Source organism: Rhamphochromis longiceps, linkage group LG23, assembly GCF_057381845.1.
Source record: "Rhamphochromis longiceps isolate RC_006_pf linkage group LG23, R_longiceps_female_GT1.1, whole genome shotgun sequence".
Classification (NCBI taxonomy): domain Eukaryota; kingdom Metazoa; phylum Chordata; class Actinopteri; order Cichliformes; family Cichlidae; genus Rhamphochromis; species Rhamphochromis longiceps.
In genome coordinates, this window is record NC_140578.1 from 20856833 (window position 1) to 20998657 (window position 141825).

Here is a 141825-nt window from a genome sequence, read left to right on the forward strand (position 1 = left end):
ATCTTGGGGCTTTCTCACTGACTAAACATGTATAAGAGTATGGACATTGATGTCATGTGTTGCAGTGTCGATGAGCCTCTTTCATCCCTGCACTTCTCATATCACATGACACAAAGCCCAGTCTGAGCCGGCGCAGCGATAAGGTCAAACGGCAGCGTATCACTGCTCTGAAAAAACGCCCCCTTGACCTTTATACCCTGCGCTCTGAGCCTCCAATCAGACCTTGCTTCTCCCTCCATAAACGAGGCGGCGGTGCAGGCTGAGGCCCAGACATCGATGACATGTCAAAGCGGTGTGTCGCAGACGCACTCGAGCGCCGCCTGTCATCAGATGCATCTATCTGAGAGAGGGGATGCGAGGGCCGGCCGCCCAGCACTGAACTTCAAAGTGACCTCCCGTGTGATACATCAACGGCGTGGTGTGGGAAGAGAAAGATGAGGGTGGAGGGAAAACAAAGGCAACCTGCTGACCTTTTCCTCGACACACCTACACCTTCGACAGAAAACCATTCATAAATATCAGGACGACCATCAGCGATGGAGACATTCAGAACACTAAAAACGCAGGAACAGAACAAAGAACCTGTTGCTTCTTAGACATCAGCTCAGTCCACTTTGTCTGGAGGTCATTTAATGTCTGATATTTTACGTTCTTCATGTATTATACACATTTTAGCCTTTTATTATTATACACATTTTAAACTTAAAAAAGAAGTCCTTACTGACCCCTCTTTTCCATCTATCAGGATGTGGACTGGTTTCTAGAAGAAAGACTGAACCCCTGTTCTCTGCTTTCAGGATCAAGAGCATGCAGCTACAGCTAACATTTGCTTAGAAATGGAGTCCACCAATCACTAACATCTCCAGTAGATCAGCTCCAACACAAATGTGTCATGAGGACCAAAAGCTAACACTGATGTGACTCCACATTAAATGTTGCTCATCCCTTCAATCTCATTGCTATTTCCAATAACACTGAGTTCAACCCTGCTACTTGCTGTACTTTTAGTAATATTTCAATAATAACAGGAAATTTGAGTTTTAAGTTCACACACAATTTACAGGACAGTCAAAAAATATTAACGTCTTATCAAATCCTAACTTAACTGTATTTGTTTTGTTAAAAAATATGAAGATCGAGGTTAGATATAATTCTCATGACCTGCTTTGGGAGTGAAATGCCGAGTGTTTCTTGCTAAGTGCTGTTCAACCTCACTGTCATCATTGAGTTTTTACAAGAATGCATTTTTGTTGCGATCACATTGGGTTCAAATTGTCTGTAACAGGGACGACCACAAAATGGTTTTTAATGAGAAATAAATGTCTAATAAAAACTATGATTTCATGTAAAATCATATTTTCTAAAATATTTAAGGAATCCATTATCAGATTAATATAATTAAGTATATACAATTGGAGTACTGTTACTATTATTGGTCATGTTTTCAGAAAAAGTATGATCCAAAGGACTCAGGTCTAAAAGAATCACCCAGGTAATATTAGTGAGTAAACTAAGATTAGCCAGCTAGCTCCTAAAACAGGTATCAAGCAACTTGCTAGATTAATGCTAGCTAGGGTTAGCTAATGTTAGTCAAACAGCTAATTTTAACTAATATTACAAGGTAAGATAACATTACCTCATGACATGTTAGCATCTTAGCTAATGTTAGCTACTAAGCTAACACTAGCTAATATTAGCTAGGGTTAATATTTTAGCTAATGAAACAATTCGATAGCAGTTTTTTGGGTGTGAGGGTTAAACCCAACCAGCTTGAACTAAAATCAGGCTAATTTTAGCTAAAATTAGACTTATTATAGCTTTCAATTAATAGTAACATTGACTTTTATTTAGATTTACAGATTTTTCTTTAAGTTAAATTGAACTTTTTAGTTTCCACAATGGATTTGAATATGATCAAATTGACAAAAACAATCTCAAGGGTCTCCTGAAAACCTCTTTTAGTAGTTTTAACTCTGTAAATAACCTTTTAAAAGCTGTGTTTGTGTCACTGCTCTTCAGCTTTATCAGATACATTATCAGTAATATCTCATTATTTTAGTATTGTAACTTTAAACTCGTAATGTTTCTGAGGCAGCACATTTGGAAATTTTCACCTCCTGCTGGTGTTTGGTTCGGGAGGCAGCAGCCTGCACCCCGGGCCACTGTCCCATGTCAGGGCGGCATATCATGTAGCTGCCCGCCTCATCCATCACTGAGCAGGACGGATGTGTGTAGTTTCTCATACGCATCGCTCTCATTAAATATTTAGGACGTATTCTGTCAAAACTGGCGCCAAAACAAGTCAAACTGATCCTTTAATTTCACGCTGTCACCTCCTGCAGCAGAAAAATACACTCCCGCTCCTGAACGGCAGCTACAAGCAACTAATAGCGGAGAGGTCAGAGGTTAGGAGATGTAATGAAATATCCCTGTGAGCTTGTGGTGGGCTCATATTATGCACAAATGTGAGGAAAGCGGAGAAGAAGAAGTGGGTGGAGGTGGAGAGGTTTGTTAGAGTAAAAGGGTGATGGGTGGGAGGAATTATTCTCACCGTCCTGTTCAGTTTTCATTTTTAATGAGATCAAAATTTGGAGAATTTTAAATATTAATGCTACATATCTCTAACAGGCCCAGAGAAAAGCAGGAGGAGTTTTCTGCCATGCTATTTTTCGTATGGGGATGATTTAGATGAACACAGCTCCACCTTTGTCCATGAGATGCTACTGTGAAGTCAAAGAGCATGACCTTTGTTAAGGGTTAGTATTATTATTGTTATTGTTATTTCTGACTTTTAGGTGTTTAGCTTAGTTAGCAATGCATTACAACAGAACTGTACCATAAAATAAAGTCAATATATTTTATATAAAATACAATGACTTATTCTTATGCTTCATGGCATAGAGGAAAAATTCCTCAGAGATGTCGGTTGGCATGGTTTTGGTTCTCATGATAGTGTCACACAGAGTTGCTGCTGACGTGTCGGTTGTACATCCATGATGTGAATCTCCCGCTCCACCACATCCCGAAGGTGCTCAATTAAATTGAGATGAGGTGACTGTCTTAGCACATTTGAGCTTTGTGACATTGTGTATTATCCTGCTGGAGCCATCACTGCAGTCATAAAGGGATGGACATGGTCAGCAACAATATTCAGGTAGGCTGTGGCGTTTAACTGATGCTCAGTTGGTACTAAGCCAGAAGTATACTAAGAAAATATACCATACCATTACACTACCAGCAGCAGCAGCACCTTTGATACAGGGCTGGATAGATCACTACTTCCATGTTGTTTACACCAAATTCTGACCCTACCATCTCAATGTGGCAGCACAAACTGAGACTCACCAGGCAACGTTCTGTTGTCTAGTTTTGGTGGTCCAATGCAAATTGTAGCTTCCGTTAGTGCAGTGTACTCTTCTGCTGCTTTATCACTTGTACTTCTAGGTTTGAGTTGTTATCCCATTAAAGCCATTTGCCAATCTCTTCAGAACTCTGACATCAATAATGGATTTTCACCCAGAAAACTGCAGCTCAGTGGATGTTTTCTCTTTTTCAGACCATTTTCTGTAAACTCTAGAGACGGTTGATGGACAAGATCCCGGGAGAACAGCAGTTTCTGATCTGCCGGGACCAACAACATTGCCAGAGTCAGGCCATGTCTACATGCCTAAATGCACTGAGTTGTTACCATGTGATTTGATGATTAGATATTTGCATTAACTAGCAGTTCTATCTAACAAAGTGAATGTAAATATTTAGTATTTAGATACTGGTCCTCAAAAAGACCTCAAAATGTGATTGCAAATCGTGATAATGTCTCTTGTCATGCTGACTTTCGGTCATCCAGCAAATAATACTCTCGAGCAGCATTTTAGGAACTGATGCTAAATATATGACACAATGACAACTTTAAGATGTAAGAAGTTCATAACTCATGTTAAAATCATCCGATTATCAGATATGATGAGATTTAACTTCAAAGTTCATTAAAAATATTTTTGCTGTAGTTGCTGCAGCAGACGTTTGCAACTAATGCTGTTATTTCAGGAGAACTGGTCTTAAATATATGAGTAATTTGCAGCAAAGTCATTAAGGTCAAAGGTCACGGCTCTCTGACAGCTGATAACATACGACCGTTAATCCGTCATCAGGAAACGGAGAGAAGTGATGAATGTGGAGCTGATTTCTTTCAGCATAGAGAGAGAGGAGAACATTAATATGGAAATAATTAGGTGTGAACCTCGTGGTCACTGCAAAGGATAGCACAACGAATAAAGTTTAGATCAAAAAGGAGCCCACAGATGCTGTTCCTTATCTTTCGAGTGGTTCCAATAAAGGAGCTGAAGTATGTTCTCGTCTCTAAATAAAGACACTTTATGTACACACAGCTCTCAGCCATGTCTCATGTTTTATCCGAGACTCTTGACCCCGCAGCTGGCCCGTTATAGCAGCTCGCCACTCTCCTCGCTCTGGAGGAAGCATGCGATCGACTTCCTGTGCATTCCTCTCCATCTGAAGAATGCTGTCCAATAAAGTGGAGCGCACATGTTTGTGTAAGAGGAGAGGAGCCGGCGTCGCCGTCATCTGTCCACCTGGACGTCTGCAGAAGTTGGCCGCCTGCAGTCTCAGGCGTCTGTTTCGGGCTCCAGATGACCGCGGCCCATAATGCAGCCCAGGCCTCCAGGATCAAGGCGCTTCCTCTTAACCCCCCCTCTGACAGCGATCCCAGCTTTCGTTAAACTCCGATGTAGCCAAAAAGGTCGGGTGGCTTGTCTCCACGAAGCATCTGTTGGAATTCCTCGCCATCTGGGATCAAGGATACGAGGCAGTGGGACCCAGAGAAAAGATGCACATTCCTTAGTTAAGAGCAGCCATACTGCATGGCCAGAAGATGATGGAAGATAGTTTAAATGTAGACGGACAAAAAAGTGAAAGATGAGTCACATCTCAGCTTTAATGTGGAGATTTATGTCGCACAGAATCTTTGAAAACTGCCGTCTGGAGAAAAGTACAACAGTTTTCCCACATTTATCAGCCTGTTATGTACGATGTCAAATATGTAAAAAACAAAAAACATAGAAAGAAAGAAAGCAATCACTAAAATGGGCTCACAGCGAGCTGAAACCTCTGGGGCTGAAATATAAAGTGCCAAAAACTGCAGTAACTCAAATGTCCACTAGAGGCTGGCTCCAAAAGTGAGTCAATCCCCATAGATTCCCATATTAAAATGCCAACTTTGATCAAATTGTCAGTCAACAGTTGTTGGCCAATGAGCAAACCCAGAACAACACTTCTTTCTAAAACAGAATAAAGTCAACAGCAAAGTATGGAAGCTTGTTTCCAAAAACGCCAGAAGTAAGTCGAAATTTTGACTTATCAAAATTTCATGTTACATATCTCAAAGTAAGTCAAAATTCTGAGTAGGTCAAAGTCATGACTTATGAATTGCATTTTTCCCCAGAATTTTGACAATTAAATTTTAAGAATGCAAATCCGGAAGCTAGGTTCATCTTTTATACAGTCTGAAATGATGCTAACCAGTGCTCCCTCACCGCCAAGCATTTTTTCGTCCACTTTTACAATCAACCCAAAAACACTGTGTGGGATCATACATGTGAATAAGATCACCATAATTAAAAATGCAGCGTGTACAAGAGATTTCCTCTCCGTTAATTAAGGCAGTACTTGTTTCTTGGCGGTTCCTTAAGTTAGTGCTCAATATGCACAAAAGGATTTAACCTATCATTCAAACATATAGGAAAAAGAAGGTATTTTGGGAATATCTGGGATTGATTTCTGGAGAAAAACTGAAAATCTGCTTTTCTTGGCATTAAAAACTAACTTTAGAGCCTCTAGCTGTTTAAAGGAAGTTCACAGACAGCACAGAGACAAGCTTTTGTAAACTGTCTCCTCAGGTCTGTGGTGGAGGCAGACACCTCTCTGCACTGGCCTTCATGTAAAGCTCCATCATTTATGCTGGACGTGCTTTAAAACTATGAGCCACTCAGACCTCTCTGCATTCTTCTTCTTCGCTTGTTTATAAACGTCAATAACGTTTTCCACACACAAATATGTATTTATTTACAGAAGCAACAGTCCAGGAAGACGAGGGCGTCACGTCTTATTTGGTAACTTTATTTTTTTCAAACATTTTAAAGAAAAACAGTCCAGGGTGGGGGAATGTTTTTAAAGATATATTTTGCCAAAAAGTTATTATTCCTACATAGTACCCAGGACTTCATGCTAAAAAATAACAAAATGTGGAAAATGTGATGACAAGGAAACAAGAAACATGAGGAGAGGAAGTATGACAAGAGAGAAGATGAAGACAAGAAGGAGTAAATTAGTAGAAGAAAATGACAAAAGGGGAAAAGAAATATAAGGTATTCAAGAAGAAGAAAATGAGAGAAAAGGGAGGAGTAAAAAGATGAAGGAGTAGGAGTTAAAGAAGAAAATGAAGAAGCAGAAGTAATAGAAGATGAAGAACAAGAAAGAGAAGTATAAGGAGAAGGAGGAAAAAAGATTTTAAAAAAGAGCTGAGAAAAGGAGGAAGATGAAGAAGAAGTAAGAAAAAGGAGAAGGCATAAAAGAAGGTAGACAAAGAATGTAGGAAGAGGAGGTGGAGGAGACAGGAAGAGGATGAGATAAATACAGGATAAAAAGGAGCAGAGGCATAGAAGAAGAATGAGAGACAGGGAGAAGAAATGAAGTAGAGGAGGGAGGAGGAGGATTAAGGTAAAGAAGACTGTCACCTATGTGGAGGTTGGAGAGGAGAGGGAGGAGCAGGGTCAAAGGTCAGAGACAAGCTACATGTTAGTGAACACCACAAAGAAACTCTCAGCGTGTGTGTGTGTGTGTGTGTGAGAGAGAGAGAGATCTCTGTGTGCTAAGTCAAAACACAATATGTCTTTAACCATGTGTCGATTACATTAATATTTACATGTCTTTAATTTGTACTTTTACTCGTTATTGTTTCTCTTTATTCAGAGGAGGTTCAGGACATGCTCTCGGGGAATAAGGCTACAGAAATGCCTTTAGAATAAACAAATAAAAATCTATAATTCATGTTAGGTGCTGTAGAGCTACCTTTACATACAACGCAGACTTTATACAGTAAATGGCCTTACAATTATTTTTGTAAACATAAACGCATTAACTGAGGTTTCCAGATATCAACATATATATCTGCTGTATGCATGGATTTCATTGAACGAGGAGTTTACGTGGATTTTCCAGGACGCACTTGGATCAACCCCCTCAGGTTTACAGTCCTCTCTGTGAAACTGAGCTGAATGAAGTTCAGGCTATCACAGCTGCTTACTGCCCTCTAGTGGACGCAGAGACCTTACTTCGTCTCTCAGATGTGATCTGTTTTCCTTTAGCTCACAGTGTTTTAATTCAGGTCAGGACATCTGAAACTCCCAATCGACCTGAAGAAGATCACTAAGTTGTGATTTCAATCTGTTTGAGAGCACTTAAACCCTTTAAAAATAACACAACTCTTCCAGTTGGGGTCAAACTCATAAAGGAAATAAAAATGATTGTATGACCCTAACTATTTGAGGAATGCGACAAGCAAGAATCTAATATATATAGATCACCAATTAGTATCTTTTTGACGCCGAAGTGTGTGTATTTAGATGAGAGGGTAGAGCTAGTAACATTAAACCTAGTATTTGTTCTTACATATGGAAATATTTTCAATATGATGTGTTTGGAACCATCAGCCAGTGCCCAGTCATCAGCCTATATGGCTAAAAAAGGAGGAAGTGCCAAAGACTGTGTTTCCTTTAGTGACCACTAGAGGCTATCTCCAAAAGTTAGCCAGTCCCATATACTTCCATGTTAAAATGTCCAACTTTACATATGAAATAAACATGTTCACAGCATGTACTGTTTCTAACCATTGCACACAGGCTGACTTTTTGCTAACTCAGGTCTAAATTTGTTAAGCCTTAAAGTTTACATTAATACATGTGTGGCCTCTTTGATTGACAGGTGGATGGAGACACAGGCGGCCGGTGGCTGTAGCTTATAGCTGTCTGTTAGGCTTTGCTTCAGCTAATTGGAACCACTGATTAGAGTGTTTTGTTTTGTATGATTATTGTAATAAAAAGAATCACATCATCAGCATATGGAGACTGTTCTCAGTTTGTCCTTTTTGGAGCATTTTTATGCAATAATCTGACAAATAATGTGGATTATTCCCAGAAGTCTTTACTCCAGTTTAGCTAAAAAGGCTAACTCATTGTTAAGTGATAAATTAGTACTCCACCTTCTTGTACAAACACAGTCATTTCTGGCTCTAAAAAACAAAAGAAATCACAGTAGTGGTTATTCAAACTCGGACTGAGGTTTTCAAAATATTACGTGTGGTTTAACTTTGATTAAGAGAAACACTGTTTTTCTAGCACTTCATAGACAAAATAAATAAATAAATAACTAAAAAAAGCACCAAGCAGTAGATGTTTCCAGTAAGAAAACTGTCCAGGACTCTAGAAAATTAACACATTCATGTATCACCATCTTTCTAAAGTTACTATAAGCTACTGCTGATGAGCCTTATAACTAATACTGCAGCTCCAGTCTAGATCAAGTCTCATCAGTAAGAAAATAGACCTGTCTCGTGGCAGTGAAATGAGAAAGGGGGGTCTTGCAGATTATGGTTTAGCTGTGTGGGCCCCAACCCTCCTTCTCACAAACCCCCACCACCACGTCACAATGGCTGAGCGGAAGCTGCCCTGCTGCTGTACCAACTGATTCCCAATGCCACAGCACAATAGGCCCAAACCTGCCTCCATCCCTGGGCTCTAATCTCCTCTGCCTCCTCCCTATGCCCCTCATTCAGCCCACCATGCGGTGCGTGGGCACAATGGTGCTAATAACACTGCAGAGTGTCCCCACTTCTCCTGTCAAACAAACGAGGTTTATGTCCCAACAAAATGGCCGCAGAATGAAGGGTTTGAGAGGAACGAGGTGTCTGAGCACAGATCTAATTAAAACACAAAGAAGCAATTACTGCAGTTCTCGGTGTGACACATGAACAGCATCACGCCCAGCATGGACACATGGAGACAATACATGAATACACACATATGTACTGCTTCAGTTCTCAGTGCACAGATTGACAGAATTCATCCCTTTTCAAGGGAAACTGTGTGTCCATAGAGCAAAACGGAACATCAAAAAAGTAGATATTAGCACTTATTGCACTGTTAATATGTAAAAATAAGAAGATATGAGCTAAGAATGCAAATTTAGTTAAATGTACCCTAAAGGTTCACTGTTAGATGAGCTCAAAAAGAGACTGTTTCGTTAAAACATGTGACCAAAACACCAAATGCTGTCAAACCTGGTAGCTTTTGACAAAGGATACCCAGAAAATGTATGTATTCTTTAATTTTATAATCATGATGTGTGATTGCTACAATATAGCATAAGCTGAATGTTTTTGTAGCGTAACCTACAACCAAGAAGTTAGCCCATGTATCTTGTTAGTCTCCTGCTAGGTTTAATTTCTTTTCTTTTTCATAAATGAAAAGGGTATATGAAAGATGGATGTAGCTTCCAGTGGTTTTGGGGACTCCTTTTCACCCATTAATAACAGTATAGTTTAGTCATTGCATCTAACTTAGCAGTTTTGTCCATGAATTGCTAAAGATAGTTAGCAAACTTATTTTTGTCTTTTATCTTTTTATCGAATACCTGTTTCCCACGGAAGACAAGTATTCAGTTTATTTCCATCTACATTGTCTTCTACGCAGGAGGGGGAAATTGTTACTGTGTGCTAGAAATTCTCACTGTGACATGTCTAAAAACATTATTCACTCATCTAAACTGAAATCAGTGATTTTAATGCATTGTTTTGCATATGAAAGGATTTAAAAACCATTTCAGAATCAAAGATTCTGCCCCAAACAGCAGAGGAAGCATATCTGACCAAACCCTATCAGGTACCACTCTCATAAAGGCCTCGTTGGCTCCCAAACAGTCCCCTCAGTGTGACAGAGAGCAGGCCGATGGGACCGGTCAGATGTGACGGGACCTCCACGAGGGGATCCCACTCTGCACTTGACATTCATCTCCTCTCAGATCACTTGAGTGTGACTTTCCCTCGCCTTCGCCCAGCGTGGAGCCCGTGAGTCCTTCTCGGCGGCGCTGACATGCATTGTTGACGTGTCACTGGTTTTTGGAGAGGGCCACGTGCGTCCAGTCGCCTGAGACAAGTGCCTCCATACATGATGCGAGGCCTGAGAACGGACGAAGCAAAACGCGCTCCCAGCTGCAGGCATTGACGGTTACAAAGAGACTTATCTGAGAATCAGGGACCGTTAGAGGCTTTGTGAACAGGATGACGTCTTCGTGTTCAGCAGGAATTTACATTTTTACTGTTCTGCGTGGCTTATGCTGTCATACAGAACCGTTTGTGCAGGGTGAGTGCTTGAGGGACTTGCTCAAGGGCACTTGAGCAAGAAAAATACTCAAGGCATCTGTGGGCTTTTGAATGGAGGATAATCTCTAATCTAAACCAGCAGGCCGTGGAGGCTGTGGATTACGAGGGAAATCAATTAGGAGTAAACACACAAACACTGTTTAGCCGCTTCAGAAAAGTCACAGTGCCTCGTTTTGTCCTCTGCTGGTTTATTTTTCTGACAGCCTCAGTTTATCCTGACAGCAGAAACCAGACATTAACCCACCGCCTTCTCACCACCTTAAAACAAATAAACTGTCTGCGCTGAAGCTGGAGGAGTAAACAGTAAGTGGGCTGGACAGAGAAGACAATGAAAAATGGACAAAACATGTTTATCTGAAACAAACCAGGTCAAAATAAAAGTTATGATGACACCACAAAGCTCACAGTCATGCACTCTGTATGCACCACTCGTGGCTAAAACAGTACCGTTTGACGTTACAGATCACGTTACCTGGGGTTATAATTTAATGAGTATGGCCACTTGTAGTTTGTACAAACATTTATCTCTTAATTATTAATCCTTACACACACACACACACACACACACACACACACACACACACACACACACACACACACACACACACACACACACACACACACACACACACACACACAACTCTACTTAGTATTAGTATTTACTATATTGTATTTATTTAGAAATAAATAAATAAATAAGGCCCCAGCCACACAGGCATAGAGACCCATTACGGACCAATCACCAGTTGCTAGGGAAAATGTATATTGTGCAAGTGTATACGGTGTTGCACTAAAAGCATTCTTGCAATTGCTTTAGTTGCTAGCAGATATCTACAGTTTCTCATGGAAGACAACTGACCTGCAAGAACTCAAAATGACCAAAGGTTATACAAAATCCAACATGCAATAAACCCATTTGGGAACCAACTGGCTACTCTGTTGCTATAGTACCTGCGCTCTTATTTTATTTTATTTTATTTTTGTATAGCTTCTGGATAGAACATTTGTGGAATATATGTAATTATGTGTAATTGTGAAACAGTTTTAGAAGGCGAATAAAATGCTAAACAGACACAGGTTTTGAAGTTCTGTTACTGTGAATGCAGTCCTTTTCACCAGATGGTTTTCCAGAAACTGCTATGGACAGAAACCAGTTTCCAAAAAACAGAAACAAATAAAAAGCACCCCCAAAACCCACCACCAAAGAACCACCATCCATATGGTCTGGGTTTTGTTTTAGCCACATGCTAAACAGACATTTTTAACCTCTTGGACCTGGTGTCCACAGATGTGGATGTCACATTTTGGGTTGTCTAGACCAAAATAGTAAGTTTTGCTCTACAAGCACCTGATATCCACTTACGAGGACATTATGCTGCCTCTGTTCTATCGAAATTTAAAACAAATATCCTCATATGTGGATCTCATTTTTTCAGAAACAAAAATCAGGTAAAAAAAAAATATCTGGCAATTCTTTGTTTTTACATGCATCAGGTCCCAATATGTCCAAATATCAAAGAGAAATTAAAAATGCATGCCATGGAAGAGTTTGGGTCTTAGGAGGTTAAAGACACTAGATGTCTGAGTGAAGACGGGTGGTTGGGTTGTCTTGATGCATGCTCAATCATCCAGGTAAGTAAATCCCATCCAGGTAAGTGGTTGGGTTTTTAGTTACCTGGTGGAAAGGATGAAGTTATGGTTGAGGTTATGGTTGTTAAGATTGAGGAATATAAAGTTTGCATTTACTCTATATGCAGAAAAATTGAAAAAAACATCCGACCAAGATTGTAAGTGACTTAACCTTAAGTTAGTAACTGCTTAATGTGCCTCCATTGCTCCATAAACCACTAACCAAACATTTCAAAGCTGCTGCTATCGACAGTTCAGATGGAAGTAAAGTAAATGAGCAGAGAGTGACAAATGGCCTCAGACCTGCTGGGTGTGAATGAATCGGTGTCATCAGTTAGTCAGACAGCGAGACAGGCGAGACGGCAGGGCCGTCTGTATCGACCTTATTGTCCCACCGGACAGAGGCTGATGGGTCTCTGAAAGACTGACAGATTTCACTTGGCCATAAGCCAGCACACACACACATTTACATACGAGCGGCACCCTACACAGCATGGGAACTTTTGGGGCTGCTGGTTTCGATGAATGGATTACGGAGGCGGAGGGCAGATTGTCAAACTATTAGTGTCAAACACGGGATTCAAAATCCCATCTCCCGCCAGTTAATGGAGAAACAAACACTGCGATCATTTATTTTTAATTGAAAACAAGTGAAGTGCTCTCTGCTGAGCTCTCGCTGATGCTTTGAAGTGCTTGTAAATGGAGAACAACGCCCTCTTTACCCTCGCACCATGAAAAATGACACAAAGACAGTGACCAACCAGCACAGGACACAATATGAACACAAATAAATATAACTAATTCCACTTCTAACAGTGACTAATGATGGCTGTGAGAGCTTGTTTTGTCTCGGTTTATGGACCGAGACATAAAAGACAAACAGGGGAGAACGTGAAGGTCAAAGTCAAGCTGCTCCTCACAGAGACCAAAACTAATGGTGTGTTCTGGCGCTCTTTGTCCACTTCAGTGTGCAGTTTAACCAAGTTTAAACAGTAATGCACTGTTATATCAGCACAGATAAAATGCAAATATGATGAGGTTCTGTAGTGTCCAAAAGCTGACTAAGCCAAAGTAGATTATGGGAAGAAATACAGGTAAACACTAGATGGTTGGTACTGGGATTTTTAATAACTGTTTAAAAAAAAATCCATGCAGAGATGCTCCAGGGTTCCCACCTGGTAGGCCATGCTCCAAAGTCTTCAACTGGCTCCTCTCCATGTAGATTCACTCCTTCAAACACCTTACCCTTTCACACCAAACATAAGCTGTGCTTGCATAATAATACTTGCATGAACACAGGGTGAAAAAAACTACAAATAATCACCCAACAGCCAATAGGATGAGGAGAATGCAACTGATAGCTAGAATTAAGCTAAAAGTTCACATATTTTCAAGTCCCCTTTTTCCTGGTTCTAAATACAAGTAACAAATAAGCTGAATGACGATGTGAGAAGAATCCAAAATCTATGGAAGAATCCCAGAAGATGAGGTTTTGCAATGCAGCATGAAGCAAAACTGCAAAATTGCAACATACTGCATAAACTTTTCATGCAATTTGGTTGCATGGATACAAATGAAGGAATGATAAAGACAGAATAGTAAAGCATGCTGAGCTCTCTTCACTGTAGCTGATAGTAGATAGGCCAGACAGTAGGTAGGACAGGTAGACATCAATCCATCTGTCAGTAAGACCATAAACCCTGAGATACCTAAACTCTTCCACATGAGGCAGGACCTCATTCCCATCCTGCCCTTTTAGACCAGACAGCTATGAACTAGGAACTGCTAATTTTCATACCAGACACTTTGTACTGGCAGGAAGACCAGGACACCTGGAGTCTTTCACTGTGACGCTATATTGTTGAGTTATTTTCATGGAAATATTTAGCATTGTCTTGCTGAAATAAGTAAAACCTTTGCTGAAAAAGACTGCAACTGGATGGCACCTGGAGGCTGCACTCAACAGGAATCAAAACCATCAAACAGACTCTGGATCACCACGCGGGGACAATGCATGGTGTCCATGCAGTGTCCCTGTTTTCTAAACACGATGTCAGGACAGTTGTCTTCAGTCTCAGATCATCTTAATTCAGAAAAGGGAAATAGTGGCATTTCTAGATGTTGTTTCTATTTTTCTTTCTGTGGTAGAGTTTGAACTTGCTTTGTGGATGCAGCAACCCACATAGCAAGCTGCTCTGGCCCGGATCTGGTATCAAGCTGGCACTGCTGGCTGACTTCTGGCATGATAAGATGTATGTCATCCAGATATGGGCCAGACATGGCATAGATGGCACTGTCTATGTGATGTCATGCCACATTTGGCTCGATTGTGGTTTGGTTTATGTGGCCCAGTGAAAAATATTACATAAGAATCAGTCCATTCACTGTCTGAACAGAGTTTCGTCATGATACTTTTGCATTATTATTCACATGTTGTTATTACATGGCTTAATTAAGGTACACATTAGGCTGACATCTGGGGCCAGAGCTGAAACTGTTCTGGCCCAGCACAGGACCACCAGTGTGTCTGCAACTGGCCTTGTGCTGGCCCATGTGTGGGCCACCTCTGGCAAACCAGATCTGGGTCCCCAAAGGGCCGTCATTATTCAGTATTGTTTGCAACATTGAAAGCAGGACTCTCTTAGCATATCCAGTTATAAGCGAGTTCTTGAGAATGGCTCGTTATATTCCAGCAAGAAGTATTTGAAATTTGAGGCCTAAACTGCAACTTAAAGAAACACTGATGTTCTAAACTCTTAGGTAAAGTTAAAGTATTTGGTTAAGTTTCAGAAAACTATCCAAATGTATTGATTCATATCAAAAGAAAGCAACAATATTAGATTTTAACTAACAAGACTTAATGTTGTTGTTATCCTCAAACCAAAGTACAGTACTTTAGGTATTCTGGTACAAAGTGAGCCTCAGCTGTAGTTTGTGTTCAGTGCTAATCAGAGATGGGCAGTAACGCGTTACTTGTAACGCGTTACTGTAATCTGATTACTTTTTTCAAGTAACGAGTAAAGTAAGGGATTACTATTGCAAAATCGGTAATTAGATTACCGTTACTTTCCCGTAGGAACGCTGCGTTACTGCGTTACTAAACCGTGATTTTTTTTGCGAGAATGTCTCATGACAGTGACGTAAGCAAGTGCGACGTTGGTGACAGCAGCTGTGTGCAGATCAACAATGGATAATATATCGATTGTGGGAGAGAGTATGAGCGTGCAGCGTTTAAAGCGTGGAAGTACTGACCTTACTTTGAGTTTGATTCCATAAAAAGTGACAAAAACATTAGCGTCCATCGTGCGTGGGAAGAAAACTTCTTTTTACAGCGAAAAAAACCCCTAAACTTCCGAGCAAGCACCGAGTAGCTACGACGTGATGGGAAACTCACAGAGACACTCGCGCGGATTCTTCAACTGACCGCAGCACACCTACACCAGGGTAACCCTCCGCCTACCCTGCTCCTGCTTTACAGGTGAAAATAGAGCAAAAGGACCGCTGAGTCTTTGACTTTATTTATTTTCTGCTGTGTTTTACTTGCATCTGTTTGAAAGAGTGAGTGAAAACACAAAAAATATTTTATTTTATGTGCTGGAATGTGTAGAAAATAGGTTTAAATGTTAAACTAATTTATTCAAGTCAGAGAATGTTGCATATAATTAAATGTTTTGCTTGATGCATAAAGTTAAAAGATTAAAACTGATAAAACAAGTTAAAAAAAAGAGACTTTTCCATTTGATTACATTTTGTATGATGGATTATGTAGAAAAAGTAGAATTGGGCTGAAAGATCTATCACTTTATCACCTCTTCAGGTTGTAAATCGTGTTTTTAAAAAGTAACTAAGTAACTAAGTAACTAAGTAATTAATTACTTTTGAAAATAAGTAATCAGTAAAGTAACGGGATTACTTTTTGGGGGGAGTAATCAGTAATTAATTACTGATTACTTTTTTCAAGTAACTTGACCAACACTGGTGCTAATACAAATATGCTGCTATGCTAGCCTGCCGAATAAAAATGGCGTTGGGGTAAACAGTCTCTGCTAACTATCAGGATGTTAAGGGGGTTACCGTGAAGACCTTGTTATCTGACAGAGCGATTTCTCAATCATTCACCCTCTTTCTCACGTGGGCCCTTCCTGTTTTCTTGACACTGATGTCGTCACCCCACCCATGTGAAACAACACTGAAGAAACGAGGCTGAACTGGGGGCTGCATATTAATCTGCTCGCCCCCCGTATTAAGGTCAATGGAGTTGCCTGGTCAGTCATAGCAAACACAGCAGAGACTGGGGTCTAAATCAATTTACTTAGGAAAACCTGAGGTCACCCGGGGTTAAGTATGAGGAGGCAGGGGGGCAGTGGTGCTCCTCCAGTCAACACAACATATCTGATTTAATACGCATCAGAGCAGGCGAGTGCAGGGAGGAGGGGCGAACTAGCAAATAAACTTGGCGGATATTAAAGGTCAAAGGGCTACCTAACATGTGTTTCTCTGGGACAGACTTACTGAAGGCTGAAGCAGACGAGTCTCAGCTAAAATCAGAGAGGTGTACACTGAAAATAAGACCTGACTTCCTTGAACTGTTTAGTCACAAACAGGTATGACAGTGCTTAGATTCGGATGAGATGATGAGTAAATACGTCAAGGTAACTCAAGAGATTTTTACTGTTATAAATACAACCCTGTTTACCAAACTGAGGAAATTTTTTAGTTTGGAAGTCAAATGTTTAACAGTTCAGGACCTTTGTGGTTGCATTTTGATTTGTTTGAGCACAGTCGAAGAAATCCAGATGACAACACAATCCATCAATCCATATTGTTCCTACACCTGCAAATATCCTTTGGCATCAGTGCTGCTTTCACGGATGTACCAGGAGACTGTGGGATGCATACAGTGTGCGTGCCTACCACTAGCGAGAAACATTGGCTGTGAACTGCATGTCTTCTATGCCACGAAGACCCATGTGGCCCAGATATGGGATTCTCCATTCGGTGGTAGATGCTAAACTGGGTACCACAAACCACAAGATATCAGAGGAGAATAAGACCTGTGATGCATGGTATGTCAAGCCCATCTGTGATTGGACATGCCCTGATGCCAACAGAAAAAGTCTGCAGCTATGAGTACATAGCTTTACTGCCTTGTAAATGACTTGGAAAAACTAACGGCTATGGGAGAAAACCCAGATGGAAAATCTGCATTGGACAATTGGAAGGACGATCCAGAGAGAAATCCCAGTCCATTAGAGTAAAGGTTTAGTATTGGTTAACTAGCCTGAAAAAAATAATAAATAAACAGTTATAGAAACTACATTATGTAATTTGAGACCAGGGTTTAATCCTGGGAAAATCCAATTTAATGATGAAAAACAGGAAACAAATTAACTTGGGTGCAATACATTAAAAAAATGTAATTACAAAAAATGAGAAGTGTGACTCTCAGAGTGAGAACATCAAAATATATTTCATGGCTGGTTGTGAATGTATCTTAAATTCATACTAATGATAATGACACTGCGTTTGTTAAACTAAGAATATGGATGAATGTATGCATACTTTTTCTTCGCATGTTGTATTTAGTGCTGATTTAAATGCCTGGGATTCCCAGAAAAAGTGGCTTCAGATGCCTGTATTTAAAATGTCCAAGTTTTGGGAAAAATATTAAACCCTATTTGAGACTTAACTCTATCTACGATCTACTGGGTGACTTGGTCAGGAATAAGCTCCAGTTCAGTTTTCCAGTAGTGAACTCCTCTAAACCCAACCGGTCGTAGCAGATGGCCGCCCCTCCCTGAGCCTGGTTCTGCCGGAGGTTTCTTCCTGTTAAAAGGGAGTTTTTCCTTCCCACTGTCGCCAAAGTGCTTGCTCATAGTGGGTCATAAGATTGATGGGTTTTTCTCTGTATGTATTATTGTAGGGTCTACCTTAAATATAAAGTGCATTGAGGCGACTGTTGTTGTGATTTGGTGCTACATGAATAAAATTGAATAAAATTGAATGAAATTAGGCCAGAAAGTAAAGTTAATATCGAGGCTTGAAGGAGACATCAGACTGAACATGAGAGTAAGGAAAAGCAACAGTAGAACAGAGTGAGTGTCAGTAGGAAGGATATGGAAAACTAAGCACTGACCACACAACACTATCCTCATGAAATAAGGATAACAATGTTAACAGTGTCACTATGATCGTGAACAATGAAAAAGCAGGTACATTGTTACACAGGGAGTTAGCCCTGCTGTGTGCATTAATACTCTTTGTGAGTAAAACGAACAGTACAGTAAAGTAGTTGGCTGAGTTTAAGATAACAGTGTGAAAAGTTATTTAGTGTTTAAGGCGTTGAACATACAGTGAAGCTTTCTAAGTATTTCTGAACATGAGCTGTAACCAGCAAATTGTTTCTGGGACACTGACATCTTCTCAGACTGTACTCTGTACCTGACAGACACCTCGCTACAAATGTAACCGCACATGAGGTCACTCTTGCCTGCAGTGTCTGTGATTGGCCTGTTCCGTATGATTGTTTCCTGACACACATTTCTGTTTTCTTCTACTGCCATTTTTCAAATGACCAGAAGACGCTGAATCAACTTGAACAGAGGAACACCAGCTCCAACTAGTGTCTTGATGGTGAAATGACAAATGTGAGCCAATTGTAAGTTTAAATCATAAATCATAACAGATAAAAATCTCATAATTATGCAAGGTCTGATGTAGGGCCCTCGGGGAAATAAACATTCTGGGTTTATCATGTTTACTTGTTATACGTTTTTACACATTAACACTTTTTAGTCAAAAAGCAATCTTTTTTTTTACCATTTACCCCAAAATGTCTTTAAATCTTACTGTTAAGTCTCTTCAGTTAAGTATGTTTCCAGTGTTTTTGATGTGAATGATTCTTGTACATTTTAACAAAAAGCAAATTAAAAAGAAAATGTGCTCATGATATATTTGGCATTGTTTTGTAAACTGTATTTGATGAAGAAGTTTTAATAACCAACCAAACATTTTGAAAGTTTTTCATCTCATTTAGTTTTTTTAATGTTTCCTATCGCCAAATGTTGTATGTTCATACATCTGAACACTTTGGGAGAGCCCCTTCAGTATAAATGTCCAAACCTGTCTAGACCTGTTTTTACACTTACAGCCAGTAAAGAGCAGAGATGATCGACACATCTCCAGTGAACAGTTACATGTTCAGAGGCTGATGGACTAAAGCTGTGAACTTTGCCTCCTCCATCCACTATGACGCACTTCACTTTAAACCCCGAAAAGTCAGATTTCTTCCTGCTCTGGGGACGAGCACAGGAACGTCTGTGGAAGTCATCAGGATCAGGTGTGGAGATGGGAGGCAGATTTCTCACGCTCTACTTTAAACAAGAAAAGATATTCAATATTATTTTTGCTGTGAGGCAGGATTATCTCCATATGGAAGTGATACGAGTGATACATCACCTTTTTTTTTAACCGTCACGAACTGAGCTGCTTTATTTTCATTTAATTTGGCCGCACAGATGCAGTCGAGGATCAGACTGCAGATGGTCCAATTTTCTGCCAGGAGGTGACACCACATGTTTAACCCATCATAATTTATTATTTACAGTAATATGTATTATTATTAATATTATTATTATTAAAGCTAGCAGTAGTAAACAAGTAACTGGAGAACCGTGTGGTTCTTATAAAACTAAAGTTCTCAACACTCACCAGCAGGTGGAGATAATTTGATGAAATACAAAAACATCTCTGCTTTCTCTGCTTTTTGTCAGGTCCTCACACCTGGCTGCAGAGTAATCCGAGTACAACAGCTGATGGATGTTTCATTTCCCAGGAAGCATCTGGAGGACTGCGGAGGCTCATCAGTGGAGCTGTAATCAGTTAAGCTCAGGAGATTCCTCAGTGGAAGAGTTTTTATCTTCCATATATACATACAGAAGACATAAACTGCCATAAATAAAAAATAAATGCATTTAAAAGAAAAAAACATGAAATTCAACATAAATAATATTTTTAAATGGATGAAATTATAATGTATTATAAATGTATATTTTTATTTGATACAATTGTATTTTCTACTCTTTTAATTTCTCTATTAATGCACTTACTGTTTACCTACTAAAATACGGATTTATCTACACGAAACATAAATAGGTAGACGTAGATAGATTCAGACATTTTAATTTATTATCAATTATAACTGATAAAATTTTCAGTCACTTTTATTTCTTCAATTTTTTCATTCACTAAATAACTGAAATGTATTTAAAATGATTAGAAACATGACTTTATTTACAATATGTAAAAATATATTTCTGATTTGATCTGATTTCAGGCAGCAGATTTAGATTCATTTTTATTTAACATATTTAGTACTTAGTGTTGTAAGATGTACAAATATTTATTCTGTTTTTACTTTAGTTCGGTGATAAGCTGCAATAACGAGAGCTAAAGAATTGTGAGTAGTTCATATCATGTCAATGGCTGAATGACAATAATGTTGAGTCTGAGTCTGATCAAATGTCTGTATGTGGACAAGAGTCGCCCAAAGTCATGCATAATCACATTTACCACATTTGGTGTAGGGAATTACTCGCTTTAGCCTTTATCATCAATGAACAATAAGCTGAAGGACAGAAACACCATATATTCACCTTGTGTTTGTTGTAGTCACACAGTTTATCCACTGGGGGGCGCTGTCACAACACAAGTGTTGGTCACAGCATTTTGTAAAGATAAAATGAGTGTCCGTGAAGAACAGTCATGTTGAAGGACACGTGGGGTTCATACTTGTCTGTTTAAGGTCAGATACCTCAGCGCCTCTGCTTTACTTCCTGTTTGCTGTGTGTCAGTCATTTATAAAATTAATTAATACACTTTAATTTTTTTCTGTCTTTGCAGAAATCTCCATGTAATCCAAAACTGTCTGCATTCCTCCTAACTTTATATTTTTTTTCTATTAAAATGGTGTAAAACATGTAAGAATTATTGAATGTGTACTCTAATAATACTCAATACTATTAAAATCTTAAAAGAAAATACAAATTTGCGTTATGATTGCATTATAAACTAAAATACTATTATTGTTGCTGTTATTCATATACAAAATACAGAATAGCAATAATGTTTAACAAATCAAACTGTGTGATTATAAAACACAGTACATCTTTAAAAATAGTAATAATTATTATTAAACAAAATAAAAAGTGTACACATAAAACAATTAGAGCCTCTGCTGGATAACAATACTACTACTACTACTATTAAGAGTAGCAATAAAATTAAATGTATAATAAAAAATAGTACATAATAATTATAATAGTCATTATCAATAAAGTACTAAATGCAAAAATAAAAATATGAATTCACTGTTAAGATGATTACACAATAATAAACCACTGTTGTCATCATTATTAATATATGTACAACATAGATTTGTTGTTACTGTTATGCCCAAGATTAAAGTCACAGTGATTTAACTTTAACTATATGATAATACAATAGTTTTATTTAATATTTCGGTGTCTTTTAATCAGAAAGTCATTTAAATTGATTAATTAAATAGTTAATTAATTATTAATCAATACATTCATTCATAATTATTTAATATCTGTGTGTCTTTGATATGAGAAGGTTATTTTATTTCATCTATGTTTAATTTTTTTTCTACTCCTTTACATTTGGCACGGAGCACATATACATTGACAATAAAGGGAAATTCTATTCTATTCTATTCTTCTATAATTATGTGTCTAACAAAGAGAAAGTCATTTCATTTATTTTGTTTATTTATTCACTACATTTTACTGTCTTCATGTTCATGCGTCTGTTATGAGCGACACTCGTCGTGCAGTGGAAGGCAGCCACCGCCAGGTGTCAGTATCACTCTGAAATGCACCTGTGCGTGTTCTCCTTCCGCTTACTGCGCTTTCAGGAAAACTAAGTTTAAGTAAAACTCTCAGTCAGGAGCCTGAGTCCAGCTTTGAAGACAGAACACACACACACAGTTAAATTAAGACAGGCAGTTTTTTTAATCCTTCTTTTTCACAGAAACACTCGGAGTGTGTTTGAAATATTCACCTTTAAAAACTGAGATCGTGTTCGCAAACCTCAATTATGCGGAGACGCGCTGAGTGGCTTTAAATAGGACACACACACACACACACACACACACACACACACACACACACACACACACACACACACACACACACACACACACACAGTTTTGCACTAATATTAAACATCAAACTGATGAACTGACGGGGTAAAGTGAGCCGGTAATGCCTCTGAGGTAACCTGAATCTCTCTGTTTCAGTCTGAGTTATTGGGAAGTTCTGAGGTTTGCTGTGTGCGCGGAGTCAGAGTCACTCCTCTCCTCTGAGGTGATGAAGAGGAGGTCTGTCCGTCCCATCAGAGAGAGAGAGAGAGAGAGAGGGAGGAGAGAGAGAGGAGAGAGAGAGAGGGGAGGGCGGTGAAGCCATCCAGAGTGACGCTCCGCAGCATCCCCGGACAGGAAAAAAAGTTCCTCCTCTCTTCCAAACTTTGGCGTGGAGAGCTGATCGGAGTCTTCCTCTGCTGCTCCGAGTCCCACTCAGGCTGTGCGCTCGGACATCTTTCTGCGGATACTTTCCCACCCGAGGCGCGCACTCCTCCGCGTGTCTGCGTGCACCGCACATGGATTTCAAGCTTTGTGGGTCTTAGATGAGAGGAAAAGTTTGAGTGGAAGGACAGAAGGAGAGAGCAGAAGACTGAGGAGAAGGTCGGGTGAGTCTCCGCTGGTCGGCCATGTGCTTACGGAAACATTAGAAACTCCGAGCAGAGCGCAGTCTGCAACTTTTAAATCAGTTTAAATAATTGAGTTTAAATATCACACTTGCTTTATTTTCTATCAGTTATATTTTTTAAAATTAATTTCAGAGTATTTTTACTTAAATTTGCTTTAAAAAAATCATCTGATTTTAATACTTGATCGTTTTCTGGCACAAGAGGAGGTGAGAAACGGGAGAAGAAGACACTTTGGGAGCTTTTATTCCAGGTGATGTTTGAAGGTTTGCAAGGAAGCAGGAATTCCAGGAATGTGCAACCTGATATTTAAGATGCTCTCTGAGCTTTTCCTTTACATTACTGTCACTTTTTACAGCCTCAAAATCAGATGAATTTAAAAGCTGTTCTGATGGAGGCTTCCTGAAGGCCTCAGACAAACATGAGGCGCACTGACACCTCCTTTCCTCCCTCAGCTCCAGTCCACAGCAGATTTTTTTTTTTAATTTGAATCCTGAAAGGCCGGTTGCATTAATTTGCATCAGAAAAAAAAGTTTTAGTGCATTTCCATTGTGCAGGATGAAGAGTTCCAGCAGTCAGGGAGGAGGAGGAGGAGGAGGAGGAGGAAGGGGTGCAGAGATGGGAGAAAATAATGGAGGGCCCCCCTTTATTCAGGATGACATGGGCATGGGCGACGGCGGACGGGGACGTCCACTTTCATCCTGACTGAGGCTGGAAGAAGTGAAAGAGAAAACTGGGGGAAAACGAGGGATTCGGGAAGGAGGAGGGGGGGGGGAGAAAAAGATTGAGGCGAGCGAGAGAGGGGGGGAGAGAAACGCCCCGCTGTGAGGACTCAAAAGTCTCTTATCCCACAAAACAACAAGTCCGCAGCAATTACGCCGTGTGGCCCCGGGGCATCGCTCCTGGTGGGTTTCAGTGGGATGAAAAGCAGAGGAGGGAATTGGAGGGAGAGAAGCAGATTCACCATTTAGCACAGAAAAAAACACACTGTGGACAACCTGACCTCTGTCCTAGGAAAGAGGGAGCCCCGAGAGCTGAAAAAAACACATTTGAGTGTTTAAAAGTGAAAAATGCCTGAAAAGAGGCTTTTTTAATTGTCTGAACACCAAACTAAACACACAGATTTACAGCTCCTGCTTGTTTCAGACACAGAAAAAAAGTTCTTTCTCTTTTGAGAAAAGAAGCAAATCTTCCATCTTTGCATCCTGTATGATTTGAGCTTGAAACTTTTTGTTATTTTGAGCGAATATTTGCACCGGTTAGCAGCCGTCTTCAAAACGCTCCGATTCTCAGCTGCTGCAGATGTTTCCCACCTGAATCAAAGGTCACGCTCTAAAGTGAGAACAACATCCAGATGTGTCGCTAAAGCCGTTCACTGATGAGTCGGGAGTTGTTGTTTTGTTCCAGGATAATATTTGCTGCTTTCCTTCTTCCTAAATGAGAGCAATCTGAGCAAGACTTTTTTAGGAGTGTGTTGGAAAAATAAAATCAGTGTGATGTGAATTAACTGAGATTAAAATGTTGAAAGTGCAGAGAAATCAGCAATGCAATGATTGTTTTTTTTGTAGGATTTAACAAGGGGCTGAAGGTGAAGATAAAGCCTGCTTCTCCTCCTGCCTCTCTCTGTCTCCTTTTGGGTTTCAGTCCAATTGAAACACTTCAGGAGTTTAAGGGAAAATAAATAAAGTCGTATAAAACCTAAAAGCCGCAGAGGAACTCAAAGATTTTCCCATCTTTATTAATTAAAGCTGACGTGAAGCTCCGTCCGCTGATTTTCTTTGGTGCTTTGACTTCATGTTGAAGGACTGAAGCAGTTCGGGCTGAAAAGGAACCGCTCTGATTCTCAGCTGTTCTAAACATCTGGATCTGTCGCTGAAGCTGAAATCTGTTTATTAACTGAAAGCGGTCGGCTTCTGTTTCACATATTTTTGCTAAAAGACCTGCTCTGTCATTTCTGCTGCATGAAAGCGGCACACGTTCAGGCTTTTTTGTGTCATTTTCCCCTGAAAACAGAAATCATTAAACAGATTCCAGCAGCTTCACCGACACATCCACAACGTTCAGATACAGCATGTTTTTGCGCAGTCGGAGATTTATTTCTCTGTGCTTTAGAGAAAAACAAAAGGACTCCTGAGAGCAGATTTCAAAAGACCGAAAAAGAAACCGAGAGAAGAGAAACGTCCACGTCACAGGCCTTAGAAACTCTAATTAACCTGCACCTTCTTTCTGACCTAATAATCATTTCTACCCCTAATTTATCTGCAAATTTACTTAAAGCATTTGAACAGCCTTTCTTTGCCCCAAAGTCCCTAAAACCTTCTGAGATTGTACAGATTTTTGTGTCATTTTTCCCTGAAAATCACTACCTGACTCATCAATAAACAGCTTTACCTGCTTTTCTTGTCCCTTTAAGTTTATGGTGGCCTTTCCCCATAAATATGTCCACTTAGTTATCTTGATTCATCAGTCACATTAAACATTTAAAGCCAGAATGATGAAGAATCCGTGGACAGAGCTTCCTTTCAGTTTTTCCTTTCGGAGCTGTTTGGTGGTTTTTAGGCTGCAAGGACTTTGGAGGACGCTGATTAAACAGTCTGATGAACAATTCAAACCTTTGGTTTTTCGTTTGTTTTCGTTGCAGAGAAGAACTTGTTTTGGATGTGATCAGCTTTGCTCATGTTTTCAATAACCAGAAACGGACAATGTTTGGGTTTTAGATCGTTGTTCAGAGAAAATGAAACATCTTTTCAGTCTCTGAGAACTTGTCTCAGGCAACAGTTAACCCTCGAAAGGTAAACTGTGCTCAGGTTTTAGTTGACCCTCCTCTGCTCACTCTCTCTGCTGGTTTTAAGTGGCTGTTTGCTTTCCTTGCCGGCCCCAGCGGGTCAAACGAGGGGAGGATTATTCAGCCGCTCGTGGGGACAAGCTGCAGGAATAAAGAGTCTCTCAGTCGCTTTCAGATCTACAAACATTGACTCTGAAGCTCGCCCCGCTGCTCCTCCACGACACGAGAAAACTTCCTCCAACAGAGGAAACGCAGCCGTCACAGAACGTGTTGACAGCACGCACATGTAGAAAAACACTCGGAGGACCGGCAGAAATCAAAGGTCGCCGTGGTCCGCCGGGGGCCTGTAGTTCCTCCTCTTTGCTTTTCAGGATCAGCTTTGATGCTTCTTATAATTAACTCCTGCAGGGACAGCGAGCTGATCTGAAGGGCGGATGTGAAGGATGCTCCTCGCTGCGCGGATAGACACCCGCCATGACGCGCTGACACGTTAAGGAAACGCTGCATCCTTCCTCGCCTTAAAACGAGCTCTGAAAAGCTGCCAAACTACATCAGCTGACAGAAAAAACCACTTTCTTTTAAATACTTCTCCAACTTCTTTAACACATGGCGTCCCCGCAGGGCTTCTGGGATTCTTTAGCAATCAGTCACCCCTCAGTAGCGTTTGTACATGATTGCCGACCCCCCCGGACATGCCCAAAACTCTGAGACAGGAACCTGTGAGGGGTCGGGGATAGACTTCATCTCCCAGGAGGCTCTGCAGGTATCAGCTCTGCTCTGACCAAACGACCAAAAATCTCCTCTCAGGATGATGCCTGGTTCACATTCACTAAAGGCCCATTAGCTCTGAATAGATAAAAACTGATGAACTTTCCTATTTACTAATCATGTCTACTACGCAGCAAAAGCATCAGAAGGAGGTGTCAATTGAAACTCTTTGGGGAGAGCACTAAACATGCAGCACTTTGCACCGCTACCACATCAAACTCCAAACCGTGCAGTCGACACCATTTTAAAGGTCTTAAAGTTTGCAAATGTTGTCATTCAGCTTGTAGGATGGCAGTGATGTGCACCTTTACCGGCATATAAACTCAACAGCTCATCCTCGATCATTGGTTCAGCAGGAGCCGATTAAAGAGGCATTTACCCAACTACTTCTAGTTCTTCTTTAATACCGATACTTTGGATTCAGGTGCTTTTCAGTATATTGAGTAGAAAAGCGCTATGTGAGAACCAGTTCATTTACCATTTACCATATGATTAAGCTTTAATTCTTGCTGTGGCAAGGACACTTCTTATGTGTGTTATCACATCAGGATTGACTTAAAACAGCTTTCCTAACAAATACATAAAATAATAAGAATCTACTGAATCTGAATTTACTGTATTAGGAAACAAAAATGAATGATTCTGGGGACACAGAAGTGACAGAAACCAAAACTTATGAGGAGCAGAAGATTCATCAGTGTTGTAGCCGTTTACTGTTAGCTTGTCACTTCCACAGCTGGTCCGTCAGCTTATTGTCTCCCCAAAAACGGTTGTGTTGTGTTTTGTTAGGTTTGCTGCACTTTTCTGATGGCTGGTGTTTTCTTAAGCTGCAGTGCGTTACTTTCTCCTGTCACTGTGAGGACACCTCCTCACACACAGAGTGCAGAAGTTAGACACTAGAAAAGTCAAATAAGAATAATCAAGTTGTCAAAAACATGTTATGTTACTGTTAGTGAAAGTGAACCTGACCAACAAAAGTTAAACCAAGCGTAAGGAGAGAGAAGCTGACAGGGAAACCATCATCATCATCAGCGTCGTCGTCTGAGTTTACCTTAAGCCTGCCATGACCACTGCTAACAGGTAATCTGTGCCTTTTAAAGATGCAGCAAAAGAGAAACTTATGTACATGAATAACCTTTTCCTGCTGTGATCTTTGTGGACATAAACCTGAAAGTTCATGTGGGTCAAAAGTTGCCTTCATAACACTTAAATAATTCAACTGTGAAGACTTTTCTCCTTTTTGGGAAAAACACACTGAATTTATTTAATCTGATTGGATTTCCACTTCCACTTTTTTTTATTTAATAAAAAACATCTTTATGAAATGAGAAGCATCCACACACAAAACGAGTTCTTGTCTGAAGTTCACTGGATCCTTTTTAACATCCTGTCCTCCAGCTCTATTGCAGGTTGCTCTGGTCACACAGCAGTTTCCTCACTATCATGTCACAGTATTGAACAGTTACTACTTCTAACACTAACTCTAAGAATGAAAATGTAAGAATGCAGTTTAAAAGAGTTCAGTAACAACATCTGGAGTCAAAATAAGGGTGCTGTTTCCATCAGTAGTATTTATTTATTTGGTTGGGTTGTCAACCTCAACATGACCGTTTATGGACAAATAAATTCAAATTCAAATTCAAATTCAAATTTTATTTGTCACACACACACAACCATACACAGTATGACATGGGGGTGAAATGCTTGTAGCTGTACAATGCCCGACCATTAAATGACAGAAGAAAAGTTTTACAATATTTACAATTTACTACAAAAATTTACAAATTAACTTCGGAATTTACAGTAAAGAATGTGCAAATAGCAGAAGAGATTATAAAGATAAGGATTATAAATTATAGGAATTATAGGATTATAGGAAATGTGTGGTGGTGCGTGTGGTGACGTGTGTGAGAGTCCAGTCTTATAGTGACGTGTTTGGGAGAGTCCAGTCCTACACCTGGTTCAGGGCCCGAATAGCCTGGGGGAAGAAGCTCCTCTTCATTCTCTCTGTTTTGGCCTTAAGGGAGCGGAAGCGCTTCCCAGACCTCAACAGTGAGAAGAGTCCATTGTTGGGATGGGAGAGGTCCATCATAATCTTCCTAGCTTTGGACTTGCACCGCTTGGTGTAGATGGACAGCAGGTCAGGGAGCTCTGATTGAATGATGCGTTCTGCCGAGCGCACCACCCTTTGCAGATCTCGTCTGTCCTGCTTGGTGCTGTTCCCAAACCAGGTGCAGATGTTTGACGTCAGGACGCTCTCGATGGTGCAGGAGTAGAAGTTCTTGAGCACCTTCAGTGGCAGATGGAAGTCTCTAAGTCTTCTGAGGAAGAAGAGACGCTGACGGGCTTTCTTAACCAGGGTGTTGATGTGACAGGACCATGACAGGTCCTGAGTGATGTGGACACCCAGGTATCGGAAACTGTCCACTCTCTCCACTGGCGTGCCACTGATGATGAGGGGTTTGTAGTTCCTCGCCTGCTTTGTAGTGAAGTCCACGATCAGCTCCTTAGTCTTGCTGATGTTTAGGAGGAGGTTATTCTCCTGGCACCAGGTCTCCAGGTTCCTAATCTCCTCCAGGTAGGCCGTCTCGATGTTGTCGGAGATCAGGCCCACAACAGCAGTGTCGTCAGCAAACTTGACAATGGCGGTGGTGTCGGATGTCAGAAAGTGCATTTGAGGATGAGGTGGGGATGGGTGTGGGTTGCAAAGCAGCTTGCAGATGCACAGACACTCGCTCAGCTTATAAGATAAGATAAGCAAAAAAAGGTGAATGATGTAAAAACTACTCAAAAGAAAGGAGCTCAGTTAAATAAAACATGAAGTAAAAATCAAATAAAGGAGCTCAATGAGTAAAAATGTAATTAAAATAAATAACTGCTCATTCAAAACAGCAAAAACAGACTTATTCAGACTCTAGTCAACAAAGAAATTATGATTCATCATTCAGGCTATGAGGCCTTTAGTTTGATGTAAATCTGTACTGCTGTAATATCCATGATATATCCAACCAAATCTGTGTTTGGTGTAGATAATGTAACTGTTATATTAGTTATTTATTGAGCTGTGCAGCAATTGTGTGTCACTATGGAAAATACTAGACCTGTTCCAGAATCACCAAAGTTTAGGATTTACTGTAGATCCACCCAGGCAGCGAGGAGGAAGTCTGCGGTCCAAAGTGAGGCTGTAAAACAGCAAGAGGCCGGGCTGTAGACGGACCATTTGGCTGGGGGTCAGGGATCAAAGCGATTGGTCAGCGTGGACTCGACGCCATCGGCACGCTCAGGCGGTCCTTCAGAGTGTAACCTAATAAAAAAGAGGCAGAGAAGAAGGAGAAGGGAGACACTTTAGGTGTTTTACTCACGGTAACGGGATTAAGTGTCAGGAATCAAACCTGAAACACGTGCAGGACTCAAGTAAACTGTGACTTGATCCAGTAATTTACCAAAACATTAGGGACACAGCAGTATTATTTTAAGCTGTGAATCATGCAAAGCTATTCAGTGGATCTATTTTGCAAATGAGCAGAATAGATCCACTGTAAGGCAGAACTGATAGATAATCCCTGCTCTGGAGACAGAACTATCAAACAGGATATCTGAGCATTTGTTTTTCAACTTTGATGTTTAATGTTTTTGGTATTACAATTAAAAATTAAAATTTCAGTTAATGTCAGCTGGAAGTGTCTGACCCTTTAAAATCCAGATTAATCATTTAAACGTAGGGAAAGAAGTGAGAACATCTAAGCTCTGCTTCTTTATCGAAATGAATGCAAATACATTCAATAACAATAAAACTGAATTTCTCACATGTACAAGCTGAAAGAAATATCTACCTGATTAATCATCTAATTGATAAAGTAAATAACACATTAACCCTGTTTATGTGTTTCATTTTCACTTCTGTGTCTGAGATGACTGCGTGAGTTTTGTTATTATTGAATTATTGAGGAGATTTAGAAGACTAAAAATAAATAATAAAGAATTTCAAACAGAACAGGTAAGGAGAATACAAAACACCAGTCAGGTATCACAAAGCTCTACTGTCAAAAAGCACAGATTAAAAATAATTCATACATTTTTTTTATTAGAAATATAGTATATTAAAATACAATTTTGAGTAAGATTAAAAGAAGAATTTCAAACTTGTGTTCTATAATATTCTTGTGTTATAAGTAAAACTAAATTATGGTTTAGTTAAGATAAACTGTTAGAATTAGAAAATCAATAAATATTTAAATTTGTATCAAATTGTAATAAAATATTATGAAATGGCAGTTTGTATTTATTTATAATAAATAAGCATTTTAATAAAAATGCCACAAAAAATGAAAAAGGTAACAAAACATGGGGACATCTTGGTAAATGAGTTTAAAAATTCTGGTTAAATGTCTCTAAAGTTTTATTTTGATATTTTAATTGGTAGCTTTACTTAAAACATTTTCCCAGGTACAGGCCCTCGTAGTGATGGGTTCAAATTTGATGCTTTTTAATTACATTTCCAGCATTTTTCAACAGTAGTACAGGAAATGGAAATATTTTAAATTTAATGGTTTAATGGTTGACAAACACATTTAGGCTCTACAAAGAAACTAAAACCAAAACTTCAGAGAGAGCCTTTTTGTTAAACTTTCAGTGCTCATATCACCATGTGGCACAGGCGGCTGGTCCAAACTCCTGGTTGTAGTGTATGAAACATCTCCTTCTTGGTGTATATGTATGATTTTTTTCGTACCTATTTAAAACATTTTCTTTCAGGTAAAATGTGGGTTTTATTTCCAGCTTTGAAATAACATGAGTGCTCTGAATTCCTACGAGCCTCGCAGAAAGCTCTGGGCTGCCTCAAAAACAACATAAAAGTGAGGTCAGGGCATGCCATGGCACTCAGGTGGGAGGCATCCATTCATCCCGCCGTGCTGCTTTCTCCTCTGAACTCGGCCGCCACATCTGTTTGCTGTTGGCGAGGGCAGGAGGAGATCAGCCACAGGATATTGAACATCCTCCTCTGAGGGGAATCTCACGGAGAAACATCCAGCCTGGCTGATGGTCCGAGTCTGTTTACCATCAGCTGAGGGACAAATGGGGGCCTCGCGGGGGACGTTTCCTCGGTATAAATCCACATGTCACCGTTAGCCTCTGTTTGTGCTTTCACACAGTAAACAACCACCCCTTCTATTTATTTTATTTTAGACTTGCCACCGACCCCGGCTTCTTTTACGGGATAGCTATTATTCAAGGGAGAATAGGTGTAGGCCCCAGCCATAAATTCCAGCAAGTGGCCCTTGGAAAAGGGGGTACCGCTCCGAGGAATTGACTGCGTGCTCTGTGATTTTACTCCACTGCGCTGTGACCTTTTGAGTCGAGACAGAGTCATTTGTTTGCCTGACAAGAGCTGCTCTAATAATTCAGGCAGACGCTGGCTGATGAGCCAAACTGTACTCGAGTACACCTAGAAAGGAGAGGCATTTGTTTCCCGGACGCAGGGAATACCCTTCCACTGCAGGCCCTTTGATTTCTAGAAGTCGTGGCCCTCCACAGGAGGAAGATATATCCTGTGTGTCAGCGGCTGTTAGTTAATTTACACAGTGGCAAAGGTGTTTCTCTCAGGTGACTTGCTTTGAAATTTCAGAGCGGAGGCAAGCACAGAAAGAAAAAAAAAACACAGGTTGTGCAGACTGTGCATGATTGCACAGTTAAAAACTGTACGTTTGCGACCAGGAAAGCCATAAAAATTAAAGTCAGATGTGTTAGTTAAACAAACTGCTGTGTTTGTGATTTAGAGTGACGGGAAAAGGATGACTTGGCAGGATAAACAGCCGCTGATTTCCTCACAATGACTCTGCAGAAATCGGGGGAGGGACGCTCTGAAGCTGTTGTTCCGTTAAATAACCCCATTGCAGGGCTCTCTTTCTGAGCTTTTCCACTCAAATGAATCATTGTGAGGTTTTTGAAAAGACCGACAGACAACAGTGGGAGGCCACGCTTAATTACCTCACTGACTGAACTGTTGACTTGCTAACGTGGTTGTTAGATACTCCCACGAGTAAATTCACTGATGCTTTTGCTCACTGCCATGCTCGCCATTTAATTTTCACCATAGTTTACTTTGTAGACTTTTTGAGGAATTAAAAAAACAAACATATGTGACCTCCAGCTACACAACAGAAATCGTGCTAGATAACGTTATTAGCTAACTTTACTAGCTATAAGTTATTAGCTAGTAAAGCAAGTCAAGTTGATCGTATGTCTTTAGAGCTAAAGAGAAAAAATGGTAGGGTGCAAGCTCATCTTTTATCAAGAAAATTAGTGCTTTGGCAGTTCTTCAGCACTTCTTAGCCAATAAATAGCTGGCATCACCTGATGACTCCATCATGTCATCCAAATATGGCCACTTTTGCATTTACAGATGCTACTAAGCTAGCAAGAGATAGACCTGATATAAAAAATTAAATGGAAAAAAAGGATTTTGGTTAAAGTTTAGTGAGTGAAATTTTGGTATTTTATTAATCTGTCATTCAACACCAATTAGCTAACAAAGCTAGCAAGCATTAGCTGATAATGTCCCTTTTTTCCTAATATGGTCACTTTTGCAACTTGTGTCACTATGAAACGAACTAATTGTATCTTTGGAACTGCGCAGGGAAAAAAGTTCAGTTCAGGTTTTATTAAGTGAAATTTGAATAAGTTATTAGTCTGATGCTCACAATTAATTAGCAGGTATATTTGTTTTACCAATCAAGTTAGGTGGTGTTAGCTGGTGACTGACAGACTAATGTGTTGAATCTATACTGTACGGACATTGTTAGCCCTCCTGAAACCCTACAGTGTTACATAGATCTAGATTAACCCGACATGCACGCCCCTGAAAGTGTAACTACACCTCAGGTTGGCGCAGCCTACAACTACCATGCTGTCAGTTCCTCTTATGCATTTCTATTTCCTTTTTTTTAATGTATTGTTGAAAATTCTGAATCATGTTAGAAGTTTACATTATAAAATTAAATAACTGTCATATTTGTAAGTTTAGCAATTGGTATTTCTGCCTTTGTGTCTTTACAACAATTTCCCAAGTAATTAATCCCCTTTTTAGGCCAAGAACTGTGACTCTTAGAGACGAATGTTTTCTGAGAGGCCTACACAGCTAAATGTGTGAACAGTAAATGTTAAGCTTGACTAATAATGATTTGCGAGGACACATCAGAGGGCTGTAGGCGTGAAAGGCTGCCATTACGTGCCTCATTTATCACCTCAACTAAAAGAGGTTTGTGTGTGGTGAGGAGCTTCCCATGAGGCTCCACTGCTGTCCTCTCACACCTGTTACACTGATTCATCCTGAAGACAGCAGGCACACCTGTCAGTCAGACTACCTGCTTTTTCACTAGAGGCAGTAAATTGACTTTTGGTCACTGACAAACTCAGTGAACTGAAGGTTTATCAAAGTCTGCAACCTACAGCAGCCAGATTGTTGTTGGAGCCAAAAGGTCAGAGGTCTGTCTTCTGAAACTGCCACTAAATCATTAAAAAGATACAGAAGATATTATACATGGGGCAGGACCAAAGACTCTATTAGGGACCAAATCTGCATATGTCAGTTTATCATGTAAAAACATTAGGGTTTTCAGAAAATGTACTTTAGTGGAAATAATCAGAATCAGAATACTTTATTAATCCCTCAAGAAATTATGTGGGTTACAGTTGCTCCAAAACAGTAACAGAACTACAATGCAATACTGCAATACTGCAATGTAAAAAGCTTACAAGCAAAAGACTTAAAACAACTTACAGTATATACATTTAATGATAAAGTTAATCTTATTACCATTTTTATTTATTAACAGTGCATTTTTGCACTGAAAAAAATCAGCAATTTTAAGTTGTCAGAAAAACATTATGAACCTGAATAATTAAGCTGAGAGAATTTTTCATTGGTTTCTTTACACGACTTTCAGTCAATTCTTGATATGTAGACTCATTTAAAAAAAAAACTGAATTAATGCAAAGATTTGTTGTGGTTTTGATGCAAGCTAGTCCTGAACTAGCATTTCTACTGTGATACGGTTTTGCTAATAAAATAAGCAAATATACTAATATTAATAAGCTATACCATTTAGCCAGCTAACTGTCAGTTAGCCTCACCAGTCTAGCGACGTTTAGTGCATAACATCATCTGATAAAGTAATTTGAAAATGAAGTTATTTAACTTATATTGCTTTGTTTTATATTAAAAGACCAAAAATGTTTTTTTAGAACGATATACCAGCATAGTACTAACTGATTACCTGTTTTGGCTCTTGTTGAGTAGGTGGCATGTGGCAAACTCTTATCAGGTTTCTAAATTTATAAACAACTTAAATGATCAGATGTCTGTGTAATTAATTTACACTGACCCTCTTTCGTGTCATGTAAATCGCTTTCTATCCGTATTTTCATCTTTAAATGCATGGGATTGTTGCCAGTGGTGCCCATTGTTTGACACCAGATTTACTTCTGCTGGTTTTGGATCCAGTCCAATCTGATCTGCCAGGCTTATTAAAGAAACAGAAGGAGGAAATCAGGTTCCCAGATGTTTAGTTTTTTCCTCCTTAAAGGAAAATCCCAGTCACACTATAGAAGCTGAATTAAGAGTCCTCTTCATCTCCATCTCAACTTTGAAGATAAAGTTGTATTGTTCCAACTTTTTAAACCACGCAGCAGCTCTGAATAGCAGTGGTGGAAAGGTCAGTAGTCAAATAAACTTTGATGACATGCGAGCTAAGACCCCCACCTCCTTATCCTCTAACCCCTTTAACCCACAAACTGACCCCCATGGTGACCCCTGAGTCCCCCCTTCCTTGTGGCAGTGGAGCAGATTGAGTCGTGAATAGCGAGAGTTTGCGAAAAGACAAAAATCTCGTGAAGTGAGCTGCTGCTCATCGTAAAATCCTCTGACATGTTTGCTTGGTGCTCTGTGAGATTATCTCACCCCTTCGTGGGTGACTAACGAATGGTGCTTGGCTTTGAGCCAATCACAGCACCAAGTGGAACTAGCTGATGGTTTATGTTCAGATTTTATAGCAGCACCTTCATTCACAGATCATTCACAACTTTTTCTTCTTCAAGGAAATATTTGATGATATTTCCCCAAATTCACGAAACTATAGATGATATAGTGAGCTTTGATTTGTGTATTACGATCACTTCTTGCAGTCCAACACAGTTTAATTCCAACTACGGGTTAAGAGACTCAGTGAAGAGTCAGAAGTCAAAGAACTGTATTGTTTGACTGATGCATTTCGGCGTACAGCCCTGTCAGGGTCATCGATGGAGGTCCATAAGTTACAGTGTGTTGGCTGCACAGTGCGTTTGTGCATTTGCCCCCCTCAGAGTAATTTTTTCCATATAATTATAAATGTACTGTCCAACCAAAATGCTGGCAAAGCTTTAAGGTGCTGAAAAAACATCTTCAGAAATTAAGAGTCCAGAGTTTTTTGAATGGGTTATCTTTCAAATAATATCTTATATGTCGATTTGTGCTGATTTTAAAGTGAAATTTCTGCTTGGAGGTGGAAACTTCATAAAAAAAGAGGTTGATATTAACAGAACCATAACAGAACTTGGTTATGTTGGTCGATGTAAAGAGGTTAACTTGTTAGACATGTATTAAAACTACTTTAAAAGATTTATTTAATATAGCTGCTGTTCCATTTTGAGGTCTTGGCCTAAAAAGGCTCTCTTTGGGTATTTTTCAGGAACCTCTAAGTACTCTTAAGTGCTTCCAGAGTGTTTGTGGAGTGTCCTTTTCCTGGCCTAAATGAACACTTTCTTTCGAGTGTGCTCAACTTGGTCGGCTCTAACACCTCTTTTTGTCTCCTCTTGCTTTTGCAGCTCTCGACCATGGAGACTTCACCACAGAGAGCCACAGATAAAAAAGACAAAATGGACGGTAGCGGATTCACCGACCTCCCAAAGAAACCCTCACCCTCAGAGACCAGAGGTAAGGCACTTCTTAAAACTTTCTCCTTAAACCAGTGACTGAATTTGAGTTTGGAGCCCAGCATCAGGCCTCGCCACGCTGTGAACCGAGGTCTCCCAAGTGTTCAGCCAGGGGGCAAAGAGGGGAGCAAACCAAGTGATGAAATATACATTTCAAAGACAAGGCGCCAACTAGGGAGCTGATGCTCGTGGCTCTCCTTAGATACTAGCAGCAGTCAGAGGTGACTTACAGTAGATGTCTGATAGGAATCCTAAGTAGACAATGCTCAGATGAGCATCATTAATGGGCATCAAGGCCCAGTGTCTACAGTCAAGGAGTGTGGCACCATTTGTAAATGCTGATGAGTGGATAACAAGAGAGGTGGTGGTGGTGGGGAGGGGGTGTTGGGGCAGGTGAATGTTTGTGTTGTTGAACTAAATGAAGAGTAGCACCGATGCTGTCTCACAAGGGAGGGACAGACAGAAAGAGAGAACCCATGTTTTAAAGATGTCAGCGAACGTGTGATGAAAGCTTGGCATAATGAGGCTCAAAGACCTTGTTCTTACCTCCAGAGTATAAAGGCAAAAAAAAAAAGTGGAGCTGACGACACGGAGCTTCAGAGATCGACAAAGATGCAAGCCGATGGGCTGGCTTTGAAATGCAAATTAAACGTGTGATTTAGTGACATTTTTACTCATTCATGAAGGACTTGGTGGCCTGCCATTATAAAGAAACACTCATTAACTGGTAAAGAGGCAACAAAGCTGGCAACGCGGCCCAAAAGTCAGCACCTCGCCAAATCACAAAGGATTTTCTAGTTAGTACAACTTGTATTTTGTCAAGTTTTATTGGATATTATAACTCAGTGTGTTGTTTGAATAGAGACGTAGAGGAAATGGAGTTGGTTTCCTATCATTTTCCAACAGTTAATCTTTAATAATTCAATGAATTAAGTGTTTAACCTGCCTGTGCCTTACCTTTCACAGTGTTTTTGCAACTATATGGACTTGATAAAGCCCATTCAGAAAATGGGCTTTATTTGTACTCATGTGATTATCAGGAATAATTTGATGAAATTAATAATAATGATTAGTTAAACCAGTTTAAACCACAAATCCGAGGTCAAACTGAAAGCCTTGGTCACGCCAACCTTATTGCAGTGAATGTGGGTTAAACTACAAACTAGAACTAAGCACAAAACCTTTTGTGCAAGTTTTTTCTATCAGGAAACTCAACAGTAAGTTAATTGTTGTGTTTGTATTGTATTACTTATTTCGTACGTCTTATATTTTAACACAACACAACCTAAAACTGGATGGGGTCAAGAGGTAGAGGAGGTTGTCCGGTAATCGTATTTTGAAGGATGGTGGTTCGATCCCCAACTTCTCTGTGCGTGTTAAAGTATCTTTGGGCAAAATACTGAACCTCGAGTTGCTCCTGTCTGAGTGACTATTAGGTCCTGAGTGACATCCGGAAAATATTTACTGAGCTCATAATTAATGTGAGAAGTAGGCTCACGTTCCTATAGACGTCTAATAATGAGACTTCTGTTTGCAGTCACATCCTGTTGGATGAAAGCAGAATCACTGCACTTCACTTTTGTCTTATAATATAATGTGGATCTGCTAATAACTCATAAACCACAGTCTATGCTCAGCCTGTATTAATGTGTACAGGTCCCTGCAGGAAGACTGGATATGAGCAAAGATGAGTGAGTTAGGATGAGGTGATAGCTGGACATTTTTACTAGCCAGATTGTTTTTTTTTTAATTGTTTTTATTGGTTTTTTTTGTTTGTTTGTTTTTTTTTTTTTGGGGGGGGGGGGGGGGGGGGTCCCATTAATGCATAAAATCAATCAATATTTTCATTTTAATTATATTTATATAAAATTATTCAGCCTTGTTACAGTTCCACTTTGCTAACTTTCTTTTAGAGCTTAAAGTAACTGAGATTTGCAGAGACGTTCAATTATTACCTCAAATCTTGGTTTCACTGGCCATAGAAACGTGAGCCATTTTACCCAGACTGTATAAAACAGATTGAATGAGTTAGTATAGCTACAGGTTTAGATATGAAATTGGAAATCATCTTTTGGCTTTTCGAATTGGGGGGTCTCTACTCTCACCTCCACACTCCTGCCTTTCCTTCTCTCTCACTATCTCCTAACATGCCTCTCCCCTCTCCTCTTCCTCTGTCTTCGACCGACAGTAGTACAGTTTCCAACCTCCAACAGCAGCAGAGGCAGTTATTAACTGAATCAGCTTATACTGGCGTTCAACTTCATCTTATAAGACAAGCCATTTTATCTCATGAATCTTTAGGGTCCAACTCCCTGAAAACCTGCTTTCTTCTGACTGGCTGACTACAGAAGTAAAAATAACAATGGTTACTTTTAGATACATGTATCTGCTTTTCTGAAGCTTCAGTGATGTTTAATCCAACGTTGTATTAATGACAGAAAATAAGGAAAAGAAGAAGATGAAATTGTGTGAGTACCTTCAGCTGAGCCACATTTAAACTACATGAACCACCTGCTGAGGTATTTTCATGATGAATGTCTCGTGAAGTGACATGAGAGGCAGAAAGAGATGCATGTTTTAAAGATGTCAGTGAACGTGTGATGAAAGCTCTCGATAATGAGGTTAAAAGACCTTGTTCTTACCGCCAGTGTATAAAAGGGATGAAAAAAAAAAGGCCTGGTGGAGCAGCTCTGACGTGGATGCAGAGTGGGCCGCGTTTGAAATGTAAATACAGCCAGTGATTTGGTGACATTTCTTCTCTTTATTAATGGAGAACTTGGTGGCCTGCCACAATGATGAAGAAATACAGCTTTAATTGTTCATATGAGACTACATGTTGGGTTCAAGTGAATGGCGCTCCATTTCTGGACGTGGACTTCTTTAATATTTTAATAAAACCACACGCTTTCTTCTTATGGCCAACACTTGGACACACATTTTTACACACTGGGTATACCCTTAGCCTATTCTTTCAACATGTAGGGTAGGCATCTGGGCACTTAAGGAAACGTACTCTCGGACTTTCACCCAGGAGACTGGGGATCGTACTGCATGTCAGACCCAGAAACTGAAAGTAAAAACATGAACATAGCCACTGTGACATTAATGCTTTTTTTAAGCATATTTGATGAAAGACTGCAGTTCTCAGCGAGTTCCCAGCTAACAGTACCTAGCTTAGTTGGCAGTTCATTATCCCATAAATAAAACTACAATGATAATCTATAATTCCAATATGTCCAGATTTTAACTGTGGACTGTGAGTATAAAAACAGGACATTTCTGATACATGGCGATTCATCTAAAGTGAAAAAAACAACAACTAGGAGCTTTTACCAACCACACAAATCACCACTTCAAGCCCGACCAATTAAACAGCCATCAGTCGTAAGAGGAAAGGTGAATAGTTGCGGCACCAGAAACCTCTTTACAATTGCTAGCGCGGATGCTGTGCCAGCCTGTAGTTTGCAAACCTAACAAGTGCAACATTTTGTGTTCCACTTTTCAGTTTCATTACAACTCAGAGACCAGTTGGCAAGTGTTTCTAGACAAGTTGACATCTTCTGTGCAAACTATAGCAACCGTAGCAATCTACTACCGACAGAAGCAAATAGTGCCGCACCGTATCCCTCTTTGGAATCAATTTCAGTATGTGACTGCTAGCAACCTGTCACCAACCAATTCAGGAAAAAAACATTTTTCCCTCATGACCAGTGGTTGCCAGATAGTTGCGAATTGATCTCTAGGCCTGTGTGACTGAGGTCATTATTATTTTGTTGACATTTACAACAAAAACGACATCACATCTACTGGTACAAGCTCCAATTTGATTTTAGTCACCTCCAGCATTTTGCTGTTGCCACAAAAGCACCATAAGAATAGAATAGAATAGAATAGAATAGAATAGAATAGAATCGAGTAGACTTGCTCATTATTGTCATTGTAAATGTACAACAGAATGGTAACTGCAAGTATAAATGGATGTGGCTGTGTGATGACATCAACACTGGTGCTCAAAGCAATGGGGTCTTAAGAAAGCTGTAAAACTCAACATACTTCATTGTTAATGAGAAAAGCCAAATTTATGTCCTATTTCTTTGCATTTTTAATTTTTTAGAGCCACCCACTGGGCCAGATTGTATTTGGCCCAGTGGGTATTTGACATCCCTGCTCTAAAATGTCTTTTGATTATTATTATTTTTTGTTCAAAGATCTGTCAGATTAAAGTCTTAAATAGAGAAAATCGACTTTGAGTCTTCGAGAAAGATTACTGGTACAGCTGCAGTTTGCTGCAGAAAAATGAAAGAGAAGCTCCATTTTTCATCCAGAATAAGCCCGCTTTGCATGAACTCCTCTGACCCTCAACACAGCTTTAGCTGAACTTTAATAAGCCTGCACTATTGTATATTTATATGTAGCCATTTTTAATCTTCTTCCTACCTAAAATAAAACGTCTCTCCATAACTCTTCCTCCCTATCAGCCTCGTGTTTTAATCTTAAATAAACAAGAAGCTTCGATTCTCCAGCCCGCTGCCCGTCTCCACCAATCAGATATCCAGCCTCGGTGCTAAAAACCACAACCGTCTGCCACTGTGTCGGGACAGAGCAATTACTTATCGTGGTAATATGCATTATTATTCCTGTTGCCAGCTCCTGATAAGTCAATATGCAGCATGAGAGGGAGGCAGATGAGCCGAGGTCCTTGAACCTGAGAGCGTATTTCCAAACAAAGCTGGGAAAAGTGGAGGATATACGGCTGCTGTTCGGCATCTTTTATTGGCAGCGTATGCTTTACTGCTGTCTGCAGCATTCCTGTCACCTAAGTCATGCCCACCTCTGAGCCTCGGCTCCATAACAGCCCGCCCTGCTTTATATTCCCGTCCCGCGTTATTTATTTAGAACAATTTCCTCTCTATCAAAGGACATGGCTAATGCCGAGTTTTAATATGTTATTTACACATAAAAACAAGCTATTTACAGCCGCGTACGGGTGCAGAAGGGAGGAAAATGAATGGGCCCCCACGCTCCCTCTCCGATCTGTTATATCACAGTTTAACAATCTGGATTGCTAATAGAACCATTTATCATGGAGCGGTCATTTATTTTACGTGAGCGGCCCGGGTCCCGTTCCCAGAGGCCTATGGAAATGGGGTGCGCATATAATGAAGCTCAAGTGAGAGTCACTTTGTTTAAAAAGTGGGGACGCCACGCTCCGAGTCAATTAGGATGGACCCAGGTGCTCCAGACGCTCCTATCTGCTCTGTTTGATGATCCGCCCTACCCCCTCGCCTTCCCCTTCAGGAGATTTGTTTTTTTTAGAGTGAAACATAAAATAAAACTCTGGCATGGCGGCTTCTGGACCAAAGTTTGCTGTCATTTACCAACACTCGGCCCCAGCAGCGGGGTTTTAAATAATTTTAAAAAATCTGAACTCCCCTCTCCTCGCCTGGCCGAGCCCGAGGCTCTGCTGCCCAGTTAATAGATTCAAATGAGTGCTTGTATTTCCTTTGACAGCACGCATCTGTCTGCTCATACAGGCCGGGCCACGGCACGCAGATTTACGCCAACTCTGGGACCTCTATGATTTCAGGCCCATTCTCATAACTGGAGGTATTTAGAGGGGGAAATATTACTAAGAAATGTGCGAAAATGACAAAGAAGCCACCAAGCTTTTATTGATGTATGTGTCAGTTTGTAGACGCGGGCCTCGGAGGATTAAAGTCACCCCGGATTAGGAGTAAAATCCCCCCCGCCTGTTTATATACATATATGTTCAGAGACATTTTATGAAGGCTGAGCTGAAATGTGATTTTGTTAAATTTAGAGTTATTGCCTTTTTTCAGGTAGTCGAGGAAACACATTAAAGGCACACTTGATCCATAAAGGCTCCCATACTACCTGAAAGTCATCCAGTCTGGCCAGTTTGTGAATATAAACTGGAAAACCTCCATTAGGATCAAAGGAGCCAAGCAGTGCCTACCTTGTTAACTACATTAATAACACTCCATTTAAAATTAAAAGGAGTTTTATGCGTAATACATAACATACACTTCTGTGCATTGTTTTTAACACCTTTATGCCTTTAGGGTATTCAAAAACTGTTAGCAATACTAGCTAAAAATAGCTTAGAATGCAGACTACTAATCACTAACGCCACCAAACGACTGTCTCCAAGCATGATAAGACTCCACATAAGAGCAAAAATACTAATGCTGATGTGGCTCCATAGCAAATTTGGGTAGATTGCAGCCTAGCTAGCTGCTGCAAACGGTTCAGATTTTTAGGTAAAATTTCTAGCTAAAATTAGCTCGCTTCCTTAACGAGTCTAAACCAATTTAAATCAAACTTTGCATGAAACAGATATAAAGTTAACCAAATGCAATTCTAAAAAAATTAGTTTTTAGTTGTTTTTTACAAGACACTACTGAGTCCACAGATCTTAAGCTTAGACGCAGAGAGTTCCACAGTCTGGGGGCCACGGTGGCAAAAGCTCAGTCTCCCTTAGTTCTCAGCCTGATATGCCGTAGGCCCTGATCACATGACCTCAGCGACCTGCGAGGGACATAGGGCTGTTGAAGTTCAAAAATGTAAGCTGGTGCTTGTCCATGAAGAGCTCTAAAAGGCAAAACCAGAATCTTAAAATGGACTCTGAATTCAATGGGGAGCCAGTGCAGCCGTATTAGCAACGGTGTCACATGTCAGTACTTAGATTATTTGGTCAGAAGTCTTTCTGCCTTGCAGCCTTGCTGATGTTCCCCATTTGCATTTCTTTCTTGTGCCACAAAACGCACATGACCGCACGTAACCGCATGTAACCGCATGTAACCGTATGTAACCGTACGTCACCACGAAATACGTTATGAAGAATTTAAAAAGTAGGTACACAATGGCTTCCAAGAACATGCCCATAGGACAGGTTTTTCCTTGCAAACAAGAGTGGCCTACAGACCACTCAGTAGGGCTGTGCGATATGACCAAACTCTCATATCCCGATATAAGAATTCTATCGTCCCGATAACGATATAAATCACAAAAATGTAACATTTTCTGTAAATTATGTGAATCTCGGGCAGCTCGACTTGCGGGAAGTGTTTCCAGCTGCGCGTCATGTACCTGGAGTCGAGTGTTTTAACCGATGCATGAAACTATACATTTTTAGACATACGTTGTGACGGCCGCCGATTTCTTTGTGAGTATTTATTACACGGCGTGCTGCGGGGGAAAAGCCTGTTCTAACATTTGAGTCTAAGGTTTATTTTTTAGCACCTGGCAGCTCTTTTTTAATTCTCATCCATAAATAATCTGCTCTTCACGTGATTCTGTTTATTTTGAAAAGTCTCAACAGGATCTTGAGCTTTATTGTGAAAGGTTTATGTGGAACATAAACAAGCGGACATGCGATGGTGTTACCATCGTTGTTGCTAACCACAACGCATAAAAACAGGTGCATGTCCGTCCTTAGTGTGGTTATATAAAATATAAGAGAAAGAGAGAACTTTAAGAAATTAATATAGCCACTACAGTGACCATCCAAACGATGAAAAAATATTGGCGTAAACAGTTTATTTTGCGACACCACGAAACAAACGATAGCGTAAAATGAAACGATAGACGTTTTTATATCGTCATCCGATATATATCGTTATATCGAACAGCCCTACCAAAAAGAACCTCCTTGTGTTTGCTTTGGTCGCTAGCATACAGCTGCAACCGTTGTTTGAATGGAAGTAGCGGACAACTCTTGAGGAATGTGAGCCTGACATAATGTGAAAAACCTCGACATATGTATTTAAGTATTTAAGTATTTATTTATTTATTGTCATTGTCAAGAACAATGAAATTGCGTTTGGGGCTTCCATACAACCCAAAAAAAAGAAGAAAAAAATAATAAATACCCCTTAAAACCCAAGTGTACATATTTAACCCAGTGTGACTCCAATGCAATAAGACAATCCTTAGCAATAATGTTCGTAGAAATTCAGACAAAGACCTGAGAAACATGACAAAATACAACAATGCAACCCATTCAATATTATTGTACTGTGAGATATGATATCAGATATGATAGTTATCTATTTAAGAAAGAGGGGGGGGGGGGGCAGGAGGGGGAAGAGAATAAAGATATGATGCACCAATGCAGACCAGTTCATTGCTATTAAGAAGTTGGATATGGTTATTGTCCGTGAGAGGGGGGCAGAGAGTTCAGGAGCCTCACAGCCTGTGGATACAGGCTGTTGGCCAGTCTGGATGTTCTGGCCTGTATAGACCTGTACCTTCTCCCTGAGGGCAGCAGATGGAAAAGGTGGCGCGCAGGGTGATGTTGGTCCCGCAGGATACTGTGCACCCTCCTCAGACAGCGAGTGGGGAAGATATTACTGATCTCTGGCAGACTTGTTCCAATAATTCTGCCAGCTTCTTTCACCACCCGCTGGAGTGCTTGCTGATCGGCCTTGGTGCAGCTGGGGAACCACACTAGAAATCCATACGTCAGAACGCTGCTGATGGCACAGTTGTAGAAGTTCAACATCAGAGATCTGGGAATGTGTGCGCTCTGCAGTCTCCTCAGGTAGTAGAGGCGCTGTTGGGCCTTCCGTACAACTGAGGTGATATGGTTGCCCCAGGACAGGTCCTCGGTCACAGTTACCCCCAAGAATTTAAAACTGCTCACCCTCTCCACCGCCTCACTGCCAATGAAGAGAGGCAGATGGTTGTTATGACCCCTCTTCCGGAAATCTACAATGATCTCCTTGGTCTTTTTGGTGTTTAAGACCAAGTTATTGTCGTGGCACCATGACTCTAGTTGTTGCACCTCTGTCCTATAGTTTGTCTCATCATTGTTGGATATAAGTCCGAGCACTGTAGTGTCATCTGCAAACTTAACAATGAGATTGGACGCGCAGGAGGAAATACAGTCATGGGTGAAGAGAGTGTATAGCAGAGGGCTCAGAACACACCCCTGAGGGGCACCGGTGTTGACCACAAGGGTGGAAGAGGTGTTCTTACCCACTCTGACACTCTGTCTACGGTTATGAGCTGTCATTGTACCGATACAGACAGTATTTATGCTCCTCGCAGTACAGTATTTGTAAATCTGCAGTTCCAGTGGCTGGACGTGCCATTGAGATGAGTTTTTCTGGATGCTATGCTCACCTAATTCAATCTTACCACTATGTCCTTTTAGTGGTGCTTCTTAGGATTTCAGTGATACCACATCATCCATCACTTCAAGCCACTTTTTCCTGCTTTGACTTCAAAGTTCATTCTTGGGAAATGCCGTTTTTCCTCCTGGTGTATTTAGAGTATTCTTCCAGGGCTGTTTCGATCTAACATCAGTCTCCTCTCCTGCTGTTTCCAGGGTCGGGATTGGTCAGTGAACCTGAGCATTTTTAAAGCAAGCGTGGGTATGAAATCCTTTTACATGCTCTGAGAAAAATGGAGGCCGCATATCCCGGTGGTTGTGTACTTATTTATTAGTTTATTCTTATCTGGCCCCGGAGCTGATCTGAAACCAGAGTTATTACACGTGAAAACCATGTGACCTTTAAATCCTTCACCGGCTGCAGATTTCTCTCTGTTCTCGCAGCTTCCTCTCAGTCTGTGTCGCTAAACTAGGCCAGAGGAAGCTACTGGGTGCCGCTAATGATTTGATTAACTGGTTTCGGCGGCTCCTGACATACATCTTACAGAGAGTGAGTTTGTCATTCGGGAGGGAGATTGATGTGCCGCGGTCGGCGCCCACCGCCTCCCACCCCATCCAATCCCTCCCAGGTCTATCTGCTGAGCCCGGCTGGTCCTCCGGGAAGGAGCCTAAGTACTTAGCACCTCCTCGGCTTCCCCGGGGCAGGCTGGGTGTGTGTGTGTATGTGTGTGTGGGGGGGGGGGGGGGGGGGGATGTTGAGGGGGCAGCACACCTAAATAGGCTGTAGCATTCCTGAGCACATATATTCTGGAAGCCTGTCAGGAAAAATGATCAGTTAACCAGTTTTTAGCTAGAAATGTATTTAAATTTGCTAAAAATGATAATTGTTTATTTGTTTTACATCGATGCAGGTGGTTATTTCTGGGTTTTTAGCCAAAATAAAGAAATGTTAAGATTTAAAACACCAAAATTGCTCTTTTTTTTTAAACAATACTAATGTGGGACTAGTTGCCACTTTTTCTTTGTCCTCACTAAAGTGGTGTGTTTTTTTAGGGATTTAAACTAATCCTCTGATTGGCCGTGACAGCAACCGGCCTCCTTTGAGATGCTTAACAAATACAAACATCTGCCTCGGGTGTCACAGAGTCAAACTGGAGTTGGGCAGAAACAATGGGATCACGCCGAGCTCCCTCCGTTAGATGAATGGCGACGTGGCTGGGCTGTGTAAATAGTATTTTAAGCGAGCCGGGGTTCGTGATAAGGACAGATCTCTTTATCGGGCCGGGTGGACAGTGAGTAATTGATGGTGGCTGGATGCGCGGGGCCCCGCCGCGGGCGAGCGAGCTGCACGGGGAGCGCTCAGGGGGTCAGGCCCGCTGGCAGAGAAAAATGTGACAGGGAAAAAAACTCAGCGTCCACTTCCTACTCCAAAAGGACGGCCACTAATCTTCCTGAGAAGAAGAAGAAGAAGTAGGAGGAGAAGACGGCGAGGAGGAGGCAAAAGAAGAAGAAGAATAGGGGGCAGTTCTTTTCTCCTTCTCTGCCTCTGTCTAAATGAGGCCCAGCCCGGGGAGGCCAGAAAAAGAGCCCCCTGACATCAGATCTGGATTACTGCACAGATGAGCTGAGCTGACACTGAGCGCTCATGCTAAGCTCATTGTTAGTGTTTCATCATAAAGTGACCCTTAAAATCAAACTTATTTACAAAAACGTTCCTCTTTATCCATCCAGATCAGGGATGCCAAACATCTGGCACAGGGGCTACAACCAGCCTGCTTGAGGGCCTAGTTCAGCCCACTGGATGGATTTACAGTGTTAAAATTATAATAATAAATAATCTTCTCTGCTCTTCTTGGAATCACTGAATGTTTTCATAGAGGTTATTATGCTAAAAGTTAACTCTTTAGCCACTTGAGATCAGTTTAGATAGGAAGTAAAATGAGTTTCAGACCCCTGATCTAGACTTGTGTGTGAGCGATAGAGATGTCTGCCTTTACTTGAATATAATGGAACGAAATGGTGCTCAAGCTTCTCCAATTAGGAAAAGAATAAATATCTATATTTGATTTTTGAGTGAACTGTACACCGCTGGCACGACTGCACTGGCACTATTGTACATGCTGACATCACTATCCACTCTGGGTTGGCTGTAGCTCAGGTGGCAGAGCAGGTCAGCCACTAATCAGAAGGTCGGTGGTTCGATCCCAGGCTGCCTCCTGGCTGCATGCCAAATATCCTTGGGCAAGATACTAACCCCATGTTTGCCTACTGGTGGTGGTCAGAGGGCCCGGTGGCGCCAGTGTCCGGCAGCCTCGCCTCTGTCAGTGCGCCCCAGGGTGGCTGTGGCTACAATGTAGCTGCTATCACCAGTGTGTGAATGTGTGTGTGAATGGGTGAATGACTGAATGTAGTGTGAAGCGCTTTGGGGTCCTTAGGGACTAGAAAAGCGCTATACAAATGCAGGCCATTTACCATTACTCTCTGAAGGACCTGTGATCTAGGTTGTCGTCTAATAAGAAGAAGATGACTTGATCAAATCCCCCAGCTCCTCCTGTCCACATGTTGAAATATTCTTGGACACTATACTGAACCAGGAGTTGCCCCCGATGCATCCATCAGTGTGAATGTTAAAGGTGCTTGTGTGAATGAGGCTTGCAATAAAAAAGCAGTTTGAGTACTCAAATAGATAAAAGAAACACACACACCATATAAGTACAATTTACTTTATCCTGTCACTGTAGGCATCATTGACATCAAAATAATGACCTGACGCAGCAGCGCTGGTTTGTGGGCTTTTAAAAAGGTCAAAAACAGCAAATGTCTTGTACAGATGTGAGCCACATCTGGGCAGCAGAAAGCTGCCCAGATGTGGCTGCTACACCTAAAGTGTACTTTATACTTCCACATTGAATCTTTATGGAGAATGACCTGAAACGTAACAGAAGAACCAATGAAGAAGCTCCTTCTAGCAGGTAGATGGCCTTCTGATGTAACCCAAAGGGGAATTGTGTCTCTGACTGGAATTGAACCAGCAACCTTGCACTTGCCAAGTAAAAGTAGAAGAACCAGTAGCTGGGAATGCACATAAGGAAGTGTTGGAACTAAACAGACCAATCACAGTCATTGTGGGCAGATTACAGGTGTTTCTGGATCTTTGGGTCACAGCCGTGTCACTACACATCGTTTTCCAGAGCTTTATCTCAACTAATATGTCTATACCACAGCTTTAAAGCAACATGCTGTGACAGGGAATACAGAGAGATAAACATTAGACAAATTTTGGACAAATTTCAAGTTAAATTGAAACAAATGGAAGAGACAGTTCAATTAAAACTTGGTGTGTTACTAATAAGAATAAAAGCAACACTAGATCAAAAAGAAAATCCACAAGAAAAGATGAACAAATGACCAACACAACACCAAAGAATGTGTTTTAAGGAGCCAAGAGCCTCGAATGTACGGTTACCTGCTGGGCTGAGCTCAGATTAAGCCTGAATGTGTCTGCTCTGACACTCAGGAGTGTTTACTTATTGTGTTTACAGGAGTGTTCTGTACGGTATTTTTCACAGGATCAGCTGTGAAAAATTTCTAGAGTTTTCCCAGATTTGTGTCAAAAGACGTGCTTTTTAAGCCTCAAATCTGGCTCTGTGTCCCCTGAGCACGGCCCCTCAGTGCAGTACAGTTTCCAGTAATCACAGTGGCTCTCTGCATTTCCACATGTGAACCCGCTGCGTATACAATCATCGAGGCTAATGGGCTTCCTACACACACACACACACACACACACACATTTCTGCGGCTCTTTGTAAACATTTAGCTTGATGACTTTCCAAGATGCCCTCGTACCATTTGATCTGAAGTTTCCCTCTGGGGACCGGCTGGTCTGAGGAGCCTCGAGATTAAACGAACTGAAGTAAAAGCAGAATTTTTTTTTTTCAAATTTCATCTATTTATAGGCGGGTACAGATTGCTGGATAGAAAAAAAGAAATTCTACTTCCAGGCACTTATTTTTCCTTGTTAGTTGTTTTCAGACTTGCGAGCAGTCATTAAGGAAACTTGTAAAAACAAGGCCTAGATTCACGGGATGAACGGCACCTCACATCTGCTGGGAATCTGGCAAGTCCATACCAAACTTTGGCACTTTTAATGCCTCATACCTCCTCTTTAGGCCATTTCCTGGCACCTTAAAGATGATCAAACATCTCCTGTCTAGTTTCCTTTTAACAGAGAAAACAGTAGATAAAGAGAAACCCAGATTAACACAACCAGAGCTGAGAAAGTGGCGTTTTGGGCTTGAGGATCAAAGTAACTGAGGCTCTCTCGGCCCCGAAAAATACAACCACAGGCTTCAGGCGACGTCTGGAGACTCTGAGGTTTTCCTTGCACTGGATCCAAAAACAACAGGCTGCATTCCCATTCCTGCAGATTTACAACTGTGGGGAGTGAGCGCTTGGGAGCGATGTATGGATGTTTTAGAGGATTAAGCCAAAACTCCCCAACCACCACCACTGCCTCCTCCTCCTCTATGGTGTCCCTCCTTTCCCCATCTACTAGACTACAAATGAGCTCTCCGCCCCCTCTGAGAGGTGGCCTTAGAGGTTTGGGGGGCAGGTCCCAGGTTTGTCTGGGCTCAGCACACAGACACTTGCATGGGGACCAGCCGCTTTGTCACCATTCAGCTGAAAGAGCTATGACTAAATGTATGTGTCGCCTTCCGTGGTTGGAGTTTGGGAGGTGCAGAACTGTCAAAATTCTCACAGATAAGCCACGAAAATCAGTTTGGTTTGGACCACTGTTGTCATAAAAGATTTTTATGTATATCTGCAGTCAATATGATGCTGATTATAGCACGAAACTGCATGGAAAGAGCAGGAATGGTGGAGGAGGGTTGCAAAGTAGTCTGCACGAGCAGCAGTAGCACCTATAGGCTTACTGACTCATCATTGCCATAACTTTCAACACATGCAAAGTCTGTGCAATCAGGTGAATGCGAACAAATCTGAGTTGATTAAACTTCACAGAAACACATAAGCTGGGATCCTCCTGACATGAACACCAATATGAAACAGAGGAGGAGCGTATTGATGCACATATTGGAGAACAGTGAGATGACTTGATGGTAAATCCTGAAAATACTTGATTACAGCTATCAGCTGGACTCTTGTCATCCTGGTGGCTTCCAGTGTGACTGCATTAATACCCCATGCTAAGTATGAGAGCACCATTATTTTCTTCCTGTGCATTTATACTCTGACACAAACTGTAAATGCAGACTGCTAATCCAGCTATTAAACACAGCCTACCTCCACCATAGCTGCTCCTGTCATGTCTTTGGTGATTGATCCTGATGCTGAAAGAATTAATAAAACCTTCTTTTGATCAAAGCGGTCCTGACCAAGCTGATGTTGGTGGGTTTTAGACAAATTAGACTTTTTCCAAAAACAGAAACGCTGATTTTAATGAAAACATAAAGACACGAAATCATATATTTGTTCTCTGGTTCGCTGAATGCTACTTAAAAAAAATATTTAAATCAGCAAAAGTCTCTGCTACAGTATAGATAACCCAGTTTTTTCCCTGTGTGCCTCTAAGATTTAAGATCTTAGAGGCACACAGAAATATGTCATCATCTGAACTCTCCACTGTCTGTTTCTGAAAAATAAAAAATCAGTTCAAATGCCTCACACTTTAAGCCAGCTTCCCCCTGATTGGTTGACACTCCTAAACAGAGGAGGATGGGAGGAGCTTCTGTGTCTGAGGTGACCCTATTAGTTATTTCCCCCACTCTGTGAGATCATGCAGAGCCAAGAGTAGAAAAAAATTGTCTGAAACTGAGTGTTTACATCAGTCTCAGGTTTGAGGCTTTGATTCACAGGGATGAACCATTTTTCCACCAGTGGAACAAGTCATCTTCATCAGAACAGCATTCAGTCCAACACAAGTTGGAAGAAACTGAGCTTTCCAAAAGTAAAACTAGATGCTAATTTAATAAAAACCTTCTCAAAGGCAGCTGAGGAAGCCAGGGCTCCACAGACTAGAGAGCTGTAGCTCAGTCAGAGCTGCTCCGAAGCTCTAAAGTTGACCACAGATCCCCTCCAAACACACTGGTGGTGGTGGTGGAGGGCCATCTTACTGTGTATAAACAGGCCGTAGCGGTGGACTTGCTGATGAAGACCCAGACTTCTTTTCATTACTGCAGGCACATCTGCACAAGTCAGACAGAAAACATGTGGAAATGCTGCTTGTGTGTGTTAGTTTAACTTGTGACCCCCAGTGCAAACAGAGGGATCAGTGTAAATGTCACTGTGGAGGCCATATTTGCAAAGCACTCTTAAACCATGGATATCAGAGCGAGCTGAGTAAACCGCCAAAACAAACAAGTGGAGTGATGCTGCAGTCGGGGGAGAGCATACAGCATACAGTTATTAACAAATCCTCATTATCCAGCAGACCCCAACCCTGCACTCATGCACATGTGATTGTTGGCTTTTGAGAAATATGTCCTCGAGTCTTAGCGTTTCAAAAATGATCCAAATGACTTGAATAGTTTCCAGAAAAGCTTTTTTGGCGTTTCTCTGAAACATGAGGCAGGAGGAACATGCTTCTGCAGCTTCATCAGATCATTAAATCAAATCTTTATGTTTGAAACTGTGATTCTGACATTTTTGAGAGCACGGCAGAAACTTGTCTGTGTCCACTGCAGGAGCCTCCTTTGGGTAACAGGAGCCACTGGCATGTGTTTATATGCCACTGCTGCAGGACTTTAACTGTAGTCTTCTCTTTGCTTCATTTTGTGTTTGAGGTCTTTCAGATGGCTGAGGCTGGTGGTTGGAGGTCTCTTTCTTCACTCCTGCTCACAGCGGATCATCTGACTGTTAGAGGGTCCTCTGTAATACTGAGGACTGTTCGTGTTCCTATTTAAGTTCTTTCAGACAGCTTTGATGTGAACTGGCATATATATGAATTGAATTTTGAGGCTCTCGATTCTTCTCCCTGCATTTTAACAGGAGGAAGCTGGAGCTGTGGTCAGGTAATCTTATATTCAAGAAAATATTTACGTCCAAAGTGCTAAAAGTATTATGCATACCAATTAAATTTTATACCTTGATTGGTATGCATTCAGTGTATACCAACCAAATTGTTCATAACGATTAATTATCATAAAAAAGTAAACCTTTGATTTTTTTATATTTTAGCTGCATTTTATTCAGAATTGTTTCATGAGTATAAATCTAAAAATCACTCCTTCCTCCATACAGAACACTGTTCAGCCTCATTTCTGACACAAGTCTGAACCTACAACGTCCTGAAGGTGAAAGGCATGTGTTCTCACCATGTTGTTCATGCTTTGGTTTATTTTTACCTCCTAAAATCACTTCAGCTGTGACCAAACAAGCTGTTATACTAGTTACAATTGCTTATATTGTAATACAGTCATTAACTATAGTTGAAGGTTTCACAGCCGGATGTCGCCCCTCGTTTCTGTCGAGGCCTGAGAGGAGACGACGGGGCAACGCTCAGGGTCAGACTGCTCATGTGCTGCTGATCTGACCTATCTTTAAATCAGCCTGCTCCCACAGGTCCAATGAACTCATGTAGCAACTGTTAGCTGCTGCTGGTGCTTTAAATCTTTAGCAGAGAGTCTGATTCTAAACTAAAACCCATAAAAATTAAATGTGCTTTGGTTAGAGTGGTGTAAAGAACCATGCAAATACCGGGACAGTGACTGTAGGAAAGCAGAGGGGATTGGAGACGTTGCAGATGCAGAACATTTTCCTCCCCTTCTTCCCCTCCCTGCCAGCTGATGGAAATCCCCGGACCTCTTTCCATCCAAAACAAACACCAACCGCATAAAGTAAACCTTAAAACACCCTCCACATGTCCTCACATCAGCTCGTCTCAGGTCAGGTCTCATGGAGACAGCAGCGGCCTGAAACCTTTACCTGCCCACCAATGTGGACTGCTACCCTCGTTATCCATCAACAAAAATCAAATTATTCCACGTTATTCCAGGCTAAAGCTAAGCATGTTTTCCATGTTAGTGAAGGCCTGACACGTCAGGTTGACAGAGTGTAGTGACGGGCCTACAGCCACAACCTCTGTCCTGTGAGGCAGCCGCCGACTGAGCTCCGGCGCTCTTTACACAGTTACAGTGAAATGAGAAGAGGCACGCTAATTGCCTTGTAAGTATTGCAGAAAGCAGCTGGAGATTAGCAATAACAGCTAATTAGCAGGGCTGCACAGAAAATCAAAGCTCGCACATGAGGATAAACACACGGTCTGGTGTTTGCCCGCCGATTATAAATCTTTATGAAGCACAAGCTTGTCACGTTCATGGATTTTTAAAGCTCCGGTCTGAGAGACAGCAAGTCGGCTCGCGTTTCACAAACTTTCCCCTCTTAGCACTAGCGCTCGGCTGCAAAGGCGGCGACCCATGGCGACCGTTAAAAAACACGCCACAAATGACGCGGCTCTCCGCTCAACGCTGAGGAATATTTTCCCTCGTAAACGCACTGAAGTAAGTGGTTTACACGCTGAAAGCCCATGAAAGTGATTAGAGCCTCATTAAGAGGCCTTTTTGTTGGAGTCGGACATCAGTTCTAACACTCTGAAATGACTCTTTAAAGGATCGTGTTCAAAAAGACGTGGACTGACAGGATGGTCTCAGTGAACAGGCACAGGCTGCCAGAACATGAAGTTGTAGAAGTTGTAGGGCTGCAAAGGCCCCCGCCAACGGAAATATGTAGAGGACACTGGTGGGGGTTGTAGAGGTAGGATGTAAAAGTCTTCAAGATCTTTTCAGACCAGAGAAACTGAGAGACACATGATTCTCTTACAAGATTTCCAAACCCACAAAATCACCTGGTTTTATGATCTAAATGCAACTGGGATCATAAAATTCATCAGCAAACACTTTTCTGTGGTCATAAATTGAGTGAGAAGTTTGGATGTTTCCTGATAGACTTCTAGAGGACTCGACCCCGTCAAGCTATTAGAATCAAGGTTCAGATGCTGATTAAATATAACACTTACTAGTTTTTTGGATCCATTCTCATCCTGAAGATGCGGTTGGTTCGTCAGCCGTAGCAATATTGGCCACCGAGAGTTTTAGAGACCTAAAGGAGGGGTCACACATGATGTAACTGGCTTTCTACTCACTGGTTTGGTTTAGTTACTAAATACTGCTTTGTTACATTTAGGAAAACACTGTATTTTGTGGTAAAATGCAACCGTTAGTACTGCAGTAGCCATGTCCTGCTTTAAAGCCTTGACTTTAACCTTGTGGCCGTCAAGATATTGTTCTTAGCCTCTGTTTTTTCTGTAAATCAGATTATTTCTCAGTAATGCCCTTTTCTTTCCTTCTTTTGTGAAGCTTTAACCTACTTACTGAAGTGAAGCAGTGGAGCAGTGAAGGTGAAAGGGTTACTCGTACAGGGAGTGCAGAATTATTAGGCAAGTTGTATTTTTGAGGAATAATTTTATTATTGAACAACAACCATGTTCTCAATGAACCCAAAAAACTCATTAATATCAAAGCTGAATGTTTTTGGAAGTAGTTTTTAGTTTGTTTTTAGTTTTAGCTATTTTAGGGGGATATCTGTGTGTGCAGGTGACTAGTACTGTGCATAATTATTAGGCATATTTATTTTTACCAGTGAAACCAATATAACATCTCCACATTCACAAATATACATTTCTGACATTCAAAAACAAAACAAAAACAAATCAGCGACCAATATAGCCACCTTTCTTTGCAAGGACACTCAAAAGCCTGCCATCCATGGATTCTGTCAGTGTTTTGATCTGTTCACCATCAAGATTGCGTGCAGCAGCAACCACAGCCTCCCAGACACTGTTCAGAGAGGTGTACTGTTTTCCCTCCTTGTAAATCTCACATTTGATGATGGACCACAGGTTCTCAATGGGGTTCAGATCAGGTGAACAAGGTGGCCATGTCATTAGTTTTTCTTCTTTTATACCCTTTCTTGCCAGCCACGCTGTGGAGTACTTGGACGCGTGTGATGGAGCATTGTCCTGCATGAAAATCATGTTTTTCTTGAAGGATGCAGACTTCTTCCTGTGCCACTGCTTGAAGAAGGTGTCTTCCAGGAACTGGCAGTAGGACTGGGTGTCACGGTCTCGCTGGCAGACCGTGGGGATGTGGGGAAAGGAGGACCCAAAACGCAGACTCTGCGATGCAAACAGTGCTCTTTATTTACAGTGGAAAGCTGTAAACACAATAACTCCCCGTTGCTCCCTCGAACCCCGTGTGCGTGCTTCCCTCCGACGTCTGTGCTCGTGCTCGTGCTCCCCGCTGTTGTGTTATTGCACACCCTGTGCGTGCTGCCCTTCTGGTCCCTCGTTTCACCTGCAGGACAATACAGAAGCAGCCGTTAACACTGAACCCGCGCGCACACACACGATCAGCACTTCCTAATGCTACACACTGACTTGGAGTCTTAGCTTAATGATCCCGCGCCGGTGGGAGCTCCAACTCTCTCCTGAGTAGCTCCCCCGACGAGCCCTGATCACCAACAGGTGTGGCATGAACTTCAGGTGTGGCCAGTCCTTCCGCAGGGCCACACCCCTCAGGCCTGCAGGTGGCTGAGCTCCATCCTCCAGCCACACCCGCAGACATACACACCCATACCCTGCCTATACATATGAGTGGGACACAGACTAACACAGCACAGTGCAGAAAAACACACACATCACCAAAATAATAATAACAACAATATCAACAGTCAAAACTGCTCACGGACCCCGAGTCCTCCAGAGCTGGGTCCGTGACACTGGGAGTTGAGCTTGACTCCATCCTCAACCCGAAAAGGCCCCACAAGCTCATCTTTGATGATACCAGCCCAAACCAGTACTCCACCTCCACCTTGCTGGCGTCTGAGTCGGACTGGAGCTCTCTGCCCTTTACCAATCCAGCCACGGGCCCATCCATCTGGCCCATCAAGACTCACTCTCATTTCATCAGTCCATAAAACCTTAGAAAAACCAGTCTTGAGATGTTTCTTGGCCCAGTCTTGACGTTTCAGCTTGTGTGTCTTGTTCAGTGGTGGTCGTCTTTCAGCCTTTCTTACCTTGGCCATGTCTCTGAGTATTGCACACCTTGTGCTTTTGGGCACTCCAGTGATGTTGCAGCTCTGAAATATGGCCAAACTGGTGGCAAGTGGCATCTTGGCAGCTGCACGCTTGACTTTTCTCAGTTCATGGGCAGTTATTTTGCGCCTTGGTTTTTCCACACGCTTCTTGCGACCCTGTTGACTATTTTGAATGAAACGCTTGATTGGTCGATGATCACGCTTCAGAAGCTTTGCAATTTTGAGACTGCTGCATCCCTCTGCAAGATATCTCACTATTTTTGACTTTTCTGAGCCTGTCAAGTCCTTCTTTTGACCCAAAGGACGTTGCCTAATAATTATGCACACCTGATATAGGGTGTTGATGTCATTAGACCACACCCCTTCTCATTACAGAGATGCACATCACCTAATATGCTTAATTGGTAGTAGGCTTTCGAGCCTATACAGCTTGGAGTAAGACAACATGCATGAAGAGGATGATGTGGACAAAATACTAATTTGCCTAATAATTCTGCACTCCCTGTATATGTTAACCACCTGTGTTTAAAAAGCATTAACAGACGAAGAAAATTTACCAAAATCACGCCTGCTAAGACAACCTTTATTAGCTCTGTGAGCCCGTCATCACTCATAGATCGTCCTGATTGATCCTCCTGGCAGAGCAAAGCTCAGGGACTTACAGAGCAATCTGAGAGACGGAGGGGAAGCCCGTGATTAGGAAACGAGAGCTCGCCTGAGGGGATTGGGGAGAGTGGGGAGGCCTCTTTGTGAACGTGGGCGGGAGGCTGCATGCAGTGGTTTCGTGTCAGCCCTCGTGGTCACTTAGGCTCGTGTTTCCTCCCGAGCTGGCGGTGCTTTCAGGAGGATCCATGATCCAGTTTCCCCGTCAGTAAGAAACATGCCATTACACCCACCCTGCTGTTTCCCTGCGCTCCAGGAGCCGGAGGTGGGAGCAGATTAACTCCTGAATGACAAACTGTTTAGATTTAACTCCTCTTCTCTCCTGTAGTGATCACACAGAAATTAAATGTTAAAACTCAGCTTCACCGTTCTCCATGTCTACAGGTTCAACATCTTCACATCCGCCACATGTGATGCTAAATACTAGCACACACTTAATGACGACTAATCAAATGAATGAATTTTTGGTCTAATAATTTACTTATTTCAAAATTTGGTCATTTGGGGTTTTTTTTATTTTGTTGTTGATTTTGGATGTGTTTTTCTTGCTAGAGATGGACTGATTTATATATATATATATATAAAACAATATGGGTATTGGTTAAATATTGGCCTAGTTGACTTATATCTGTACACCCACCATCCTCCTCTTTTATTGAGAAAATTAAACAATTCAGCAGGGTGTTGTTGGGTTCTCTGTTTGTTTGGCAGGATTACTCAAAAAGTGAATCAACTTGTAAGTGATTAACATCTGGAGGATTTGTTGGAAGGACACTGTATTGATATCGGCTAAATATCGGCCCACTTTACTGATATCGGTCAAATATCAGCAGACATCATGAACAATATTCTAGCAGCTAAACTCTGATCTTTAGCATGAATTTGTTTGTCATCTACAGGCTCAGATGCTGCTCATAAACTATGGTACTCTACCTGTTAACAGGTCTTTTATTTTAGCTCCCTTTTGCTTCCCTAGACTCCCGGAGCTGGAGGTGGGAGCAGATTGACCTGCTTGACTTAACTCCTCTTCTCTCCTGTTGTGATCACACAGAAATTGAATGTTAAAGCTCAACTTCACCGCCCTCCACTTTTACAGAAAACTTAAACCTCTTCACATCCACCAAGTGTAATACTAGACCCTAGCTGACACTAATGACAGTGTTTTGAGGTTAATCTCATCAAAATTGATATAAAAGGTGAAGTTTGTAACCCTCTCCTGTATCTGTTTTTTCTGGCTCTAATTTATTCAGGAAGCTTTTTTTTGGACTAATTGTTGTCCTGATGTGCTTTGTCTTCTCACCATTGGTGGTGTTTTCTCAAGCTAATTAGCCACCAAACCAGGCCAAACTGGGCCTGAAATAAGGTCAGGAAATATGCAGATTAGAGCTCTTTCTTAATAAGTCCAAACATGAGTCATTAGTCAGGACTTTTAAGATGAATCACTGCGATGATTTAAAAAAATTTTTGTTGTCTGCATATGCTTTAAAGAGGAGCTATTTTTTTGGTCTGAAATGGTGCACTTGATCCCTCCAATTCCCGTGCTTTTGTCCCGTTACGATTCGCTGAGGCAGGTCGAGATGAGGTGCGAGTCAGCGTTTAATTGTGCTCTCATTGTGTGAGGCGGCCTCTTCTTCTTCTCCTCCTCTAAGCTAGGCACTTTATCTTTACACACTGCGCTGCTCGCTGGGCTTTGTGGAGCACGCAGCTTCCATTCAGCAGACTGAATTGTGCAGGTCAGAGGTCGCCCACTGGGGATGAGATGGAGGGGGAGAGGCCTGATGCAGATCAATACTACACTCTGCTGAGGAGCTCGGTGTATTGTTACTGCAGCTGTTTGAGTGCATCCAGTAGAGTCAGTTATTAAAGAACGGTGGGATCATTGTTCTGATAGAGGAAGGTCACAGGTTTGATTCCCATCCTAGGTACTAATCTAGCTGGGTGTTTAGTCAATAGACATGGCTGAAGGAGCATTTCCAGCTGTGGAAAGTGAAATTACTACAATTTGACAGCTTTTAAAAAATGACCAATTATGAAAGAATACAGCTGTCAAAAAGTAAAATAAAACACTTAATGAAAATAGTGTAATTTCCTTAAACACATCAAAGATATACATTAAACATCACCCATGGCATCAATTAATTCAAAATGTGACATTTGAAATGCTTTAATTTGCTTCATGACTAACTTTAAATGACATCCTCCACAGTGGCATTCTGAAGGTGTTAAACAGAAATAAAGTTTAGGAAAATGAAAACTGGGCAATAAAAACAACAACAAATAAAGCAATTAAGTAAATAAAAATAAATGAATCGTGTATCAAAAAATAATAAAGATATGTAACTAAATCTTTCTTACTCTTAAGAAATACTGAATAAATATAAGAATATATACATAAAAACTGAGGCAGAAGGGAAAGTAAATAAAAACAAGAATCATAAATTAAATAAAAAAATATACGTATTGTTCATTTAATTTTAGATTTTGATCTACTGATATAATGGCCAAGTATCGGTAATGGATAAATATTGGCTTTGTTGACTGATAGCTGTGTACCTATCATCGTCCTCTAAAATCAGTAGTGGTTTGGTTTGTTACTCCAGTTGTTTTGCCGGGTTATTCAAAAAGCGAGCCAACTTGGAACTGACCAGTTACTACAGGACTATTTGTTACTGCATCAGTATTGGCCTGGTTTACTTACATCTGTCAGCAAACATGATGAGTTTTACCAGTGATTTTATCTGCTTGTTGCACATCAACTTTAAGAGCTGAACTCTGATCTTTAGCATGAATTTGTTAGGTTTGTGCACCCACCATCCACCCCGACCTCCTCCTGCAGACTCACATGCTCATAAATTCATGTAATTTAGCCAGTAGGAAAACTAAATTACTGCACCTGCTCAGAGTTTTAGTTGCTAATGACAAGACGATAACTGTGATGAATAACCAAAAAAATAAAGAGCACAAAGATGAGATTTGGCCGTTTTTGACTATCATGAACTCTGATTTCTGACTGTGAGCTCCGCTAGGTGATGCAGAGATGCAGGGCAGGTTAGAGGAAAAGCAGTTTGGCCTTTCTCAGCTGGAGATTCGTGACTTTTATTCTTCCTAAAATCTATCCAGAACAAATGTTTAATCAACTTCTCTTCATGCCCCATAAAATCCAACCTTCCCTCTCATCCTTCTGTGATCCAGCAGCTGTCTTTACTCACGGACAAATAGCTTCATGACAGCGGGGATTTGCGCTGGCATGCAACCTAACTGCAGACACAATAAAGCTGCTTCTGGTAGCTTCTCTTCTTCTTTTTCTACTTCTTCTTCTTCTTCTTCTTCTTCTTTTTCTTCTTCATTGTGTCACGTCTGTAGGTCAAAGCATATCAGATTATCCAATCAGGTCAAAGTTCTGACTGATACACATCAAATTTCTGCAGATTTAAAAAACTGTGACCTGGGGCTTCTTCACGCAACGGTTTCTTTGAATTCCCATCGTAAAAGATCATTTTAGATCCACTATTAAGGTAAAAAGGTCAGAGGGATCCGCTCTGAAGCAGGACTTAAGTAACACTGGGATTAACCCTGAGTTATGAATGAATTTTCAGTTTAGTGGAATCACCTGCTTTGAAATTTCCTGGAAGCCGTTCTCCTCAAAAATTTCACCACAGTCTTTGAGCTGGTTTGGGTTATTGGTAGAAATCTTCAAAGCTTTAAAGGCCTGTGGGTTTTTAAGATGTATGAGATGTGGGATATGTTAAATGATGAACATTTTGGGAATGTTTTCAGCTGTAGCAACAGGCAGTTTGATTTGGGGAAGCATGCTTGAGACACTACATGTAGATGGCTGAGCTTTAGCAAGCAATATAACCTGATGAAAAATTACCCAAAATGTTAACATCAGCCCACCTCCCTTTGAGCCATAAACCCAGGCTGATTTGTGCTGTAAAGTCAGAGCGAAGAGAAGGAGACAGTGAATGCAGGCGGGTCCTCCTGCATGCTCGGGTCTCATAGGGTGTAATTTTTCCTCTGTTTAAAGCTTCATGGCAAAGTTTGTGAAACGCTTTGCTTCGTTTTGCTCGATTACAAGCCAAGCAGGCCTTCTAAACTAAACTCAAGTCAGGGAGTGGTTTATGGGGGGGGGTTCTAATGTGTCATCGAGCTGTGGACGTCTGGGTCCTGTAATTTTCTGCTCTGCATTGTAATTCCCCCTCTGTGTGTTCAAGACACTGATCAGAGGCAAAGTTGTTGGAGTTTGTGTGAATCCAAACTTCCTGACCTGCAGCGTTTGCACTGAGTGTGTGTGGCTCCTGAAGCAGTGGGAAAGTGTTAATCAGGATTAGAAAGTCAGCTCCCTGCAGCTTTGTCTCCTTTTCTTGACTCCTTTCTCCCACAAGCTTCTGTTTAACACAGAAAGGAAGGACCAAAGGAGAGTTTGAAGTGTCTAAAGAGAGTTTGTGTGAGGAGTGTCAAGAGTAAGAAAACAGAGGTCACACAATGGTGGTGAGTGGAACAATCTGACTGGGTCATTCTTTTTCTGTAGCATCAGTTTATACATAAAAGTTTACATTAGAGGTTCTCTGTTTAATACAGAGCTGAACACATATAACCACTCACGCTGGATAAAATTTGTGGTGATTAAACAAGACGGGGACCTCCAGGCTCAAAAGGAAAAAACTGTGGTTCCTCTAACCAACACTAGAGGCTCCAAAGGTGAGTCACTCCACCACAGACTTCCATGGTAAAATGTTCATAAGTAGAAATATTCAGGCTTAAAATTTGTATAATTAGAAGCTCCTACTTGCCTGCTTCACTTCCAAGTTACTAAACTGGACCCCTGGAACACAATTAGCAAGTCTAGTACTAGCTACCCAGCCCTTTTGAAGTTGGCCAATCAGAAAAATTTGACTTTTTAGTGAGCCTAAATTAAGCAACCTTACAGAGATTGGAGTTAAAATAGTTTGTTTTTTGAAAAAAGATTCATCAAAACTAAATTTTGAAAAATATCTATGCCAGGTGATGGATTTACTCTGCTAATTAAGCTAGCTAGCATTAGCTGCTAACTTAGCACTGCACCCACTTGTCCAAACATGGGCACTTCTGGCTGAACTGACCTGATATGGCAAAAATTCTAATATTATGACTCCAAAATGAGTCCAAAAACTGATGTGTGGCATCACAGTTTTTTATATACAGTCTGTGATCGTAGCAGTTGTTGCTTTGCTTCTTGCAGCTGTTTCTAGGTGACCTTCTTGTCCAAACATGGTCATTTCTGGTCCCAACAACCAACATGTTAAAGACCAGAAGTCCAGGCTTCAAAATGGATGTTTGCAAACGAATGGGTGATGTCACAGTTACTCCGTCCATCTTTCATATACAGACTACGATGTGACCATGAGCCCTGGTGTCTATGCTAAGGCATTTTCTTGTATTAGATCAGACTTCTGATTTCTTCTGATTTCCAGTTGTAGTCAGAAATGTAACCCAAATCTTCTTCTGCCCTGTCTGCGCCTGCTGGAGGGCGTTCATTGGAGACAAGCAGCTCCTGGCTCATCTTTATAGGCCTGATGAAGTCAGCCAGGGGCCTGCTCTCCATCACACGCAGCAGCACAATGTCAAACAAATAAAATCGGTTCAGAGAGTGGAGCCGGGGGAGTGGCTGGGTCAAAAAATAGAGACAACACTGCTTCAGCAGATTGTGTCAGACGTGCGGCAGAGCGTTTGTCAACACGGGAGGTGGACGGGTGCTGACACCACAGGACGGAGGCTCCATCTATTCTGGTAGATCGAGCCGGAGGTCCGGGGCCTCCTTGGAGAGCGGTGTGAAGACAGAGAAGACGTCTTCTGCTTCCACCTGCGAGACATTCATCATCACAGGCGCATCACTCAAAAGATTCCCCCGTGCTGCCTCCCTCTCATTGTTCACCAACATCTGTACCTGCAGAGGCCTCCGCCTCATTAAGACGCCAGCACAACAACCTTACAGAGCTAATGTGCGCTCAGGTGTTATTCATAGCTCAGGTTTGTTCCCCTCTCACCCTCCACACTCATTTTCGGAGAGGAACTAGGTCTTTGTTTAATTTACAGATGGCCCATTGGAGTCATTTCCCTCTCAGCTGCTCCACCAGTCCGGGGTGAGGCATAATCCCAGGCGCCCCCCTAGCGAGGGTGCCGGCGGGGTAATATGGATGTTAGCTGGGGAGCATGGTGACAGCCCCAGAAGCGACAATTTAATTCATTGTATTTTAATTATCGCTCTCATTCAGCAGCTCCGAGGCCTCTCTGTGGCTCCTCTCGACAGCAGGCCTTTATCACCAGCCCGTTGCACCACATAATAAACTTTTGCTTTCAGGTAATTACTTAATCTGGACAAACCTGTGTGTTAAGCAGTGCTATTAAGCGAGGGGGTGATAAATCAGGCGCGCAGTGGAGGTGGCTGATTACTCGACGGTGCAATCAGTCTTTGAACCCTCGCCGTCTTTTAAGTACCTAAATTACACAAACAGCATGCTAACAACGTGCTGCTTGTAGGACGGCCCCGTCAGCCCCCGCCGCCTGCTTCATTTGGTTAATGCCTGCCGCCGCGCCCTCACCTTCAGCCCGTTGATGCATGGAGGTTATTAGCACATGGCCTGAGCCCAGCTGTCCGAGGCTGATAAGTAACTCTGTCCCTCGTGGCCTCCATGCTCCACACAGTCCTGCATGGAGGGACTGGTGGTGGTCTGCCTGAGGTTGAATACACTGATACGCAGCAGGGTGACCACAGGATATGCCAAAAACTTCTTAAAACTCTATTTTTTGAGTTAAATTTAGTTATCAAAGAGAAAAAACAAATTATTTAACAGACAAAAGTATGTGGGCATCAGTGAAAATATGAGGAAACCAACCCCAAACCATCCCTCAATGTCATTATTTTACATTAATTGGCTAATCATGACTGATTTATGGTCAGAAGCAGTGAATGACCTGCGAGACCCCCATGTTGAGAGTTCTTCAGGACTGCTACAAGAAGATAATCGCTGCAAAAATCAAAACGTTTGTTTTCTGGTCCGGTTCAGTCAGAACAGCATTTTGTTTTCATGGCAGCAGCGAAAAGCTAACTTTGAGGTCAAAACCAACTCCTTCTTCTATGTGAAGTCCTTTACTAGCTCTGTGGTCGGCATGAAGCTGGACACTCTGGTGACAGTGGCAGAGAAAAGGACATTAAAGAAACTGCTGGACATTATGAACAATGCTGGGCATCCTCTGCACACGGCCATAAACAATCAGAAGAGTCTGTTCAGTGACAGGTTGCTTCTCCCCAAGACAAGAACTAACAGACTTAAAAACTCCTTTGTCCCACACGCCATCAAACTGTTTAACTCCTCTCTGGAGGGGAGAGGGAGGGGAAACAGGAGGACAAAGGAGGGGGGAACAACTAAGCTGTAGTGCCTCTTCACCTCACTGTACAATACCTTGTGCAATACTTTTTGTAAATAGTCAACAGTGCAATAGACTCAATACTTGAAATGTGCAATTCACTTGTATTTTTATTTTTTATTCCTATTTATTCTATTTATCCCCTTTGTATATTTTATTTATATTTGTCTCTGTATTTATATATGTGTGTGTGTGTGTGTATATATATATATATATATATATATATATATATATATATATATATATATATATATATATATAACAATTCTGTAACTGTAACTTCGGTCGTTGCTGTGCTTTTTTTGGAAGTCAAATTTCCCAGAGGAACCCACCCGAGGGATTAATAAAGTTCTATCTTATCTTATCTTATCTTACTGTTGTTGAAGATTCACAGATTGATTGGATCAATGCAGCATCAATTTTTTATTCCAGTTTGAGAAATTTCCCCAGTGAAACATAAAGTGAGAGGGCATCAGAGATGGTGTTGAAATACATTGGAAACAGACAGACATGTTTGAAGGCCTGACTCATTCCCTCTGTGGTAAACTGCTTGTACCTTGCAAAAATACTAATACATTTCTGCTCCTGTAGAGCAGGACTTGCTTATCGTCAAGCTTCTGTAAAGTTGCAAAGTGATGTTTACACTGAATGGCATTTTTATGGCTGCAGTTTGGGTTCATTTGTCCAGGTTTTGAGATTTTTGCCTAAGTCTGTCATGTCTATAGTCATTCCAACACAATGGAGGTGACGGTGATGGAAAGTCCCAAACCACCCCCAACTACCACAACCATCAGCTTTGTTCATGAGGACTATGTGTCTGGTAGACAGTAACTCCAGTTTCACTATTTCTCTAAACATGTGTTGTTTCCATTGAGCTGGGATGGAGGCAGAAACCTCAGAGTTGGATTTTATTTAGCATTTGAGGTAATTGTAATTTTTGTGGCGTTTCTAGTGATTTTTTGTCTCAGTGGAGCTTCAAAAAGTCACTGACTGGATTAACAGGTGTTTTGATTTCCTGTTCCCATAGACTTCCAATATTAAAATGTCCCTTTATGGCAGAAATAAGCATGCTTACAGGCTATTTTATGTCTGTAAACATTGCATTAGCATGTCTACATACAACTGTGTAGGGGGGTGAACTATTTCTAATCTTTATCTGTTTAATTGTTTTCTGACCTAAAGTTTAAAATATTAGGGCCGTGGCTTCTTTGACAGGTGAATGGCGACACAAGCAGGTACCAACTTCAGCTAAGTTAACTCACTAAACTGGATGTCTGGCCTATTTTTTAATGGTTTATAGAACTTGGTAACAAATAGAATCACATCATCAACATGTAGGGATGGTTTATGCTTAATCCAGTCTTTAATCTGGCCCTTTGGATAGACTCATGTATCTAAACTTTATTAAACCTAAATTTATGCATAAGTAAGGGCTAAGCTGACTCTCCCTTAGCTAACTGGTGTTAATGAACTGTTTGAACTGTTGCAAATGGCCTGGTAAAGTTACTGGTCCATGCTGTTGTCCAAATACAGCAACTAAGGGTTCTAAAAAAGCAAGGTGGTGATGGCCAAAAAGCAAAGTCAAGGATTTACAAAAAGCTATATCCTCCTATATAGCTATATCATATTCATCCTACATCTTTATGTAAAGCCCATTTAAAGTGGAGATGTGTTATGTGATCGTTGCCGAAATGAGTCAGTTGACGTTAATTCCCACCAATTTCAATTAGACATGCTGCCAGTCAAAGCAGTATGAATTCAATACAATTTTGACCAGCCAGAAACTCTTGTGAAGTCAGAATACTTTAGACAGAATGCTGAGTGAATCATTCCTACAGCACTGGTGATGGTCACGCACTACTTAAGGCTGCACTTAATGGACCTTTGTGTCATGACGATGAGACGTCAGACTTGGTGGACTGTTCTACAACAAAATATTTCTTCATTTAAGCAAAGGCAGGGATCACCTGGGTGGGGGATGACTCAGAGGGGTGGGGCTGTGCGATCTGCAGGGTGAGAGAGAAAGTGTAAGTGAGAGGTAGTGAATGGATCGCAAATCGGGGGGTCAGAAAGTTTGGTCTTAGCCACGGGGGTTCCAGAACTGGGAGGGACGAGTCCATACTACAGTCCAGGATACTGGGGAGTTCGGTGGAGAATGGGCAGGTGGTTACAGTTTGGGAGAAGTGTTGTTGAGTTCAGCTGGCAGGCTAGAAATGACCACTAGTAGGTGAACCTCAATACCACAGAAGAGGTTAAGATAATTTGGCGATGACCTGACACACATGCCACCCTTAAATATTCCATGTCATTACAGACATTACAGCATACCAATGTAAATATTATCTTCCATGAAGAGATGCAGTGCAGGTGTGAGGGAAAGCATCCAACTTCCAGACTCCACCCTGAGGCAGACCCTTCCTCTCCAGAGGAAGTGAGGAAAAAAAAACAGTTTCCACACAAAACAAAAAGAAACAGAAATACCCTGGTCATGACATATTTGATGACATTTCAAAACAGGCCACATGTTTTAAACTTCTACGAAATACATGTCCTGACTTTACTGTTGGCTGCAGAAAGAGCATGTTTAAGCCAAAAAAGGATCGGATTCAGAAAATTAAGACTTTGACAAAAATGCAAATATGAACATCTGCAACTGTACAACTGAGCAAACTCTCCTGCAGAGGCTCTGAAATTGCTGCTCAGAGGACCTTGAAGTAAATTGTGGTGTTAACTGAAACTGGTTATATGCACATATTCTCTCTGCACGGTCATCACCAGCCCTCCTCGCAGTTTTGCGACTAAATTTAGCTCGTGCTTCACTCTAACAGCAGAAAGCCGCGTTTCTGCTGTGTGTGTGCTGAACGGAGGCTGACTATGAAAAACTGTAGCCAGCCCTCTGCGGCGCTTCACCAGCCGCTAAAACAAATGTTACCAAGCAAAGACTAATAGATGGCTAGAGCCCGAGCGGGGGCGCGGCAGCATTGCCTTACGCTGCGTACGCCCAGGGGGGATCGGGGCCCGGTGAATCAGGTAAACGCGCCTCTTGAACTCTCACGAGCACTCGCCTTTTGTTCTTCCTGTGGCGGCAGAACAATGGGGCTGTCTCGGTGATGGAATAAGCCTGCATGGTCAATCCCCGGCCTGGACTCCCAGGCCCAGGCCCGCAGAGGAAACCTCAGTGTGGATGGCTGAAAAGCTGACAGAGCGACCGGCTGAATTACTTCCTCCAAGTCCAATGTTTCCAAGGTGGAAGAGGAGAAATCTATGCTAGAAACTCTTCTAGAAACAAGTCATTACCTCTTGATTTAAGTCAATTTAGCTTTGACTCAGCTCGGAGTGCATAAAACCTTTCAAGCACATTTATTAAATCTCAGCCAGTTTAGTTTTGCATGTCTTCAAACACTTGGCAAAGTTTTACCTGGTTCTAAGTAAAGATTAATTTTCCCTTTTTTGTGCTGCTGTAAACAAAACCTGCTGTTTTCAAAGGATATTTATGAGTGTGATGCTCAGTTTACTCTATGCAGCCAACTTTCTTACAACCATCTTTTTTCAACTTTGATCATTTTGCGTCTTTATATTTTTTTCTTATCTCCTGCACTTTCCTTCCCATTCTTCCTACTTTCTTTCATTCTTCCTCTTTTGTTTAATCTCCTCTCTCTCTTTACTTTTTCCAGTCTTAAACTGCATTGGGGCTTTTATTTGTCTTCCACGGTTGCTTACAGTGGTGTAGAATTAAAAAGACCTCGTCCCCTGACCGTGCTGTTTTGGTGACCCAGATGTAGCTGCTCTTTGTCTCACCCCCATCCTCCCCTGTCCTCCTCCTGCCCCCCCTCGCTGACCCCCTCTTACAATTCACCCTCCGACTGTTATGAATGGGGCATTAACTCGAGCTGCTCTTTCAATCAATGGGGCCCTTTAGTGCTCTCTCGCATGCACACCGAGCTGCTGTACTCGTGCAGTCAGTCAGAGGGTAATTATACCGGAGCGAGCCAAATTACAGCCAGGGATGTCTGGGACAGTCGGAGAGGGCGGTCACAGAAAGCAGGGAGACGAGGAGGGAGAGAAATAGAAAAGAAAAAGAATGAAGATGAGAAAGGCAAAGCAGAAGTCCACAGAAAAATTGGAGAAATTTCTCTCTGAATTGTGACAGAAGTACAGATAGAGACGGGGAAGGAAAGGTGTCGACACAGAGATGGCTATAGAGGTGTAGGACTTATAGAGAGAGACAGAAATAGAGAAAGAGAGCAGAGAGGAAGGGAGAGCTATAGAGGCAGATAGGAGAAATACAGAAATAGAGACATAAACAAAAATAAACAAGTTTACAGGTAACATAAAGACAAGAAAATTAAATACAGTAATGACTAAGGTGACAAGAAAAGGCAACAACGTGACAGACTGACACATGAACAGATAATACAGATTGTAATAGAAAGAATCATTGAAAGAATGAAAACACAGTGAGAGAAATAAAAATACAATCAACAAATAGAGACAAATGCAGGGAGAAATGTGGGTACCGGAGATAGGAAAAGACAGCATAGCAATGAAAACATTATCTGAGGTTACAGCATAAGGGAGGAAAATGCAGGACACACAGAGACAAATAAAGATTAAAATAGGAATAGAGAGAGAAAAAATGATAACAGAGGAAGATATATAAATGTTTCAAAATAAATGTTTAGGCAGATGTTAGGATTTATGTGAGGAGCTGACTATAGAAACAAGTAAGAGTTTAAGGCATTTACAGATAGGAAGGCTGGGATATATAAAGGCACAGCCGGTGGTATTGAGAGCTATGCAGAGCCATCGAGGTAGATAACAAGTGACAGAAAAGAAAGAATTAAAAGAGAAATTAGGTCAAGAAATAAAAATGGATTCAAATGTTACAAGTCAGAATAGAGATAAATGGCACTGTCAGCAGGATGGATGTAATAGAAATAAACACTAATGTGCATATATATATATATATATATATATATATATATATATATATATATATATATATATATATATATATATATATATATATATATATATGTAGGAGAAGATGGTTACCACAGAAAAGTGTGTGTGTGTGTGTGTGTGTGTAAAAGTCAAAGAAACAAAAGATGCAGTTATAGGAATTAATGTGATTAAGTAAAGAGGAAAGACATGACAGAGCAGGACTGATGGGAACATGTAAAACAATAAAGAACAGAGATCATCATGAGAGAGGGAGAAAGCTGTGGAGTTAATAACAGAAGTGGACATAAAAAGACAAATAATACAGATGAAACAGACAAATTTGTCAGAGAGACTGATATCACAGAGATGGGTGGAGTGATTCACGCCTCCATTTTTAGAACTGACTTTTGAAAAGTCAAATCAAATCCTCTGATTAATATACTGTACATCCGAGGATTGGGATAGTTATTTATCTCTTTTTTGTGTGGGATAGAAATAGAAAAGTAGAGATGGGGTTAGGGAGAGGTGGCGACGTAGCTGTGGAGATGCATAACAGGAAGGAGATAAACAAATGAACAGAGACATAACAGAAAACATAGCCAGGAAAATTAAACTTCAGCCGGATGGATAGAAGAAGAAAGAAGAGAGATGAGACGAGTTTCACAGAGAGAACAGATTAGAAATAGAGACAGAAATGGAGCTAAAAGAGATTAGAAGGGACATAAAGAATATAAAATTAATATATCATCAAACTGGCAATATGAACAGAGATAATGGAAGGATAAAATGATGTTAATTAAAGACTAAATAGAGATAAATACAGGAAGAGGGGTGTCCCTAAATAACAACGATCTAATGAGACATCATTAGATAATATAACAGAGATAGGAGAAGATGATTACCACAGGAATGGAAGTCTGAGTTATGTTGACAGGAGGTAGACAAATAAAAACAAAGGATCAAAAAAAGAAGAGTTTATAATGTTGTGAACGGAGATAAAAATGACAAGAAAAGAGATAACCTGTGATTGAAAAACTGATACAGAGGAATTGTAGAGATACAAGGACATAAAAGAAGACCAAATGAAAAAGAAGAAAATGAAATAAATAAACATGGAGATATATTTGGATATAGAGATGGCTGAAAATAGCTGTAGAGTCAAGATATAGAGTGAGTTAAACAGTGACATAAATAAAAACAGCAGATGGAAGTAAATTTAGGCAGAAGGATGATTAAAGAAGTTGATTCGTGGCTGTGGTGGCTGCAAATGGTAACAGAAAATAGAAACAGAAATTCAAAACAGACATAAGACTTAAAAACATAAATACAGATAACATTTGTGGAAGGATTTCAGTGTTTTTGAAGAGCTCCAGAGGTCCTTTAAATAGAGATCAGTAGAAATCAATAAAGGTATCAATAAAGCATGAACAAAGACACTGACAGTTTCCTCTCCGCTCCACCACGTGCTGCCGGGGATCGGTCTATTTACTGGTGTAACCTCTCTGCAGCACTTCGCTGCTCGTCCTCTTCACAGCTGCTGCCGTCTGACTTTTGAATGTCACGTTTGGAGCCTTTAATTAATGTGAAGCACTCCAATAAAAACACGCGACCGCGGGGCTTTTTCCACGACAAACAGCGAGGAAGAGGAAGGGGCGGCTTCGCCCTTAACACGAGTCAGTCATGACTGGAACTCACAGGAACAGATACAAGCGTCTTCACTGCTAACCACAGATCAGTTTCACCCATTTAAAGACTTTTTTTTTTTTTTGAAATCCAACTTGAAACCAATCAATAAAAAACTAATAACCATCAGAGCTTTTTCAGAAGAGGAGGAAAAGTAGGACTCTCCCACCTGTGGTTCATTAGATTTGGCTTGTTTGTTGAGGTCTGCTTCATCTTCATCATCACATGAAATATTAGGTAAACACAGGTGTTACTGACCACATTATCAAACTGCTCTTAAATCCCACAGAAACATCTTTAACACTGTAAGTAAAACCTGTTTGTCTCTTTCATGCCACACTGAAGCAGAACTTTGTTCCTGACGTTTCTTCATCTTCTCTTGTGTATATCATAAAGACCTCGGTCTTGTTTGGTCACACTCTCTCTTTGTTAATAAAAGGTAGGAACAGTCAGTGCCTCGCCATGTTGGAGTTTCACATAATGCTGTTTCATTTCTTTTCACTTCAAAATGCCCATTTAGTGTCTACGCCTCCATGTGCACCACAGATACGGGTCCTAGACCTCCAAAGTCTGTGTTAGGGGGTTGGTGGGACAGCAGTGGTATGTGTTGGATTGTAGCTCCTGGTTGGGCTTAGAAACTAAGATGTCTTTATTAAATTTGTGTTCAGTATAGGTTTAGGCAATATAAATGACTTTCGGCATGGAAAACTACTAGTTTGATTTAGGAAGAAGTCTTGGTTTGAGTAATTAAGGATGGGAATTGATAAGATAAAGATAAAATACGGTTCCATTATTGATATCAATTATCGATTTGATTCCTCATTTAATTGGAAAACATTTTTCCGTCCATTACTGTCTCCTACTCCAGAAATATGATACCATTTTTAAGTTTTAAAAATGTTAAAATATTCAAGTTTGCTTGTTCTGTTTATAAGAGCTTATATGACCTTGCCCCGCACACACTGGGTGAGTTCATCACGTTTAAATCCAATATCAGTAGAAGAGTAACCACAGCCTCTAATGCACTGTCAATTCTAATAAAAAAAACAAAGTAAAGCTTATTTACGATAACCACGTTAGGACAACTTATTCATTGCAAGCACACAGGACTAAGAATTGTTTACCCACTGACAAACATTTCAATTTCTACTAAATTAAAAAAAGATTTGTGGTAACTTATTATTTTTAATTTTGCTTACATACGAATTGAATGCAACTAAATCACTTTATGTTTTATCATCCTTGAACTTGAGAGATTTCTAGTGCAACACTTAATATAAACACTGTATGTGAGTGTGATTCACAAAAAAATAATTAAAAAAAACTCTGGTTACAGAGTTCAAATCAGAAAATTGCTGCTTTCGATTCATTTCTCTTCACTGCCATTTGTGTCTCTTTGCTTTTTGGTCTCTTGATTGAACAAAGAAGCATCACCTCAGATTTTTTATAGTTGTGGTGGACTTTATTTTGCTGTTTTTTGTCATATCAGAGACTAAACCAGCTCTCCACTGAGTTTTGAAGCCAGCATTTGATTAAACTCTCTGTGTTTATAATGTCTCAGCTCAGCTGACGGTTTATACTGGTACATGCTGTCATTTTTGTGGCATTTGCATTTATTAATACCAGATGTGTTTGTCAACGTCAGGAAGCAGGGTTTAGTCTTCCGTGATGACTACAACAGAGTAGAATGAAAGAGAAACACTTTCTTGTTTTTTTCTGCGCTGTTTCATCGTAATGAGACACTGCTGAACTAAAAGCTGCTCTTCAAGAACCCTGGGACTCGATTAAGGGAATAAATAAAAGTTATTTGCCAGAAAACCATATTCCAAAGTTTAATGTTGCTCCTTTGATTCAGAGTTTCAGTTGCATGAAGCCATATCACAGTCCTTCTCACCATATAACCAGAGTTCACACTCGCCTAAATAAACTGAACTGAGTTTATTTAACAAACGGGTCAGTTGCGAAAGCACCAAAACAACCCATTTAGCGTCTTTCTTAATTCCCCCTCGTGCTCTGATGAGTGACAGCGATGACCCAAGCACTTCATTCAGAGACATTTCCACACTGAAAAAGTGAAAGCAGTCACTCGTTCCAACTGTCGGCGACAGGAAACCGGCTCCCTCCTCAGCAGAGCCTCTGAATCGCGTCTTCCTCCAAAGCAAACACGGCCCAAACGATGGTGTGACAAGGCTGAGCTGGTCGCCTGAAGGAATCCAGCCCCCCGTCCCTGCGGGCCCCCCGCGGGCCCCCCGCGGCTGGCCCAAAATGAAGTAAAGTGGGCTATTTCTGCAGGCGTTCAGGGACCGGGGCTGTCCGTCACGCTGTCAGGGGCAGAGTGAGAGGAATGGACCTGGAATGCTGACTCACTCAGGTCTGAGGCCCCAGGAGGCCACGTTATCCCTATCCCGCTCGGTGGAGAGCAGATAATGATCCGTGGCCCTGACCCCGCCGCTCCCAAATCCCAGGTCACCCTGAGAGATTCCCGCAAGAGCGCCCGCAAGAGCGTCCGCGCGCGCGCGTGTGTGTGTCACACAGGAAGAATTTTAATGCAATCCAGAGATCAGCTGGCTCACCTCCTCCTCCTCGCTCTCTGTCTTCTTCGTCTCTGATCAGGCAGCCCGGAGTCGAGACACACCAGGATGCAATTAGCAGGACGTGAAAACTGCAGCGAGGACGAGCGAGGAGACGATGAGAGAACCATGTAGAGAGAGAGTCAGGCAATGCCCTCGTGGAGCTTTTCCAGATTAAAAACCTGAGAAAAATGTTAACAAGAAACATAACTCCATAAAGCTGAGCGAGCCACCCCCCAAAAGGCTTTGTTTATGTGGTGGTAAAATAAAGACACGACATCTTCTGTGGTTTCGTGTTATCGCAACAGCTAATTAGTTCTGATGTTTTGGGTAAACTTCCCAGATCCGAGAAGAACCCATGAAAGGAAAACAGCGCCTTAATGACAAATAAAAAGGGCCATTAAAAGGATGCTCAGAGCTTGTAAAAACAAACGGCTGGGTAAATGAGAAGCAGGAATGCACCTTTATTAAACACAACCTGGGCTTTGTCTTCATGCTTATCTGACACAAACAGTTTTTATCTAATGTAAGAGGAATCTGAGTTTACAGGAAAAAGTTAGATGCGTTTGGAAATTCTGCTTGTATTAAAACAAAACGACATCTGTTGCTACAGTTATTAGCTTAGCGTTGCATAAAGGCTGGAAATGTGGAACCATTAGCATGGCTCTGCTAGAATGCAACAAAACACCAATCAGCAGCTGGTTTGTAACTTATCTTTTGTGGGCAAAGTCAACATTTTGTGACTTTCTGTGACATCAAAATTAGATTTTCTGTTAGCTAGTCATTGTTTGTAGCTTAGCTACAATTGTGGATAGCTTTAGAGATTTTAGCTAATGCCTTTCTTTGTTCTTTCACAGCCAAAGCTTGCTACAAAATCACTTTGTCAGCTCAGGCTGTCTTGCTTACTAACAGTTTCAAATCTCTCCTGAATCATTTAGCTTTGGTGTTGTTTCAGCATTCACTTCTCAATTTTTTTGAACCTCAAGCATGCAGCATGGCCAGGTTGAAGACACCAGTCTATTGTCATTTTAATGATAAACCAGTGGAATGATACAGAGGTCCTTAGATTATACAAAGGGAGATGTTGCAAGAGCTTGAGAAACAGGTTTTGTCTTAATGGCAACTACTGTCATTCAGGTTGGTTTCTCGCACTGGACCATGAAACATGATCAGGGAAACTGCAGGAGTACAACATTTATTGTATTGCAGTTTGAAGTGAGATGTGTGGGTTGGATTTGTGGCTGAGATGAGGATGTTTCATCACTTTGTGTTGATGAACAATTTAGCATGTTCACTCAGGTGTCTTCCCATATGGACAGCTGAATGTTGTTTCCTTTCCCTGGATGATAGCAGGTATTCATCCATCATGTACTATAGAATCAAGGGCCCCAAAGCTTTAATTGCCTTATGGGAAATGTAGGCTCCAGCGTTTTTGGAGCTTGACTCATGCCTCGGATGAAAAAAAAGTCCAGATACTCTGGTCTTTGTTGTTTTAAGTTTTTGGAATTACACCTCAGTAATTTATCCCAACACTGAGCCGACAAACACAGATCAGGAACCATGCATCCGGCTCTTCAATCCCAGAAACAGAAAGCACAGTCACACAATTTCCTCCTCCAGTAATTATGTCCGGAAAAACAACCAATAATCAGTCAGACACATGCACTTGTGTTTACACCCGACACAGGGGGAGTGTGTGGACTCTGTGTTGAGTCAGTTAAGGGCTTTAGCTGTGTTTTATGAGCCTGTTTGGAGCTCCAGAGGAGACTCAGGCTGTTTGGATGGAAAGAGCGTGAGTAGAAGAAAGCATTTTCCCGGCGCTGTCAGTCCCAGTTTGAGTCGGGGCTGCAGCTTCCCTCCACACAGTCCATCATCCCGTCTAGTTCAAAGACCGTCTAGCTGCAGGTCTTTGTCAAAAGCCCAGTTGGATATCTTTTATGTTCAAGATGTAGGATTTCTTAGGACAACTTTGATTATTTATTTATTCCACTTCTCTTGTGTGATAGTGCCAATATTTTACACGAAAGTGCTCAGCTTGCTCTGAAATTCATGTTGCTTTATTGTAGCCCTTTTGCCTTTGAAATTTCTCTCTTCTTTTTTTGAAGTCTCCTCTCTCCCTCTCTGCCTTCCTCGGCTAACTCTCTTCTTCTTCTTCTTCTTTGCCTCTCTGTTGTTGTAGCCCCCCACCACATCTTCCCAACCTTCCACACGCCGATCCCGATTGACATGCGCCATCACGAGGGGCGATACCACTACGAGCCTCACGCACTCCATGCCATGCACAGGTAAGTGACCGCCTTCTTCTTCTTCTTTCTGGGTAATTATCTCCAAAGAGGCTTCTTCACTAAACTGGCTTCAAGTCATCAGATCTTCTTGATGCAAATAGTTATTTCATATTCAGTTACTCCAGAACAGTACAGAGGTTGTTTTTTTCTCTTTTTTTTTTTTTTTAACTCTGGAGGATTTGCTGTGATAGCACGCTAGCTGATGAGAGCTGAACGTTTGCCAAGTTCAATATCAAAAGCAGATGACAACATGCTGACTTCCAAAGTGAATAATCAATGCTAGTTCCTAAATTTCCCCTCTACAGCCCTTGTTTCCGATACAGTTTGATTATGTGGGCAAGCTTTGCTCTTCTGGCTCCAGCCGTCTGGGGATGAAACACTCTGATGCTTGAGAAGTCTGAAGTTCAGCTGCTCGGATCCAAACTGGTAAAAATCTCACTGAGAAGAGAGGAAAATATTCTCCTTTAATAGCTGAGGTGCCACTAAGCAAGGCATTTTACCAGCAGGACGAAGATTTCCAGCTTTAACTGAGGTTCCCTGTTTTCAGTGGTGTTGAAAGTATTAAAGTTTTACTACACTGGAAGTTTTTGTCCTCAGTTTGATACAAGATTTACGGACTTCTTATGTAAATGCAAAGCTCTTTAAAGATTGATGTTTTCCTTTTAAGAAATAAGTTATATCAGATCAGGTCTACCAGTGAAAAATAAGAATAAACATGCCCACAGTGTCTGAGTGGAGTTACATTTATGGCTACTACTAGCTATATTTATTTCCCTTTCTGTTTCTGACTAAGTGAAAAGTTAAATAAAATTTAAGTTGGATGGTGTCAATCTGCAGCTCGCTCCATTAGCAGCGATCGGCAGGGCCGGATCCATCACTGATGACATAATACACCCCACCTCCGCCCAGCACCTCTTTATATTCATTAATGGCTTGTTGTGGAGCTAATCTGTGTGGTGCAGGCCGTGTTGCCCCCGAGCTAGCACCGTAATTAAACTCCTGGAGTATAGAGGTCACAAAACAGGCTTCAGTGCTGGTGGTGAGTCCGACTTCTGGGTTGCAGTGAGGTTCAGTCGCAGATGAAATCCCATTTATTTTCTCTAGGGAAATTCACTTTGTTGAGAAAACACAGTGTCGGTTTTGTTCTTGCTTTTATTTAAAAGTCAAACCAGAATTTTTCCTCTGAATTCTCCAAAACCTATAACCGTGCAGCAGACTGAATGAGACTTTGGTTTCACTTCATTTCACAGTTTGAAAGACTCTGAAAATGTGTCTGGTTTAAAGTTGGTTCTCAAAACAGCGGTTAGGAAAGTCACTCCTTACGTTTTCAACTTTTATGGAGAGCTTTTGATCAAAATACATGAGTTTCATCAGCAGCTGGAGTCATTTGCAAGGTCAGGAATGAACTTCACAACAGCTTTGCAAACTCAATCTGCTGATGAGGTCCATTTAACACAATTTAAAACTCCAAAAAGACTTCTAAAGAAACTTTACAATAAAGCCATTATCCCACAGGAACTGGAGCCACGAATTCTATCGGAATCTTAAACCTCCCAGCTATTTGGGAAAAGTCATTGAGATGTCAGGTTAACCCCAATGGGGAACAGAACTCTTTCAAGTGGTGAAGTCAACCATCATCCATGTCCAAACCGCCTTTGACTCAACATATTTTATATGTAGATACATACTTCACTGATCTAGGTTTTAGCGTTGTTTCTGTTTCTGATTTTTATTAGATTTTCCTCTAAAAGGATGATGGGTCCACTAGAGGGTTGGACCATGTGGCTAACATGTTCCATTGATTGTCTGTCCGTAGATGCCTTGGTCTCTTGGGGTGGTTGAGGTCTGTTGAAGTGATATCTGATTAGGATGCTTCTAGGTGAGGGATTTTGGGTATGTCCTCCTGGGCAGACCCGGGACATGCTGGAGAGATTATATCTCTTGCCTGGCTTGGGGATGGGAGAGGGAGGTCTGGGCTTCTCTGCTTAGACTGCTATCCCTGTATCTTGACCCAGATAAGTGTATTTTTATTTGTTAAAATTAAATTCACTTTTATTTATTTAACATCAATTCACAACAACAGTCATTTCCAGGTACTCTAGTATCTAGTATAGTAAGGTAGAGAGAAAACCCCACCGATCATAAGATCATCTGTAAGCAACACTATGATGATTCACTCTTATTGGTAATTACTTTAATTGCAGGATTTGAAGTTTAACTCGGGACCCGCCCACTACCCTTTAGATGAAGTATATGAGTCTGGTGATGGCTACTTCATAACATTAACTGTCAAGATAATATGTAAACGGCATTAAGGTTAATTAAGGGTCTGGTGATAGATGGCAATATCTGAGATTAGTGACATTCAGGTGGTTCTGCAGGTTTTTTCCCCATTATTGCATTAAATTTCATAATTATTGGAAGATTTATGTTTGATTTAATCCATCACTATAATTTCATGTTGGTCTCTTCGAATGAATTTGTATGTAAGGAGCAGCTACACTGGCAATCCCAATTAAAACAAGAGAGAAACCAGGAGGAGGGTATTTGTTTTATTGACTTTAAACTAGAGCAGAGACATTATACACAGTCAATGGGACAATCTTGAAACACTAAAGATGGTTTTCCTACCCCTGCCCCCAAAGAGCTAGTAAAAAAGCCAAAATGGGAAACCAATCCTGACACATTAGAGGTTTATACTTGTTTCAGAAGTAGCTGTAATGTGTTTTCTGTTTTATAGATGTGTGTTTTCTTTATTGTATTTAGTTTTAATTATTGGATTTTGAATCATTTTAAATTTCACTGATCTGCATGAAACATGCTAAAGAAACAGAGTTTGATTAATGATTACTTGACTGGTTTGTGCTGCCTCTTGAAGACTGAAGTGGAGTATTCCTGCTGTGTCCCAAATTAGAATAAGGACAAATGTCTTCTCCCAAAAAAATACATCGTTAGCAGGAGTGAAGGCCTGCTAGTGTTAGAAAACCTGTAGTGAAATAATAAAACTTAAAGTATTTTAACAAAAACAACAAACAGAAACTGCACGTCTTAATTGTAAACTTTTAAGAAAGTGAGCTATATAAAATCAGGCAGGGGGCTGCCGCATTCGTGGCACACTTTGAACAACGAGGAGACTTCAGAGTTACTTTATCACCGAAGAAAAACTGGCGGCGGGACAAAAAAAGTCAATAGAATCCTCCAAATAGTACTCTTACATTTAAATTCACAGATTTGATGGTGATGCATACTTCGCGCCTGGCGGAAGCAGGGCTATTCATCACGCCGGCTGGGAGAAGGGAGGGAGGGGGTAGGGAGGGGATGGCTGTCCGCGGACTCGGCCACCTTGATTAATGTGATTTGATCTTGACAGTGGACCCCTAATTCATCAAGACCTTGATCTAGCTGTCGCTCCCCCCTGCCTGTGCCAAATTCACCTAATTACAGGAACATTGCGCAGCAAATTAAGTGCGGTGTCATTTGTCGCCTGCCGCGGCACTTTATTACACACTCGTGGCAGCGTGTCAGAGGTCCCCTCCTTGATTGTCTAACATGACATCTTGCCGCCGTCCCCTTTATCATTGTTTGCATATACCGTAATGAGAGGGCTGGTTATTTTGTCAGGCCTGTCATAAAAAGCAGCCGAGGGAAAGCTTCTTCTTTTTTTCCCTCCACCGGATGCACAGGACGCTTTTTCTTCCCTCGCTGTTGCCGGCAGATGACAGTAAGGCAAGAAGGTTGCAGATGAGGAACACTTCCTCCTCCGTGATGGTGTCTCTGCGGACGGAGCGAGTCTGCAAACAGCATCATGTATAAGGCAGGGATCAGATCTACATATTGAAACTTTTGGTGGAACAAAGTAACTTTTTTGAGAAGACATTTTTAGTTCTGTAGATGGGGCAATGAAGGACACTTTCCTCCTGCTCTACAGTTTACCTGCTTGTGCGGCACTTTGACACAGTCCACATTACAAAGTGATTCACAGGGGCAAGAAAATAAAACTTAAGAAAGATATAACAAAAGACTAAAACTCAAGCAAAATCAGGAAAGTCTTTACCCTAGAAGTTGCTTTTAAGATCAACTTTCCTTTAACTTTAAAGTAAGTTTTTACACTACCAATCTGAGTTCCTGGAGATCGTTCCAGACGTTAGGGTCCTGTTATTTTTCTGCTGGTTGCTTGACTCAAACTACAAACCTCTCAGAGATGTAGCTAGAAAACATGCCATTTAAGGCATTAGAAATAATTAACATCTTGCCATTTCCAGACCATCTAGGCTAAAGATGGGAAGTTTTTCCAGTTTAAATGAAGAAAATCTCCACTTTATGGACATGCATCAGTATGTATGAGACTGGACAGATGGAAAGCCTTCTTCAGGGGAGCCAAAGTAGAATAAGGGGAAATTGATCTCAGACAACATGGAAAAAAAGATCAGAATTCTTGTTCCAAGACATTTGTTAATAGATTTTTTCTGCAGCAATGGAGAGTAATGAAAGTTGTAAAATACTAAACTCAGTTCTTTCTGTCCTGGTTAAAAGCCCAGCATCTCAGTTCTGTTCGATTGGATGGTTTTTTTTAGATGCCTTTGTGTCTGTAGATGCTAAACTCATGATGTGCTGGACAAAACTGAAATTAATATTGAAGCTGATACCAAGATTTCCAAAAGTCATAATTTTATCAGAGAACCAGCTAATGACAGAGATTTTCAAGTTAGAACCCAACAAGAAATTTCCCTTCTATACCTTATACACTGGAAAAAGATAAGCGAGGAGTTACAGCAGCTCATGAGACATGGACTTTGTGTTAAATTAAGCTAAATGCTTCCTGTTGCTTTTAGTGTCTTCTTGATGAGCTAACAGTATGTGTGTTAAAAATTCGACTCAGATTTTCCCTCCTTCATTTGTGATCAGTTGTAGTGAGATAATAGCCTGCTCTTTGTTAAGCTAGTACTACCATTGTTCCAAAAGATTCTTGTTGAAACTCTTTCACCATCTGAGATAACAGTTTGTAATTAGTAGTTAAACACAGTATTTTTTAGCAAGTTTCAGCTAGTTTCAGGTGACTAATTTCATTTTGATGATTCAGTCTGTTCATTTGGAAAAAAAATACTGTCCATCCAGCTTAGAACTGAGTTTTGTAAATTTGTCAAATTTGTGATCGACATGACATTGACCAATCAGCTGAAAGGAAGAAAAATTGGGTCAAAATTCGTACTCGTAAGTTGAAACTCACACACAGCCAGGGAAGCGCAGAGTAGTTTTTTGCTTTGTGTCTGTAACCAGACCTTAACAAAAAGAATTTGTAACTTCTGCAAATATTTTTCACAAACAAATTTTTTTACACACACAAATTCTCATCTATAGATGCACGAACATAAAGTTTTCAGATATTTTGGTTTACAAGGTTACAAAACTAACTAAGCATTTGATTTACAAGTACAAAATATTTATGACAACAATTTGAGCCAATAGTTTATCAGGGTGTCTTCAGCAGTAACTCAAATTACTTGAAAGCACAACATATATAAAGAAAATAAATGTGGCCCAGAAACAGACTCCTGTGGCACACCACAACTAACAGATACCTAAGAGACACAGTTTCACAGCTATATAACAAAAATGAATACAATGTTCATGTTAAAACGGTACCTCTGTCCATACAATTTTTCAGCTCAGAAAAAAGCTTCTCAAAGTTTTTTTTTTTTCAATTTCAATTTAAAGCTAGGCTTACATCTGCTTGTTAACATTGATTTCTATTATTTATTTGTCATTGCCTCACATGTCAAATGGAAAACACAGTTTTAATATTTAATAGAAAGACATCCAGAAAAATGTTATTTAACAATAAACACAACTTCTACACATCAGTGTGTAGACTCAATTTCTAAACTTATCCATACTTCATTAAAATTTGGTTTTTAGAAACGCTCATAAATAAAATAAATCTCCTCAAAGCTTTAAAGAGAAAACAAACTGAGGATGAAATGATGAATTGACTTCTGAAGCAGGCCGTGATTTGCAGCCCCATCTTCTGTTTGTTTGTATCTAGGTCATTTCTTTTACCTCATGAGGCGTTTGGGGGTTTCAGGTTGGCGATGGTGGAGGAGGTGGAGGGGGCATTGTTGCCTGTTAAGTTTGAGAGGTCTGCTTCACGCAGCAGACTCATAAACCTACAGTGGAAGTTTATTCAGTGGCGCGCTGCTGCACGGCGTGATTTATCTAAATCAGAGAGCTCGCCGGGCCCGACACCAGAGACGAGAGTCACTGTCACACTGTAATTCATCTCTGGTGTCATCCATGTATATGTGCACGCACACACTCACAAATAAAACAAAAATAAACAGAAGGATGCAGAAGAGTCCATATAGCTCAGATGCATCTTTTACTGCACAGGAGTTTTTGAGGATCAAAAGACAAGATATGAAGATATGCTGTTCATGTGGAGGTTTAACTGTGAAAAATTAAGCAGAAATGAGTCATAATAGCATTAGAGATCAACTCAGTGAAACTGATGTTTCAGAGTCTGTCTGCCAGTCTGTTACCTCCAGTTTAAAAGCTTTGTAAAACACAGGAGCAATCACGGCTCGGCTGTTTTTTATTGTCTAACTTCATGATCCATCAGCAGCACTAACAACTTGGGAACCAGACGAATCCAAGAGCTTATGTGCAGAATGCCTCTGGCCCTCCTCCTGTTCAAACCAGGCCAATCACAGCCGTTTATCTAATATAGAGTAGGCCTAAAAAACAACCTAGATGGCTGCTGCTGATATGGCCTTTTGAATCTGCCGTTATCCGGTAAAAGAACTGGTTGGCAGATTTCCTCTAAGAGAGCATTTAAATGGACCTGAAGTCTTTGTTGATAAGAAAAACATGCTGGTTGCACTGTGTCCCACATCCTGCTATACTTCTGTTCTTTAGCTAGGTAAAGATTAATGTGTATAATAATGCATAATAGTGCACTGTAAGCTAAAAACAGAGCAGAGGGGGTGATAATCAGAGAAAACATTCAGAATTTCAAGTTTAAAGTCATTAATTTGTGCTAAAATTAAAATTAGATTATTTTTTACATAGAAAGCATTAGATTTGCAAAAACAGTCTCAGAAATCATCAGACATAAAAGTCAAATTTATGAACTTTGCCAGGTTAAAATGACACTGCAGTGTATTTTGCCTGCAGTTAATGGCCTGATTGCTTCTACTGTAAAATTTAACATTTTAATATCTGTGAGCACTAACTTACCTTTAAAGCCGGTTTCAAGTGGCCATTAGAGGAACTGCACTTCTTTGCGGCGCTGCATTTTTCAGTTGAAGAAGTTGCCGCTTCATTGCATGCAGTGATGTAAAAACTTTTGAGAGTTCAGAAATGTGTGTTGTACATTTAAGTTGAATTAGATCAGATTTGAATGCTTGCAGATAGAAAAGCAGCTGTAAAAGAAGTAACAGTAGATGAAAAAAGTCTCCCGATGCATAAAACAAATTGCGCTCAGTATAATTTGAAGAACTGAGATGTATACCATAAGATTACATTTTTTTCTCACGAGACAGAAGACAGGGATCCTCTTTGTAACCACCACCTATTTCCGCCTCTCCCGGGCGGCTCCTTCCTGTCTCAGCCTGCTGCATGGCGCCAAACCAGGACACGCTTCGAAGGTGGAGCATTGTGCTCAACCTGCAGCCTGCTGGCACCTTCTGAACATCTGAATATTACATGACTAGCTCTTAGTGTTCTTAAACAAAGCTTTCAGGTTAGATTTAAAGAGAGAAATATTTATATTCTCATCTGATTCAGACTGTGATTGTTGGAGGAGCTTGTTATCATGGTAAACAACCCAACTTAGGCTGGATTCAAAGACAGACAGGCCTCAGGCTGTTACATGACGAGAGTGTTAATATTTCAAACAGACCGAGGGGCTGATTATGTTTTTGGGTGGAAAATCAGATCTTTATCGTGTGCATGGGGAGACAGAAAAACATTGCCTCAGTCGTGATGCAATCCAACGCTCTGGCTGTGAGGCAGTCAAGTCTTTGTTGGATGGACGGACAAGGGAGAGAGTGTATTTTTAATGAAGCAGCCATGTGAGAGATAGAAAAGATTTGGTGAACGTTAAGCAGAGGTCGTCGCACAGATGTGGAGATGACTGACTGAAACATCAGCTGTGGGTTCAGATTCAAACCACTTGAATGAATAATGATAAGAACTTTTTCATTTTGATTAAATGTTCAGTAGTTTTATTGACATTTCTAACTTTGAAATTGGTCAAAACCCCGAAAGGTCTTTTGAGTCTGTGGTTAATAAGAAATAAAAGAATTCTTTTCATCTAGCTGAGAAACTTTCCTCCTTCACGAGAGGTTTTTGCTGACACCGATGATTGACTTTGGCAGCGACTCTTTGAAATTCCGCTGTCGTGGTGAAACATGAGACCAGCACATTTTAGTTCAATTAATACTTGATGATAGAACTTTTATTTTCTCTTCCTGCATCATGTTCTCCATTAACCATTGGCTTTCAGGATAAAATTTCTATTTTTTAAAACACATGCTATGGTTTAATCAAAAAGTGCACCTTCAAACTATGAACTCTCTCTTTCTCTTGAATTACTCATTGATTTTTACCACTTTGACAAAGCCCCTCTGGACTTCCAAGCACTTTGGAAACCTGCTGTATTTTATTTTATAGATATGTTTAATACTATCACTGAGGACATAGCCAAGATAGACCAGGGACAGCCACACCTAGCATAGAAAAAAGCCTGGCAACTCAACACAATGAAGCCCGTTACAGAGCTATACATGTACTGACAGAACTGGAAGTGCATCCAGTGAGTACTGTTTTCTGATTGTTCGAGGAAGTTCTGCTTCAACAAATCCATACAACTTTTGCTCCAACTTATACAAAATGCTCCAGAACCAGTGGAATTCTAATGAGCCCAAACCTGAGTCACAATCCAAAGACGAAGTGAAGAATAAAGTGAAATCAAGCCAAAAGCCAGTCCTAAAACTATGAAGTTCAAAACTAAATCTGCAGTCAAGTCCTAAACCAAATACAAAGTCAAAAATAAAATTATAAGATAACCAACTCCAAAATGAGTCTAAAACCCAACTCTAAACTGGAGCAAAACCAGGCTAAAAGTATGTGAGGACCAAAGACACGTCAAGAAACTAGTTTAAAACAGCTGAAAATCCAGCTGTTTTAGCCAAACCCAGCAAAAATCTCCAAAGCCAAGTCCCAAATGGCCCAAAGGTGAGCTGAAAAACCTAAAATAAAAGTCCGTATGTAATCCAAAACCATGTGCAAAGAGGTTCGAAATGAAGTGCAACGCCATGTTAGAAATCATATAAAAAGGAAGAATAAAATAAGATAAACAAATTAGTCCAACACCTGATCTAAAGCCAAGTTCAAACCACAGTGTAAAACAAAGTCCAAATTAGAATGAATCTAGTCAAAAATGTATGAAACTAAGACCGAAGACAACAGTGAGAGTGAAAAAACCTCAAATAATGTCAAAAACAGTCTAAACTATGCACAAAGCAGTCCGAAGCCAAGTTAACACCTAAATATGAAATCAAGAATAAAACCTGGCATTACAAAGTCTGAAACGTATCTTAAATCAAAGACAAAGTGGAAGCTTGTCTAAAACCAAGTGCAAAAGCAGTGTATGGCATGTGTAAAACCAAGTACAGACATGCAATCCAAAAATCGTGCCCTGATCTGAACCTCATGGTGTCAGTCTGAGATGAAATGACTGTGACAAGCAAATCTGACAGAAGAACTCTGAGAACATCTCCAGTTTTTCAAAGCTTGCTCACTTCACATTTAGTAAAAATATACTTTTGTGCATATATTTGTGTAACTCTGAAGTTCACAGATTCAGGACAAAGGTGTCAGCTTTGCATTCTTTTATCAGGCTCATCTTCCCCAAAACCGCAGAATCAGCCGTCTTCCAGATAACCTTACACAGGTGAAAGACGCCCACAAAATGCCCCGTGGACACAAGTGTAATCTGTAGAGGCTGTTCTCCTCGCCGTGCAGCACTTCCTCCCCCACTGTCTGCTCGTCCCATGACCCTGATCTCACCCCTTCCTCCTCCTCTCCCAGATCAAAAGCTCGATAGAGGAACCGCGTTAGACGTGATATCACTCTCAACACTCTGTGTACACTGAGGTGGATGCTGGGAGGATTGGGTTCGCAGGTGGATTACTCACCGTCACCGCAGGAGTTTGTGGAGTGCGAGGGCGCTTCAGGTGGTCGTGTCAAAGCGTGCTTCATGTTGATGGCACGCAGCTTTTAAGGGGGGAGATCCTAAATCTGGAAGCTAACAAGTATTATGTTTGTATATCCAATTCGTCTTTGCTCCATTGTTAGAAAAGTGTGAACATAACCTCTGGAGCTGGTTGCTGATTGGGTTAAAGAAGTGTAAAGATCAACTGCAGTATGCAGCAGTTTGCATATAATTTGTCTTTTCTGTTCCAGCCCTGCAGGTTTGGCCGGCAGCCCCGTCATCTCCGACATCTCCCTGATTCGCCTCTCGCCAGCTGCAGTGGCCACGGGTGACTCTCCCTTCAGCCCGCCTCACCCCTATGTCAGCCCTCACATGGAGCACTACCTGCGCTCTGTGCACAGCAGCCCCACCCTATCCATGATCTCAGCGGCCCGAGGACTCAGCCCTGCGGACTGTAAGTTCACCCATCTTCTCTTTTTTATCTATGAGACAAAGAAAGACATTTATTTCTCTGTCTGCTTTTACTCTTCCACGTTGTCCAATCAGTTTTCAGGGGACAAATTCAATCTATATTGTTGTAAAATGTAACATTATTTCAATGGATTTTTAAGCTTTATACATCATTTACACATTTTACCATCTTTGCCTTAGTTTAACTTCAGGACCTTAAAATCCTTATTTACTTTTATATAACTGTTTTTCACTGCCATCTTCCCAAGCTGGCAGACAAAACAAATACGAGTCAGTTAATATTTTTTTGTGCATTTTCATAATTCATTCACGCTTTGGACAAATCACTTATTGGAGGATCTCTGCAGATTATCAGGTATTGGAGAAGGATATTTGCTTTGTCTCCTTCTAATTGTGGATACATGTAACCATTTTAATATGTCTAACTAGTCTTTAAGCTGAAATCAAAAACAAATCCCAGCTAAACTGAAGCTTATCTAATCCAAGTGTGAAACCAACTCCAAAATCCAGTCAAATGCCATTCAAAACCATGGACAAAACCAGTCTAAAAGCCAAATATAAAAACTAATAATACATTTTTAATTGGTTTCTTTCTAAGAAACCAAACTGCAGGCTCTTAACATTACAATATAAGTGCCTTGAGGTGACTTTTGATGTGAGCTGGAGCTATATGAATAAAAGTATACCAATTGAATGTACCATAACCAAGCCAAAAACTAGTGTATGAGAAGTATCTTTTTAAAAATGTAGATATTTTAAATTCTTTTGAATAAATCCAAAGATATGAAGCCATATCTTTAACCTTCAAGCCAAATAACCTCCAAGCATGTTAGGCTAGTTATATTTTGTATTTATCATAAAACTTTATGGTTTTATTTCCACTGGTTGAAAACTCCTTTGGAGCATCGTTAAGTAATATTGTGATTTTAGAAGGAACTACTTATGACTCAGTCGGCAGTCTGGGTTTGAAGTGTTTGGTGACATGTTTTGGGGTCTTTCTGCAGGGAAACCTTGACCTCCTCATCCTTCCACATTGATACTAAGAGGATTCTTTTAGAAACACTAAGTTGAAATTGATAAAACAGTGCTGGCAAACCCTCAACAACCCCCCACCCCTCCTCAAAATCTACCCGGACGTGATGACAACTCTTTCCTCAGCGCTGAATTACAATAACAGATTGGAGCGCGGTGGTGGGACGGGGTATAAATCTTCTTTTACAGTCTGTCAGTGGTAATGTGGCAAACCTTTTAATGTGAAATAAGCAGCCGCACCTGAGATCGGCCCGTGATAAAGCTGCACCGAAGGAGAAAAGATTGTTGAAAGACAAGGTGTTGAGTTTGGAAATGAAGACTGCTAGCCTTCCAGGTGACCTCTTTATTCACCTCAGCATGGAGATGTGACTTCCTGTTATTTTCACATCGCTGTTAAAGGACACTTTGGCAACAAAGAAATGTAATATGTGAAAAAAAGTCAACTGGAGCCCGTTTAAATAAGCATCTTTTTGTTTTTCGGAGGTTCTGCAGTTTTTAACCTGCTGGCTCTCTTCCTGCACTGCGTCTCTTTTCCCACAGCTTCATCTGATTAACTAGCTCTCTGGTCATCATTCAGAAGTTTTTAAGGTGGAAATGTGATCCTGTGAGGGCGAATTAAGGGCAGCTACTTCAGCTATGAAGTCAGCACGAGCACGGCGTCTGCTCTTTTTTACGCCCAGAGGCCTGATGTCGTCTGAAAGATCGATTAGGACTCGAGCAGGAGGTAGAGAGCCTGAAAAAAGGGAGCAAGACACAATGTGAGGACGTGGAGGAGAAAAACAGATTCATAATTCAGACTTTGAGGTGCTGACACATTTAAAAGGATCTTACTATGTGCAGATGTTAACACCAATACGATTCACGAGTTTGCATTATAAAGTAGCTGTAGGCTGCCTTTAAAATCTATAAACTAGATTAATTGGCAGATTAATTAAGTGGCTGCAACCACCTTAAAAACTGAAGAAAAAGTAGTGAAATTAGGTAACTAAACTCATGATGTGAAAGTTCCTCCACTGTCCATCAAAATAATCAGTAAATCAGAACTAATATTTACACTCCGGAGTCTTTGACCTTAACATACACCAACAACATAAAGACTTGTTTTCCTTGTGTGACTGAAGAAATGGGGGGTTGGTGGGTGGGAGCACCTACACGGGCTGTTGCACATCAGCGATCCAGCTCCACCCCACTGGCCCCTCTCCCCATTCAGAGATCCCCTCAGTGTGAGGCACCAGGAATTTGCCCCTCTCCCCCTTCCCTCCCTCCTCCTGTTTAGCCATTCACTCCATCCCTGCATCCATCTATCCTCCCTGTCCTAATTTCCTGTTCTCATAGCTTTCTTTAACTCTGCTCATTCGCACCCTCTCTGCTTGCTCCTGCAGTGGCCCACGAGCATTTGAAAGACCGTGGGCTGTTTGGACTTCCTCCTCCTCCACCTGGAGCCAGTCCGGCTGAGTATTATCACCTAATGGCGAGCCACCGGAGCCCCTATAGCGAGCTGCTCATGCAAGGGGCCGGGGCCACGGCGGGGGCCCACCTGTCTGACTACATCGCTCCCATTGATGGTGAGTACCTCTGAGATTTGACTTGAAAGGTTTCCAGCTGCAGTTTCCTAACTTCTCTAAGCCCCTAGTTTTGGTTTTCTGGATTCCTGTGATTTTTAGGCTAAGAAGTTCAGACATAGTACGATGACAGTAAATGAAAAAATGTGAAACTGCAGTTTCTGTCATTACCAGTGGAAGGTGCCTCCAAAACTGAGTCGGTCCCCATAGACTGCCATGTTACAATGTCCAGCTTTACAGCAGTGATGCACCCATACATTCTATTTAACTTCGGCCTTTTGCCCCAAACAGGTCACCTGGGTGTAAAAAAAAAGAAAGGAAAGGGGGCTTTAAAATATCAAGGATATGAGTGACAATGTACGCCACCGTATGCTTTACGCAAATGGTGAAAATGTGTGGAAACAGTTTTAAAGTTGAAATAAAACCTACGTTTGAACCTCTTTTGGCTTTTCATATTGTTGATTTTGACTTTCCAATCCAATGTATAGAAAAAAAAAGTAAACCAACATTTCAGTTAAGTTTTTCTAAGTTTATCTTATTTGTTTTGTCTTTTCTTTGGGAGATGAATCACAAACTACAAGTGTATCTAATCTGAGTTGTATATACTTCTGATAACAAACAGTGTATCTGTGTATCTTATGTGTTTTTATAGGTTATTTGGGGTGTTACCGTGTTGTGAGCGTTATTTCAGGTGGCAAATCCTGTATCACGTGAAAAGTCAGTTCATCCAGCTGACTAAAGCGGACTGTAGAAAGGTCTCTTTTCCCACCAGCCCACCCGGCTCTACCCAATGAGCTGCTTTGACCCCGATTAGGGAGATGAAATTCGTATCACGTTGGAGATGAAACAGAGATCACAGGAGAGGTGTATAAATAAAAAAGCCCTGTGTACATTTTTCATGTCAAACATCTTCAAACATCTGAAGGGCTTCAGGTATTGGACATGTGCTGAGCAGCTCGCCTCCACACCAGGCCTCCACCAGCACTTTTCCGTAAACATGGAGGACTTATTGTGGTGCTGTGATATTTCCACTGTGGGGCACATTTGGCTGCAGTAGGTATATTTAATGTAATGGATGCCTGCTTTGATCCGGCGCTTTGCTCTGCACCTTAAAAGGGTACCCGTGTCTGAGAGTGAGACTAATGGTGGAGGGGAAGTCCTGGTGATGAACACCAGAAAACTTCATCTGTCTGAGTCATTGTGATAATACCTGCCAGCTTAACGCCTCTGCACTTGCACAGATGTGACATTTCCTGTTAGTGTTTCTCATACAGTAAATTTCTAACTGGGTTGTAGGATATTTATGGCCATCTTCCTGCTCATCCTTTACTCACCTTTGCTTTTCGGTGCTTTACATAACTACTGTGTGCCACAAGACTCATATAAAAACACAGCAGGGAGAGAATTAGGTTCCTCTGGAAAAAAAAATCTTTATAAGAGATGACTTTTTCTAGAATTGTGAGGCGAAAGATAGAATTCTGGTTGTTTTCCTCATAAATCTGGCTTTTTCTGTCAGAAATCTAAAATTTTCTAGTAGAAATCTGACTTTAATCTCAGAATTTTGAAAAAAAAGTTATGGGTACCCATCAATATATATTTTTTATTGGTCATAATCCCGAGCAGGTGTGCTGGAAGTGTTAAAAACAAAACTGGAGTGTGAGAGTATGAGAGCTGTTGATTTTTAAAAAAATATTATTGTTGGCCTGTTTTTGACTCTCGTGTCTGGTGTGGATGCACGTATATATTTATTTTTTTGCTTTTTTATTGGGTTTTGTTCTAGGCACATGCTTAATAAGCAAACCTTGAGAAACTAGTTGATGTTACGCTTCAGAAAAGTCTCAAAAGTTATTCCAATGCTACTCATGGATTTAGATTGATTTATCTGAAGTGCAATTATGGATAACATTTGTAACCTGCCAAGGGACTGCATATATAAATTGTCTTTAAGCTAACTTTGCAGCAATGCATCAAAAGGCAACATTTGTTAATATTGCAATTTTCCCTTTCAATTAAAGTTTAAATAAAAAACAAAACAAAACAAAAGCAGCTTACTCTATACTCATCAAAGCAATAAGCTTATGCATTGCTTTTCAGCTGGTAGCTGGTTTCCAGTACTTATTTCAGGCCAGTGGTTGCCTTGGTAACCCGGTCACATGTGATACTTTTCCATTGGAAGTTGCTTTAATTTATTGTTAATTTGTTGCCTCAGTGATGGGACTGATAATTCCAACAGCTATGTGGCGAAGTTGGTGACCTTCATTGACATTGGATAGTCTCTCATTGCTGCATAGCTGTTCATACACTCTTTAGTAATATTCTATACAGCACTAGTTACACATTTTAACCATCCACCATGTTTTGCTCAAAAGGGTTTTAAAGGATTCTTCAGGACCTCGTGTGTTTCATGACTTACCTGGTTAAGTAAAGGTTATACTTACTCGCTGCAACATCTTGTGCTACTAACTGGTTTTATACAAAAGTAAAGATTGTCACCAGTTTAGCTTCCATTTGATTTCTCGTCAACACATAGATGTCTTTCATTAATTTTGGATGATTTGGATTTTAAAGTATTTTGAAACAGTAAACACACTTATGTTAAAAGTCTACCTTTAAGTAACCAGGTCGTGTGTGACTGCTGCATATATTTGCTGTCTGCTTGGAACAATCATTCTCACCTTCTTCTTTCCAGTAATATATGTAAATTCTAAAGCAGCTCAGGAAGTCTGAACTCATAGAAGAAAGCACAGTGATGTTTCCTCTATAAATGAACTATAATGAGCTTAAAGGACAGAACAACACATTTGCGTGGGAATTTTAGGTCTTTACATTTCTAAAACCTTTACATGTGGTTTCTTGCTGGAGTATCCTGAGGCTGTAAAATGAAAAGGAGAACTCCAGGTTGTAACTTGCAACCAATCTATGAGGTCCACAATGACACTGAAAACAGAGCACATCTGAAATTAAATATAAAAATACAATATATAAATGTACAAAATAACTGGTGACTTTAGGCCTCACCCCAAGTTTTGCAGTGAGTGATACGGTTGCCTGCTGAGCCGCTCAACGAGCCGTCAGCGTGGGTTAAACTCTTCCCCACAGGCTTGTGAATGAGCTCGCTGTGTTATGGTGTTGGAGGCCAAAGTTGTGCTGCTGAGAGCTAAGGCAGGCTGCCAGCAGCGTGAAGCCGGCCAGCCGCGCTCACTAAAGCTGTCATAACTCAGTTTCCAGCCGTCCCGAAACACTATGCAGGCGCAGGAGCCAAAGCAAACGGAAAGCACGTTTGGCTCCGTCTCGCCAAAATGTCATTGTTAAGATATTCACTGAAACTGTGAGCAGGGAGCAGCAAGATCACTCTACCTGCCAAACACGGTGAAATATTTCCATTCTTAGAAATGAGGGGAGGAAAGCTGGTGATGTTTGAGAAAAACTACTCAAAAGAAGCAACACATAAGGTATCTGTCTAACAGGAATGCTGTCTAAGATGCTTTCTTCATATTCATCTTCTGTGGTTGCACTCAGTCCTACAAATATTTAGTTTTCCGCAAATCTGTTACCAGGCTTTTGGTATCAGAAGGTTTTGATTGGTTTGTTTTGGGGCTTTGTTAAAGCTGAGTAAAGATTCAAGGTGGAGATATTCAACACATGCAGCAGATCTACTAATTTCTGTTTTAAGATCTTTAAATCAGTTTTGTGTGTGTGTGGGTGAACAATTCCTCTCGTGTCTCCCTATCTTTGACACCATCTGTGGTAGTTTCATGTTGAATAAGTAAGCTCGAAGTTTTTATGTTTTTGAACGTAATCTTTCACACCATCAGATCAGTTTTGTTTTCAGTTTGACTTGTTTATATTATAATGATTTAAAAACTTTCTGTTACAAATAAAACAGTCTCACGCTGCAGGTGAAAGAACAGAAACTTGGCAAAGTCATAACATGAGATTTTATTTTATAGTGATTACATCTTTATTTTCATGAGAAAAGGTCATCTTTTTTTTAGGCATCGAATTTACTCATCTGTTACACGTTTTCATGGTTGATGGTCTGGTGTCTTTTTATTAGCTCCAGAATGAGAGATGTGCAAAGTGCAATCATGTAAAGTTAACCCAGAGAGCCGACACATCTGGGCCTAATCCGGGCTTCTTTTGGCACTTGTCGTGCTGGCGAGTGTCGTTTCTCAAAAACAGAACATCCTTGACCTCTGGCTGCGTTGTGGCAGCCATGCTAACCCCATGTTTATGCAGTCATTCAAGGCCAAAGAAAACTGCAGATGTGGGCCACATCTGGGCCAAACATTCGCTTCTAGCTGGGAAGCATCTTTGACTGGTTTTCCTCATATTTATTGCTCACATAAGGAAAATATTTTTGGCTGTCATTTAGTCACTTTTGCTTAAATGTTTATTTAAAATTAACAGATGTCATAGTTGACAGACTCCTTGTGAGTTTTTTTAAGTGCTTATGTCAAAGTTTGACTCTAGAATAATCGAAAGTTTAAGCAGCTTATTGATTTTTATCTAAAGTTTATGACTTTCCTTTAATTGAGAGCCCCCCCCCCTCCCCAAAATGTTTTCAACACACCTCACCCCCCCCCCCCCCTCCCCAAAGCAGCTTCTAATATAAATCACAATGGAGAAGTGGGGGAGGCGGCAGTGGCAGCGGCGAGCGAGTCGAGCCGGGGTTTTCCATTGGTCCATTTATCAGTGGAAGTGGCACATTAATAAACACATCTCCCCAGAGGTGAGAGGAAGTAACAGAGATGAATATGGCTGCCAGTCCTGAACGGCGTCATACGAGCCGCTGCCGCCATCACCGATAACAGTAGGAAAAAAAAGAAAACCTCACCCCCACCACCACCATCAGCATCAGCATCAACCTGGGCTTTATCTGAGCTTCGTCTGGTTAAATGTCCAAATTAGCATCCAGCAACACCGGCCGCCCCTCAAACAGTAACAAACCTCCAGAGCTAAGATGTCCCTCGAGAATCGAGGAAATGTTTTTCCTCTTCTGTGGATTTGTTAGATCATCATTCAAATTCCATATGTCCCAGCATAAAGATGCCTCCTCCTCCTCCTCAAGTCTTTAAACAGGTAACATATGCTGCAGGACATACTTGGAAAGACCCTCTGAGCCCCATCGTTAATAAGCACGGCAGTGAAAGCAAACAAAGCAGAATTAATTGCTTGCTGAGCTCCTCGCTGTCGCAGGAAAAGCTCAACGTCAGAGCCTCTAGTTTCTGAGCCTTGGTGACAGGAAGTGAACCAGATGTGCTCCAGGAGTCCCCCCAACTGTTTCTTTGTAAGGAACAAGGACAGATTTTAACATTTATCTTAACAGCCCTTTTCCAAGCAGCATTTAGTGTCAGGTGTCCAATACAATGCTTTAATGTGCTTTAATTAACTCAGTTTTTGAGAACATTAGAGCCACCGTCAGTGGTGGAAAACTCATGGATAAACTCTTTCTTTAAATGTACATTTTTTAAATATTCCCATCTTTGAGGAAGATACCAGCTTCTTTCACTGTTATTATTTGGTAATTTGATGTGCAAAAATAAAGGGCAACTTTTAAGGCTTCCATTTGTTTTTGAGCAGCAAACAGATATGGCTGTGTGCACTATGTAGACTAGCCTAAAAACAGCATGTTGCAGATTAAGACCAGATTAACCTGCCACATTGTAGTCATTACCAGGGTTTCAGAAAACGTATTTGAATCTTCCCAGAGGCTTAGCTCTATACATGGTAATACCCACCATGATGTCACCCATGAGCTTGTTAACTCATATTTTGAAGTATTGTCTTCAGCATTGGGCTGTTTTTTTTTTTGTTTGTTTTTTTAATCCAATTCACAGGGAAACGTGATATAACGTGCATATCTGAGTTTACCACCATTTCATTGACAGAGCTCAGAGATTCCAAGATTGCAGAGAGGGAGACACTGACACAAGATCTTTTAGGGAAAAAAAGAATTGAAAAGTTTATGAGCGGTAACAGATGTCATTCAGGATAATAGTGCTAATTATAAATATTGCTGATACCGTAATTTGTCAAATAATTGTGCTAATCTATGTGATGCACCGTTACAGTTTATGGGTGCAGCTTGCTAGCCAAGCTATACCAACCAGCATTAGCTCATAACTTCTTCCCATCCTTTCATTCAAATGTGGTCTGACTCAGAAACCCAACATGGAGATTGTTCAGTCTGCTCACTTTAAGGGTTCACCATGCCAGAAATACATGGGTGACATCATAGTGGCTACTGACATCTTTTATATACAGTTTGTGGGGATTGACTCACTCTGACTTCATAGGAAAAAAATATCTATAGTCTCAGGCTGAATCGTTTAAAATCTGTTTATTTACTTATGTCACATTAAACATTATTATTTAACCATAACACCTAAATACAGTCAGTGTGCTTCTCATTGTCTTCTGGACTAGCTGGTTAGGAAAAAAATGACAATTAAGCATGCAATGAGTTCTGTATGTCCGCCCAGTGTTACAACTTAAAGAAAAAGGAAGTTTGGAGCCTGTTTTACCTGCCTGAAGAAGAGTTTTGTTGTCTGAATTTACATGTCAGAGCTGAGATCGATCAGATGGTTCTGCATACATTTCCTTGCAGTTGAAATCAATTCTTTGTAAATTGCCCTCATTTAGCATCGTGAAGTCCAACCCAGACTGGGTGATGTTTATCTGGAGTAATTACGAGGAATTATTGCGGGAAGATTGATTGGTCGTGTCTGAATCTTAATGAGGTCGCCACATGTGGGCAGATGTGAGAGCTGCATTGGATTTCATGCAGACACATGTTTGGACTAAAGACTAAAGTTGTGAAATGTAATGATCAGACAGCTGCAGAGGAGGCTAATTCCCTGCTTCACTCTAAGGCCTGTGAGAATTGAAATGAGGGTTTTTCTCCAAAAGAAAACTTGGGAAAAAAAAACATGTATTTGTCTGTAATTTAAGCCCTTCTCATGTTAATTTTTTAAAACAATAAACAGCCAGTACATGTTGACCTCTGTCAAACTCTCCCAAATCCAACCAAGAAACACATTGATTAAAAAATGTCCCTAATTTTTCTGATTTACGCAGAAGTCAGTTTTATTGATTACTGTTTAAACAGCACCAAATACATGTCAACGCTGTGATGCTGGGGATATGTTTCCCTCATTCTTCACCTTTGTGTCAGCCCATTAAGGACACATTTCATTGCAGTGCATTTGTATAAAATACAACCCATTACAGATGGTAAAGTGACCTGCCTGTGAGTATCAGGGATGTCTCAGTAGGATGAGGCACTTTGGGTACTCAAAGATTACACACATCAACCAAGCAACAGCACCTTTCAACCACCAAACAAACAGTTTCATATAGATGCATGTAAATTATGGTTTAACTACAGTTCTAAATGTGCCATCAAGGGACTAAGTCCTGTTATTAGCATATTAGCTTCCTTGTAAGAAAAACAAATTATTTACTGATGCTTCTTATCTACATGGACATAATAAATGTGGGGTCCTTTGTCCATTTGCTCAAATTGATTGAGTGCCATTGTGATGACAGCTGTTTTTAGATTAAAGGTATTGACCAGTGTCAGTGTTTTAGTCTCTGTGTTGGCTTTTTTCAAGACAGAAATGAACCTATCAGAATGACAGGGTAAGTTATCAGCTAACACAGACACCGATTCTTCCTAATTAAAAGCCAAATAAAATCAGAATTTTACTAAAACTGGAGGGATGGTCTGTTAGTACAATAACCACACAATAAGCCATATTATCTGTCAGATGATCATATGAAAAGTGCACCAGAAGGAACAAACTGATCGCAGCTTATAACTGTATGCTGATGATCTGATTTTATTTATTACCAAAATTAAACAAATCCTTTTAAACTTGGTCTAGAGGTCCATTCAGGAACATAGCAGACAGTTAGCAGCTAAAGCCCCTGTCAGTCAAGGCGGCACGACCTAATAATGCCGATGTCATGGTCCTGGGCCATGTTGGCCCAGTATTCTTAGTTTTCGTGTGTTTTGTATTTTGTTCTTTATTTATGCCGTGGTTCCTAGGTTGTTCTGTTAAGATGTTCCTTATTTGATTACCCCCTGTGTGCCCCTCTGTGTATCTGTGAGCCCTCGTTTCCCCTCCTTGTGTTTTCCCCAGCCCGTTATGTCTGTGCTCTCCCCGTGCTCTCTCTCTCCTCCTGTCTGAACCTCTGTGTACTTCCTGTTTTACTTTGACAGTCTCTTGTCAGTATGCGTCATGTTGTGTTCACTCCTGCCCTGTCTCATTACGATTATCTGTCAGCTGTGTTCCCCGTGTGCTCCCACTTCCCTCGTTAACCCTCTGTGTATTTATGTCTGTGTCTCCCTCATGACTGTGTGCCCCTCCGTGTTTCCTCGTGAGTCAGTTCCTTTATGACTTCACAGTTTAGTTTCATATTATTTTGTATCGCCTTAACTTCCGTCAGCAATAAAACTGTGTTTTGAGTTCATTCCTGCCTCCGTGAGCTTGCGTTTGGGTCCTCATCCTGCCTGCACACAGCCTAAACATGACAGCCTTAATGCAATTTAAATAGGTGAATTATAAAAAAAAAATTATTCCCCTGTATAGTTGTCATGAGGGCAAATTAACTACATAGGCTAAAAATGTTTTTTTTATTAAGCTGTAAACACATTTATTTCTGCTGGAACTAAAGAAATTAAGTTGGACATTTTAAGTTTTGGAGCCCACCTCTAGTGGACATTAGCGGACCGGTTTATGTCCGACAATATTTTCACCTTTAAGGTGTTGCGGATAAATACAAAAAAATAAAGCCAGTATTGGTACCAAAAAAACAGAAGATTTATTCATAACACATGGGAAAAGACCCAGGGAAACCGAGTTAATGATAAAAATGATTAACAAAAATAACGATAAAAAAAACCCATACATTTCACACCCGAGCCTCAACTCTCGCGGCCCGGTATCAAACGACTCACAGACTGGTAGCGGTCCCCCGGGGTTGGGGACCGCTGACTTAGACTGTACAGTAAAGACAGTTTTCATATAATGTTATGCAAATCAGCATCAGCATGCATAACTGTTAAAGCCAGGTGGCATCAGTGTTATACTTTATTCCCTATGTAAAGACAAACTGAAACCCAGCCTGCAACTATTTGAATTCTCCCTCCACTGAAAGTGTTCTTTACTTATTTTAGGAAAGTAGGGAGTTGTAAAGCGAAATACCCTGAAAACATGGTGATTCTTCTCAGTGTTGTGCAATCAAACAACAACTAACCCCCTCGACCCTTCTCCATTTAAAATTTGTGTCACTGGGACAGATCCAGTCGGATGTAGGTCACTTATTCCAGACGATTGCTTCTACAGTGTAATTCCTGCATCCTTGAGGCTTGAGTTTATTGTCTAATATCTACAGTAATATCTGCCAGGCTCTGTTTGTGTCAGTGAAGAGATAGTTTACTATATTCGCTGTGAGCACTTATTGATAGGGCTGTTGTGAGTCCGCGGGGTTTTGGGTGTCACAGCGATGCTGCAGCAGCATCCATCACAGCAAGCATGCACTTCCACCCTCACCGCTTTAATGCCTCCGCCCCAAAATAGCACAAACAGCAGACACAGGCTGATTCTAAGTAGACTGCATTCAGGTGGAGAGTGACTCGTTAGATTTAAGAGTCTTTCCTTTAGACTCCTCTCACTGCTAACCTACATGTTACCAGTGTGATGGATAATATCACCTGTTCACCCACCTGTGTGTCATCCACAGTGTCGCGGTTCTCAAGCCCCAGACTGACGCCGCGGCTCAGCAGGAAAAGGGCGCTGTCTATCTCGCCGCTGTCCGACGCCAGCATCGACCTCCAGACGATGATCCGCACCTCGCCCAACTCCCTGGTGGCATACATCAACAATTCACGCTCCAGCTCGGCCGCCAGCAGCTCCTACGGACACCTGTCGGTCGGCGGGCTCAGGTATCCGCACCCACACTGATGTCAGATAACGTAACACCTGGATCTGTCACTCAAAGGTTCAGTTCCACTGAACTTAAACCTTCTCATGAGACAAGTTTTGATTCTTTATCTCAATCACTGAACCCTTGCAGTGTTTGATCGCCTTCTCAGACTGAACAGGTTTATTCCAGCTCAGGTGTCTGATTTTCTCTCTCTCTCTCCTGATTGGTTGTTATGTTGCAGAAGGGAAAAGCCACAAAGTTTTTTCTTCTTTCTTTCTGATTTTCGTTTTTAATTTTATTTCCTCAAATAATTAAAGAATGGAGGTTAACTGCACAGTAAACCAAAGTTTAATTTATTCATTGTAAATATAAGTATCAAGTTTTATGTTTACCGCTGAGATTCTCTTTTATACAAAAATCCTTTATACAAAAATTTCCTCTTGCAGCCCGTCCTTCCCCTTCCCTCACCCCATCAATCCCATGGCCTACCAGCAGCTCCTCTCCCAGCAGCGAGGCCTCAGCGCCTTCGGCCACACTCCGCCCCTCATCCAGCCGCCGCCCACCTTCACCACCCGCCAGGGGGCCCTCGGCCTCTCCTCGCTTCCTGCCTCCACCCACAACAGCGACCTGGTATCCAAGGTAAAGGGGCAAGGGTTTGATTCCACTTCGCATCATTTTCTCCATTTCATTGCCCCTCGCCGTCCTGCTTTCCTGTGTGATCTGTCATGTCCTCTCCAGTACAGGAGAAAAAAACTAATTTACAGAAATGAAAGAGGAGTTTGTGCTAAAGGAAGCTGTTCTGTACCTTTAAAACCATCAAATATGGTATCACACAGGGATAAATGTAAGAACCAGTGCACTTTATTTTAGAAGTACTGCAAGTGATTTTATTAATTCATTTAGTTTCTACACAAAGTCATATTTGCTGATAATTTTAGGTTCAGGTTAGTATCAGGATGCAGGTTAGAAATGATTTTTGTATTGTGTGGATGTTATTTGATGTCTGCGCTCCACGTGCTCTGGACCTTTTATGGAGTTCTGCTTCACAGATGGCTTGATTGAATTATTGATTGATTGATTAACTGGTGTGTGACTAAAATTAAACACATCCACATTTCTGAGGAATGCTCAAAGCTGAGAATTTAGTCTAAAAAATTTTTTCCCGTAACTTGATTCAGTTTTTTTCCTTTTCAGTATATTTTCCAGTCTTCACATATTTATATGTGTCTATAGAAGATGCTGTCATATTGATTTGGACAGAATTTAGCAGCAGTTTTTGTTAGAAACAAGTTCAAATAATCTTGAAGTGAATGAGAGCTTTTGGTTTTCCACCTCTTTTAAAGAAAAAATGCTTTTTAAAGATTTAAAAAAAAAAAAAATTTGCTAAAAAAGCCCTACTTGTTCTTTTTTGTTTAACTTGTCACATAGGACCTGGTTCTGGATTCATTTTTCAGAAGTAATAATCTAATTTCTATTTTTTGTTGATTTTCAGCATTAAACTCTTTTTATTTGTTGCTAGTAAGGATTATTATTTTTTCATTTTTGTACTCAGTTTCTGGTAGTCGCTGCATTTTCCTTCTATAAAAGTCATTTTTTAAGCACATTTTCACTGGTTCAGTAACATCAGCTCTGTTGACACATTCTTATAAGGCTGTTGTTAATTTTCTATTTTGACTAAGCAGACGTAAAATGTTTATTCTTACAATATGACAGCTTCTTAGGTGGAAGTCATAAACACACCGACATCTGAATACTGTCATTACTAGATATTGTAGATTTCTTATACATTTTTATTTCTTTTGCCGTTTTAAAAAACAAGACTGTAAACATCTGCCTCGTATATTTGAATCAGTATTTAAAGTTCTTCAAACAAAAGACAGTTTTGTCTGGTTTGAGTTTAAATAAACAGAGAAAATAATATAAGTTTAAGACAGCTGTAAGCTGACAGAGTTTTGTGTACTCGAAGCTTTCTGGATGATTGAAGCCTCTGATTTCTGTGCGGTTGCAGGAAATTCCCCCTTTTTGTTCCCCAGGTATTTTTCTCCATGCCAGCTGCTGAAATAACTGTTTAGCCGAACCCTGAATTTTGCAGCTCCGGTTTCCAGCTGTTTGTTCTCACTGTAGATTTTGTTTGTCATCATCCCGCCCTCCGCTCGCTCACCGGGTCACGGCGCTCTCAGTGTTTTTATTTGCGGTGTCAGCCTCCGCACATGCTCGCAGTGTCCCCCTTGGAGGTAAACTCTCGGGGGGAAACCCATCATTTCTCTACTCCAACACTTGGTTTCTCTGTCTAATCTGGTCGTTTAATCTCGGAGTCTGGCTCAGATTACAGATGTTTGTGTGAGAGGTTAGGAAGGGCATCGTGTAGATCCTGCAGAAGGGAACAGGGGCCGGTGATTTGCCTTGTGTTATATTTTGAATTGGATTTGCCTTTTTTAGAGAGTTTTTCAGCTGAGAATATGAATTACTCTATGATAAATATAGAAATGTTTGCATAGTTTAATTTTTGTTCTAGTGGGGTTTTGTCTTGGTTGCTTGTTGTTGTTGTTGTTGTTGTTGTCACTATTTCATATAAATAATATTAAATCTACTCCACAGGGTGACACCATATTAATGCAAAAAATGTTAAATTTCAACTTAAATGCACTTAAAGTAAGTTAGTGTAATTTATATAACCCAGTATCACATGTAAAACAGCATAAAAACAATAAATAAATACAGTAAGAAAAAGTATTAAGTTAGAAAGTAAGAAAATTACAAATTAAAACAAACAAAAAATAAAATAAATAACAATAAATATATACACAAACAGAAGGAGAACAGCAGATAAATCACTCAAAATAGTAATATTGTCCTCCACGGGCTTCCGTACATCTTGAACTTTAGGTTACAGTAACCCTCCTGTAAAAATATGATTATTGTGCAGGAGTAACAGGATTTTTACTGGAGATAAACTTTTACTTCAATTCATTTAAATCCGTTCTAGATGTTCTTGCATAACATCTAAAGGTGTCTGATCCTGAATCTTTCCCCTCCTCAGAACCACAGAGGCGACTCGGCCGTCAGCAGCACAGTTGACCCTATGAACACCAAAAGGTCAAAGGTCAAGCCTGAAGCAGAAGGACTGAGGCCATCGTCTCCCTGTTCACCGGTACGAAAGAATAAGAGAAAAATGTGTTTTACTGCTTTGCATCAGGGTTATATGGAGTAAAATGACCTTTAAGTTAACTGAGACTTGAACTGTAAATAGATAATTTGCTCAACAAAGTCTGAACGTAGTTTCAGGAGTGAGTACTCTTTAGAAAGAGGCATTGTGTGGAAAGACGGGACTTAGTTTTGAAAGAAACTTTGGCGCCACTCATTAACAATGCTTTTAAAAAAGTCACGACCTTTTGTAATGAGTAATCAGATGTTTGTAAAATCAGGACCTTTTTTGGATCATGAGGTGACGTTTTTGGACTGTTTTGAGAAGCGTGGGAGTTTGGACAGGAAAGTGGGAACATTTGTTTGCCTTCACTCTCTGTGTCCTGATCCGTGGCCCCTGATGCGCCACAGCCTCCTGTGACCTTCTTGTAAATCGCATCTCGGATACAGAAAAACTCCACATGATAAGAGCTTTGCATCCATTCATTTGGCTCCCCCTCCCTCTCCCTCCGCGGCCACTGTAAACTGTGCCAGAGCACTTCATTTTCATGAAATATTGGCCGGGCTTTATTGTCATGTGAGGAGCCTTTTCCTCTTCCTTTTGACAAATTTGCGGCTTCTCTCCGATAGCGAGGCAGGTTTGGGCGTGATGCATGGGGACGGCGGTGCGCGCAGTCGTCTTGGGGCCACCAGAATTGATGAAGATCGCGTGCGTGGGGCAGAGACAAACATGCTGCAGTCAGCACCTTGTGTGTCAGTGTGTGTGTGCGTCTTTGTGTTGGTGGAAGTGTACCGGGAGCCACGTGGGACAAACTACGTGTCAGTTTGTGTCTCAGACATGTGTGAGCGTCCCTGTACATTTGTCTTGGTGAGGACACTGAGCAGGAGAACATTTTAAACAGTGCCACTTCCAGGAAGTGGGGACATCTGAGGAAAGTTTCAATTTTTTACAAAGTTGTGAACTGGAAAGTCTGGGAATTTTTTGGAACGCGAATATATATATATATATATATATATATATATATATATATAAAGAATGTCCCAGAGTTGTGATCAATTATTCCAACCAAATGATATATATATATATATATATATATATATATATATATATATATATATATATATATATATATATATATATATATATATATATATATATATATATATATCATTTGGTTGGAATAATTGATCACAACTCTGGGACATTCTTTGATTTTTGTCAAAGTTGTGAAAGGAAAAGTGGGAACAATTTTGGAAATTCTGGAAGTTTTTTAGACAGTGAAAACTGGGGAAAGTGGAGGCGATATTTAGAAAACAGGGAAAGCTTTTATCAAACTGAAAGAACTGTTTGAGAAACACAGTTTCTCAACAGGTTTACCAGATTTGCCGCTGTTGAAGACGAGCCCGGACGCCTGATCACACACTCAGAAACACAAAGCTGACAATGTGAGATTTCAGTGTTTGGTTCATTTACGTTCACGCTGCTGAATTACAAGCTAACGTGGAGTTGTAAACAGAAGTCACGCGTGTGTGTTTGTGGTTGAGGTTGTCAAAACAAATCTGATGCCAACCTCTTCAACTTCAGTGAAGCATGATGGAGCGGTGCGAGCTTTAATCTGTAATTTACCATCTCTGGTGTTCGTGGCAGGTAAAACATATGAACAAACAGCTGAATGTGACTCCTAACAGCTGGGCAGTAAACGCTTCCACATGTGCTTGGTGCAAACAAGCCCTCAGATGAAGGCGAGAAAACGTGCTTATTTCAGTTCGAATAAATAACTCTCGGTGTTTTTCATTTATATTGAGAAAAATAAAGGACAGCTTGACATGTGTTTAACAGTGTTCGGTCTGGATTCTCTACAGAACCATCACAGTGGCTTGTTGGACCTGAAGGATGACGTGGATCGGGACGATTGTAAGCAGGAGCCCGAGGCTGTTTACGAAACCAACTGCCACTGGGAAGGCTGCACCAAAGAGTACGACACGCAGGACCAGCTGGTCCACGTAAGTGTGCGACTGCAAAAAAAACACCGTCTGCAAACTGATAAATATTCTGACATCTCAACACCTTTGCTAACCTAAAAGAAATGAAGCTGACAGAAAGATTTGTCCTGAAACCATAAAAATCAGGCCAATGAAAACCCTATCTGCCTCTTGAATAAATACCATATGATCAACGTAGCTTCTGAAAACTCAGATAAAGATATTAAATCTAGACTATTAGAGTTTGGTTTGGCTCAGTTGTGGTTAAAAATCAATCAGTTTAAATTCCAACAATGAGAATGTCAAATCTGAATGTTATTAGTCATTTTTTCTTGCACCATTCACACATCATGCACCAAGCACTCATTTAAAACAAAAGTAAAATATGAAGGTCCCAGAAAGTTGATTCTGTTCATCTGGACATAGCTTTTTCAGTGGGGGAAGATATAAAATATGATAGATAACTGCGACTCAAACTGTATTCTATATGAAACTCTGTTGTTGCTTAACAGGTTAAAATGACTCCTGTTTAGACTGGTGACCTTGGTTGGGTTCCTCTTGTGGCAGCCAAACTATGGTCTCCTTAAACCTGACCAAACAAAAATTAGAACCATAAAAATTATGATCGTCACATATTATATACAAACCTCAGTTTCCCTGTGAACATCCAACACATTGTTATGCCACAGCATGAACTACTGCCATTCTGGCAGATACTGCTGCTGACAAAGAGAGAAGTACTGCCCATGATTCAATAGCTTGTTGAACCACCTTCAGCACCAATAACTTGAGGTAATGGTTTGCTGTATGACTTTATCGGTCTTTCACATCATCGTGGAGTCAATCTTCTTTGCAACATTACTTCAGTACATTGACTTTTGCCACTGAAACACCTTTATCATTGTCTTTTTCAGTCATTCTGTTGTATATTTGATGCTGTTCTTGGGATCATTGTATGCTTTACCCATCAAACAAAAGGCTCACATTTGACTCTGGAATACTTTGGTATACAGAAGAGTTCATAGTTGACTTGATGGCTGCAGGGTGTGCAGACTGCTGTGTTTAGTTTTGTGCATTACGACCAAACGTCTCCATTATGGTCTGACCTATCCAAAGGACATTGTTGCTGAACTCTTTTGTTTTGTTCAATGCAACATTATAAACCTAAGCTTGTTCAGTCTTTTTCTAAGTGTGCTGTCATGAGCTTTAACATTCAACATGCTAACTGAGGCCTGTAGAGTCTGAGATGTACCTCTGAGATGTATTGCACGTCTGATCTTGCTGGGATTCCCACTCCTGGATAGTAGTATTGTGTAGTATTGTGTTAATACACACCTGAATGCTGCACATCAGAAAACTGACAAAACCTCTGCTTTTGTAGAGGTGCTCTAGCTTGATGATGATCAGTTAATCGAGCTAATTTACTTTCTCACTTAATTTCAGTGGAAGCAGTGAGCTTGTGCTTAGTTTTTCACAGGACAGCAGAGAGTCTCCAGTTTTGCAGATGATAAATCATTTGAAATTTGGCCTGCTAAGTTACCAGATGGTTTGGATGGCTAGCTGACCTTTTCCACTCAAGAGATGGAATACTAGTGTTAGCTTTATGGCTGTAAAAAACAATCTGCATTAGCTGTGTTCTCCTACCTAGAGAAATAAGTTAACTAAATATAACAGCAACATTACTTCGATACAAATAAGAGTTGAACGTAGGTGCTGTAATGTCTCCTATTTGGTCCTGACATTATGAAGCTGCAAGTTTAATGCCGACCTTACTGGAAGACAACTCGGGATCAAATTTGATACTGAAAATGAGAAAATCTGCCCTGAAACAAGGGGAATAAAATCTTTTAATTCCTAAAAACTAAATGTTGACTTTCTGTTCCAAAGGTCAGGAATGAGCTCTTTGATCATCTACGTGAACATCTACCTGGACACTGAAAACAACCTCTGTGTTCATTCAGTTCTTGTACATGCTTGTTTTGAGTTTTTCCTCTGGCTGACGAGCTGACCTCCAAACCATCATCGCTTTCATTTTTTCTCATCGCAGCACGCAGAGTCTTGGCTGAAAGGGTCTTAGGCATTCCTCAGTTGCAGTGAAGCAGAGAGAGAAAAGAGGCAGCAGAGTGAGGAGGATTAGTGAGGGTCCTGCAGGGCTGGGAGGCTGCTGTCCATCATTCATTAAACCCCGATTCTTCTGTCCATCTGAGGAAAGTCTCACATAAACCAGCTCTGTGACCGTTTACAGACTTTTAAAGCTGCTATGTGTGGCATTTTCAAACACCGGAGCTTCAGATTCAACATGATTCTGATGCTTTGATCGCAGCGCTGTAAACAAATGAGTCTGTGGTCGAGGTAATTGTCAGCTGTGCCCTTGTTTTTTACAAATCGAGACCACATTTCCTGTAAACTTCATTAGATCCTATCCTCTCCCTGGCAGAGCTCCACTCATTTGTTTTCTTTAGATTCAAGGGTAAACATGTGAGGAATCATTTTTCCATTGATCAGTAACATGATCAAAACCTGTGCTCACTGGCTGTATCTGCATACAAAGACACAGCATGGAGCTGGAAAGTGGATGGATACACTAGTCTTTACCGCGAGATATCAGCAGGTGACTCATCCTAACACCACTAATATCAGTCCTGTGGCTTCTCAGAGGAATTTGGTTAAATCAGTACTTTATGTAATTGAAGGAAGTTTTTTGGGGGACTTGTCTGGAATAAATCATGTAAGCATATTTCCCAACATTGCTGGCAGCTTATTTAAAGGAAGAATTCATCCCAAAATCCATTTTACATATTTTTCTTCTGATCTGTAGTGATGCTCGTCCGTCTAGATAGTTTAGGCGTGAGTCGTCCAGTTTTTGGGACATCAGCAATTTTGGCTTTTTGAAACCAAATGCTTGACTTTAATTTGGGATCATAGTTTACATCATCAAATCACCAACCTTCTGATTAGCAGATGACCCAACTTTAGTCATAAATACAACAATCCTCAGACCAGTAAACGCAGTGATATTCTTAAAAAAAAACTAAATTTGGACTTATTCATTTCCATCAAAGTGAGCAGTTGGAGACAGCCAGAACAGTCACAGGTTCACGATCCCTACTTTATGCTCTCTGTTATTAAAAATCCACAACTGTGTAGGGGCTACAGCATGTGGGAACTATTTTCTTTCACTGTCTACATCCACTACACATAGGAAGATTGTGGCTCACCTAAAGGTGCACACGACATCCTTACACAAATATATGCACGATTCCTTCTGCACAGTGACACATATAGCAAATGTTATTCGGTAGAAAAAAATAGTTGATGCCTGTAGTGATTTCTGAAAAGAGACAGTCATCGGGTCTTCAAGTGCATTTTACTTTAACTATACTGGTGAAAAGGCAGAATTTCTGACAGCTGATAGCTTTAAAACAGATACCAAATCAAACTAGAGCATGAGGAAAGAATAGATCATTTATTTTGGGGTTGAACGGTCCTTAAAAGAGGAAGTCAAGCAGTTGTAATCACGAAAATAATTGTGTTTGTGCAAATATTACAACAAACTGTCTTCCGCTTGGGTTAGATAATCAGGTAAGTCAATAACCTTCCACGGGAGGCTCTATTGAGTTTTTGAGGGCATTTTATTCTCTCAAAAATCTGTTAAAGCAGGAATAAATTTGAGGTTTCAAAGACACATAAGAGAGAAAAAGGTCAATTTTGAAAACACTCACAATAAAAGGATGAAGCTTGTCGAAAATGCTAAGAAAAAATATGATTTATTTTAAGAAGAAATGGTTTTTAGTGAGCTGTCTGATTTCGCTCTTTAACCCATGTTCATTTCCACTGTCGCAGGCAGTCTACGTATTCCCAATTAGACTTTCATCTGCTGCAGCCTTCCTTTGAGATTTCCGCTGATAAGATGGATTTCCACAGAAACATTAAACCGGGAACAACGTGGGAGCCTCTTAGTGGACAGCTCTCCCCAGAAAACCCTCTCATTTCTCTGTGTGTGTGTGTCCCACAGCACATCAATAACGACCACATCCATGGAGAGAAGAAGGAGTTCGTGTGCCGCTGGGAGGACTGTTCGCGGGAGCAGAAGCCCTTCAAAGCTCAGTACATGCTGGTGGTTCACATGCGCCGACACACGGGGGAGAAACCACACAAGTGCACGGTGGGTAACGGATGGCCTCTGCGCCCTCTTCAGGCTCCCACAGGGCCCCTCATGCTCTCTAAACACCAGCAACTGCACATATGCACACATCTGGAAAACACACAGATTTCTTCAGACTTCCTCTTACTGAAGCATTCATCATTTTACTGTCAGATTAAAAGAATTTATACCCACACAACATCTGTAAACCCCTGGTTTTGACCCAAACCCCAGTTGATGGATTTATAACCTGTAACAGTATATTTAAGTTTTGTTCCAAAAAAATTGCTAAACTGCTGCTTTGCAACCAACTGGTCTCCAACTGGTTTTTCTGCCTGTGTGACTGAAGCTTTAATCATAATTATCAGTCTCACGATATGATTTAAAGTCTTTACTTGTATAAATAGAAGTGAATATCTACTTTTAAAGTACCACACAAATATTAGGATGTCCACTATGAAGGCCTTGTGTTACCCTGTTGGTTATTTAACTGTTTATCCAGACAGTTATCTGTGTTTTGTCTTTATTTTTTTGCTGCCATTTGTTTGTTAGAGTCACTTAATTATTTCCTGTCTTCCTGTGCAGTTTGAGGGATGCTCTAAGGCCTACTCCCGCCTGGAGAATCTAAAAACCCACCTGCGCTCGCACACCGGCGAGAAGCCATACGTCTGCGAGCACGAAGGATGCAACAAAGCCTTTTCAAACGCCTCGGACCGGGCCAAGCACCAGAACCGGACGCACTCGAACGAGGTACAAAAGACTTCTCCGCTCACTGAAACTTCACACAGACTCTCTTATGGAGCTGCATAACAAATTCTCTCAGAGCGCTGCGATTGAAGTGGTGGAGATGTGAGGCTGCAGGTAGTGACAGCAGTTCACCTCCGCCTCAGGTGAGCTGAAGGCTTCATGTTGGGCAGCAGGTTTGTTCCTTTGTGTCTGTACGAAGTGGTGCCGGCACCCTTTGTGTCCCCCTGTGCAAGTCTTGCAGACATTTGTGAGTAAATAATGAGGTGGAGGCATAATGAGCTCCACGGCCCACAATGCATTAGGGCGAATCATGCTTGCCGCCCCTGCAGGAGCCAGACCACCTGCAGGAGCAGAAAATGAATCCTGGCAGTGTTTCAGAGCGCTCAGTGGGACTGCAGAGTGGGAATTCGGCATCGCTGCAACAGCCCACGGTCACACTGAGCTGCTCACATGCAGCTCAGATACAACTCAATAAAAAAAGGTCCGCAGCATTAGAGAGGGAGTTAAAACCTGCAGGTTGCCTCTGACTGCTGAGAAATCCCAAAGTCACTGATTGTTTCTGCTGATTTCCTCATTAAACGTTCAGTGCTAACAGCTGTTGACAGCAGATCTGCACAGCCTGCTGGAGTCACAGTTCACTATGTACCCTCACAGTGAATATGCAGGCTCTAATGACCGTATATATAAAGATGGATGTGGCCACCATAACATTTGGGAACTGCAGTTTTCGGTAGTTTTCAGTCTTTTATTTCAGCATTGAATGATTTTTTCTCTGCACCTACAGAAACCTTACGTATGTAAGATCCCCGGGTGCACCAAGCGCTACACCGATCCCAGCTCTCTCAGGAAGCACGTGAAGACAGTGCACGGCCCTGAGGCCCACGTCACCAAGAAGCAGCGCAGCGACCTGCCACCCAGACCACTGCCACCCCGGGAGAACAGCGAGAATGAGACGGGTCCAAGAGAGCGAACCCACAGGGAAGACAAAATATTGGATAACAGCTCCCCCAGAGGTGTGGAGGACTACCTGCAGGTCAAATCCATCAAGACAGAAAACTCTATGGTAAGACCGCTCAAATCTGCACACACACACACAGGGGCACAAAGTTAGACGAGTTATGTACTGCATGCTGACTTTACTACACAGCTTTTGATTCTAACAACTCTAGTATAAACCTCTTTTGTTTAATGAAGTATTTCTCTTATTTCTCTTCTTTTAGTCCAGCATGCCTTTTTGTTCTAACCTTTCTTCAGCTTCCTGCCTCATTGTTTTCATTTCTCTCTCCTTTCTGACTTTCCTTATGGACAGACCTTACTGAGGTGAGCTCATCTGTGGCTTATAACTATTGTACATTATTTAAAGTCCTTTTTATTTACCATCTTTCAACTTCCTTCCTTTCCATTGCACTGATTCACTTCCAAAATTACATTATGACCAAAGAACAGCAGCTTCAAAGTCCCAAACACCTCCAGATTTATTCTCCCCACTCTTGTTGTAAAGCCATCTTGAGTTATGCCTCACTAGCCTCTCCCATTCCTTTCCTCATTTTCATTCCAAGGTGCCAGATTTTCTTGTAATGTTTTAAAGTGGCCGTGAGCAATATTAGTTCAGGCTCTTTGAAGGTCTTTCAATTTTTTTTTAAACACTGGCTACTTTTTCATTAATTTTAATTCCATTCCTTGTACCTGTCCATTTCCAGAGGATTGTTAACTCTCAACAGAAGAAACAGTGTTGTGTCTACACCAGGGTTGTCCTTGATCCAACACAGCTGATTTAAATGGCTAAATGACGTCAACATGTCTTGAAGTTCTCCAGAGGGCTGGTAATGAACTAATTATTTGATTCAGGTGTGCTGACACAGGGTGTCAGCACACCTGAATCAAACAAGTTAACAAAGAACACATTTTGAATTGCATCTTTGGCCACTTTATTACGAGCTGCCTGTCACATAAACACATAATTTATGTGCCAAAGACAGACCAAAACAAAATAGAATTTTTGCACCAAGGTGATTCCCAAAGAGCTATTAGCTGAAAACTTGTCATAACTCATCATGGTGTGCAGTGTGTCCTTGAAAATATTAAGATGTATCTGGCCCTTCACTGAAGCCTCATCAGAAATGGTCTCAGTGGAAGTTTGGCTGATAAGAAGCCATTTTTAATGAAGGGGACCAAGGAGAAAAGACTGAGGCTGGATTATACAAGATCTGGACTGAAAATCAGCAGCAGCTCTGATAGAGTGATGAATCCAAATAAAAAAATCTGTGGTGAAAATCATTATCAGTATGTACAGATGTGGTCAGGTACAACAGTGAGTGTCTACAGACATCTGTAAAACACGGTGGAGGCTCTGTCATGGTTTTGGGCTGCATATAACTCAGTGGTGTTGGAGATCTTGTCAAAATTTATGAGATATGAACAGAGAAAAGTACCATCAAACTGTGATCCACAATGCAATATTTTTTGAAAAGCATCTGATTGATATAAGCACCTTTTTCAGCATGATGATCCCAAACACACTACCAGTGCAGTAAAAGAAACCCACGGTGCAGCACTATCAGTCATTAATGAAATGACAAGAAACCTTTCCAGCTCATTTGAATTGCCGTATGCTTTATTTCCATTTACGAGTCCAGTTGTTCCCCTTTTCCTAGCTAAGTCTAAAGAAATGATGTGAGGCTCAAGACTTTTGCACAGTACTGTATAATCAAAAAATGGTCACATTTCATAAACCATTGATTTATGCAAGTGTGTAACAGACTTGTGTGTAATCACGTTGAGTCAGGTTCAGAAGTTTTGTTTTTAGCAACTGCAGTATAATCTAAACAACTTGAAATACTGCTAGAAATACTTTAAGTCTCATGCTTTTCTTTTTAATGCTGGTATTCCAGCAAGACAAACAGAGCATTTTATTGATAAAACTGCAGTTTTTTTCACTGTAATTTTCTTGATGAGACTATAACTTGCCATATATTTGCCACCATTTCCATAGGCTTTAAATATAAAATGGATGAAGCCACTACCCAAAAAATAAACTCTGTAATTTCACTCATCAAAACAGCCAAATGTGTCAGATAATGGCAACTAAAACATGCCAAAAGGCACACAAAACACAAACATGGTGGAAAGGTCAATTTCATTGACTCCAAAGCACTGGGCTTAACCTCTGGCATGGGGGCTGGTCCTTGATTAACGTCTGAGAAGCCCTGCCCTATTTCAGTAACAGCTGTTTAAAGTACCAAAAGTCAAGAAGGACTATAATCCTTTTCAGGGTAGAATATTAAAAACAACTCTACATTGCCTAATCTCTTATTGAAGTAGCTTTTCTTGGTTTTTTTTTTTGTTTTTTTTAATGGGATTTGTTTAATTTGTATAATTAAATTGGAATTAATTGCATCCAGTTAGTTTCTGAGATTTTAGTCATCTGAAACAAGCAGGGAGTTATTTATGCATGACGTTGTTATCTCGAAATGGTACTACGGTGTACATTTTTCCATTACACAGGATTACATTCACAGCAGAGACCTATCAAACACCCATCACAGACCATGATAAAAGTCACTCCTGGATGAATATTCAAACACTGGGAATTGGTTGTGCAAACTGAGCCAACCAGCAAGCTGTGATCAAGACAGCTTTTTTAGCAGCGAATATATTAGAGACTGCAAGGAAACAGGCCAGGCAGTGGATATACACCGTCTAATCATTGCTGTCCTTAGTCCGACTGGAGAGGTTTGTCATCATGTTAAACCCTCTGTTAACTCGAATTTGATGTAAACAAAACTAACATTGAAAGATATAGTTGTGAAGGTAAGAGAACAACAAGCTTCACCTAAATGCTTGAGCAGCCTCCACCCTGACAGTTGATTTTTTGGAGAGGGAAATGTGATCACATGTTGTGATGATTGGCCCGGCGCTCTGGCTCAGGCTCAAGCAGCCTTTCATCCTGCCCATTTCTAATTCACAGACAGACTAAGACAGTCTGTAATCTGTGGTGCGCCCCCACCTCTTCACCCCCATCCCCAAAAAACACACTCATTATTTACAATTAAGCTGGGGGAGGATAAAAGACTCACTGATTCACTGTTTTTCATGCCATGTTAACCACTGTCCCATTTTTGTTCTACTACAGAAAAGCTGTTTTTAGGACAAACTATTGTGTCTCTTTCTGTTTTGCTCATGTTCTTTTTTTAAAATCTCATTTTCTGCATTCCTTCTCTTTCTCTTCCTTCTTCACAGATGTATCAGTCCAGCCCTGGTGGTCAGTCATCATGTAGCAGCGAACCATCACCACTTGGCAGTGCCACCAACAATGACAGTGGAGTAGAGATGGCGGCGCACAGCGGGGGGGGCCTAGGGGACCTCAGCACCCTGGATGACCTGCCGTTTGTGGAGTCCTTGGGCTTTGAAGATTCCACCAGTGGGGTCGCAGCGGTGGGTCTTCGCTTTAGAAAGCAATTCAGCACCAGCCAGCGCCTGGAGCATCTCAAGAAGGAGAAACTGAAGACAGTGAGGGACTCCTGCCAGTGGACCAACAACCCAACACCACCTGTGGTCCTCGGGACGAAGCTCCCACCCATACTGGCAGGCGGTGAGTTGATAGAAAGTCTAGATTAAAGCTGCTTTGACAGTTATTCACTTCACTTCAACCTTTCACTAAAAATATAGAAACTTTTCCATAGTTAACACTTTTCTTAGGTGATTTGGTTTCCAATCCAAGAACTAATTAGTAAGCAGGTGGACACTTTACTTTAACGTTTCCCACACATGAATAGACTTGGACAGGACTTTACTTGGACAATCCTCCTATAACCGTGCAGAAGAACTGAGTGTGAAGGTTGAAACTGTCAGTTTACTAGATCCATCTTTGTTCCATCCTCATCCATGGCCATAAGCTGTAGGTAGAAACAATAGGATCATGGATACGTGCTGAGCTTCCTTAGCACTTTGTCTGAGACCAGCTTTGGAGGTGATGAGCTCAGTCATTTAGGAGAAGATTAATAAAATGAGCATGATTACATGGAGTCCTTCCCTGGTACCCAAAGTATCTGACTGGACACCTGAGAGAGATGTTTCAAGTATGTCCAACCAAGGCAGACCCAGGGATCCTTCACATTATTCAGGTGCTTTTCCAGTTCTGAGTGGTAGTCCTTCTACTCTGGAGGATGGAGGTTTATGCTGCTGTGCTGAACTCACTGAAGCTGCAGAGCACAACAAAGGACTTTCATCAAGACCATGGACTAGAATGAGAAACTGCCCAGTGAGCTATCTGAATATTGATCTGTTTTTTATTGCGGAAAAAGTATATGTGGTATTACTTGTGGCATTAATTGACGTAGAAAGAGCAGGTGCACCTTCTTTCATATGAACACATACACCCACTGCCCCCTCAGATAGAATCTAATTCAATGAAACGCACTACATTTGGTCCACCAGCAAGTTCCTAGTATTTTATGTTTGTTCGATTGAGTTTAAAAATACCTGAAAAAAAGCTCCACAAGCTTGACAAAGTAGCTCTAGATCTAGAGTTTCTCATTCTCGTCTGTTTGTTCACAGGTTCCCTCCTGGAGAGCCAAAATATGGGTGGGGGTCCGGCGTCCTTCCCTGGTACTAGCTTTGGTGAACTGAGCTCTAGTAAAATGACTGTGCTAGAAAACCTTTCCGAGAGACGTGATAGCACTTCCAGCACCTTGAGCTCAGTCTACACCCTCAGTCGCCGCTCCTCAGGCATCTCCCCTTGTTTCTCCAGTCGGCGCTCCAGCCAGGCCTCACAATTTGGTGCCAACCGCCCCAGCAACATCAGCTCTGCGGACTCCTACGACCCCATCTCTGCCGACATCTCACGGCGTTCAAGTCAGGCTAGTCAGTGTGGTGGGAGTGGCGGAGGAGCAGGAGTGTTTGGAGCAGTGGGTCTTCCCAGCCCTCTGAGCCTGACCCCAGCCCAACACTACCGTCTCAAGGCAAAATATGCAGCTGCCACTGGGGGCGTACCACCTACACCTCTTCCATATATGGACCAAATGTGTCTGCAATCCCATGCAGCCCTGTATGAGGACTCCCAGAAACCCTCCACCAACAAAGGCCTACCTTTCAGACAGTACAGCAGCTATGCCACAAGAAGTTTGATGCCCCACGAAGTCCCATCTAACATCCCCCGTCGAGCCAGTGACCCTGTGAGACAGGTTGCCCCAGAAACTTTAAACCAGTCGCAGTTGCACCGCTACAACAGCATGGGCACGCTGAGTGGAAGGGTGACAATCCAGCCTTGTCCACCTCCTGCAGCAGATCACCGACGTTTATCTCAGCAAGACTGTCATCGATCAGATGGAGGTCTTCACCGTTACCCTTATAGTCTGCGACCACCAAGCATTTCAGAGAATGCTACCATGGAGACAACAAGTCACATCCCTGATAATGGAGACAAGACAAATGAAGATTTCCAAGGAGCCTCGGCTATCCAGCAGCAGCACTTCAGTCAGAGAAGGATGGCTATTGTGAATCTGCTCTCACAGATTTTACCCACTTCGAGGAATAGTCCAGGTCAACAGCAACAGATGTGTCCACCTTCGCCATCCAATGTTCCAGCAAGTTCAGGACTCATGGATGCCTCCCAGGAGTACTCCAGACTACAGGTTCGAGGGAACCTGGCTGTGCTCCAGCAAAACCACAATTTTGGATCTCTTAGCAACCATTTCAGCTCCAACCAGCAGTTGAATCAGAACCTCACAATGCAGCAGAGGTACATTCAGCTGAACTCCGAGCCAGGAGCAAACTGCCTCCAGCAACAAGGATTCCAGCAGCCATCGAATCTCAATGAAGCCCTGTTAATTGAAGGCATCCAGCCCTATGACAGGAATGGTAACACCACCTATAAGCCTTGCATTAACACCATTAGTGGGAGCAACTGCAAACAGGAGTCATGTGACATGGAGACCTTTGACTTGCACTTTGCTGATGCTGGATTTCAGCCTGTGCAGATAAAAATTGAACACACTGACACATCAATATGTAACATGAACTCCCCAAATCCCTCACAAGTTGGAAATCAGAACAATTTTCAGCCAAGGCCACCAACCGAACCGAGATCTCTGAACAAGAACCCTTCAGTTCCAAAAGTTACGCAGCAAATGATGCAAGCTGCTAATGCTAACTCCGAATTATCCACTGCTGGAGTTTTAGGACTTCACCGCAGCAATAATGCTAATGACAATGCCTTGTACTACACAGGGCAGATTCAAGTATATGAGCCTAATGGTAATGTAAACTGTAACAAGGTGGTGCCTCCCACTTCAAGCGCCAATCAGACGGCAAGAACCAGTGACTGTACCACAGCACTGGAGCAGGCCCAAATAGACTTTGATTGCATGCTGGATGATGGGGATCACTCCAGCCTCGTGTCGGGAACGCTAAGTCCAGGTCTGCTCCAGAGTTTGTCCCAGAGCTCCTCTCGCCTCACGACGCCCAGGAACTCGGTCACGTTGCCTTCGGTGCCTGCGGGGACAGGGAACATGGCGATCGGGGACATGAGCTCACTGCTGACTGCTCTAGCAGAGGAGAGCAAGTTCCTCAACTTGATGTCTTAGCCTCAAACTGTGTGCAGACATTTTGAACCCCTGATGCAGAATAACCCTTCAACCCTGCAGTTGGAATTGATGTGATTGTGAGCTGAAAGCTTCTGTAGCCTGCCTGTTGTTTCCTTGTACAGTCTTGTTTATGAATTATTTAAAATGGCAGTTTTTTTAGTCTTTTCAAAAAGCCATATCATTCTTTTTTTTTTTTTTTTTTGCCTTAGGTAGCAAAAATGATGAACAAGGGAGTTTATTCAGTTGTTGTACAGGTCTGCAGTAAGATCAGTTTACTAAGTGCCTGCCTCAGATACAACAAACACATGTTGTGCGTATAGTTATATTCAAAAAACGTGCAAATTCAACCAGGTAATTATCTGTGTACTCAATTAAAACCTTTCACACTGTAAATTACTTGAGTTCAACTTTAATATTTGTCAAGGAGAAAACAGTTCACTATTCTTTTTTTTCCATCTATCATCAAGTTTACAGCCACTTCCCTTGGTGAGCTGTGATTTGATTGCTGCATTGCTGCTGAGATTAACTGTGGCATCTCAGATTTGGGCATCAGAGACTTGATTTGTGACTGGAATTATTGATAACTTGGCCGTGCTCTCACAGAGAGAAGAGGAGAAGACTTCAGAGCAGAGACTCAAGCTTTCTTCTTTTTTACACTGTTGAAAACAGTTTGTTGTGCTCGTTATATGTAAATATCCTTTGTATATTTCTAAGAAATACAGTATTGACTTTGATTTTTTTAAATGCATGTGTTTTGTGTTGTCCTTCCAGCCCAGGTTATCCACAGCAGAATCAGAAATACATTTTTTTTCAGTATCTAAAAAAAACTATTTGGCTGTAGTTTAGGAAACACTATGCAATGCCATGCAAAGAGCAATATTAATGTTTAAAATGCACCTACTAAGCCAATTTCAAGCATTTTTTTTCCTGGGCCCAACAGAAGACTTTGAAAGCAGGCCAATTGAGCTTGTATGTCTATAATTGCCTGGGTTACTGACATCCACTCTCTCTAACATCATAAAGATCTAAGAGTAGAAAAATAATGTATGAAACAGAGCGTTTGGAGCAATCTGAAGCCTCAGCCTTTGGCTGACTGGGATTACTTTAGCCATGATTAACTTAAGCATCCAATATTCCAACAAAATATAAATGATAGTCCTAAAAATGTCGTTTTAATGTGTATTGTAGGGCTTAAGGACCATTTTTGTAACAATTAAAGAAACCAACTGAGCCCAACCAGGTCTTTATGATGTTTGCAGAGCTATACAATGTCAAACTTTTATTCTCATAAATGTGATTGTCACAAGCCATTCCAACAAGATATTTAGTTTATTAGTAAATATATAGATATATAGATATAAATCCAAGATATCTCTAGAAAATACCAAAGGTTTGTATCCAGCTCAGTTTGTATTTAGCTCAAAGTGTGCCTGATTTAAGCTGTTTTCACACATGATGGTGTGGGGAGAAGTTACATGTAGCACAAAATAATCAACTTCCGACCTATTCTCACTGCTGAAAGAACTCTGGTTTGGTCAAGGTAGCGATCATGACAGCATGCAAGGTGCAGCACACATTATCAGTACCACTGAGCGAACTGGCTTCTTACCTACGCATTGATCACATTCTCAAACAAGACTGGCTGATGTAAACTGTGACTCCTTTCGACATTTGCATTTTCACAATCTCTAATCCCTAGAGATGTTCAGGGCTGGAGTGTTTAAGATGTTTTAAAATGGTTCTGCTTTAATGTAAGCGTTTGCTTTTGTTTTTTGCAGGATGGTCTCTAAAGTTGGTTTGTACCACAGTCCTGAACTTTGCAAGGCATTACAATTATTTGGCAGGGGTGGGCAACTCATTTCTTCAAGGGGTCACATGAGAAACTGGGGTTGTTGTGAAGGGGCTCTACTGGTGGACCTATTAGTCCTCCTAAACAGTCCCAGTTTTTCATGTGGCTCCTTGGGAAAATGAATTGCCCACCCCTGAAGTCCAACAAAATAGGACTAGACAGTCTTTAACCTTTTCACGTTCACATAATTAAGACCATATAATGTCCCACACACCCACGTGAGATAATCCAATCCAATCCAATCCAACTTTATTTATATAGCACTTTTAAAAACAACAAAGTTGACCAAAGTGCTTTCCAATAATAAAACAGAGATAAAGCAAGTCTAGAGCATTAGCACCAAGCAAGTGGCCATCATAAGTTATTTTTTACAACTCACTTGTTTAAATGTTATTAAGGCTTAAAAGTATTATTTACTCACAAATGGTTGGTGACACAGGTGGCCAGGCTTCACCTTAACTAATTGGAGTCCCTGAACTGGACTTCTGGACCTTGTTTGTGCTGTTGGAACATTTCAATAGAATTATTTGACCAATAATATACCTCCTGTGCAGTTAATTGTACTTACAGACCATCTAAGAAGTCTGTGCTCTACTTTTTGTAAATAAATTTCTAGGATTTTATTTGAATATTACTTAATTACCAGTTATCTGTGTCTATGTGATGCATATATACAGTTTGTCAATACATCCTGCTAACCAAGCCAGCTAATAATTTAACAGCCACTCATCCATATACAGTCACTTCTAGGACCCTCAAACCAACATGACTCTAGCCTAAAACCAACATAGTGATGTCCACAGTGACTTTTATGCACAGATTATGATCTGGACCTGATTCTCTCAAAATCTTATGTAGTTTGTAATTTATGAACATGGTTAAAGTATGTTAGGAAGATTCTTTGTAGTCAGGTGTTTTGGTATTCCTTCGCACTAATTCTAAAGTGTTGAGATCTACTAGAGGGATGATCCCTGTTCCTCCAACCCTTATACTATACCCTCCTTTAGTGCTTTAACAATAATGCTGGAAGGTCCAGCATCTACCATGTGGGGTGGGGCTCGGGAGGTAGAGCAGGTCATCTACTAATCAGAAGATTGGTAGTCGTTCTTTGGGTGCTCCAGTCTTCAGTTTTAAGTATCTAAGGGCAACATACTGAATCCAAAATTGCTTTTCAATGAGTTCATTGGAGTGTTAAATGTTAGATAGAAAACACTTAGGAGGAGAAAAAAGTGTTTGTACGATAAAGTGTGAATGGGTGAATAAGGCATGTTGTATGAACAAGTGCGTGCTCAAGTAGATTTGAAAAGTGCTATAAAAGAAACAGTCCATTTACTTTTCACCATAGCTGTTCAGTCAAGTTGAGATCTGGTAAGCATGAAGGCCACAGTTCTGTAGTCCCATAGATGGATGGTACTGTCATTCCAAATCCCAAAATATGGCAGACAAATGTAGGGTCAAAGGTTCAGGTTCAGGGTTTTACTTGAATCGATCACCTGTCAAGCTGAAGCAGCAAGAGGACGGCTATCAATTTCATTCCACCTTTTTGCTAACAACTGCTCTGGTAATGAGCCCAGTCCAAAAACATAAAGCCTACTCTCATGTAAATCAAATAAAGCGTCAACTCAGTCTGTTTTCCAGCAGGTTCTGTCGTCTCCTGGTTCTCGCTGTGGCTGAGTAAATATTATTATTCATCAGTCCGCCCCTTGATCATTTCCTGCAGGAGGAGGAGGAGGAGTGTTGATCGCTTCAATAATTCAACAACAAAACTTTCGTCTTTGAAGCCATGTTCCCACACCCCGTGCCGACAACACACTTTCTTCACTCCTTCCTTGTTGAATGTCAGGCTGAGGCGCCAACACATTCTTAAGACGACCTCTTTCAGGGCGGCTTTGAAATAACTTCCCCTGACCTCGTCTTGCCTTGCCGGCGAGAACAGGCTTGACATAATGTAAATCCTCACTGGTAAGCTGATGAAAAAGGACGCTAACAGGAGGCGAAAGGGCTCGATGAGTGCAGAGCTGCGGCTGCTGCTGCAGTTAGCCTGTGTGTATTCCAATATTGGCTCTGACAGAGCGGCCCAGAGGACTCGGCTGCTGAAACCACATAAAACAAACCAGCTGAGAGGAGCGAGCGATGCCGGGGACGCAGCGCTGAGCTGAGAGGAACAAATGATTTTAGTCTGTCAAGGAATTCAGCCGAGGATACGTTTGATCTGGAGCTTGTGATTGCTTCTGCCACTGGAATTCCTTCTCCTCTCAGAGATGTGAAGTGAGAAAGAAAATAGCCCCGGGCTGTGAAATACAACCAGGGCCCGAACAAGAGGTGGAGATAAGACTCGCAAAGATGGTGCATTAACAGCACCTTCATTTATTGATGGCGATAACTGAGTGAGGAAGATGAAAGACGGGTTTCAGCACTCATGAAGTATGACTGTACTGTAACTTTGTTAGGGAAAAAACAATGACTGGGGATGTTTTGCAGCAGAGAACCTGCCCTAACCTGGCGTTAAATTCTTATTTGGTTTTTAATTTAAGCCTTAATGAGTTATTTAAGATTTGCATACAACTCGTTCTAATTAATCTAATGTTTCCAAGTTCTTTGTTTTCTAAGCTGCATAATCTGATCACTTTTGCAAGGTGACAGCCACATTTTAACTTTGTTAAAGTCGTTATCTTTGCAATCTAATACATACAGCTGTAGTCAGAGGTTTACATCCATTTATCATGGGCATAAGGGTCACAGCAATTTTTGGCTTTTAATGCTTTTTTTGAATTCTTTTACAGGAGTGTAATGATCGTACAGCAAACATCTTTAATGTCTTTAATAAACAGTACCTGGGTTTGAATTTATTTTGAATTTTCTCTGATCTTTTTGGGTCAAAAGGCTCTACAATATATTTTAACCTGACAATGCTAAAGCCTATTAACTTCTCATTAGTCATTATGATTGACCACACTTGCTAGTTTCTCTTGCAGCATAAGAAGGATTTGTTTGACGGCACTCACTGGACTGATCAATACTTAGAACAATGAGAGAGTCCAAGAAAGTCAATGAAGATCTAATGTAGATCCAGTGTAGATTTACACAAGCTGGGAAGATTGGGAAGCCGTTTCTAAACAACTGCAGATTCCAAGATCATGAGTTCAAAACAACTGTACTTAAATACAAGTTATTGTGATGCGTCATCGCTTTGCCAAGCTCTGCAAGAAGACCCAAACAGACACCCTGAGATGAGAGGAAATTGGTTAATATGTTCAGGAACAACCCAGGAAACACCAAGACTCAAGGCTGCCATTAACTGGAAAGTGCTGGAACACCAGCATCACTGGGCTGTACAATCATCCCAGTCTGGAAAAAGAACAGTTTGAAGAAATCATTAAAAGCCCCAAATTACCATGACAATCATATTTCTAAACTTCTGTTCACAACCGTTGGTGTCTTGGACATAAAGTTATGATTTCATTGACTTGTCACATTCTGTTGGTAAAGTTTAGTCAGCTGTTGGAAGGTTTTAAGCTCTTTCTGAATAAAAGGAGAAAAGTACATCAAAAGCTTAAAATTAAAGACAATTTAACTAACTGAAAGCCACATTATTTATGAAATAATTGTATTAGAAATGTTCCAAAAGGCTCCATCAGCACAAACACATTCCAGAGGCCCAGTTCAAGGACTCCAATTAGCTGCTACCTGTCAGTGAGAGAGGCCACATCCCCAATGTGCCTTGCAAAATCCAGATGGGTTAGTTTGTTTCCTTTTACAGTTGTTATGAAGGGTACTATCTATAGAGGCTAAAACTGTTTTTATATCAGGCTATAAATATGTTTATTTCTGTAAAGTTGGACATTTTAATATGGAAGTCAATAGGGACTGACTCGCTTTTGGAGCTACCACTGCATCTCTAACAAAGTCATGCAACAACAGAAGTCTATAATTGGTTAATCTGACACACACTAGATATCCTATAGATACAGTTACTACAAAATTGTTAAAGATCAGAGAAATTCTAGATAATTCTCCACAAATTCCTCCAGTATTTCGCTGCTTTGCTACATTCATTACAGTCTTTGAGTCTTCATTTTAAAGACTTGATCAGGTGTATCTGCAGTTTTCCCAGGATGAGGTCAATCACAGACTTATTTCCCTTCATGTGTCTGTTTTTTTAATCCATCTATCTAAAATATTATGCTGCAGAAACACAAAGCTCGGACAAACAAAGTTTGAGATTGGACAGAATGAAGATGATTACATGAGTCTGGCAGCTTCACTTAAATCTACCATTCAGAAGTTCAGCAAAACTGTTGGAAATTCTTGAAGTGACATCTGCTCCTCCTCCCTCATAAAGAAACCCAGAATCTATGTATATGGGAGCATTTTTCATTTTTAAACTTTAGCTGCTGCATACCAGATGTCTCCTACATCACTGGACGTCCAGGCTCATGTTTCCACTTCACTTCACTGTGTGTGTTTGTGTTGGCTGTTGGAGCAGGATGGACTTCAAACTACAGCTGTGAGGTCACAAATTCTGCTTCGGGTTCGTGCCTCAAACTCATATTTTAGGTGTTAGCAGAAACATGAACTTGCATCATTCTCCAGAGTGGCATTAACACTTCCATCCAGTAACAACCAAAGTACATTGTTGTGCTTGAAGGTGTGTTAAAAAAAAGCCAGAATAACTTCAAATGTATCTTTCAGAGATTGTACGTAGAGCAAAAGCTGGAAAGAGATTTTGTCCAAACTACAGCGAGCCCCAAAAGTGCCCAAGTGTCACCTTCAATCAGCACCATCAGCGGGTGGACATTTTACAGCCTGAGCTCATGGTGGGGCGACAAACAGGCCTGTCTGCAGAGAGTTTAAAGACCTTCGGAGGAATGTTTTTTACAGTGAATGCTACATTCTCAGGCGTCTCTCAGGGCTCCAAGTTTGACAGGCTCTTTATGACCGACAAGCTTTTGCAAACACTCAAACCTTAGCAAAGCTGCCTGCAGCTGAAGACGGAGATGGCATCAGTAATTCCCAACTACGGGTACAAAACTCCCACGTGGTACTAACCAGTTGATAATATGGAGAGAGTATGTCAAGTAACCTGAAAAAAACAGCTAAACAGCTAAAATCAATGCTGTATGGTACATTTCACAGCAGAGTACAGCTCATTTTGAAATCTTACACAGGGCCTCCATTCATGCACTGACTGAAAAAAGTCATTTTCAGTCCATATATTTTAAATAAATATTTAGATATGGTATAGTTTGAGTATTTTATTAAAAATTGCAGGTTATTCTAAGGTTTGGAAACTGAGTTTTATTTTATTTTATTTTTTTAAAACCCTATATGCTGTATGTCATTGGTCTGTTGGTTAGTTAATTTCCTGATTTCTAGTTATTAATTTACGTTTGCTTTACTGTTGCTTAGTTTGTTAGTTTGTTTTCAGTCTATTTGTTAATTTGTTGGTTTTTTATTGGTTGTTTTTGTTTTTTTTCTGTAGGTTTTCTGGTTGGTTATTTTTTAATTTAATTTGTTGCTTTATGTGATTGTTGGTAAGTTTGCTTGTTGTTTTGATGGTTGGTTTTGTTAGTTTGTTTTTTGGCCTTTTTGTTTTTACTTGTTTTGTTATTGCTGCTTGTGTTGCTCTGTCGTATGAGTTAATGTTAAGTTTATTCATTTAGTAAAGTTGTTTCATAGTTTGTAGGTTGTTTTGTATGTCGGTTAGTTTATTTGTTGGTTCTGGTTGTTTTGTTTGTAGATTCAATAGTAGGTTTATTTGTTATTTTGTTGGTCGGATGGTGGGTTGGTAATGTTGGGTAATTCGGTTGGTTTGCTGGCTCTTTTATTATTATTTTTTGGCAAGTTTGTTTGTTTCATGTGATAGCTAGTTTACTGGTTTGTTGGTTGATTAACAGTTTAGTTTGTAGGTTAGTTTGTTGGTTGATTTGTTGGCGATTCTATTGTTAAGTAGGTTGGCTTGTCTGTAAATTGGTTATGCTTTGGTTTATAGATAGTTTTTTTGGGTAGTCCTTGGTTAGTTTGGTTGTTGGCACATTGATTTGTTGTTTAGTTGGTTGCTGGGTTTGTCGGCATGATTTGTTGATGGTTTATTGGTTTGTAAGTAAAACAAAACTTTATTTATATAGCACCTTTGAAGATAAAAAAATCACAAAGTGCTTCACAGAAGCTAAAACCTAAAAATCAAAATCAACCAAAAGCAAGTTTAAAAAGATGAGTTTTTAGCTGCTTTTTAAAAGCGACCACTGAGTCCACAGATCTCAGGCTCAAAGGGAGAGAGTTCCACAATCTGGGGGCCACAGTTCCAAAAGCTTTGTTGCCTTTTGTTTTCAGCCTCGTGTGTTGGACAGCAAGCAAGCCCTGGTCACATGACCTCAGGGACCTGCTGGGAATGTATGGATGTAAACGTTCACTTATATATGTTGGTGCTTGTCCATGCAGAGCCCTGAAAGTCAAGGTCAAAACCTTAAACTGGATTCTGAATTTAACGGGGAGCCAGTGCAGCTGAATCAGCAGGGGTGTGACATGGGAAAACTTGGAGGACTTGGTCAGAAGCTTTGCAGCAGCGTTCGGAACAACTTGCAGATGCTCCAAAGAGGCTTTACATAAACAAGTAAACAAAGAATTACAATAGTCCAGACGAGATGAAACAAATGCATGAATGACAATTTCTAATTCGGAGCGCGATACAATGGGACTCAGCTTAGCAATGTTTCTCAAGTGATAAAAACAGGAGCGAACCAAAGATTTTACATGGGCATCCGAAGTCAGAGCTGAATCAATACTAACACCAAGGCTCCTGATAGACGGTTTTGCAAATGTAGCAAGTGGACCCAAGTTTTCCATAACACTAGGTTCAAAATTTTTAGGAGCACAAACAAGAACTTCAGTCTTCATTTAGTTGAAGAAAGTTTCCAACCATCCAACATCTAATGGAGTCTATGCACTTATGCAAAATCTGTAGCTTGGAAAAATCATGGGGCTTAAAGGAGATACAGGGAGTGCAGAATTATTAGGCTTTTGTGAAGCTTTAACCTACTTACTGAAGTGAAGCAGTGGAGCAGTGAAGGTGAAAGGGTTACTCGTACAGGGAGTGCAGAATTATTAGGCAAGTTGTATTTTTGAGGAATAATTTTATTATTGAACAACAACCATGTTCTCAATGAACCCAAAAAACTCATTAATATCAAAGCTGAATGTTTTTGGAAGTAGTTTTTAGTTTGTTTTTAGTTTTAGCTATTTTAGGGGGATATCTGTGTGTGCAGGTGACTATTACTGTGCATAATTATTAGGCAACTTAACAAAAAACAAATATATACCCATTTCAATTATTTATTTTTACCAGTGACACCAATATAACATCTCCACATTCACAAATATACATTTCTGACATTCAAAAACAAAACAAAAACAAATCAGCGACCAATATAACCACCTTTCTTTGCAAGGACACTCAAAAGCCTGCCATCCATGGATTCTGTCAGTGTTTTGATCTGTTCACCATCAACATTGCGTGCAGCAGCAACCACAGCCTCCCAGACACTGTTCAGAGAGGTGTACCGTTTTCCCTCCTTGTAAATCTCACGTTTGATGATGGACCACAGGTTCTCAATGGGGTTCAGATCAGGTGAACAAGGTGGCCATGTCATTAGTTTTTCTTCTTTTATACCCTTTCTTGCCAGCCACGCTGTGGAGTACCTGGACGCGTGTGATGGAGCATTGTCCTGCATGAAAATCATGTTTTTCTTGAAGGATGCAGACTTCTTCCTGTACCACTGCTTGAAGAAGGTGTCTTCCAGAAACTGGCAGTAGGACTGGGAGTTGAGCTTGACTCCATCCTCAACCCGAAAAGGCCCCACAAGCTCATCTTTGATGATACCAGCCCAAACCAGTACTCCACCTCCACCTTGCTGGCATCTGAGTCGGACTGGAGCTCTCTGCCCTTTACCAATCCAGCCACGGGCCCATCCATCTGGCCCATCAAGACTCACTCTCATTTCATCAGTCCATAAAACCTTAGAAAAACCAGTCTTGAGATATTTCTTGGCCCAGTCTTGACGTTTCAGCTTGTGTGTCTTGTTCAGTGGTGGTCGTCTTTCAGCCTTTCTTACCTTGGCCATGTCTCTGAGTATTGCACACCTTGTGCTTTTGGGCACTCCAGTGATGTTGCAGCTCTGAAATATGGCCAAACTGGTGGCAAGTGGCATCTTGGCAGCTGCACGCTTGACTTTTCTCAGTTCATGGGCAGTTATTTTGCGCCTTGGTTTTTCCACACGCTTCTTGCGACCCTGTTGACTATTTTGAATGAAACGCTTGATTGGTCGATGATCACGCTTCAGAAGCTTTGCAATTTTGAGACTGCTGCATCCCTCTGCAAGATATCTCACTATTTTTGACTTTTCTGAGCCTGTCAAGTCCTTCTTTTGACCCATTTTGCCAAAGAGAAGGAAGTTGCCTAATAATTATGCACACCTGATATAGGGTGTTGATGTCATTAGACCACACCCCTTCTCATTACAGAGATGCACATCACCTAATATGCTTAATTGGTAGTAGGCTTTCGAGCCTATACAGCTTGGAGTAAGACAACATGCATGAAGAGGATGATGTGGACAAAATACTCATTTGCCTAATAATTCTGCACTCCCTGTATATTACTGAATATCATCTGCATAGCAGTGATACGAAATGTCCTTAAAAGTGCTCAATAAGTGTTGAAGAGGAAGTAAATACAGTAAGAACAATAAAGGCCCCAAAACTGAACCTTGTGGCACACCATAGGCAAGAAAAGTAGAAGAGGAACTCTACTTAGAGGTAGCCACAGAAAAGGATCGTTCATGCAAATAGCATTCAAACCAGTCCAAAGCAGCCCCTGATATACCCACCCAGTGTCTCAGCCTATCTAGCAGATTATGATGGTCCACAGTATCAAAGGCGGAGGTCAGGTCCAACATCAACAGAACGGAGCATTCTTCTGCATCACATCTCATCAAAATGTCGTTGGAGACTCTAAGAAGTGTAGTTTCAGTAGAGTGAGCTCTACGAAAGCCAGATTGGAATTTATCCAGAATGCTGTATTCATCTATCCATCCATCCATCCATCTTCATCCGCAGCCTAAGCAAAGAGGCCCAGACCTCCCTCTCCCCAGCCACCTCCTCCAGCTTATCCGGGGGAATACCAAGGCGTTCCCAGGCCAGCCGAGAGATATAATCTCTCCAGCGTGTCCTGGGTCTGCCCCGGGGCCTCCTCCCGGTGGGACATGCCTGGAACACCTCACCCAGGAGGTGTATTTATCTAGAACAGCTATAAGCTGCTTAGCCACAACCTTTTCTAAAATCTTTGAAATGAACGGTAATTTTGAAATCGGTCTGTAGCTACTAAGAAGAGAAGCATCAAGCTTAGGTTTTTTTTAACAGTGGGTGAATAACAGCATTCTTACAATAAACAGGGACCTGACCAGAAACCAGTGAGGTATTGATAATTGTGAGCACACAGGGACCAACAGACTGAAAGACATTTTTTAAACAAAGATCCAGGTAAAATATCAAGAGAGCAGGAGGATGCTTTCATTGAATTAACTAACTTGACCAGCTCAGGTAAGGACACAGATAAAAATCTTTCTAAAATTACAGGCCTAGCTTGAGTTGGAGTAGACAAGAGAGACACAGAAGGAGAGATTTTGTTCCTCATGTTACTGACTTTTTCAAGTAAGAAAGAAATTTTTCACAATCTTCATTTGATGAAATTTGTAGGTTGGTTTATCTGTAAGTTGATCAGTTTACGCGTCTATTACAATAGTTGGGCAGTTTGTTTGGTTTATTTTTGGTTTTCAGGTTAATTTGTTGTTTGGTTGGTGGGTTTGTTAGCTTACTGATTGGTTGTTTTCTTAGTTGATTAAATTGATTTCATGGTTTGATTTATTGTTTGTTGATTTTTTTTTTATTGTTTTGTCTTTGGTATGTCAGTTGGTTTTTCTAGGTTTATTTTTCATTGGCTTGTTGGCCGATTCATTCATTTAAACTAACTTTTCTTAGTTTCCTCAAATCCTGAAAATCCTGCACAGGAAATTCTTTTAGCATGCACCACCAGTGACACCACCCACCATCATAAGAATGTGAGAGTCCCCGCATTCTGTGCGGTCAGACACTGAGTCAAAGTGATGATATTGTAAATGACTACCAGCTCCATCACAGTGGTGACACTCATTCCAGCAGACTCGCTCTGATGTGAAGGAGACTGTTCTTCTGCTCTGACCTCCACCGCCCCTCTTCTTGTCTTTTTCCTTGCGATGACACCACATCACATCTCCACAGCTCTGCATTATTTCGTTATTATTACTCATGTGACAGTCTAACAAGGCCGACTCTCTCCTCCTGCGCCTGGTGTCAGAGCAGATGATGGATAGTGCTCTGCACTCACCGATGCCTCATTCATTTCTATTAGACTAATATGTAAATTCCATCCAGATTTCAGTCTCTGCCTGCTGAGGCTGGAAGACAATATTAATTTACGAATCAATTTCAGAAGCTTGTGGTCAAACTGGCAGCTGAGGAGGATGTCTGTCTCCATTTGTATCTGCCCACAGATGATCAGACGTCAGTAAGGAGTCAGCCACAAGCAGACACTCAGTAAAGTAAACGCCAAAAAAAAAAACAAGCCTAGAAATGACCTACAGAGAGACTTTTTCTACAGAAACTGCTTGCAGTTCACATAAAGGACAATAATTAGATACGGCTAATCCTTTACACTTGCTTCAAAATAGAAAAAACCCAAATTTTAATTTACTGTTTGCAAATATAATACTAAGTTGTTATTGTTTTGTTTGTTTTTACAAACAGACAACACTATTTTGTCTAACATATGCTAATCAATCAGTTAAGAGTTTACAACAATCCATCTTCTGTTCATGGTGACTTCTTCAATGAAAACTGCCACGTTTAAGCTACACCTCCATAGGGCCTTTTATATTCTGAACTCTCCTGAGTGCCCTCTAAGAAACTGTGGAGCTTTTTCTGTTTTCCCAGAACCTCAAATATTACAGTTTTCTCAAAGCCAATTTCTTGTCACATTTATGCACAAGGAGTTCTTCAGTGATGGAGATTTGTTTCATTAATAAAACCCTAATTAATAAGTAACTAATTACTAATTAATAAGACTTTAGTAGTTAATAAGACCAATAACTAATCCTAAAATTGTCTCTAATACCACAACCGTCATCAGCATTTCAACATGCAGTGTTAATAACAAGTTTCCATCAGAGGGCAGGACATAATGACATTTTATCAGATGTCTCCTGTGTTTGCCCATTACATACAGGTTGCACTTCACCATAACGTGCTGATGCCAGTTACAGATAATGTTCACATTCTGGAGATCTACAAGTTTAAGGAGGCTTGAGAAGTGACTGTGGCCCAAGTAAGCAAGTAACTAGCAAGAAGATGGTAGTTTGCCTCCAGTTTGGACCTTTGTGTTTCTATTCCATAATTCTTCTCGCTTTCTTTACCCACAAAACCAACAAACCTGCAAACTACTGAGTTATTTACCTCTCAACTCTCAGTTGTTCAGTGCTTAATTGAACAAATAACGTGTTGAGAGATTTCATTATGTCAAAGCTGTCTCTCAGCTTTAATGCATGAGGGTCTTAATGTGTTAACATTTATGAATTTGTGTTGCAGATCTTGTAATAAATCAAGATCACAGACTCCCGGATGATAAGCCTGCAACTTAAAGATCTGCATTAAAATGTAAGGGGTTCATTCTCTGGTGAAAATGATATCTACCTTTTGTTTTGTTGCTACTTGGACCATATTTGTTGTTGTCAGTGTTGGGAAGGTTAGAGCGTCATCCTGTAACCATGGCAAAACAAAACCCAAACAGTCCTGACCTGCAACAATATGAAACAGGAAAATACCACCGTGTAATCCATTTATTTCAACAAAGTAACTGTATTCTAAATACCACCTTTTTAAACGGTAACTGTAACGGAATGCAGTTACTCATATTTTGTATTTTAAATATGTAATGGCGGTACATGTATTCCGTTACTCCCCAACACTGGTTGTTGTCAAAATATCCATCTCTGGGCCAATGACTGGGAAGATTGATGATGCTAACAACTATGATAACAAAAAATTACTTTATAATTGCATCAAGCTATTTACTTAGGCATCACCATTAGCAATTAACAGAACAATGGAATAATACATTTGCCTTACAATGTTTCATTTTTATTTGTCCTAAATTAAAGACTATTAAATAAAGATCACTTTGTTTTTAAATCTTGATTTTAAATACATTAAATTTTATTAGATGCTGGAAACTGGATCAAATCAAGTAGCTGTTGTAAGTCAAATTCTAAGTAAATATGAAAAAAAAATCCAATCTGACTTTTGGATGGGGAATGAGCAATGTAAGTTCTGCCAGGTTGACTGGGTTTATGAAAAGACAGGATAAGCACAGATGTATCCAGAGCAGCAGAGGCTCTCTCTGGTATCCCCACAAAGCTTCACCATTCTTATGACTGTGAAGCCAGTAAACCAACCCTAGGCGATTAAGATTCAAGAGATGACCTTCCAGCCTCAGACCTGAACGTGTTGAGATTTGAAGCACCTTGCAGTTCCTGAAATGTCTTAGCATGGGTGGCCCCTGTGGGACAAATGTATTATTAAGGCGCGGCTCCTCATTTCAATAGGGCCAACTCCCTGCCGAGAGCGAGCACAGGGGCCCCCCGTGTCATCGCCTGCTTAATATTAACTAAGGCCGCGTGAATAATCCTCAGAAACTGAGGTCAGTGCCACGATAAAGTCTGAAAGGACAAAAACACTGGTATGGTCCTTTAACGAGCCCTGTCTTAAAATTTTTATAGAGAAAGTGAAAGAATCTGCAGAACCAAACCAGCTCTGTGAGGTTTCAGACACTTTTCTGGGTTTTCCTGAATGAAGTCACACGCTGACCTGCTGGAGCGCAGCGCTGTCTGGGAATGTTGCTGAGGTGTTTCTAAAGTAAAAGCCCCTTGAGCTTTTTTTCTAAACTGCAAGCATTGAAACCCAACAGGAAAATTATAGTTGGTAATTTATGCAGCATTCCGGAGCTTGTTTTATTCCTTGGACTTCTTTCCAAGATAAAAGGTCAAATGTAAGAAATGGGATTTTGCTTCCAACAGTTCTAGACTTGAAAAGTCTCAGTGGCCCAACATGATTTTTGGTGATATCACAAAAATCACCTATTTGATATCTTTAACTTGAATTAAATCTGGAAACAGAGCTTAAAGCAAGCAAAGAGATTAAAAAGAAACCCTGGTTATTACAAAAAGAGGCCAAAGTACTCTCAAATTAATTTGTCAAAAATAAAAACATTGTACTGTCATTACAAACTGCCTTTATGGTCCAATAAAACAACTCTGGGTCGATGGACCAGGGTGTCAAAAGAAGTCATTCACAGTAATATCAGGGTATATTACTGTGAATGACTTCTTTTGAGTGTTGTGTGGAGTGTCCAAACTGCAAAGTCTGAGGCAGGCAGAGCTGAACTTAGTAGATAGTTTGCAATAGTAAAAAAAAAAGGTCAAACATAAGGCCAAAAAGGGGGAACAGTGAAAACTGTGAAAAGTAAATTCTCTGCAGCCAAGAGAAAATCCACATTGACAATTAGAAACAATAGACCACTAGACACTCTAACAAAGGACCACAGGTGACAGCACCTGTTTAGAAGGGCAATAAGGGAAAGTGGAGACAGTTGAGGAGAATGGCACAAAGCTGAACTAAATCACAGAAGACAAGAATAGGGAAGCAAAACTAAAAGCAAAGCACAAGGAACTCTCAAAATAAGGCAGGAAGTGAGATAACTAAATGGGGACATTTAACACAGGAGACTTGGCACAAGAGGGCAGAACACTTAGGGAAGAACTAAACTCTTAAACAACTGTACACTAAAAGGACAAATATACACAAAACAACCTAAACACTAAGAAAACCACAAATCACATAAAATATTTAAGTAAACAAAATTTGAAGTCCAAAAATACTCAAAAAAGGCTGAGCAAACTGACCCAGGGTCATGATCCCAGCTGTTTTATGGCGAGAAGCAGGGTACTCCCTAACACACTGAAACAACCGTTTGCACTCACAGTCATACCCGCATTCACACCTATGGGCAATTTAAGGTTTCCAAATAACCTATCCCCACTAACTCCATTTAAATATTGCAACTGTGAGCTTTAAAATACCAGAATCAGGTAAGGAGAAGCAGAAGTCTTCGTGTTTTTACTCCACACCTCCCTTCCTTCTGGCTCTAAAACACAATCGTAGCGGCATTATTCAACACTGTCATCGGAATGAGAGCTGATAAAAGTCAGGTAGGAACTGCTAACTTTTTAAATATTCAAACTTCAGAGCAGAATCACTTGAAGATGTTTATCAAACTTCCAGATTTCTTTATACACGGACTGAACACCTGTAAAATCATCGGTACTGTCTGGCACTCAGGTTGGTATTGCATATGGCTGCAGTGATGAGGTTACAACAAACCATGACCATTGTTAGTTTTTTTTAATCTCCCACATCAGAGGTCAAAAGATGCTACAGTTAAAAGATTTCCTTTACTGCTAACTAACAAAGAGCGGGCCAATCATCGACGAGGCCTTCGGTGTCATGAACTAATACAGTATGCATATTCATGATATGTTTCTATGCAAAATAACATCTGTTTTCCAACAACGTGCCATCTGTCTGAGGCGCTCTGTGATATTAACGGCTCATCCCGACACCGAGAGCTTTCACACAAACAATTGTGGTGGTCATTATCTGGGCTACCTCATGCAGGCAGAGTCTCCACTGTCATTTACATGTAATGACACACACACACACACACACACACGCACACATACAAACACACACCACTGTAAGGACATCTGGCAGGAAGTTGGTGTTTCTGTACAGGGACGTGCAGAGGGGGGGGCTAGAGGGGCTTGAGCACCCGCCCCTTTCCTGATGAGTGCCCAAAGTGCCCTTATGTTGAGGCAACTTTTAAATTTTTTTTATTTATTTATTTATTTTTTTATGTGTGTGTGCGTGCGGAGTCCTGTCTGTGCCCCTCAACAATAATATTTAACTAGTAATCACAGTTTTGCTAAATGAAAGGATCTGGCTTGCATCAGTCACATGATCACATTTAACCAATGATCGCCCTCGACGGCAGAACGCGCTGGTTACGAGCCGGGAACGAGCTCACAAAGAGCACGCGCATTTTTTGCGGTCCGGAGCTGTAGGAGAAACACAAGTTAACTCAGAGACACAGACTGATGCGACAAAACCAGTAAGTAGGTGTACAGCGTACACTGTAGTGTGTAGCACACAGGAGTATTGGCTTATTATGTACACGTTGGTAAGCTGTCTTGTGGCAATTTGACGAACTGAAACAAACGAGCGTGCTGTGTGTGCAACAGCGCGACAAACATTACCTGTCCTTTTATTAACTGCACAAGTAGTGCTGGTCATAGCTGCTGGTTACCTGTGTATGGCTGTCATGGGTCTGTAGCTCTGTCACCGTTTTAGGGAACATATTTAGTTTTAAAGTTTCTGGGCATTTCCTGCCTTTCTGGAGGGATTATATTTCACTAAAAAACGATCTAATATGCATGTCCACATAATAATTACTATAATTATAATATATTAAAAAACACACGCTGTATTTTAAAGAACATACATTAAGAAGCAGATTATATTAGATTTCTATTTTAAATAAGACAAAAGTTGGATTTTACAGCAGTAAAATGATTGTATCTCTACAGTTTAAAAATGTAATAAGCTTTGCCCTGCACAGAGTGGATAGTGAAACAAATGGAATCATCATAAATACATTATTTCATATTTATTACCCCCTCCTCATTGCTTTATTATTGTAGCTCTAGTAATGAATAATAATGTAAGGATGCCCATAGTATATACAGTACTCTGAAGAAGGTCTAAAATGTCACTGTGTGTGCATGTGTGTGTTTTATTTAGCTGGATTTAAAAAAATATTACTCATGATATAACATTGTCCAGACATGGCTGGTAAGGACATGAGGAGGAAACAGTAGGAGCTGTATGAGGCTACTAAAGGCAGTGCTATAACATTTTTCTGTCATCATTTTATTATAGATTAAGTGCAAGAGTTGTTAGGTGTGGATAATTAGATTATAGTTTATTGCAATAACAAGTTGTGCCTTGTTCTCAGATAGACAGCAAGTGGAGAGTGATATATGAAATGATGGGAAGGAAGGAAGAAGAGAAGCAAAGAGTGATTCACAGGCAGAGCCGAGTTTATGTCACAGTTTTTCGTTGCCTTATGGTTCCAAGCGCTGTCACCAATCTTTGCATTTTGTTATTATCTCATGACACTTGTTTAATCAGCTACCATCTCTCCTGTGGACTTTTTAATGTCTACAGTCTCAGATCAACACAGCCCTGCCCCTCCCATATTAGATTCTTGATGAATGTGTGTTGTTGTTATTCAGCCTGGTTCAATGTGCCCCTTTTTAACTTTGAGCACCCGCCCCTTTAAACCTCTCTGCACGTCCCTGTTTCTGTACAGGTTAGGGTTTTGTTCAAGGACGCTTTGCAACAGGAAGTCGGTTTTACTTGTCAATCATTATCGATCATCACACCTTTTTAGAGAAAACTTGCAAAACTTCCAGAATCATCAGCTGGTATGAGATTTGTCTCTGATATACTGTAACTAAAAAGGAAATTAGTCATGAATAACACTCCAGGTATTTACATTTACTTTAAACACAAAGGTTTGAAGTAACCAGAGAGCCCCAGATAAGGGTTGAGCGCCTTCTTTGCATTGGGAATTGGGAATGAGTTGATGCCTCAAGTGGATGACTTTAAGGATCCCAGGTTCTTGAGACAAATGGGAAAATGTACTAACACGCTGTGCCAGTATAAACTGGGTTTGGCTTGAAAACCGTACTGGTGTGTAGTGTAGTGATTGCTTGTAAGAGGTGGGAATGCTTGTGAGTGACGCTTTTGAGTCCTTATATGTCTTATATGCATTCCAGGGAGTTCATTTTTCAAGGAGCAGTAAAGGGTGGGAAGTGCTGGGTGACAGACGCAGAATATGCTGGAGAGATGAAGTATCTCAGCTTTTTTGGAATTGCTGATATAAATAATGAATAGAAAGCCAGTAAACGCTAAATATTATATTTTATAATGAGAGATAATGTTTTTTATTTTCCAGAGGACAAATTTTGACATTTTTCAGCCTCTCATTTCACACCATTAATCACTGTGAATGAAATCTACGACGATCTGATGTATTGCCATAACATGAGACGCAAAGTAAAGTAAGTAAAATATACAAAAATAAGAAATGTTCCTTATTAAATACTTGTAACAAACTAATTGTCAGGTTTAAAAATTTACATTTTGTTGTGTAAAGTTGCTCAACTTTTCTGTGAATGGATGGCTCAAACTCTCCAGGAAGTGGTGGATGGCAGAGGCAGCTGAGGGAGGTCAGCGCCGCCACCTCACAGACAGCAGGGCCCTGCAGGTCTTGGCTCTCTGGAGGTTTGAGGATGGAGGTCCTCATTAAAACCTCCTATCACTGTGCCCTCTCCCCCTCCTCCTCACCCAGTCCACCCACTCTGAGGATTCGCAGCACTAAACGTATGCTGGGCCCATCCAGGTGTCATCCAGCAGGTGTGTGCTGACAGCTGGAGTATCCTGATGAGAACACACAGAAAGACTGAAAAGCTCAGTGCTCGCTAGAAAGTCTCAAAAGTCCTAAAGGTTATTTAACATTCGCCTAATATCAACATGTTTCCCACTTTAGTCAGGTTTGAAGAAACTTTATAAACACTTTATAAACAGGGCCCATGACTAAAAGTGTTATTCCCCTGTAATTAAATTGAATTTCATGAAATTTATTTGAAATTACAAAGTAATTATATTTACTTACAAATACTTAATGGCAACGAAACTAGAATAAAGGGACAAGTCAGGTTTTTACAGGGAAGAAACAATATTCCCCTATCTTACATTATAAGCATGCTGTACTTTAAAAGACATGGGCCATATTATGGAGTGGCTTAAGCTAATTATTTCTTTGTTTCCTAAATAGTTGAAAGGTGGGCTGAAAGAAACGGACAGTGGTGTTCAACCAGGAATGAGAGAACTGCAAGAAAATCAGCAAATATCTAAAATACAGCATGAAAAGCACAGACGGTGGCTTCAGTGGACAATCAGTTTCACTTCAGCTCTTCGCTCTTCTCCACAGCTGATGATCCAACAACAACAGCATAAACAAGAATGGTCCACAGACCAGTTGCACCACTTGTTTTGCATGCCTCCTCTATCAGCAGCAGACACTGTCTGCAGGTAGACGCACTGCCAGTGAACAACCACTGCTGAATCATAATTTCGGCTTAACACTGAGAAATAACCCAGTTCAAGACTGGAAGGAGGCACAGATCCTGGTAGGGCTACTGCAGGAAGAGCACATGGCAGTAAAATCTTTCAGATCAAATATTTGGATCCATGTCCTGTTGTGGATGGTTGTAAATAAGGGAGCAGCTGAAAGAAGCTTACGGAGGTTACTCTCATGTCCACCTGAGTTTGACTCCAAAGTTAAAATGTGCAGCTTTAAAGCAGTAATAAAGACATCTAGACCTGGACACAAAAAACTGTTTTGGTCTCTAATGCAAATTTCCTCCTTCACAACAACTGTACGGAGGGTGAAGTGCAACTTTTGGCACTTCCTGGCAGTTCTGGAGGCCAACTGAGCCACTCCCAAACTGCATATTTTGGTTGCTTGCTCATTGTAGCCGGTCATATTTTCTCACAGAAAGGCCGAACTTACCTGTAGGTCAGAGGTGTGCAAGGAAGCGACTCACAATCTGTCCTAAAAACCAGCTTTAGCTCAAATCAGCTCTCATGCCCACTAAAGTTTGCCTCGTTCACTTTTGTTGTGCCTCTCAGCTGTCCCCTTGTCATATGACATGCATGTCATCACGACATGATGGCACGCTGAGGATCCGTATGGGGGGTGCCAAGGGCAGAGGGAGCTTTTGAAGGTGGACTCTCTAACAAGCTGGAGCTGGGCTTCTGTCAAACATCCCAACCCCATCACCACCACCACCTCTCTGCATCCCTGCAGCCGGCATTAATGCAAATTATAGTCTGATAATTTAATAACTCTGCCGGCTTGATCTGTCCTTTTTATTACAATTATCATCAGGCAGGGGGTTGCGTTCCATCATCAGAAAATAAACATCATCGATCATCCTTGTAATGATTAGACGCTGACAGGCCGAGCTACGCTTTGCATAAATGGGCTTTAATGTGGAGCTGGAAGAAGAGGAAGAGGTCGTTTTCAGATGTTCTCCGCTAACTTTGGCCTCGCGTCGGGGATATTAACCGCGCTGATAGTCACAGCAAGCCTCCCTTTTATGCGAGGAGAGCCGTTTCTTAAAGGATTACGTCAGGGGAGGCCGACTCCAGCTCAAATCTCCGAGCCAAGACATGCAGTCGGGGCCTGTTAAGTCTTTCCAGAAAAAGGCTGGAAGGTGCCAGAGCCATACACAGAGCTGGCACCTCAGCATCAGGGCCTCCCTGTTAATTGCAGTGGAAAATGATGCTGCATTTCCCGCCTGTTGAAGCAGCTTGTAAAGAAAACAAGGCCCCTACCCCCTCCATCCGAGGAGAAAAGCTTGATTTATAAACTCGGAGTCTTAAATACAAGAAAGAATAATCAGGCTTTGGAGGGTTCTTGGCACCAAGTGAGCTCATTTTCACCACGGGGAGAAAAACATTAACCAACTTAAATCACCGTTGCATCAGGTGCTGAATGTTTTATGCCGCCTGTGTTCTCTTTGTGTGCTCTTCTTGGCAAAGCCCCGCAGCGTGAAAATAATAAAGAATAAGCCTTTCTGAACAAGGTGTATCACGTTGCTCCTGCTCTGATTACTCTTCTGACAGGTTTGAGGAGAAATCAGGTATTTATGATTTGTGGTTAAAATTTACACACGCTTCGTTTCTCCGTTTTCACGGGCTATGAAATAATAGCTCCCTGCCAAAGCCTCGTCTTTGCCAGCGATGAAGGAGGAGGAGGAGGAAGAGGTGGGGGTAAAAATTGAGACACAAACACTCGGTGAGCAGCCGGCCTAAACACACAGAGCTGCTTTGTTCTCTGCCTTTTGCTATTTTGGCTTTGAAACGGCAAGAAAGGATGAACTCCCCTCTAGGATAACATGTTTTTTTTTTACTGCCTGACCACAACGGGATAACATCCTCCCAAAAAAAAAAATCCCCCCCAAAAAACAGCACCTTTCATGTGAAGACTCAGAGAAGAAATTTTCAAAACACACTCCACCGTTACACTGTCGACCAGATCTAAAGTGGCTGCGCCTCAGGTCGGGGACTCCTGAGTAAGGGTATCGTGGTGTCGCGGGGGCTCGAGGGTCATGAAACATTCGTGTTGGCAGGATCTCATCTCCCCATGTGGGGCTTTAATTGTCTCTGGAGCGCAAGACAATATTTAAAAGTTTTAAAACCTTCAGCAAGCACAAAATCAGAGGTCACTGTGCTAATGCAAGTGAAACAAACAAACTTTATTTAGAGCTGCAGCTTGTTAGTTTGAGCAGATTTAACAGTTTTTGTTTAAATTTCTGTTTTTCTACAGATTGCATATCAAATATGGCTGCAGCCACCATGCTGTCACCCCTTCATTTTGGTCTCACCTTTTCAAAGTTATGACAGTAGTGTTTTGCATACCACTATTTGTTTAAGCCAAAAGTTATCACATTTGGATGACAGGAGATGTTATCAGCTAATGCTAGCTATCTTAGTTGTGCAAACTGCTAAATAATGCTAGGTCACAGCCATAAAGTTATATTATAAAATTGCACCACAACTAGTGCAGAGATTTCTTGCCTGCAATTAACCACACAGCAATCATATTAGGCTGATACTGTCGGTAAAGATGCTTCAAAAGGCAGCAACACCACAAACTCAGTCTAGAGGTTCACTTCAGAGCCCCCCAGCTAGCTGAGGTGAAGCCTAGTAGACTGCTAGCATCTACACCTGCCTGTGGGGTGTAAGAAGCATGCCTGTCAGTGAAAGAAATCAAGCCAGTAATAATGCAAACTTTAAGGCTTCAAAAGGTTTAAACAGGTGAGTTGTAAATAAATTTCCCTCCTGTTAGATTTGGTTTGTGAAAATTAAAAATGTGTATTCCTCAACCAAAAACCTTGACACTTTGGCTGTTTGCATATTCTTGTGGTTGTGAGTGGAAGTGACAAATTTGTCTTCAAACAATATCCTTCTACTTTCCAAACTGTAGATAAACTGTGCAAAGTGTCACTTTCTGAAGCGTGCTGAGACACAACTTGTGCTTTTAAGGTGAACCTTCTCCATTTCTGGTTTGTGCAGCACTACGTAAGTTTTACTATCAAAAACCTGCAGGCAACCATTGAAGTCTGCTATAGCAACCAAAGCAATTACTGGAGCTTTTTGATGCAGCACCAAACACGATTTCACCCAGTGAGAGCTAGAAACATCCAGAAAATTCTTGCCAACCAGTTGGAGAATACACTTGGTTGTATCATGTCCAGTGTTGGGTGTAACGCGTTACTGTAATTAAATTACTTTTCCACTGAAAAAGTAGAGTAACTAATTACTGTTCATCTTTAGGTATTTTAATTACAGTTACTTACAAAGTACTTGCGTTACATTGTAAAATAATTAAATTCGCTGAATATCATTATTTAATTTCAATAATTAGAAAGCATCTGAAGGTGAGCTTAAAAAAAATGATTGCAGGCTACATTGTGGAAGAGATGCTACTGCTGCGTACTGTAGAGTCTCCATCTTTAAAAAAAATGTATTTATTATTTAAAGAATTTAATTTCTATTGTTTGCCCACTTTATAGGTTTATAGGGATTTTAAGAAGCATTTAGTTAAATTACTTATTTAGTAATTAAGTTATTTTTCTGACACAGTAATTAGATAAGTATTTTAAATACAATATTGACTAAGTAATTAGTAATTAATTACTTTTTTAAAGTAACTTACCCAACACTGATCATGTCCAATATGGCGGACAACTCTTGAGCAATGTGTTCATAACGTAACATGAGAAACCTCAATAGAGAAAAGAGCTGTTTGTGTACCAGGCCGTAAACCTGTTTGCTTCGGCTGTAAAGCTAGACAGTTGTACATGGAGTCTATGGGCACTGACTGATTTTTGGAGCCATCCGACATAGAGGAAGTGTAGAGTTGGCTGTTTTTTTATTTTATTTTGCAGGTCTTGATGTTTCTGTTTCCTACACATTTATACCAAAAAGCTTGCATCATCTCAAATTGCTGGGCATAAGGTTTGAACCACTATCACTGGTTGTGGGAGGGGCAAAAATTCTCCAGTAAACATTTGGTCTGCTAGGACTTTCGTTCTCACTGAAAAGTCGTGCACCATAATCCATGCCCATCAATCCTGTCAAAAGAGGGTATAATTTTTTAATCTATTTCAGTTACAAAGTTAAATCCTTAAGATCCACATTTTTTTTCCTCACACATGTGTAGCACTCTTTGATTTCCCTCAGTGACCAACACTAGTATTTACATTTCATTCATTTTTCTATTATTTGTTTTTTCTTTGAAAATAAGATGTTGTTTTTGTTCGTACAGAAATTTCTTGCAGATGTATTTGTGCAAATATATTCACTTGAGTGAACAGACTGAAAATCCAAACCGAGGACAATTCAATATGCACCTTTTTCCTCCACAGTCTTTGTACACATTGGGATCTCCACATTTCTTTCTTGGTATCCAGATGATGTTCAAGAAGAGGATGTTGAGTTAAAGTCACGTGTTGTGCTTGAACGTGCTCCTCTGCCACTCGCTCACACATGTGAGTCACCGTCTGAAGCCTCTCTGTGTTGTTTGGTTTTGAAGTCCTTCTGCTGTGATTTGGGGGAAAACGGGGAATTCTCTACA

The 141825-nt window shown here is 40.9% G+C and overlaps 1 protein-coding gene and 1 long non-coding RNA gene across 3 annotated transcripts; both read left to right on the forward strand.

Annotated features, from left to right (window-relative positions):
- Positions 1-22470: 22470 nt before the first annotated feature.
- Positions 22471-121658, forward strand: LOC146641827 (transcription activator GLI2.L-like). Of its 2 annotated transcripts, none has more exons than XM_085397937.1 (14): positions 22471-22844; positions 36282-36390; positions 76084-76189; positions 86654-86856; positions 89288-89470; positions 99218-99419; positions 99847-100039; positions 102441-102551; positions 104408-104548; positions 108543-108692; positions 109257-109421; positions 110203-110481; positions 113658-114009; positions 114975-121658. In XM_085397937.1, the coding sequence occupies exons 2-14, from the start codon at positions 36291-36293 to the stop codon at positions 116999-117001; spliced, it is 4212 nt and encodes a 1403-aa protein (XP_085254063.1). In that variant the 5' UTR covers positions 22471-22844; positions 36282-36290; the 3' UTR covers positions 117002-121658. The 2 variants fall into 2 exon arrangements, with proteins under 2 accessions (XP_085254063.1, XP_085254062.1); XM_085397936.1 differs by having other exon boundaries at positions 22473-22849.
- A 12341-nt stretch (positions 121659-133999) lies between these two features.
- LOC146641828 (uncharacterized) lies at positions 134000-137392 on the forward strand. Its single transcript, XR_014909538.1, has 4 exons — positions 134000-134163; positions 136072-136177; positions 136273-136532; positions 136954-137392. It is a non-coding gene; the product is annotated as an uncharacterized LOC146641828 (long non-coding RNA).
- The last annotated feature ends 4433 nt before the right edge of the window (positions 137393-141825 follow it).

What these genes read in the sequence shown, in the direction of transcription:
- LOC146641827 (XM_085397937.1), top strand. Translation starts at nt 36,291, where the DNA reads ATGGAGACTTCACCACAGAGAGCCACAGATAAAAAAGACAAAATGGAC. An exon ending in CGCAGGACCAGCTGGTCCAC is followed by an intron (nt 104,549 to 108,542) that starts GTAAGTGTGCGA and finishes TGTGTCCCACAG; the next exon opens with CACATCAATAACGACCACAT. An exon ending in TCAAGACAGAAAACTCTATG is followed by an intron (nt 110,482 to 113,657) that starts GTAAGACCGCTC and finishes CCTTCTTCACAG; the next exon opens with ATGTATCAGTCCAGCCCTGG.